Genomic DNA, 103763 nt, shown 5'->3' with positions numbered 1-103763 from the left:
AAACAGACAGACAGGGTAAGAGAGGGAAAGAGACAGACAGGGAAAGTGACAGACAAAGACAGGTAAAGAGACAGACACAGGGAAAGTGACAGATATATAGACAGACAGGGAAAGAGATTGAGACAGACAGGGAAAGAGACAGACAGACAAAGAGAGAGACAGAGAGATATATACAGAGGGGGAGACAGCCATTCTAATTACATTTCTATTTGTTTTGTGTTGTATGTGTGCAGAATACATTTTTAATACATTCTATTTTGTTAATAGCAGTTACTAACCCGGGCGAGGCCGGGGAGTACAGCTAGTATGTATATGTATGTATGTATATGTGCATATGTATGTATATATATATATATATATATATATATATATATATATATATATATATATATATATATATATATATATATATATATATATATATTTATTTACATCACTATATACTGCCCCTGCAATACATTACATCACTATATACTGCCCCTGCAATACATTACATCACTATATACTGCACCTGCAATACATTACATCACTATATACCGCCCCTGTAATACATTACATCACTATATACTGCACCTGCAATACATTACATCACTATATACTGCCCCTGTAATACATTACATCACTATATACTGCCCCTGTAATACATTACATCACTATATACTGCCCCTGTAATACATTACATCACTATATACTGCACCTGCAATACATTACATCACTATATACTGCCCCTGCAATACATTACATCACTATATACTGCCCCTGTAATACATTACATCACTATATACTGCCCCTGTAATACATTACATCACTATATACTGCCCCTGTAATACATTACATCACTATATACTGCACCTGCAATACATTACATCACTATATACTGCCCCTGCAATACATTACATCACTATATACCGCACCTGCAATACATTACATCACTATATACTGCCCCTGTAATACATTACATCACTATATACTGCCCCTGTAATACATTACATCACTATATACCGCCCCTGTAATACATTACATCACTATATACCGCCCCTGTAATACATTACATCACTATATACTGCCCCTGCAATACATTACATCACTATATACTGCACCTGCAATACATTACATCACTATATACTGCACCTGCAATACATTACATCACTATATACCGCCCCTGTAATACATTACATCACTATATACCGCCCCTGTAATACATTACATCACTATATACCGCACCTGCAATACATTACATCACTATATACCGCCCCTGCAATACATTACATCACTATATACCGCCCCTGCAATACATTACATCACTATATACCGCCCCTGCAATACATTACATCACTATATACCGCCCCTGCAATACATTACATCACTATATACCGCACCTGCAATACATTACATCACTATATACCGCACCTGCAATACATTACATCACTATATACCGCACCTGCAATACATTACATCACTATATACCGCCCCTGTAATACATTACATCACTATATACCGCCCCTGCAATACATTACATCACTATATACCGCACCTGCAATACATTACATCACTATATACCACCCCTGTAATACATTGCATCACTATATACTGCCCCTGCAATACATTACATCACTATATACTGCATCTGCAATACATTACATCACTATATACTGCCCCTGCAATACATTACATCACTATATACTGCCCCTGCAATACATTACATCACTATATACTGCCCCTGCAATACATTACATCACTATATACTGCCCCTGCAATACATTACATCACTATATACCGCCCCTGCAATACATTACATCACTATATACCGCCCCTGCAATACATTACATCACTATATACCGCCCCTGCAATACATTACATCACTATATACCGCCCCTGTAATACATTACATCACTATATACTGCACCTGCAATACATTACATCACTATATACTGCCCCTGTAATACATTACATCACTATATACTGCCCCTGCAATACATTACATCACTATATACTGCACCTGCAATACATTACATCACTATATACTGCCCCTGCAATACATTACATCACTATATACTGCCCCTGTAATACATTACATCACTATATACTGCCCCTGTAATACATTACATCACTATATACTGCCCCTGCAATACATTACATCACTATATACTGCCCCTGCAATACATTACATCACTATATACCGCCCCTGTAATACATTACATCACTATATACCGCCCCTGTAATACATTACATCACTATATACCGCACCTGTAATACATTACATCACTATATACCGCCCCTGTAATACATTACATCACTATATACCGCCCCTGTAATACATTACATCACTATATACCGCCCCTGTAATACATTACATCACTATATACCGCCCCTGTAATACATTACATCACTATATACTGCACCTGCAATACATTACATCACTATATACTGCCCCTGCAGTACATTACATCACTATATACTGCACCTGCAGTACATTACATCACTATATACCGCCCCTGTAATATATTACATCACTATATACCGCACCTGCAATACATTACATCACTATATACCGCCCCTGTAATACATTACATCACTATATACCGCCCCTGTAATACATTACATCACTATATACCGCCCCTGTAATACATTACATCACTATATACCGCACCTGCAATACATTACATCACTATATACTGCCCCTGCAGTACATTACATCACTATATACTGCACCTGCAGTACATTACATCACTATATACTGCCCCTGCAGTACATTACATCACTATATACTGCCCCTGCAGTACATTACATCACTATATACTGCACCTGCAGTACATTACATCACTATATACTGCACCTGCAGTACATTACATCACTATATACTGCACCTGCAATACATTACATCACTATATACTGCCCCTGCAATACATTACATCACTATATACTGCCCCTGCAATACACTACATCACTATATACTGCCCCTGTAATACACTACATCACTATATACTGCCCCTGCAATACATTACATCACTATATACTGCCCCTGCAATACATTACATCACTATATACTGCCCCTGCAATACATTACATCACTATATACTGCCCCTGTAATACACTACATCACTATATACTGCCCCTGCAATACATTACGTCACTATATACTGCCCCTGCAATACATTACGTCACTATATACTGCCCCTGCAATACATTACGTCACTATATACTGCCCCTGCAATACATTACGTCACTATATACTGCCCCTGCAATACATTACGTCACTATATACTGCCCCTGCAATACATTACGTCACTATATACTGCCCCTGCAATACATTACGTCACTATATACTGCACCTGCAATACATTACGTCACTATATACTGCCCCTGTAATACATTACGTCACTATATACTGCCCCTGCAATACATTACATCACTATATACTGCACCTGCAATACATTACATCACTATATACTGAACCTGCAATACATTACATCACTATATACTGCCCCTGCAATACATTACATCACTATATACTGCACCTGTAAAACTACATCATTACATTCCCATATACTACATCACTGCACCCAAATATTACCCCCCCTTACCCCCCTCAGGTTATTAGTGACCACTCACCTCTCCCTCCTCAGGCACCTCCGTACAGGTTCCCCGCTCAGCTGCTTCTTCCCGGGTACAGGCCCTGGCTGCGCCGCTGCTTCTCTCTGTCCAGGCACCGGCTAGTGCCGCTTCTCCTGCCGGGCGGGCATTTTTCAATTGACACACGCGCGCCATACTGACGACATGAGGGCGTGCGTGTGTCACAGAGAAAGCTGCTGGGCAGGGAACAGAGGACCGATTCTGAAGCTCCGCACAGTGTAGCAGCGGAACGCAGGAATCTGTCCTCTGTTCCCTGCCCAGCAGCTTTCTCTGTGACACATGCACGCCCTCATGTCGTCAGTATGGCGCGCGTGTGTCATTTGAAAAGTTCCTGCCCGGCAGGAAAAGCAGCACCATGTCTCCAACTCTGATCTAATGGGCGGGCCGGTCACAGACAGTAGGAGGGCCGGATGTGGCCCGCGGGCCGCCCCTTGCCCAGGTCTGCACTATATAGATGAAGTGTATGGGCCCGTGGACACCTCCCACTATATGGGTGACGTGTCTGGGCCCGTGGACACCTCCCACTATATGGGTGACGTGTCTGGGCCCGTGGACACCTCCCACTATATGGGTGACGTGTCTGGGCCCGTGGACACCTCCCACTATATGGGTGACGTGTCTGGGCCCGTGGACACCTCCCACTATATGGGTGACGTGTCTGGGCCCGTGGACACCTCCCACTATATGGATGACGTGTCTGGGCCCGTGGACACCTCCCACTATATGGGTGACGTGTCTGGGCCCGTGGACACCTCCCACTATATGGGTGACGTGTCTGAGCCCGTGGACAGCTCCCACTATATGGGTGACGTGTCTGGGCCCGTGGACACCTCCCACTATATGGGTGACGTGTCTGAGCCCGTGGACACCTCCCACTATATGGATGACCGGTCTGGGCCCGTGGACACCTCCCACTATATGGATGACGTGTCTGGGCCCGTGGACAGCTCCCACTATATGGGTGACGTGTCTGGGCCCGTGGACATCTCCCACTATATGGGTGACGTGTCTGGGCCTGTGGACACCTACCACTATATGGATGACAGGTCTGGGCCCGTGGACACCTTCTCCAGGGAGTGATGGGTCGGCAGTGGTCCATTCTTCGGCATTGATGTTACTGCGGCTTTCCTCGGCACCGCACTTCTCGTGTCCCTCCTGATATATATTACACTGTGATCTCATCAGGTATATAAAGGGCCGGCGTTGCGTCCTGATGTGTGATGCTGGTGTAGTGTACCCCACTCCCGCACACCCCGTGGTATGTTCATCATGTATAATGTCTGCCTGTTTCCGCCCCCCTGCGCTGGTTCCGGCGTTGCGTCCTGATGTGTGATGCCGGTGTAGTGTACCCCACTCCCGCACACCCCGTGGTATGTTCATCATGTATAATGTCTGCCTGTTTCCGCCCCCCTGCGCTGGTTCCGGCGTTGCGTCCTGATGTGTGATGCCGGTGTAGTGTACCCCACTCCCGCACACACCGTGGTATGTTCATCATGTATAATGTCTGCCTGTTTCCGCCCCCCTGCGCTGGTTCCGGCGTTGCGTCCTGATGTGTGATGCCGGTGTAGTGTACCCCACTCCCATGTCTGCCTGTTTCCGCCCCCCTGTGCTGGTTCCGGCATTGCGTCCTGATGTGTGATGCCGGTGTAGTGTACCCCACTCCCGCACACCCCGTGGTGTGTTCATCATGTATAATGTCTGCCTGTTTCCGCCCCCCTGTGCTGGTTCCGGCATTGCGTCCTGATGTGTGATGCCGGTGTAGTGTACCCCACTCCCGCACACCCTGTGGTGTGTTCATCATGTATAATGTCTGCCTGTTTCCGCCCCCCTGCGCTGGTTCCGGCGTTGCGTCCTGATGTGTGATGCTGGTGTAGTGTACCCCACTCCCGCACACCCTGTGGTGTGTTCATCATGTATACTGTCTGCCTGTTTCCGCCCCCCTGCGCTGGTTCCGGCTTATGCTGCGGAAAAAGTGTGGAACATTGTGAAAGCAGCTCTGGAGTATAATACAGGAGGTAACTCAGGATCAGTAATGTAATGTATGTACACAGTGACTGCACCAGCAGAATAGTGAGTGCAGCTCTGGAGGATAATACAGGAGGTAACTCAGGATCAGTAATGTAATGTACAGTCATAAGAAAAAGTTTGTGCACCCCTATTAATGTTACCCTTTTTTCTTTATAACAATTTGGGTTTTTGCTATTTCAGTTTCATATATCTAATAACTGATGGACTGAGTAATATTTCTGGATTGAAATGAGGTTTATTGTACTAACAGAAAATGTGCAATCCGCATTTAAACAAAATGTAACCGGTGCAAAAGTATGGGCACCTCAACATAAAAGTGACATTAATATTTTGTAGATCCTCCTTTTGCAGAAATCACAGCCTCTAGTCGCTTCCTGTAGCTGTTAATGAGTTCCTGGATCCTGGGTGAAGGTAGATTTGACCATTCCTGTTTACAAAACAATTCCAGTTCAGGTAAGTTTGATGGTCGCCGAGCATGGACAGCCGCTTCACATCATCCCACAGATGCTCAATGATATTCAGGTCTGGGGACTGGGATGGCCAGTCCAGAACATTGTAATTGTTCCTCTGCATGAATGCCTGAGTAGATTGGGAGCGGTGTTTTGGATCATTGTTTTGCTGAAATATCCATCCCCTGCGTAACTTCAACTTCATCACTGATTCTTGCACATTATTGTCAAGAATCTGCTGATACTGAGTTGCATCCATGCGACCCTCAACTTTAACAAGATTCCCGGTGCCGGCATTGGCCACACAGCCCCAAAGCATGATGTTTTTTGCCTCCATGCATAACGCCTTTTTGTATGACCAAACAACTCAATCTTTGTTTCATCAGTCCACAGGACCTTCTTCCAAAATGTAACTGGCTTGCCCAAATGTGCTTTTGCATACCTCAGGCGACTCTGTTTGTGGCATGCTTGCAGAAACGGCTTCTTTCGCATCACTCTCCCATACAGCTTCTCCTTGTGCAACGTGCGCTGTATTGTTGACCGATGCACATTGACACCATCTGCAGCAAGATGATGCTGCAGGTCTTTGGAGGTGGTCTGTGGATTGTCCTTGACTGTTCTCACCATTCTTCTTCTCTGCCTTTCTGATATTTTTCTTGGCCTGCCACTTCTGGGCATAACAAGAACTGTACCTGTGTTCTTCCATTTCCTTACTATGTTCCTCACAGTGGAAACTGACAGTGTAAATCTCTGAGACAACTTTTTGTACCTTCCCCTGAACAACTATGTTGAATAATCTTTGTTTTCAGATCATTTGAGAGTTGTTTTGAGGAGCCCATGATGCCACTCTTCATAGGAGACTCAAATAGGAGAACAACTTGCAAGTGGCCACCTTAAATACCTTTTCTCATGATTGGATACACCTGCCTATGAAGCTCAATGAGGTTACAAAACCAATTTAGTGCTTTAGTAAGTCAGTAAAAAGTAGTTAGGAGTGTTCAAATCAAGAAATTGATAAGGGTGCCTATACTTTTGCACCGGTCAAATTTTGTTTAAGTGCGGATTGCACATTTTCTGTTAGTACAATAAACCTCATTTCAATCCAGAAATATTACTCAGTCCATCAGTTATTAGATGTAGGAAACTGAAATAGCAAAAACCCAAATTGTTATAAAGAAAAAAGGTTAACATTAATAGGGGTGCCCAAACTTTTTCATATGACTGTATGTACACAGTGACTGCACCAGCAGAATAATGAGTGCAGCTCTGGGGTATAATGCAGGAGGTAACTCAGGATCAGTAATGTAATGTATGTACACAGTGCCTGCACCAGCAGAATAGTGAGTGCAGCTCTGGTGGGGAGTATAAGACATGAAGGAGGAGATAACACAAGGTGGGCTTCCCTATGTACTGCTGCTGTGCCTCTCCCTATTACCGTGCCCATGCTTGTGACTCCTCGCGTGATATTGTTCTGCGTTCGTCACTTTCAGTATCTTTATCCGGCTCGGGTCGGAGTCGTCTGGGTCGGAGTCGTCTGGGTCGGAGTCGTCTGGGTCGGAGTCGTCTGGGTCGGAGTCGTCTGGGTCGGAGTCGTCTGGGTCGGAGTCGTCTGGGTCGGTGTCGTCTGGGTCGGAGTCGTCTGGGTCGGAGTCGTCTGGGTCGGAGTCGTCTGGGTCGGAGTCGTCTGGGTCGGAGTCGTCTGGGTCGGAGTCGTCTGGGTCGGAGTCGTCTGGGTCGGAGTCGTCTGGGTCGGTGTCGTCTGGGTCGGTGTCGTCTGGGTCGGTGTCGTCTGGGTCGGTGTCGTCTGGGTCGGTGTCGTCTGGGTCGGTGTCGTCTGGGTCGGTGTCGTCTGGGTCGGTGTCGTCTGGGTCGGAGTCGTCTGGGTCGGAGTCGTCTGGGTCGGAGTCGTCTGGGTCGGAGTCGTCTGGGTCGGAGTCGTCTGGGTCGGAGTCGTCTGGGTCGGAGTCAGCGAGCGCTACAGCATTTCAAGCCTTTTATATATTTTTTTCTTGTGAAATGCGAGATGCTGACTGAGAATCTGGTTGCTCTGGTTCCTTGTGGATTCCCGTCTTTCCCGGAGCCGTCTGCAGGTGACACCCTGTCCTGCGAGCCGACGCTCTCACTGTCTCGCTCAGCTTTTGAGACGTCTTCAAGATGTGCTGAATAATAACATCTAACATCCCTTTTTCCAAAGGAAAAGTGGAAAAACCCCTTGTGTTTGTGTAAGTGAAATAGTATCTTGTGCGTGTGTCGCCCCCGATCCCGGGATGAGCACGGACGGCGAAAGGTAAAACACAGAAACCAAATGATTGGGCTTTATTTTAGTGTCCGTTATACGGGATATTTACAGAAGGGATCACGCTCTCCACTGTTCTGTGTGCGGAGCGATGGCCGCCCCTCGTGTTACACCCTGGATCCTTCCATGGTTATATAAACGTGGTCAGTGTCCTAAATCTAAGAAACCCCAGCGCTTTATTAACAAAAGGCATCTCCTTGTGAAAATCCCCAAAATTTAGCCAATCCTAAACTCTTGCATCAGGATTTCTAAGGGTTTTATTTTCTGCATCCGGGTGACCATCTCTACGGCCGTTTTCATTGTTAGTCCTAAAGATTAAAGGGATTCTCCACAATGGTGGGTTACAGGCGCTGACTACGCTGTGTGAACAGGTGCCTCCAGGATGCGGGTCCCGGTGGATATAATAGGACGCGGGTTCCGGTAGATATAATAGGACACGGGTCCTGGCGGATACAATACAATAGGACACGGGCCCTGGCGGATACCTGTACAGACACCGCGATTCGAGCCTGTCACCTGCTGCTGTGGAATTGAGCGGCACCAGACAATCCCTTTAAAGGGGCCTAGTCATATGAGAAGGATAGTCACTAGATAGAAACTGGTGATATATTTCTTTATATGGGAAATGCTCTTTCGGTTCTGGTCTGTGACCGGACCGAGCTCAGACAAGGTCAATCTGCCCGGAGGTGAGTAAACTATAGGGTTAATGCGTAGTGGTCACTAGTTAGCACCAGGGTTTCCTGCCCGGTGGTCAGATGAGGCGGCTGTAGATGCTACAGCACAGTCATACATCCGTCATCTAGGAGCGCGCCTTGTGCCGCCGCCGCCGCTCGGTTCTCTTTGAGGAAATCTGGAATATTTGCCAGGGTCTGCCCGGTGCCCCCGCTGCTCCTCTGCCCGTACGAGCCGCTGCTGTTTTTAGTAGAAACTGTCTGTCCACGATAAACTTGCGCCTGATGCTCACAGACGCCAAACTTACTGAGAAGGATAAAGACGTCTCTCCGGAAAGTCTTGGTAAATATGGCATAGAGAAAAGGATTGGCACAAGAGTTCAGCGGGTAGAACAAGACCAGAAGGATCTTTGAGTTGGAAACTGTGATAAGCGGCTTCTTCATAATGGCGGACAAGGCGTAGAAGGAAATGGGCGCCATGCAAAGGAAATCGGTGAAGATCAGGACCGCCATGCGCTTGGCGATCTTTGTGTCTTTGTCTCCGGACTTGTAATGAGGGTTTCGGACGGTGATGTAAATTTTGATGTAGCAGGCACAGATGATGATGAACGCCATGATGTTGAGCATCAGAACCAGGATGATGTAGGCCTGGGCGAGCGTGGTCTCAGTGTCCATCGGTAAACAGATGCTGACCTTGACGTAACTGCTAATCCCAACCAATGGTAAGAGCGCCAAAAAGAAGCAAAACACCCACCCGCCCAGCATGATGAAGGTGGCGTGTCTTAGGCGGATCTTACGATCCAAGCGCATGGCAAATGTGATGGCGTACCAGCGCTCCAGCGTAATCACGGTTAGGGTGTATACAGAGAGCTCGCTGGCAAACACCGTGAAGAACCCGGCTGTGTTACACCCCGGCCCTGTCTGCCAGTTAATGGCGTAGTTATAGTACTCAGAGCGTGTATGAAGGTCTTCAGAGGCAATGAGGAGAAGGTAGATGCCCATACAGAAGTCTGCAAATGCCAGGTTGCACATGAGGAAGCGTGGCACGGTCAGCTTGTAATGACTGGTGATGAGAATCAGCAACACAAATGCGTTGCCCAGAATGGCCAAGAGATTGACAAACCAGACCACGATCCTCAGGAAATCGTAGCCCATGATATCCTCACAAGGGTTGAACTCATCCGGTGTCGGTGTGCACACCAGCTTCTCGCTGCCATCACAAATATCGTACACATCATAGCTCTCGAAAACCGTGGTGTGCTGCTCCTGCGCGTTCTTGAGTTCCTGCCCAAATCCAACCTCTTCATCTCCCTGGTCCTCAAAGAAGACGGAGAAATGACTGCTGCTGTGGAAGGTTGTAGACTTTGTGTTCTCCGTCTGGTCAGGATCTCCATCCATGTAGTCTTGGTAATACGGACCATTTCCTACAAAGGCTCTGACCGAGCGTTTCTGGTGGCCGCTGTGCAGATACGACTGGTTACAAAAGAAGGACTCCAGGTCACTGCGGAGAGAACCAGACAGACAATTGATGAAAATAGTCCCGGATACAAAAATAAGCGATTCTCCGGCCGTCCAAGCACCGGACAATCAGCCGGGAAAAGGGAAAGAAACATTCACGGCCAGTGTGGACATGTGCAGCCCGAAAAGGACACGTTACCCACCTCTTCTTCTTGGTCCAGTTGGTAAAGGCACAACAGTGGCTGGGATAAGACAGGTCGGCCGTGGCCAGGTGAACAAACGTGTTTAGGGGGGGCAACTTCTTGAGATACCAGGTGCTCTGTGCCTGCAGATGCTTCAGGTACTTCAGGCCTTTGGTGGGCAATGAGGAGATGGCCGTCCTGGAGATGTCCCTGGATGAACAGATATAAAGAGCTGTGATGAGGGGGAGCCCAGGAGTGGCGCAGACTGACCCCACCTACTTGTATAATAGCCCCACCCACTTGCCCAGTTATTTGTCAGACACTGATATAGAGGAGCCTTTATCTGGCTGCTTTAGGCCTGGCTTCCTCTGGATGGTGGTCACCGTGCCAGTTACATTCTGGGAGTGACCTCAGTGATATTTTCATGGCCAGAGATATAAATCCATTTTATGGATGGACCTCACCAGCCCCAGTTCTGTTTGAGAACACATCATCACTTACAAGGTTGTGGGTCCAGAGACGACCCCCATAAAGACCTCTCTGTGGAGCCCACCCAGACGTGCATTGTTGTGCAGGTCCCTAGAAGAGAGGAGAAAATGTTTCAGATGCTGGAGCTGCTTGTGGTTTCGGCACCGTCTCCCGCAGGAGGAGTGTTACTGGGTGTTACCGGCTGGCTCTCGCTTTGCACAACTTGATCAAACACATGCCGAGGTTTTCCAGCATTTTGTGCCGGTGACGGAGCCCTCAGCCGTGACTTGTGACACACAGACCTGCCAGATCTTGCCAATGAGTGTAGCCATCTGCGTGGCTAGCCTCCAGAGCCCAGCATGAAAGGGGTTACCTGGCTCTCCAGCAGCAGAGAATGGCTTCAGCGTGGGAAGAAGGAAACTTACAAAACCCCAATAGCCTGGCAAGTGGATCTCACAATCCTTCCCTGTGTTTTAATGAGCCACCTACACCCCGTCCCTCCCTGAGATCTGCAGTCTGCAAAATGTCTAATGTTCTCAGGCTGAAAAAATAAAATCTCAAGAGCCGAGATCAGAAAATTAACCACCAGCCTTGTAAGGTGGATGCCAGAGGGGACTATAGGGCAGATACTGTGTATGGGGAGACGAGGGGTTAACAAGGGCATTGTGCGAGACCCCCTGAACCGTATCTATCCATCCCGGAGGCACCAGGACGTCTCCTTCTGGTTATAGCAACTCATGGAGAAGCTGAGCCGCCACCAAGATGGACTCTGCTCCTACAGGACGTCTCCACCGCTCCCTGGTTATAGCAACTCATCTAGAAGCTGAGCCACCACCAAGATGGACTCTGCTCCTACAGGACGTCTCCACCGCTCCCTGGTTATAGCAACTCATGGAGAAGCAGAGCCGCCACCAAGATGGATTCTGCTTCTACAGGACATCTGCACCGCTCCCTGGTTATATCAACTCATGGAGAAGCAGAGCCGCCACCAAGATGGACTCTGCTCCTACAGGACATCTCCACCGCTCCCTGGTTATAGCAACTCATGGAGAAGCTGAGCTGCCACCAAGATGGACTCTGCTCCTACAGGACGTCTCCACCACTCCCTGGTTACATCAACTCATGGAGAAGCAGAGCCGCCACCAAGATGGACTCTGCTCCTACAGGACGTCTCCACGCTCCCTGGTTATATCAACTCATGGAGAAGCAGAGCCGCCACCAAGATGGACTCTGCTCCTACAGGACGTCTCCACCGCTCCCTGGTTATAGCAACTCATGGAGAAGCAGAGCCGCCACCAAGATGGACTCTGCTCCTACAGGACGTCTCCACGCTCCCTGGTTATATCAACTCATGGAGAAGCAGAGCCGCCACCAAGATGGACTCTGCTCCTACAGGACGTCTCCACCGCTCCCTGGTTATATCAACTCATGGAGAAGCTGAGCCGCCACCAAGATGGACTCTGCTCCTACAGGACGTCTCCACCGCTCCCTGGTTATATCAACTCATGGAGAAGCTGAGCCGCCACCAAGATGGACTCTGCTCCTACAGGACTTCTGCGGGTTTCTTCCAGGCCGGAGATGAAATCTGCTCTCACATGCCGCAGCTGACTCCGGAGGAACAAACTGCCCCCAAACCGCAAAAGAGAGCGGCTGAGAAGACCTCTGTCCATCACGGTCAACAAAGGGACGATATGGAAGAAGGGCGGATAAACCTTCAATACTTATTAATCCACAGGAAGGAAGATCACCTTAATGAGTCACTCAGCCTGTGTGGTGTCAGACGATCGGCATCTAGCAGCAATTCTGTACATTTACGGTCACACGGTGTGTGGCTCTTAACTCGTCAAGTGTAATGGCGGCATCAGACGCTGTTCACACTGAAGTCTCTGACACGCCTCACTATGCTTCCTCTGGTGCTTCTGAGTTGCACAGCCAGGCTCAGGCATTGACCAGCTGTGTGCTCATTAGTGATCGGACTAGCAGGAGTTAATTTCTGCTAGCCTGATGGTTACCTTTTGGATCATATGTTGCGAGACACCTATCACAGTTATGCCCCGCCTTTTTAAGATGGAGGAACCTGTCTTCTCATGCCGACTATAGCTTTTGCTTATCCGGTCCACGTGCTGTTGTGCTCCAGTAATTGACTGTGTGCTGTGTTTGTTCCTCCCTGCTCTTTATTCTCCTCCTTTTATCATTTGTTGTGTGATTGCTCTGTGTGAGTGTGCTGCATGACAGAGTTTTGGTTTCCCTGTCTGACCAGATGTGGGTTCAACCACTCTTGTCCAGGCCCTCCCCTGGGGTGGAGAGGGGGGATTAGACCAGGGCTAGCCAGGAACAGGGCAAGCAAGGCGGCCCAGACATCATCACCATTAGACGTATCTCTCGGAGTAGGGACAGCTAGGGCCCCCTAGCCTGAGGGCCAGTCTAGGAGCCCCAGTCCCCTGTTATTCCCTCACATCCTGTGACATTTACATGGACATTGATGTTATCTAGTTTTAAGTAACTGCTTAAAATAAGCCTTAAAAAGTGTAATCTATCCTGTCACTACTATGACAAGATCCTAAGAACGACTGTTCTTACCATAAAGAACCAGCTACTGAGTGACTGCTCCATGGATTCACTGCTCTTAGAGTAAAGAACTGGATCCTGAGGTAACTATTCCACAGACTCGCTGCTCTTACCGTAAAGAACTGGATCCTGAGCTAACTATTCCACAGACTCACTGCTCTTACCGTAAAGAACTGGATCCTGAGGTAACTATTCCACAGGCTCACTGCTCTTACCGTAAAGAACTGGATCCTGAGGTAACTATTCCACAGACTCACTGCTCTTACAGTAAAGAATTGGATCCTGAGGTAACTATTCCACAGACTCACTGCTCTTACCGTAAATAACTGGATCCTGAGGTAACTATTCCACAGACTCGCTGCTCTTACCGTAAAGAACTGGATCCTGAGGTAACTATTCCACAGGCTCACTGCTCTTACCGTAAAGAACTGGATCCTGAGCTAACTATTCCACAGACTCACTGCTCTTACCGTAAAGAACTGGATCCTGAGGTAACTATTGCACAGACTCACTGCTCTTACCGTAAAGAACTGGATCCTGAGGTAACTATTCCACAGGCTCACTGCTCTTACCGTAAAGAACTGGATCCTGAGCTAACTATTCCACAGACTCACTGCTCTTACCGTAAAGAACTGGATCCTGAGGTAACTATTCCACAGACTCACTGCTCTTACCGTAAAGAACTGGATCCTGAGGTAACTATTCCACAGACTCACTGCTCTTACCGTAAAGAATTGGATTCTGAGGTAACCATTCCACAGACTCACTGCTCTTACCGTAAAGAACTGGATCCTGTGGTAACCATTCCACAGACTCACTGCTCTTACCGTAAAGAATTGGATTCTGAGGTAACCATTCCACAGACTCACTGCTCTTACCGTAAAGAACTGGATCCTGAGGTAACTATTCCACAGACTCACTGCTCTTACCGTAAAGAATTGGATTCTGAGGTAACCATTCCACAGACTCACTGCTCTTACCGTAAAGAACTGGATCCTGTGGTAACCATTCCACAGACTCACTGCTCTTACCGTAAAGAACTGGATCCTGAGGTAACTATTCCACAGACTCACTGCTCTTACAGTAAAGAACTGGATCCTGAGGTAACTATTCCACGGACTCACTGCTCTTACCGTAAAGAACTGGATCCTGAGGTAACTATTCCACAGACTAACTGCTCTTACTGTAAAGAACTGGATCCTGAGGTAACTATTCCACAGACTCACTGCTCTTACCGTAAAGAATTGGATTCTGAGGTAACCATTCCACAGACTCACTGCTCTTACCGTAAAGAACTGGATCCTGTGGTAACCATTCCACAGACTCACTGCTCTTACCGTAAAGAATTGGATTCTGAGGTAACCATTCCACAGACTCACTGCTCTTACCGTAAAGAACTGGATCCTGAGGTAACTATTCCACAGGCTCACTGCTCTTACCGTAAATAATTGGATCCTGAGGTAACTATTCCACAGACTCACTGCTCTTACCGTAAAGAACTGGATCCTGAGGTAACTATTCCACAGACTCACTGCTCTTACCGTAAAGAACTGGATCCTGAGGTAACTATTCCACAGGCTCACTGCTCTTACCGTAAATAATTGGATCCTGAGGTAACCATTCCACAGACTCACTGCTCTTACCGTAAAGAACTGGATCCTGAGGTAACTATTCCACAGACTCACTGCTCTTACAGTAAAGAACTGGATCCTGAGGTAACTATTCCACAGACTCACTGCTTTTACAGTAAAGAACTGGATCCTGAGGTAACTATTCCACAGACTCACTGCTTTTACAGTAAAGAACTGGATCCTGAGGTAACCATTCCACAGACTCACTGCTCTTACCGTAAAGAACTAGATCCTGAGGTAACTATTCCACCGACTCACTGCTCTTACCGTAAAGAACTGGATCCTGAGGTAACTATTCCACAGACTCACTGCTCTTACAGTAAAGAACTGGATCCTAAGGTAACTATTCCACAGACTCACTGCTCTTACCGTAAAGAACTGGATCCTGAGGTAACTATTCCACAGACTCACTGCTCTTACCGTAAAGAATTGGATTCTGAGGTAACCATTCCACAGACTCACTGCTCTTACCGTAAAGAACTGGATCCTGTGGTAACCATTCCACAGACTCACTGCTCTTACCGTAAAGAACTGGATCCTGAGGTAACTATTCCACAGACTCACTGCTCTTACAGTAAAGAACTGGATCCTGAGGTAACTATTCCACGGACTCACTGCTCTTACCGTAAAGAACTGGATCCTGAGGTAACTATTCCACAGGCTCACTTCTCTTACCGTAAATAATTGGATCCTGAGGTAACTATTCCACAGACTCACTGCTCTTACCGTAAAGAACTGGATCCTGAGGTAACTATTCCACAGACTCACTGCTCTTACCGTAAAGAACTGGATCCTGAGGTAACTATTCCACAGGCTCACTGCTCTTACCGTAAATAATTGGATCCTGAGGTAACCATTCCACAGACTCACTGCTCTTACCGTAAAGAACTGGATCCTGAGGTAACTATTCCACAGACTCACTGCTCTTACAGTAAAGAACTGGATCCTGAGGTAACTATTCCACAGACTCACTGCTTTTACAGTAAAGAACTGGATCCTGAGGTAACTATTCCACAGGCTCACTGCTCTTACCGTAAAGAACTGGATCCTGAGCTAACTATTCCACAGACTCACTGCTCTTACCGTAAAGAACTGGATCCTGAGGTAACCATTCCACAGGCTCAATGCTCTTACCGTAAAGAACTAGATCCTGAGGTAACTATTCCACAGACTCACTGCTCTTACCGTAAAGAATTGGATTCTGAGGTAACCATTCCACAGACTCACTGCTCTTACCGTAAAGAACTGGATCCTGAGGTAACTATTCCACAGACTCACTGCTCTTACAGTAAAGAACTGGATCCTGAGGTAACTATTCCACGGACTCACTGCTCTTACCGTAAAGAACTAGATCCTGAGGTAACTATTCCACAGACTCACTGCTCTTACCGTAAAGAACTGGATCCTGAGGTAACTATTCCACAGACTCACTGCTCTTACCGTAAAGAACTGGATCCTGAGGTAACTATTCCACAGGCTCACTGCTCTTACCGTAAATAATTGGATCCTGAGGTAACCATTCCACAGACTCACTGCTCTTACCGTAAAGAACTGGATCCTGAGGTAACTATTCCACAGACTCACTGCTCTTACAGTAAAGAACTGGATCCTGAGGTAACTATTCCACAGACTCACTGCTTTTACAGTAAAGAACTGGATCCTGAGGTAACTATTCCACAGACTCACTGCTTTTACAGTAAAGAACTGGATCCTGAGGTAACCATTCCACAGACTCACTGCTCTTACCGTAAAGAACTAGATCCTGAGGTAACTATTCCACCGACTCACTGCTCTTACCGTAAAGAACTGGATCCTGAGGTAACTATTCCACAGACTCACTGCTCTTACAGTAAAGAACTGGATCCTAAGGTAACTATTCCACAGACTCACTGCTCTTACCGTAAAGAACTGGATCCTGAGGTAACTATTCCACAGACTCACTGCTCTTACCGTAAAGAATTGGATTCTGAGGTAACCATTCCACAGACTCACTGCTCTTACCGTAAAGAACTGGATCCTGTGGTAACCATTCCACAGACTCACTGCTCTTACCGTAAAGAACTGGATCCTGAGGTAACTATTCCACAGACTCACTGCTCTTACAGTAAAGAACTGGATCCTGAGGTAACTATTCCACGGACTCACTGCTCTTACCGTAAAGAACTGGATCCTGAGGTAACTATTCCACAGGCTCACTTCTCTTACCGTAAATAATTGGATCCTGAGGTAACTATTCCACAGACTCACTGCTCTTACCGTAAAGAACTGGATCCTGAGGTAACTATTCCACAGACTCACTGCTCTTACCGTAAAGAACTGGATCCTGAGGTAACTATTCCACAGGCTCACTGCTCTTACCGTAAATAATTGGATCCTGAGGTAACCATTCCACAGACTCACTGCTCTTACCGTAAAGAACTGGATCCTGAGGTAACTATTCCACAGACTCACTGCTCTTACAGTAAAGAACTGGATCCTGAGGTAACTATTCCACAGACTCACTGCTTTTACAGTAAAGAACTGGATCCTGAGGTAACTATTCCACAGGCTCACTGCTCTTACCGTAAAGAACTGGATCCTGAGCTAACTATTCCACAGACTCACTGCTCTTACCGTAAAGAACTGGATCCTGAGGTAACCATTCCACAGGCTCAATGCTCTTACCGTAAAGAACTAGATCCTGAGGTAACTATTCCACAGACTCACTGCTCTTACCGTAAAGAATTGGATTCTGAGGTAACCATTCCACAGACTCACTGCTCTTACCGTAAAGAACTGGATCCTGAGGTAACTATTCCACAGACTCACTGCTCTTACAGTAAAGAACTGGATCCTGAGGTAACTATTCCACGGACTCACTGCTCTTACCGTAAAGAACTAGATCCTGAGGTAACTATTCCACAGACTCACTGCTCTTACCGTAAAGAACTGGATCCTGAGGTAACCATTCCACAGGCTCAATGCTCTTACCGTAAAGAACTAGATCCTGAGGTAACTATTCCACAGACTCACTGCTCTTACCGTAAAGAATTGGATTCTGAGGTAACCATTCCACAGACTCACTGCTCTTACCGTAAAGAACTGGATCCTGAGCTAACTATTCCACAGACTCACTGCTCTTACCGTAAAGAACTGGATCCTGAGGTAACCATTCCACAGGCTCAATGCTCTTACCGTAAAGAACTAGATCCTGAGGTAACTATTCCACAGACTCACTGCTCTTACCGTAAAGAATTGGATTCTGAGGTAACCATTCCACAGACTCACTGCTCTTACCGTAAAGAACTGGATCCTGAGGTAACTATTCCACAGACTCACTGCTCTTACCGTAAAGAACTGGATCCTGAGCTTAGTAAACAAAAGAGTCACTGCTTTTACAGTAAGGTCCCAGCTCTTGTGATTGCAGATTCACATGCTGAAGAATGTATCACACTCCCTGGAGACTGAACCTCTTCTTCTCTAGATGGAAGGAGCACTCCTTGTCTTTTCGGTGGGTGCGGAGTTAGTTAGCCATACACTATATAACCATTGTCCTAACGCTTAGAATTTGGCTTCCAGCTATGCCTCACAACTCCCCTATACACATGACTCCGGGGCTTGATCCGGTGACCTCTGGTTACGTGGTCGGGTTCCCTCTCTATTGGACCACAGCATGTTTTGTATCTTTCCTCCTGCTGTTAGTTCTCTTGTCTTTCCTTGCCTTTCACCTCTTGGGAGGGGCTACTTATACTCGCCACGCCTCAGTGCTGGCTATATTCCTGGATAGATGGATGTTTGGAGTGCCAGCTCTTCAGTAAAGTATATCTTGCTGAATAATTGTGTATTTCCCTTCCCAGAATTTGTCAATTTATTTTGGATTTTGAGGATTCCAATGTATTCCGTAAGTCTTTTTGTGTTTCCTTTGTCTTCCCTGTATGACTGTGTTAGCTCTTGGTCATTGTTGTTTAGTGTAATACTTTGTTTATAGTTAAGGGGGCAGCTAAAGGGAATCTGTCAGCAAGATTTGCTACCTCATCTGAGAGCAGCACGATGTAGCCAAAGAGACGCTGAATCCAATGATGGATCACTGAGATTACTGGTGCACAAATTATAACAAAATCAACATTTTTAGATGTAGAAATGCAGCAAAGCTGAGAATGCTGCCCCCGCCCACACCAGGCTCTCAATAGACACTGCACATTGGCAGGTGCCAATCAATAGAGTGGGTGTGCCGGACAACATGGCACAAGCCAGCAAGTCACACTAATGATAATGTCCTGCTGCTTAAACAAGCAATGCAAATAGACAACAGCACCACCTTGACAAGAAAGGCATACCTTAATTTTATGTTTTAACCCTTACAGCATGCTGTCTTCAGATTACAGAGCAAAAACATGCAGACAGATTACCTTTAAGGTCACTCGGGGTTACCCATCGTTGATTGGGGCGCTATTTTGAAATCTTAGATTGCCAACCTCCGTAGTCAGGCAGGGACAATTAGGGCTTCTTCTCGTCTGAATAGTGAACTGTTGATTACAGGTATTACATATCTCCAGGTTTATGTATCCCTGTGTGAGTGGTAGAGCTCAATTGTTACACCAGCCATCCCTCACATCTCCCCCATACACATACAGGCTCACTTTCAGCTATCCCTCATGACTCCCCCATACATATACAGGCTCGCTTCCAGCCATCCCTCACGACTCCCCCATATATATATATATATATATATATATATATATATATATATATATACTCGCTTCCAGCTATCCCTCACAACTCCCCCATACACATACAGGCTCGCTTCCAATTATCCCTCATGACTCCCCCATACACATACAGGCTCACTTCCAGTTATCCCTCATGATTCCCCCGTACACATACAGGCTCGCTTCCGGCCATCCCTCACAACTCCCCCATACACATACGGGCTTGCTTCCAGGTATCCCTCATGACTCCCCCGTACACATACAGGCTCACTTCCAGGTATCCCTCATGACTCCCCCGTACACATACAGGCTCACTTCCAGGTATCCCTCACGACTCCCCCATACACATACAGGCTCGCTTCCAGTTATCCCTCACGACTCCCCCGTACACATACAGGCTCGCTTCCAGGTATCCCTCACGACTCCCCCATACACATACAGGCTCACTTCCAGGTATCCCTCACAACTCCCCCGTACACATACAGGCTCACTTCCAGGTATCCCTCATGACTCCCCCGTACACATACAGGCTCACTTCCAGGTATCCCTCATGACTCCCCCGTACACATACAGGCTCACTTCCAGGTATCCCTCACGACTCCCCCATACACATACAGGCTCACTTCCAGGTATCCCTCATGACTCCCCCATACACATACGGGCTTGCTTCCAGGTATCCCTCACGACTCCCCCATACACATACAGGCTCGCTTCCAGGTATCCCTCACAACTCCCCCGTACACATACAGGCTCACTTCCAGGTATCCCTCATGACTCCCCCGTACACATACAGGCTCACTTCCAGGTATCCCTCATGACTCCCCCGTACACATACAGGCTCACTTCCAGGTATCCCTCACGACTCCCCCATACACATACAGGCTCACTTCCAGGTATCCCTCATGACTCCCCCATACACATACGGGCTTGCTTCCAGGTATCCCTCACGACTCCCCCATACACATACAGGCTCGCTTCCAGGTATCCCTCACAACTCCCCCGTACACATACAGGCTCGCTTCCAGTTATCCCTCATGACTCCCCCGTACACATACAGGCTCGCTTCCAGTTATCCCTCATGACTCCCCCGTACACATACAGGCTCGCTTCCAGTTATCCCTCATGATTCCCCCGTACACATACAGGCTCGCTTCCAGTTATCCCTCATGATTCCCCCATACACATACAGGCTCGCTTCCAATTATCCCTCACGACTCCCCCGTACACATACAGGCTCGCTTCCAGGTATCCCTCACGACTCTTCCGTACACATACATGCTCGCTTCCAGGTATCCCTCACGACTCCCCCGTACACATACAGGCTCGCTTCCAGGTATCCCTCACGACTCCCCCGTACACATACAGGCTCGCTTCCAGTTATCCCTCATGATTCCCCCGTACACATACAGGCTCGCTTCCAGGTATCCCTCACGACTCCCCCGTACACATACAGGCTCGCTTCCAGGTATCCCTCACGACTCCCCCGTATACATACAGGCTCGCTTCCAGGTATCCCTCACGACTCCCCCGTACACATACAGGCTCGCTTCCAGGTATCCCTCACGACTCCCCCGTATACATACAGGCTCTCTTCCAGGTATCCCTCACGACTCTTCCGTACACATACACGCTCGCTTCCAGGTATCCCTCACGACTCCCCCGTACACATACAGGCTCGCTTCCAGGTATCCCTCACGACTCTTCCGTACACATACACGCTCGCTTCCAGTTATCCCTCACGACTCCCCCGTATACATACAGGCTCGCTTCCAGGTATCCCTCACGACTCCCCCGTACACATACAGGCTCGCTTCCAGGTATCCCTCACGACTCCCCCGTATACATACAGGCTCACTTCCAGGTATCCCTCACGACTCCCCCGTACACATACAGGCTCGCTTCCAGTTATCCCTCATGATTCCCCCATACACATACAGGCTCGCTTCCAGTTATCCCTCATGATTATTAGAGGAATGGGTGGGCTGCAATACCAAGACAGGTTATTAAACTTGGGGTTATTTAGTTTGGAAAAACGAAGGCTTAGGGGGCATCTAATCACAATGTATAAATATATGAGGGGACAGTACAGAGACCTTTCCAAAGATCTTTTTACACCTAGGCCTGCGACTGGAACACGGGGGCATCCGCTACGTCTTGAGGAAAGAAGGTTTAATCATAATCACAGACGAGGATTCTTTACTGTACGAGCAGTGAGACTATGGAGCTCTCTGCCGCATGATGTTGTAATGAGTGATTCACTACTAACATTTAAGCAGAGCCTGGATGCCTTTCTTGAAAAATTTAATATTACCAGTTATGTATATTAGATTTTATGACAGGGTATTGATCCAGGGAACTAGTCTTATTGCCAGATGTGGAGTCAGGAAGGAAATTTTTTCCCCATTGGAACTTGTTTGCCACATTGGGGGTTTTTTGCCTTCCTCTGGATCAACATGTTAGGCTATGGGTTGAACTAGATGGACTTAGAGTCTCCCTTCAACCTTAAAAACTATGATGACTATGATTCCCCCGTACACATACAGGCTCGCTTCCAGTTATCCCTCATGATTCCCCCGTACACATACAGGCTCGCTTCCAGTTATCCCTCATGATTCCCCCGTACACATACAGGCTCGCTTCCAGTTATCCCTCATGATTCCCCCATACACATACAGGCTCGCTTCCAGTTATCCCTCATGATTCCCCCATACACATACAGGCTCGCTTCCAGTTATCCCTCATGATTCCCCCATACACATACAGGCTCGCTTCCAGTTATCTCTCATGATTCCCCCATACACATACAGGCTCGCTTCCAGTTATCCCTCACGACTCCCCCGTACACATACAGGCTCGCTTCCAGGTATCCCTCACAACTCCCCCGTACACATACAGGCTCGCTTCCAGTTATCCCTCATGACTCCCCCGTACACATACAGGCTCGCTTCCAGGTATCCCTCACAACTCCCCCGTACACATACAGGCTCGCTTCCAGTTATCCCTCATGATTCCCCCATACACATACAGGCTCGCTTCCAGTTATCCCTCATGATTCCCCCATACACATACAGGCTCGCTTCCAGTTATCCCTCACGACTCCCCCGTACACATACAGGCTCGCTTCCAGGTATCCCTCACAACTCCCCCGTACACATACAGGCTCGCTTCCAGTTATCCCTCATGACTCCCCCGTACACATACAGGCTCGCTTCCAGGTATCCCTCACAACTCCCCCGTACACATACAGGCTCGCTTCCAGTTATCCCTCATGACTCCCCCGTACACATACAGGCTCGCTTCCAGGTATCCCTCACAACTCCCCCGTACACATACAGGCTCGCTTCCAGTTATCCCTCATGATTCCCCCATACACATACAGGCTCACTTCCAGTTATCCCTCATGATTCCCCCATACACATACAGGCTCGCTTCCAGTTATCCCTCATGATTCCCCCATACACATACAGGGTCGCTTCGAGGTATCTCTCACGACTCCCCCGTACACATACAGGCTCGCTTCCAGTTATCCCTCATGACTCCCCCGTACACATACAGGCTCGCTTCCAGGTATCCCTCACAACTCCCCTGTACACATACAGGCTCGCTTCCAGTTATCCCTCATGATTCCCCCATACACATACAGGCTCGCTTCCAGTTATCCCTCATGATTCCCCCATACACATACAGGCTCGCTTCCAGTTATCCCTCATGATTCCCCCATACACATACAGGCTCGCTTCCAGTTATCCCTCATGATTCCCCCATACACATACAGGCTCGCTTCCAGGGATCCCTCACGACTCCCCCATAACACTCCAGTTCAGCCTGATGTCTGCTGTCACGAGAGGGTCCGGAGGTCCCAATACGCTTGGATGAGTGGCAGGACGGAGATATAAGTTTAGTTAAGGATGGGCGCCAGATATGGGTGAAGGGAGCTGGTTTCCCCTCTTGATATCACGTCATGGTGGATTCATCATAACTGGGCACTGTGAGACTTGCAGACATCTCATGTGATCCGGAGTCGGGGAATGGGGCACAATTTTCGGTGCCGTCTTGGCGTCTGCCTCCCCCGCTCTGGACGGACGCACCCTCCTCGCCAGCGGCTTTGCTGATATTTGCTTAGTACCACTTATCGTGTAGAAAGCGTCAGGACAGGTATTAACGGCAGTCAGGAAATATCAGATACCTTACACCCAGACACAAGCTAACATCCCCATAATCTCCCCTGCAACCGCCGCCGCACACACAGGGAATCCGAGAGCAGAGCGTGCCTCTGCACAGACGTCTTCACCCCATGTGAGGACAAGGCTCCGGTGTGAGTTATTACAGCCGCTCCTTGTAAACCCCTAAATTATCTGCGCTTGTATCTCCTCTTATTCTCCAGTCACATCCAAAGCTACAAGCACAATTGTGATGGTTTCCAGTTTAGGGGAACTTCACATCTCACTGCTGCCCCCTGCTGGATGACTGCATACAGTGTCACAGGAGACAGGCCAAACCTGGACTGAGATTAGATTATCTCCCCAGATTACAGTGTGATAGGGAGATTAGATTGTGAGCTCCGGGGGTTTGGATGGGGAGTTATATGGCAAGGAATAATTTATGAGCTATTGAGCTGTTCTATCAGACACAGGGGAGGCGTCACACAAGCCCGCTCCCCCTGTGCAGTGGTGTTACAGCAGCTCCCCCTGTGCAGTGGTGTTACAGCAGCTCCCCCTGTGCAGTGGTGTTACAGCAGCTCCCCCTGTGCAGTGATGTTACAGCAGCTCCCCCTGTGCAGTGGTGTTACAGCAGCTCCCCCTGTGCAGTGATGTTACAGCAGCTCCCCCTGTGCAGTGGCGTCACACAAGCCCGCTCCCCCTGTGCAGTGGTGTGTTACAGCAGCTCCCCCTGTGCAGTGGTGTTACAGCAGCTCCCCCTGTGCAGTGGTGTGGCAGCAGGTGGCTCCCCCTGTGCAGTGGTGTTACAGCAGCTCCCCCTGTGTAGTGGTGTTACAGCAGCTCCCCCTGTGCAGTGGTGTTACAGCAGCTCCCCCTGTGCAGTGGTGTGGCAGCAGGTGGCTCCCCCTGTGCAGTGGTGTTACAGCAGCTCCCCCTGTGCAGTGGTGTTACAGCAGCTCCCCCTGTGCAGTGGTGTTACAGCAGCTCCCCCTGTGCAGTGGTGTTACAGCAGCTCCCCCTGTGCAGTGGTGTTACAGCAGCTCCCCCTGTGCAGTGATGTTACAGCAGCTAGCCCCCCCTGTGCAGTGGTGTTACAGCAGCTCCCCCTGTGCAGTGGTGTTACAGCAGCTCCCCCTGTGCAGTGGTGTTACAGCAGCTAGCCCCCCTGTGCAGTGGTGTTACAGCAGCTAGCCCCCCTGTGCAGTGGTGTTACAGCAGCTAGCCCCCCTGTGCAGTGGTGTTACAGCAACTAGCCCCCCTGTGCAGTGGTGTGGCAGCAGATGGCTCCCCCTGTGCAGTGGTGTTACAGCAGCTAGCTCCCCCTGTGCAGTGGTGTTACAGCAGCTAGCCCCCCTGTGCAGTGGTATGGCAGCAGCTGGCTCCTACTGTGCAGTGGTGTCGCAGCAGCTGGCTCCACCTGTGCAGTGGTGTCGCAGCAGCTGGCTCCACCTGTGCAGTGTTGTCGCAGCAGCTGGCTCCCCCTGTGCAGTGGTGTCGCAGTAGCTGGCTCCACCTGTGCAGTGGTGTCGCAGCAGCTGGCTCCCCCTGTGCAGTGGTATGGCAGCAGCTGGCTCCCCCTATGCAGGGGTGTCGCAGCAGCTCGGATCCCTGTACAGTGGTGTCGCAGCAGCTTGCTCCCCCTGTGCAATGGTATGGCAGCAGGTGGCTCTCCCTGTGCAGTGGTATGGCAGCAGGTGGCTCCCCCTGTGCAGTGGTGTGGAAGCCGCTGGCTCCCCCTGTGCAGTGGTGTGGCAGCCGCTGGCTCCCCCTGTGCAGTGGTATGGCAGCAGCTGGTTCCCTATGTGCAGTGGTATGGCAGCAGGTGGCTCCCCCTGTGCAGTGGTATGGCAGCAGGCGACTCCCCCTGTGCAGTGGTGTTGCAGCAGCTTGCTCCCCCTGTGCAGTGGTGTTGCAGCAAATGGCTCCCCCTGTGCAGTGGTGTTGCAGCAGCTGGCTCCCCCTGTGCAGTGGTATGACAGCAGCTGGCTCCCCCTGTGCAGTGGTGTGGCAGCAGCTGGCTCCCCCTGTGCAGTGGTGTCGTAGCAGTTGGCTCCCCCTGTGCAGTGGTATGGCAGCAGCTTGCTCCCCCTGTGCAGTGGTATGGCAGCAGCTTGCTCCCCCTGTGCAGTGGTGTGGCAGCAGCTGGCTCCCCCTGTGCAGTGCTATGGCAGCAGCTGGCTCCCCCTGTGCAGTGGTATGACAGCAGCTGACTCCCCCTGTGCAGTGCTATGGCAGCAGCTGGCTCCCCCTGTGCAGTGGTATGGCAACAGCTGGCTCCCCCTGTGCAGTGGTATGGCAGCAGCTGGCTCCCCCTGTGCAGTGGTATGGCAGCAGCTTGCTCCCCCTGTGCAGTGGTATGGCAGCAGCTGGCTCTCCTCGTGCAGTGGTGTTGCAGCAGCTGGCTCCCCCTGTGCAGTGGTATGGCAGCAGCTGGCTCTCTTCGTGCAGTGGTATGGCAGCAGCTTGCTCCCCCTGTGCAGTGGTATGGCAGCCGCTGGCTCCCCCTGTGCAGTGGTATGACAGCAGCTGGCTCCCCCTGTGCAGTGCTATGGCAGCAGCTGGCTCCCCCTGTGCAGTGGTATGGCAGCAGCTGGCTCCCCCTGTGCTGTGGTATGGCAGCAGCTGGCTCCCCCTGTGCAGTGGTATGGCAGCAGCTGGCTCCCCCTGTGCAGTGGTATGGCAGCAGCTGGCTCCCCCTGTGCAGTGGTATGGCAGCAGCTGGCTCCCCCTGTGCAGTGGTATGGCAGCAGCTGGCTCTCCTCGTGCAGTGGTGTTGCAGCAGCTGGCTCCCCCTGTGCAGTGGTATGGCAGCAGCTTGCTCCCCCTGTGCAGTGGTATGGCAGCAGCTGGCTTCCCCCTGTGCAGTGGTATGGCAGCAGCTTGCTGCCCCTGTGCAGTGGTATGGCAGCAGCTGGCTCTCCTCGTGCAGTGGTGTTGCAGCAGCTGGCTCCCCCTGTGCAGTGGTGTTGCAGCAGCTGGCTCCCCCTGTGCAGTGGTATGGCAGCAGCTGGCTCCCCCTCGCCTCTCCTGGGACCCCCACGGGTCAGTACTTACACCATAGTCAGGTTGGTGCCGTTGAACGCGTGGCCCTGCAGCTCGGTGAAGCCATTGTTGTAGAGTTTTCTGAAGAGACAGAAGAGAAACCAGTGAGAAAAAATTGACAGAAACCCACAGATGAGTGGAGAATCGGTGATGGCCGCTCACAGGGTCAGGAATCCAGTGGAGAGTCCCTGAAACGCGTTAGCCGGCACGAGCGCCATATTTGGATTATCAGCGATCTCCCTGCAGAGAAAAAAAAGAACATGAGGACTACAAGTCCCAGAGGAGCATGCTGGGCTATTCCAGGTGGAGGTGTAACAGACTGCTGATACCGTGCACACATGGCAGGGAATATTACGGACCTCTCTTTCGGGTGGTGACGGGCCCCTTCCGCCCCCCAGGGCTGTTTTACATGGGACGTGTAACAATGTAATCGCCGGATCACTTACACAAAGACGCTGCCGACCACAGAGCGGAGTTGGCTTAAATCAGGGAACGTGGAGAGGCCGGTGTTCAAAATCCCCCTGAAATGGAGAGAGGGCGTTCAGGGTGACAGCGGGTTACCCACATTCCTGTCACCCCGATCTCTGTGTCAGCAGTTACAGGTGAGGGTGAAGCGAGGCTCGTCCGTCCGGTGCACAGACCCGAGGACACATCGTCAGTTCTGCAGGAGCAGCGCTCATTGTAAAGAACACAATAGCATCTGCATGGAGCCGGCATCCTCTGTGGGTCCCGGGGATTGCTCTCCGTCCTTTATTAGTGGGGTGGAACCTGGAGTGGTATACGTGCGCCCCATCCGAGGTACTCACAGGTAATTCAGCATCGGCAGGTCCTGGAACGTCCCGGCCTCGATACAGTTCAGGTTCATAAGACTTCGGATTTCTCTACAACCAGAGAAAATGAAAATTAATTTCATCAGGAGCAAGAAACGTCAAACTCTGTGATGGAGGGTGTGCGGGTGGAGGTGCCGGTGATGGAGGGTGTGCGGGTGGAGGTGCCGGTGATGGAGGGTGTGCGGGTGGAGGTCCCGGTGATGGAGGGTGTGCGGGTGGAGGTGCCGGTGATGGAGGGTGTGCGGGTGGAGGTGCCGGTCATGGAGGGTGTGCGGGTGGAGGTGCCAGTGATGGAGGGTGTGCGGGTGGTGCCGGTGATGGAGGGTGTTCGGGTGGAGGTGCCGGTGATGGAGGGTGTGCGGGTGGTGCCGGTGATGGAGGGTGTGCGGGTGGAGGTGCTGGTGATGGAGGGTGTGCGGGTGGAGGTGCCGGTCATGGAGGGTGTGCGGGTGGAGGTGCCGGTGATGGAGGGTGTGCAGGTGGAGGTGCCGGTGATGGAGGGTGTGCGGGTGGAGGTGCCGGTGATGGAGGGTGTGCGGGTGGAGGTGGAGGTGATGGAGGGTGTGCGGGTGGAGGTGCTGGTGATGGAGGGTGTGCGGGTGGAGGTGCCGGCGATGGAGGGTGTGCGGGTGGAGGTGCCGGTGATGGAGGGTGTGCGGGTGGAGGTGCCGGTCATGGAGGGTGTGCGGGTGGAGGTGCCGGTGATGGAGTGTGTGCGGGTGGAGGTGGAGGTGATGGAGGGTGTGCGGGTGGAGGTGCCGGCGATGGAGGGTGTGCGGGTGGAGGTGCCGGTCATGGAGGGTGTGCGGGTGGAGGTGCCGGTGATGGAGTGTGTGCGGGTGGAGGTGATGGAGGGTGTGCGGGTGGAGGTGCCGGCGATGGAGGGTGTGCGGGTGGAGGTGCCGGCGATGGAGGGTGTGCGGGTGGAGGTGCCGGTGATGGAGGGTGTGTGGGTTCCGGTGATGGAGGGTGTGCGGGCGGCGGTGCCGGTGATGGAGGGTGTGCGGGCGGCAGTGTCGGTGATGGAGGGTGTGCGGGCGGCGGTGTCGGTGATGGGGGGTGTGCGGGCGGCGGTGATGGACGGTGTGCAGGTGGAGGTGTCCATAGTGCCGCGTAGTGATGAGACCCACTCCCTGCCCTGGAGACTGCAGCTCTTGGAATCTCTCTACCCGACGTGTCACTATAGATGAGTGAAAGATGGAGGTGTGCGGTGCAGAGGCTGCAAGTACTGACAGAATATCCGTCATTTGTCAGACGCATCATACATCCAGGGCTGGTCTTGCCCCAGGAAGGGGTTAAGCAGGGAGGGGGGTGATGGCGTTCTAACCCAGTCCATATGTGCTGTGATCAGGACGTTATCAGCTGTAATCCCGTCGGTATGATGTCAGCGGGCGTAGCACAGCGCAGGATTTGGCTGACCCTCTGCTCAGCCTGAAATGTCGGCAGGTTCAGCATTGGCTTAAACTCTGTTTTGTGGCTGGAAACGTGTCAGTCACTGACCGGCACTGGCCCCTCACTCAGTGACATGAGAGCTCATCCAGCAGGGGGCCCCGAGCGTCCAAAATAAACCCCTCCCCAGCACCGAGACAGATCCACACGCCAGAGCTTTAGATGGAGCGTAGCAAGTAGCCATGGGGTCTCATAGCAAAACATGTAATGGAGCACCACTCCACAGGGACTACATCAGCAGCAACTTCATGCACACAGTGATGTCACAGCACAGGGTTAATACACACAGGGATGTCACAGTACAGGGATAATACACACAGGGATGTCACAGCACAGGGGTAATGCACACAGTGTTGCCACAGTACAGGTATAATACACACAGCGATGTCACAGCACAGGGATAATACACACAGTGATGCCACAGTACAGGGATAATACACACAGCGATGTCACAGCACAGGGATAATACACACAGTGATGCCACAGTACAGGGATAATACACAGCGATGTCACAGCACAGGGATAATACACACAGCGATGTCACAGTACAGGGGTAATGCACACAGTGATGTCACAGTACAGGGATAATACACACAGCGATGTCACAGCACAGGGATAATACACACAGCGATGTCACAGTACAGGGGTAATGCACACAGTGATGTCACAGTACAGGGATAATACACACAGTGATGTCACAGTACAGGGGTAATGCACACAGTGATGTCACAGTACAGGGATAATACACACAGTGATGTCACAGTACAGGGGTAATGCACACAGTGATGCCACAGTACAAGGATAATACAGCGATGTCACAGTACAGGGATAATGCACACAGTGATGCCACAGTACAGGGAGAATACACACAGCGATGTCACAGCACAGGTATAATACACACAGTGATGTCACGGTACAGGGGTAATGCACACAGTGATGTCACAGTACAGGGATAATACACAGTGATGTCACAGCACAGGGGTAATGCACACAGTGATGTCACAGTACAGGGATAATGCACACAGTGATGTCACAGTATAGGGATAATACACACAGCGATGTCACAGTACAGGGATAATGCACACAGCGATGTCACAGTACAGGGGTAATACACACAGTGATGTCACAGCACAGGGATAATACACACTGATGTCACAGCACAGGGGTAATGCACACAGTGATGTCATAGTACAGGGATAATACACACAGTGATGTCACAGCGCAGGGATAATGCACACAGTGATGTCATAATACAGGGGTAATGCACACAGTGATGTCATAGTACAGGGATAATACACACAGCGATGTCACAGTACAGGGATAATACACACAGCGATGTCACAGTACAGGCATAATACACACAGCGATGTCACAGTACAGGGATAATACACACAGCGATGTCACAGTACAGGCATAATACACACAGTGATGTCACAGTACAGGGATAATACACACAGCGATGTCGCAGCACAGGGGTAATGCACACAATGATGTCACAGCACAAGGATGATGCACAATGTGATGTCACAGTATAGGGATAATGCACACAGTGATGTCACAGTACAGGGATAATGCACACAGCGATGTCACAGTACAGGGATAATGCACACAGCGATGTCACAGTACAGGGGTAATACACACAGTGATGTCACAGCACAGGGATAATACACACAGTGATGTCACAGTAAAGGGACAATACACTGTGATGTCACAGTACAGGGATAATGCACACAGCGATGTCACAGTACAGGGGTAATGCACACAATGATGTCACAGCACAAGGATAATACACACAGTGATATCACAGTACAGGGGTAATGCACACAGTGATGTCGCAGCACAGGGGTAATGCACACCGTGATGTCACAGCAGAGGGATATACAGACCGTGATGTCACAGTACAGGGGTAATGCACACAGTGATGTCGCAGCACAGGGGTAATGCACACAGTGATGTCGCAGCACAGGGGTAATTCACACAGTGATATCACAGCACAGGGATACTACACAGAGCGATGTTACAGTACAGGGATACTACGCACTGTGATGTCACAGCACAGGGATAATACACACAGTGATGTCACAGTACAGGGATAATGCACACAGTGATGTCACAGTACAGGGATAATGCACACAGTGATGTCGCAGCACAGGGGTAATGCACACAGTGATGTCGCAGCACAGGGGTAATTCACACAGTGATATCACAGCACAGGGATACTACACACAGCGATGTCACAGTACAGGGATAATACACAGTGATGTCACAGTACAGGGATAATACACACAGTGATGTCACAGTACAGGGATAATGCACACAGTGATGTCACAGTACAGGGATAATACACACAGTGATGTCACAGTACAGGGATAATACACACAGTGATGTCACAGTACAGGGATAATGCACACAGTGATGTCACAGTACAGGGATAATGCACACAGTGATGTCACAGTACAGGGATAATGCACACAGTGATGTCACAGCACAGGGATAATGCAGACAGTGATGTCACAGCACAGGGATAATGCACACAGTGATGTCACAGCACAGGGATAATACACACAGTGATGTCACAGTACAGGGATAATGCACACAGTGATGTCACAGCACAGGAATAATGCACAGTGATGTCAAAGCACAGGGATAATACACACAGTGATGTCACAGTACAGGGATAATACAGACAGTGATGTCACAGTACAGGGATAATACAGACAGTGATGTCACAGCACAGGGATAATACACACAGTGATGTCACAGTACAGGGATAATACACACAGTGATGTCACAGTACAGGGATAATACACACAGTGATGTCACAGTACAGGGATAATACACACTGATGTCACAGTACAGGGATAATACACACAGTGATGTCACAGTACAGGCATAATACACACAGTGATGTCACAGTACAGGGATAATGCACACAGCGATGTCGCAGCACAGGGGTAATGCACACAATGATGTCACAGCACAAGGATAATACACACAGTGATGTCACAGTACAGGGGTAATGCACACAGTGATGTCGCAGCAGAGGGGTAATGCACACCGTGATGTCGCAGCACAGGGGTAATTCACACAGTGATATCACAGCACAGGGATACTACACAGAGCGATGTTACAGTACAGGGATACTACGCACTGTGATGTCACAGCACAGGGATAATACACACAGTGATGTCACAGTACAGGGATCATGCACACAGTGATGTCACAGTACAGGGATAATGCACACAGTGATGTCGCAGCACAGGGGTAATGCACACAGTGATGTCGCAGCACAGGGGTAATTCACACAGTGATATCACAGCACAGGGATACTACACACAGCGATGTCACAGTACAGGGATAATACACACTGATGTCACAGTACAGGGATAATACACACAGTGATGTCACAGTACAGGGATAATGCACACAGTGATGTCACAGTACAGGGATAATGCACACAGTGATGTCACAGCACAGGGATAATGCAGACAGTGATGTCACAGCACAGGGATAATGCACACAGTGATGTCACAGTACAGGGATAATGCACACAGTGATGTCACAGTACAGGGATAATGCACACAGTGATGTCACAGCACAGGAATAATGCACAGTGATGTCAAAGCACAGGGATAATACACACAGTGATGTCACAGCACAGGGATAATACACACAGTGATGTCACAGTACAGGGATAATGCACACAGTGATGTCACAGCACAGGAATAATGCACAGTGATGTCAAAGCACAGGGATAATACACACAGTGATGTCACAGTACAGGGATAATACAGACAGTGATGTCACAGCACAGGGATAATACACACTGTGATGTCACAGTACAGGGATAATACACACAGTGATGTCACAGTACAGGGATAATACACACTGATGTCACAGTACAGGGATAATACACACAGTGATGTCACAGTACAGGGATAATACACACAGTGATGTCACAGTACAGGGATAATACACACAGTGATATCACAGTACAGGGGTAATGCACACAGTGATATCACAGTACAGGGGTAATGCACACAATGATATCACAGTACAGGGATAATACACACAGTGATGTCACAGCACAGGGATAATGCACACAGTGATATCACAGTACAGGGATAATACACACAGTGATGTTACAGCACAGGGATAGTACACACAGATGTTACAGCACAGGGATAATACACACCGTGATGTCACAGCACAGGGATAATACACACAGTGATGTCACAGTACAGGGATAATACACACAGTGATGTCACAGCACAGAGATAATACACAGTGATGTCACAGTACAGGGATAATACACACAGTGATGTCACAGCACAGGGATAATACACACAGTGATGTCACAGCACAGGGATAATGCACACAGTGATGTCACAGCACAGGGATAATACACACAGTGATGTCACAGCACAGGGATAATACACAGTGATGTCACAGCACAGGGATAATACACACAGTGATGTTACAGCACAGGGATAGCAGCACATGACAGTAGAGCATGTGAGAGGATATGACTTCCCCGCACTGCACCCAGTAATGCTGCAGAACAGACCTGAAGCACACAGCATGGAAGTGAAGGGCTCCATTGTAGGATGGGGTTGGGGTGTCCATAGTTAGCGCTTGTGTATGGCCCGTGTAGCCGCTGCTTTGCCGGCTGCCCGGTATTGACTCCGCTCTTCTTCAGGACCTAATGCTATGTGCGCATATTTAGCATTTGATACAGATATTTCTGCATTTTTTGGCAGGAAAAACGCAGCGGCAAAAAATGCATTTTTTGTTGCAGATTTTTCCTATTTATTATAATGGGTGAAATCTGCTGCGCAAGAACTGAGGCTGCAGATTATTCTCTGCCCCAATCTGCAGGGAGAAAATCCTCAGCGTGTGCAGGAGGCGGCAGGATCGCACCGACTCTGCGGCATCAGGATTCCCTTCAGGTTCGTGACAAATCTGCACTCAAAAACTGGATGAAAACACAACGTGTGCGCGCAACCCAATGCTTCTCCACCCGGTCAGTGAGACGGCAGAGCAGACCACCCTCCACCAGATCACAGGACAGCCGCCATTACCGGGCCTTATATACACAGACAGCCGCCATTACCGGGCCTTATACACACAGACAGCCGCCATTACCGGGCCTTATACACACAGACAGCCGCCAGGACCAGGCCTTATACACAGACGGCCGCCAGGACCGGGCCTTTTAAGCAGACAGCTGCCAGGACCAGGCCTTATACACACAGACAGCCTCCATTACCGGGCCTTATACACACAGACAGCTGCCAGGACCAGGCCTTATACACACAGACAGCCGCCATTACCGGGCCTTATACACACAGACAGCCGCCAGCCAGGACCGGGCCTTATACACACAGACAGCTGCCAGGACCAGGCCTTATACACACAGACAGCTGCCAGGACCAGGTCTTATACACACATACAGCTGCCAGGACCAGGCCTTATACACACAGACAGCCGCCATTACCGGGCCTTATATACACAGACAGCCGCCATTACCGGGCCTTATACACACAGACAGCCACCAGGACCGGGCCTTATACACACACACAGCCGCCATTACCGGGCCTTATACACACAGACAGCTGCCAGGACCAGGCCTTATACACACAGACAGCCACCAGGACCGGGCCTTATACACACAGACAGCCGCCATTACCGGGCCTTATACACACAGACAGCCGCCATTACCGGGCCTTATACACACAGACAGCCGCCATTACCGGGCCTTATACACACAGACAGCCGCCAGGAACGGGCCTTATACACACAGACAGCCGCCAGGACCGGGCCTTATACGCAGACAGCCGCCAGGACCGGGCCTTTTAAGCAGACAGCTGCCAGGACCAGGCCTTATACACACAGACAGCCTCCATTACCGGGCCTTATACACACAGACAGCTGCCAGGACCAGGCCTTATACACACAGACAGCCGCCATTACCGGGCCTTATACTCACAGACAGCCGCCAGCCAGGACCGGGCCTTATACACACAGACAGCTGCCAGGACCAGGCCTTATACACACAGACAGCTGCCAGGACCAGGTCTTATACACACATACAGCTGCCAGGACCAGGCCTTATACACACAGACAGCCGCCATTACCGGGCCTTATATACACAGACAGCCGCCATTACCGGGCCTTATACACACAGACAGCCACCAGGACCGGGCCTTATACACACACACAGCCGCCATTACCGGGCCTTATACACACAGACAGCTGCCAGGACCAGGCCTTATACACACAGACAGCCACCAGGACCGGGCCTTATACACACAGACAGCCGCCATTACCGGGCCTTATACACACAGACAGCCGCCATTACCGGGCCTTATACACACAGACAGCCGCCATTACCGGGCCTTATACACACAGACAGCCGCCAGGAACGGGCCTTATACACACAGACAGCCGCCAGGACCGGGCCTTATACGCAGACAGCCGCCAGGACCGGGCCTTATACACACAGACAGCCGCCATTACCGGGCCTTATACACACAGACAGCCGCCAGGACCGGGCCTTATACACACAGACAGCCGCCAGGACCGGGCCTTATACACACAGACAGCCGCCATTACCGGGCCTTATACACACAGACAGCCGCCATTACCGGGCCTTATACACACAGACAGTCGCCATTACCGGGCCTTATACACACAGACAGCCGCCATTACCGGGCCTTATACACACAGACAGTCGCCATTACCGGGCCTTATACACACAGACAGCCGCCATTACCGGGCCTTATACACACAGACAGCCACCAGGACCGGGCCTTATACACACAGACAGCCGCCATTACCGGGCCTTATACACACAGACAGCCGCCATTACCGGGCCTTATACACACAGACAGCCGCCATTACCGGGCCTTATACACACAGACAGCCGCCAGGAACGGGCCTTATACACACAGACAGCCGCCAGGACCGGGCCTTATACGCAGACAGCCGCCAGGACCGGGCCTTATACACACAGACAGCCGCCATTACCGGGCCTTATACACACAGACAGCCGCCAGGACCGGGCCTTATACACACAGACAGCCGCCAGGACCGGGCCTTATACACACAGACAGCCGCCATTACCGGGCCTTATACACACAGACAGCTGCCAGGACCAGGCCTTATACACACAGACAGCCACCAGGACCGGGCCTTATACACAGACAGCCGCCAGGACCGGGCCTTATACACACAGACAGCCGCCATTACCGGGCCTTATACACACAGACAGCCGCCATTACCGGGCCTTATACACACAGACAGTCGCCATTACCGGGCCTTATACACACAGACAGCCGCCATTACCGGGCCTTATACACACAGACAGTCGCCATTACCGGGCCTTATACACACAGACAGCTGCCAGGACCAGGCCTTATACACACAGACAGCCGCCATTACCGGGCCTTATACACACAGACAGCCGCCAGGACCGGGCCTTATACACACAGACAGCCACCAGGACCAGGCCTTATACACACAGACAGCCACCAGGACCGGGCCTTATACACACAGACAGCCGCCATTACCGGGCCTTATACACACAGACAGCTGCCAGGACCAGGCCTTATACACACAGACAGCCACCAGGACCGGGCCTTATACACAGACAGCCGCCAGGACCGGGCCTTATACACACAGACAGCCGCCATTACCGGGCCTTATACACACAGACAGCCGCCATTACCGGGCCTTATACACACAGACAGTCGCCATTACCGGGCCTTATACACACAGACAGCCGCCATTACCAGGCCTTATACACACAGACAGTCGCCATTACCGGGCCTTATACACACAGACAGCTGCCAGGACCAGGCCTTATACACACAGACAGCCGCCATTACCGGGCCTTATACACACAGACAGCCGCCATTACCGGGCCTTATACACACAGACAGCCACCAGGACCAGGCCTTATACACACAGACAGCCACCAGGACCGGGCCTTATACACACAGACAGTCGCCAGGACCGAGCCTTATACACAGACAGCCGCCAGGACCGGGCCTTATACACACAGACAGCTGCCATTACCGGGCCTTATACACACAGACAGCCGCCAGGACTGGGCCTTATACACACAGACAGCCGCCAGGACCGGGCCTTATACACATAGACAGCCACCAGGACCGGGCCTTATACACACAGACAGCCGCCATTACCGGGCCTTATACACACAGACAGCTGCCAGGACCAGGCCTTATACACACAGACAGCCACCAGGACCGGGCCTTATACGCAGACAGCCGCCAGGACCGGGCCTTATACACAAAGACAGCTGCCAGGACCAGGCCTTATACACACAGACTGCCGCCAGGACCGGGCCTTATACGCAGACAGCTGCCAGGACCGAGCCTTATACACACAGACAGCCGCCAGGACCGGGCCTTATACACAGACAGCCGCCAGGAACGGGCCTTATACACAGACAGCCGCCAGGACCGGGCCTTATACACAGACATCCACCAGGACCAGGCCTTATACACACAGACAGCCGCCATTACCGGGCCATATACACACAGACAGCCACCAGGACCGGGCCTTATACACACAGACAGCCGCCAGGACCGAGCCTTATACACAGACAGCCGCCATTACCGGGCCTTATACACACAGACAGCTGCCAGGACCAGGCCTTATACACACAGACAGCCACCAGGACCGGGCCTTATACACAGACAGCCGCCAGGACCGGGCCTTATACACACAGACAGCCACCAGGACCGGGCCTTATACACAGACAGCCGCCAGGACCGGGCCTTATACACAAAGACAGCCGCCAGGACCGGGCCTTATACGCAGACAGCCGCCAGGACCAGGCCTTATACACAGACAGCCGCCAGGACCGGGCCTTATACACACAGACAGCCGCCAGGACCGGGCCTTATACGCAGACAGCTGCCAGGACCGAGCCTTATACACAGACAGCCGCCAGGAACGGGCCTTATACACAGACAGCCGCCAGGACCGGGCCTTATACACAGACATCCGCCAGGACCGGGCCTTATACACACAGACGGCCGCCAGGACCGGGCCTTATACACACAGACAGCTGCCATTACCGGGCCTTATACACACAGACAGCCGCCAGGACCAGGCCTTATACACACAGACAGCCACCAGGACCGGGCCTTATACGCAGACAGCCGCCAGGACCGGGCCTTATACACAGACAGCCGCCAGGACCGGGCCTTATACACAAAGACAGCTGCCAGGACCGGGCCTTATACACACACACAGCCGCCAGGACTGGGCCTTATACACAGACAGCCGCCAGGACTGGGCCTTATACACAAAGACAGCTGCCAGGAACGGGCCTTATACACAGACAGCCGCCAGGACCGGGCCTTATACACACAGACAGCCGCCAGGACCGGGCCTTATACGCAGACAGCCGCCAGGACCGGGCCTTATACACAGACAGCCGCCAGGAACGGGCCTTATACACAGACAGCCGCCAGGACCGGGCCTTATACACAGACATCCGCCAGGACCGGGCCTTATACACACAGACGGCCGCCAGGACCGGGCCCTATACGCAGACAGCGCCAGGACCGGGCCTTATACACAGACAGCTGCCAGGAACGGGCCTTATACACAGACAGCCGCCAGGAACGGGGCTTATACACAGACAGCCGCCAGGACCGGGCCTTATACACAGACATCCGCCAGGACCGGGCCTTATACACACAGACAGCCGCCAGGACCGGGCCTTATACACACAGACGGCCGCCAGTACCGGGCCTTATACACAGACAGCCGCCAGGACCGGGCCTTATACACACAGACAGCTGCCATTACCGGGCCTTATACACAGACATCCGCCAGGACCAGGCCTTATACACACAGACAGCTGCCAGGACCAGGCCTTATACACACAGACAGCCGCCATTACCGGGCCTTATACACACACGCCTCTGCTGCAGGTTTATTTTCATCTTCTCTTACACAGTTTTCACAGGCTGGGAGTCTAATAACAGCAGCAATTCTGTTTATTTTTTGTTGTGTTGCCCCAATTCACACAAAGGAAATAAACCTGTGTATAATAAAACGTGTGTAATTGCAATACTTTTCTGGGAGAAATACTTCCAACACTTTCGGCCATACGTTAGGGCACTAATACTTTAGGTGACTGCTGCTTTTCTCCATCAGTTCAGACTTTTAAACAAATCATCTTATGGGAATCACAGATACAGTCATATGAAAAAGTTTGTGCACCCCTATTAATGTTACCCTTTTTTCTTTATAATAATTTGGGTTTTTGCTATTTCAGTGTCATATATCTAATAACTGATGGACTGAGTAATATTTCTGGATTGAAATGAGGTTTATTGTACTAACAGAAAATGGGCAATCCGCATTTAAACAAAATTTGACCGGTGCAAAAGTATGGGCACCTCAACATAAAAGTGACATTAATATTTTGTAGAGCCTCCTTTTGCAAAACTAACAGCCTCTAGTCGCTTCCTGTAGCTTTTAATGAGTTCCTGGATCCTGGATGAAGGTAGATTTGACCATTCCTGTTTACAAAACAATTCCAGTTCAGGTAAGTTTGATGGTCGCCGAGCATGGACAGCCGCTTCACATCATCCCACAGATGTTCAATGATATTCAGGTCTGGGGACTGGGATGTCCACTCCAGAACATTGTAATTGTTCCTCTGCATGAATGCCTGAGTAGATTTGGAGCGGTGTTTTGGATCATTGTCTTGCTGAAATATCCATCCCCTGCGTAACTTCAACTTCGTCACTGATTCTTGCACATTATTGTCAAGAATCTGCTGATACTGAGTTGAATCCATGCGACCCTCAACTTTAACAAGATTCCCGGTGCCGGCATTGGCCACACAGCCCCAAAGCATGATGGAACCTCCACCAAATTTTACTGTGGGTAGCAAGTGCTTTTCTTGGAATGCCGTGTTTTTTTGCCTCCATGCATAACGCCTTTTTGTATGACCAAACAACTCAATCTTTGTTTCATCAGTCCACAGGACCTTCTTCCAAAATGTAACTGGCTTGTCCAAATGTGCTTTTGCAGACCTCAGGCGACTCTGTTTGTGGCGTGTTTGCAGAAACTGCTTCTTTCGCATCACTCTCCCATACAGCTTCTCCTTGTGTAACGTGCGCTGTATTGTTGACCGATGCACATTGACACCATCTGCAGCAAGATGAAGCTGCAGGTCTTTGGAGGTGGTCTGTGGATTGTCCTTGACTGTTCTCACCATTCTTCTCTGCCTTTCTGATATTATTCTTGGCCTGCCACTTCTGGGCATAACAAGAACTGTACCTGTGTTCTTCCATTTCCTTACTATGTTCCTCACAGTGGAAACTGACAGTGTAAATCTCTGAGGCAACTTTTTGTACCTTCCCCTGAACAACTATGTTGAATAATCTTTGTTTTCAGATCATTTGAGAGTTGTTTTGAGGAGCCCATGATGCCACTCTTCATAGGAGATTCAAATAGGAGAACAACGTGCAAGTGGCCACCTTAAATACCTTTTCTCATGATTGGATACACCTGCCTATGAAGCTCAAAGCTCAATGAGGTTACAAAACCAATTTAGTGCTTTAGTAATTCAGTAAAAAGTAGTTAGGAGTGTTCAAATCAAGAAATTGATCAGGGTGCCCATACTTTTGCACCGGTCAAATTTTGTTTAAATGCGGATTGCACATTTTCTGTTAGTACAATAAACCTCATTTCAATCCAGAAATATTACTGAGTCCATCAGTTATTAGAAATAGGAAACTGAAATAGCAAAAACCCAAATTGTTATAAAGAAAAAAGGGTAACATTAATAGGGGTGCCCAAACTTTTTCATATGACTGTAAGTAATAGCGAATGCAAAACTCCGCGCTTCCCAAAAGCTGATTTACTCTCATCTTCCTTACTGAGGTGCCCACTGCCCTGGTGAATAGCCACAGACCCCGGCACGGGGACCTCTGCTTCTCTGAATATACATTCATGTATCTGGCCATATACTGTATGTGTGTATTTAATGTATATATGTGTGTGTATCAGTGTATATGTGTATGGATGAGTGTACACTGAGAAGCAAATGGGGTAACAATGTTTTGAACGTTTGACTTTTGCCCTCTATTCCTCTCCATCCTCTACAGCTCTGAGTGTGAGACGTCTTCATCTTATAAACAATCATCTTGGCTTCTCATACAGAAATGTGACTGCAGATATTCAGCAGATGATTAGTTATGCAGATTCTTCTCATGTCGCTGCATTGTTACTGTTTTGCTCTTTTTCTTCTTGTATATTACAAATTACAACCTGTTCTCACATTCCCTGATAGCTCAGTGTTATTAGGTTGATTCCTTGTGAAAGGTCACTGCTCCGAGGAGCCGCCATGAAGAAGATTTCCAAAGAAAAGAGAAGCAGCATCATCCAGCTCATCGATATCAGTCTATCAGCCAAGAAAATAGCCAAACTGCATCATGTGAGGCCAGGACAGGTGGAGGAATAAGAAATGAAGTCCGTCCATTCATTCAAAAGCCAAGAGGTGACGTCCAGGCAAAACACCAGTCAACAAGTCGCCTCATCACCAGGTCTATCAGTTCTGGAGACACCCGGCAGTGGAGGCGGCTCGCATGCTTCATAATAGTGACATCACAGACGTCCATGCAAGCACCGAGCGACGTACATTACACAAGTCTGGAATGGTGGCCGAAAAAAGGTGGAGACTCAACTTCAATATCATCATAAGAAGCGTCGGCTCGAGATTGTAAATAGCCAGAAAAATGGAAGATTAGAAGCGGGTGATTTGGAGCGATGAGATGAAAATCAATAGACGGCTCTGATGGGGGCAAATGGGTCAAGAAGAAACAAGGGAAAAAGGGACGAACGGATCGAGAAATTAAAGAAACTGGCTAGCTCAGTGGAGGAAGCCTGAAGATATGGGGGTGTTCACAGCCAAAGGCGTTGGATACTTGGCCAGGATGCATGGTGGTCTCAATGCTGAGCTCTATGTGAGTGTCCTACAAGATGAGTTACTTCATACACTCGAGTACTATGGCTATGAAAAGTATGACACAGTGTTCCAGCATGACAACGACCCGACGAATACGCCGAAGGAGGGATGGGAATCCTGTGTCTAGGGAAGGGGAAGATGGTGACTCCTGGTAAAACCTTCTGCTGGCCCCTGACGTCTATAGATAGTTTCTGCACCTATGCGCCAAGCAGGATAGGCTACTTTCACACATCCGGCTTGAGCTCTGCGGCTCAATCCGGCTGTGCAAGCTATGCAACGGATGCGGTGAAAACACCGCATCCTTTGCATAAGTTTTTCCTTTGCGGCCAGTCCGGTTTTTGCCGCTTGCGGCAGGCTACTGAGCATGCGCAGTGGCAAAAACCGCATGCGGCGGCCGGATGCGGTTATTGCCGCATCCGGCCGCCATAGGCATGCATTGAAAAATGCGCCGCATTGGCCGAATGCGGCGCGATGCGGGTTTTTTTGCCGCACGAAAAAACGTGCCAGGCAACGTTACATCCGGCCGCCGCATCGGCTAAATCTACCGCATGCGGCAAAAAATGGACGGAACGCAAGGCCATGCGGCACAATGCGGCACTAATTAAAGTCTATGCAGGAAAATCGCAACCGGCAGCAAAAAAAACCGGTTGCGATTTTCCTGCAAAGTGCCGGATTGTGCCGCATAGCAAAAACCGGAGATGTGAAAGCAGCCTTACCTAGTCCCTGGTTGACTCTGAAATAGGCCCTAGGCAGTAACTGTACAGGATGAACACTAGTCAACCCGACTAAGGCTGGTGTCACACATAGCGACGACGACGACAACGACGTCGCTGCAACGTCACCATATTCTGTGACGTAGCAGCGACCATAGATGATCATTAGTAAGCTGTCAAACATGTTAGAAAAAGCAGCGACGGAGCAGCGATCATAGCGACGTCGACGGTCGTTGTCTGGTTTCAGACGTAGCGTAGCGTCGCTGCTGCGGTGTCAAACACAAGGATTATCAGCTTATCAGCATGGCGCAGCGGGATAGCAGCGATCAAAAAATGACTTCGAGCATTCAGGAGCGAGCAACGATTTCGCAGCAGGGGTCTGATCATTGTTATGTGTCACACACAGCGACGTCGCTGTTGAGGTCGCTGCAACGTCACAGAATATGGTGACGTTGCAGCGACGTCGTTGTCGTCGTCGTTATGTGTGACACCAGCTTTAGTCCTAAAAAACACACAGGGGAATGCAAATGGACAACTTATCTCCAGGATGACTGTAGAAGTACAGCAATATAAAACAATGGTCTCCACAGGTGATTCCATGCTGACTGCTGGCAATCTGGACAGCATAGGAGTAAACGCTACCACAGGCGACAAACTAAGGGATGCAGGTATATATGGACACAGTGAGTGGGGATGAGGATTTGCAGCTGAACTTCCACGGTGTGCGCAGGGTCCAAAGGGAAAGAGTTAACCTTAACGATACATGGAACTCAATACACATCAGAGAAGAAAGAATCAAATATTAAGGAGCAATTTGTGCAGCCAAAGGCAGCGACCTTCTGCCGCCAGACACCACAGGGTTCTCTGTCACCTGTGACACAGATCCTCCAGTCTCTGCTGGGGAGCGCTGCAGCTCCCTCAGGGTTATCTTTGGTCTCTGTGCTGCCTCTCTGATTAATGCCCTCCTTTGCTAGGCTGAGAGTTTTGGTGGGCGGCCCTCTCTTGTCAGATGTGTTGTAGTACCATGTTCTTTCCATTTGATGATAATGGATTTGATGGATCATCAGAAAGTTGGATATTTATTTTTATTTAGAAACCAACCATGACTTGTACTTCTCACCGCTCTGTCTTTGACTTTTCTGGAGAGCTCCTTGGTCTTCATGGTGTTGTTTGGAGATCTTCTTGGTCTTCATGGTGTTGTTTGGAGATCTTCTTGGTCTTCATGGTGTTGTTTGGAGATCTCCTTGGTCTTCATGGTGTTGTTTGGTGATCTCCTTGACCTTCTTTGTGTTTGGTGATCTCCTTGGCGTTCATTGTGTTGTTTGGAGATCTCCTTGGTCTTCATGGTGTTGTTTGGAGATCTCCTTGGTCTTCATGGTGTTGTTTGGGGATCTCCTTGGCCTTCATGGTGTTGTTTGGGGATCTCCTTGGTCTTCATGGTGTTGTTTGGGGATCTCCTTGGTCTTCATGGTTTTGTTTGGGGATCTCCTTGGTCTTCATGGTGTTGTTTGGTGATCTCCTTGGCCTTCATGGTTTTGTTTGGAGATCTCCTTGGTCTTCATGGTGTTGTTTGGGGATCTCCTTGGTCTTCATGGTGTTGTTTGGGGATCTCCTTGGTCTTCATGGTGTTGTTTGGGGATCTCCTTGGTCTTCATGGTGTTGTTTGGGGATCTCCTTGGTCTTCATGGTTTTGTTTGGGGATCTCCTTGGTCTTCATGGTGTTGTTTGGGGATCTCCTTGGTCTTCATGGTTTTGTTTGGTGATCTCCTTGGCCTTCATGGTGTTGTTTGAAGATCTCCTTGGTCTTAATGGTTTTGTTTGGTGATCTCTTTCGCCTTCATTGTGTTGTTTCGGGATCTCCTTGGTCTTCATGGTGTTGTTTGGAGATCTCCTTGGCTTTCATGGTGTTGTTTGGGGATCTCCTTGGCCTTCATGGTGTTGTTTGGGGATCTCCTTGGCCTTCATGGTGTTGTTTGGTTAGTGGTGCCTCTTCTTAATGGTGTTGCAGTTTCTCTGGCCTTTCAGATAAGCTATGTATATACCAACAGGCCCCTGGACACTTAGGGGTACTTCTCACATAGCGAGATCGCTGCTGAGTCGCAGGTTTTGTGACGTACCAGGGACCTCATCAGCGATCTCGCTGTGTGTGACACTAAGCAGCGACCCTGCTGTGAAATCGCTGATCGTTACACACTGTTCTGGTTCATATTCTGGCTGTCGGGCTCCCGCTGTGCAGCACACATCGGCGTGTTTGACACCTTACCCAACGACCTCGTTCGCGACTCACGTAGGCGTTCATCGTCGTTGTTTTCCGCGCCCTCTCTGTTCCGATTGGTGATCGCTACTGCGTCTGGATTGGCCGCTTCCATGCTCTGTTCTGGCTTGTAGATCGCAGTACATTTCACAGGGCTGAATTCACTTGTCCCGGAGCGCGTGCAGCAGCAGATCGTAATGCAGTCCATTCTGCATCGGGACTGTAGGATGGACAAGGATGGAGAAGGATGGAAGCACTATTATGTTCCCTTCTCTAAAGGCAAGGCCGCCCAGTCACAACGCAGTTACGACCACCAATCGGAGCAGAGGGGGCGCGGAAAAGGCAATGTAGATGCACGCCTATGTTACTAATCAAGATTTGAATCGTGCTATGTGACAGGGTTCCAGCGACCACCATATCGTTGCTGCGTCATTGGGAAGATCTGACAGCTCACTAGCGACCCTGTAGCGACGTACCAGCGCTCCTGACCAGGTCGTAGCATGGTCGGAATCGCTGGTGCGTCGTTTAGTGACACGGTACCCTTAGACTGCCCATAGGGGGACTTCCTTTCATTAAGCATGGGATTTATGAAGGTAATTACTTGCACCAAACATTTTTAGGGGCTTCATAGCAAAAGGGGTGAATACATATGCACATGGCAATTTATATTTATTTTATCCCGTAAATTAAATTTTTTCCTAGATTTTTCTCACTTCACTTCCCCAACTTAGACTATTTAATTCCATTTTTTTTTTTTACTTTTTAGTGTTGTTTACCCGTACGTAACATGTCAGGAAGGGATTAAATGCTTTTATATGTGCCGCACACTGAAAATAATGGTGCCTTATGATAACAGATAATAATACCTCCCCCTCCAGCGAGGAATAATTGATGTTACCCTGTGGAGCCCAGACCCCAAGATGAGGAGACTCACATTTCTGTGATCTTTCCAAGGCCCTGAAAGGCTCCAGACTCCATCCTCCGCAGCTCCGTGTCCAGCGTTATAAAACTGCAGGAAATAAAAGACACCAAGTCATCTACTATACGGAAATACCGCGCTATAGTGCATTAGTGTCTACACATAGGCCTGTACTGTCTATGTCTGGGCAGTGGGAAGAGACTTCAGAAGCTATAAGGCTATTATAGGGGGCATGAGGAGACTATAAGGGGGCATGAGGTGATTATAAGGGGGCTTGGGATGACTACAGGGGGCATGGAATGACTATAAGGGGGCATGGGATGACTATAGGGGGTATGAGGTGGGGTTGCGGTCTGTTGTGGGTGGTGAGGTGAGGACCACGTTCAGTTGTGGATGGTGAGGTGGGGGCAGCGGTCTGTTGTGGGTGGTAAGGTGGGGGCAGCGGTCTGTTGTGGGTGGTGAGGTGGCGCTTGCATCAGTTGTGGATGGTGAGGTGGAGGCCTTGGTCAGTTGTGGATGGTGAGGTGGAGGCCATGGTCAGTTGTGGGTGGTGAGGTGGAGACCTCAGTCAGTTGTGGGTGGTGAGGTGGAGACCTCAGTCAGTTGTGGGTGGTGAGGTGGAGACCTCAGTCAGTTGTGGGTGGTGAGGTGGAGACCTTAGTCAGTTGTGGGTGGTGAGGTGGAGACCTCAGTCAGTTGTGGGTGGTGAGGTGGAGACCTCAGTCAGTTGTGGGTGGTGAGGTGGAGACCTCAGTCAGTTGTGGGTGGTGAAGTGGAGACCTCGGTCAGTTGTGGGTGGTGAGGTGGAGACCTCGGTCAGTTGTGGGTGGTGAGGTGGAGACCTCGGTCAGTTGTGGGTGGTGAGGTGGAGACCTCAGTCAGTTGTGGGTGGTGAGGTGGAGACCTCGGTCAGTTGTGGGTGGTGAGGTGGAGACCTCAGTCAGTTGTGGTTGGTGAGGTGGAGACCTCAGTCAGTTGTGGGTGGTGAGGTGGAGACCTCGGTCAGTTGTGGGTGGTGAGGTGGAGACCTCAGTCAGTTGTGGGTGGTGAGGTGGAGACCTCGGTCAGTTGTGGGTGGTGAGGTGGAGACCTCAGTCAGTTGTGGGTGGTGAGGTGGAGGCCTTGGTCAGTTGTGGATGGTGAGGTGGAGGCCATGGTCAGTTGTGGGTGGTGAGGTGGAGACCTCAGTCAGTTGTGGGTGGTGAGGTGGAGACCTCAGTCAGTTGTGGGTGGTGAGGTGGAGACCTCAGTCAGTTGTGGGTGGTGAGGTGGAGACCTCAGTCAGTTGTGGGTGGTGAGGTGGAGACCTCAGTCAGTTGTGGGTGGTGAGGTGGAGACCTCGGTCAGTTGTGGGTGGTGAGGTGGAGACCTCGGTCAGTTGTGGGTGGTGAGGTGGAGACCTCGGTCAGTTGTGGGTGGTGAGGTGGAGACCTCGGTCAGTTGTGGGTGGTGAGGTGGAGACCTCAGTCAGTTGTGGGTGGTGAGGTGGAGACCTCAGTCAGTTGTGGGTGGTGAGGTGGAGACCTCAGTCAGTTGTGGGTGGTGAAGTGGAGACCTCGGTCAGTTGTGGGTGGTGAGGTGGAGACCTCGGTCAGTTGTGGGTGGTGAGGTGGAGACCTCGGTCAGTTGTGGGTGGTGAGGTGGAGACCTCGGTCAGTTGTGGGTGGTGAGGTGGAGACCTCGGTCAGTTGTGGGTGGTGAGGTGGAGACCTCGGTCAGTTGTGGGTGGTGAGGTGGAGACCTCAGTCAGTTGTGGTTGGTGAGGTGGAGACCTCAGTCAGTTGTGGGTGGTGAGGTGGAGACCTCGGTCAGTTGTGGGTGGTGAGGTGGAGACCTCAGTCAGTTGTGGGTGGTGAGGTGGAGACCTCAGTCAGTTGTGGGTGGTGAGGTGGAGACCTCGGTCAGTTGTGGGTGGTGAGGTGGAGACCTCAGTCAGTTGTGGGTGGTGAGGTGGAGACCTCAGTCAGTTGTGGGTGGTGAGGTGGAGGCCTTGGTCAGTTGTGGATGGTGAGGTGGAGGCCATGGTCAGTTGTGGGTGGTGAGGTGGAGACCTCAGTCAGTTGTGGGTGGTGAGGTGGAGACCTCAGTCAGTTGTGGGTGGTGAGGTGGAGACCTCAGTCAGTTGTGGGTGGTGAGGTGGAGACCTCAGTCAGTTGTGGGTGGTGAGGTGGAGACCTCAGTCAGTTGTGGGTGGTGAGGTGGAGACCTCAGTCAGTTGTGGGTGGTGAGGTGGAGACCTCGGTCAGTTGTGGGTGGTGAGGTGGAGACCTCGGTCAGTTGTGGGTGGTGAGGTGGAGACCTCAGTCAGTTGTGGGTGGTGAGGTGGAGACCTCAGTCAGTTGTGGGTGGTGAGGTGGAGACCTCAGTCAGTTGTGGGTGGTGAGGTGGAGACCTCGGTCAGTTGTGGGTGGTGAGGTGGAGACCTCGGTCAGTTGTGGTTGGTGAGGTGGAGACCTCGGTCAGTTGTGGGTGGTGAGGTGGAGACCTTGGTCAGTTTTGGGTGGTGAGGTGGAGACCTCGGTCAGTTGTGGGTGGTGAGGTGGAGACCTCAGTCAGTTGTGGGTGGTGAGGTGGAGACCTCAGTCAGTTGTGGGTGGTGAGGTGGAGACCTCGGTCAGTTGTGGGTGGTGAGGTGGAGACCTCGGTCAGTTGTGGTTGGTGAGGTGGAGACCTCGGTCAGTTGTGGGTGGTGAGGTGGAGACCTTGGTCAGTTTTGGGTGGTGAGGTGGAGACCTCAGTCAGTTGTGGGTGGTGAGGTGGAGACCTCAGTCAGTTGTGGGTGGTGAGGTGGAGACCTCAGTCAGTTGTGGGTGGTGAGGTGGAGACCTCGGTCAGTTGTGGGTGGTGAGGTGGAGACCTCGGTCAGTTGTGGTTGGTGAGGTGGAGACCTCAGTCAGTTGTGGGTGGTGAGGTGGAGACCTCGGTCAGTTGTGGGTGGTGAGGTGGAGACCTCGGTCAGTTGTGGTTGGTGAGGTGGAGACCTCGGTCAGTTGTGGGTGGTGAGGTGGAGACCTTGGTCAGTTTTGGGTGGTGAGGTGGGTACCACAGTCAGTGCACTGGGAGGCTATTTCTTGGTTGGCCCGAACCCCCATACTTACATTCTGCTGATGTTGGGGACGTTGGAGAAAGTTCCTCTGTGAATCACTGAGATTCTGGTCTCCACCAGTCGGCTGTAAAGATGACACAAGTGGTTAGCACAGCTCCTCGGGGGCGTGTATCACGGCGTCACTCTCACATTCACTCCCCTGCAGTCTCTGCTCATTCAGCTGCGCGGCTCGTCACAGGTACAGCCGTCAGGAGCCGTGCAGCTGTGTCCATCACAAATCAGGACACATTACTACAACGTACAGCAAGCAGAGGTCTTGTATGTGGAGAACGCTGAATTTTACATTTAGGGTCCGGGTTTATTTCCCTCTGATCAGTCGATTCCCGTGCGGCGATTGTTCGGTCAGAGAATATCCAGAGAGCGGGGGATCAGCTCGGAGCCGCGGGGGAGACGCTGCCAGGGGCCGGGTGTCAAGAGAGCGGGAACAGCACCTAATTGAGGCAATTATACAAACCCCAGAGTTTCAGTTTCAGGAAAAGAAAGTCGAGGATCAGAATAAACAAGAGCCAGGAAATTCCATCAGCATGATCGCACCGCCGAAACACGGGCAAGATGTGGGGGGACGGGGCACACAGCGCGGCACCTGTACCGGCGGCAGGAGGGGGTGCTGGAGAGCGCTGTCACACCATGGGCTTAGATACACAGCTCAGAAAACGGTATCACACACCAAGATTAGATACACGGCTCAGAAAACGGTATCACACACAAGATTAGATACACGGCTCAGCATACGGTATCACACACAATAAGATTAGATACACGGCTCAGAAAACGGTATCACACACAAGATTAGATACACGGCTCAGCATACGGTATCACACAAGATTAGATACACGGCTCAGAAAACGGTATCACACACAAGATTAGATCCACGGCTCAGCATACGGTATCACACACAATAAGATTAGATACACGGCTCAGAAAACGGTATCACACACAAGATTAGATACACGGCTCAGCATACGGTATTACACACATTAAGATTAGCTACACGGCTCAGCATACGGTATCACACACAATAAGATTAGATACACAGCTCAGAAAACGGTATCACAAACAAGATTAGATACACGGCTCAGAAAACGGTATCACACACAATAAGATTAGATACACGGCTCAGAAAACGGTATCACACACAAGATTAGATACACGGCTTAGTAGGTGGTATCTCATCATAGGCTTAGCTACACGGCTCAGCAGACGGTATCACACACAATGTGATTAGATACACGGCTCAGCAGACAGTATCACACTGGAGAGAATTAGATACACAGCTCAGCAGACAGTATCACACAGGAGAGGATTAGATACATGGCTCAGCAGACAGTATCACAGAGGATAGGATTAGATATACAACTCAGCAGACAGTATCACACAGGATAGGATTAGATATATAGCTCAGCAGACAGTATCACACAGGAGAGGATTAGATACACGGCTCAGCAGACAGTATTACACAGGAGAGGATTAGATACATAGCTCAGCAGACAGGATCACACATGATATGATTAGATACACGGCTCAGCAGACAGTATCACAGAGGATAGGATTAGATACACGGCTCAGCAGACAGTATCACACAGGAGAGGATTAGATACACGGCTCAGCAGACAGTATCACAGAGGATAGGATTAGATACACGGCTCAGCAGACAGTATCACAGAGGATAGGATTAGATACACTACTCAGCAGACAGTATCACACAGGAAAGGATTAGATACACGGCTCAGCAGACAGTATCACAGAGGATAGGATTAGATACACTACTCAGCAGACAGTATCACACAGGACAGGATTAGATACACAGCTCAGCAGACAGTATCCCACAGGAAAGGATTAGATACACGGCTCAGCAGACAGTATCACAGAGGATAGGATTAGATACACTACTCAGCAGACAGTATCACACAGGATAGGATTAGATATATAGCTCAGCAGACAGTATCACACAGGAGAGGATTAGATACATGGCTCAGCAGACAGGATCACACAGGATAGGATTAGATATATGGCTCAGCAGACAGTACCACACAGGAGAGCATCAGATACACAGCTCAGCAGACGGTATCACACCGGATAGGATTTGATACACGGCTCAGCAGACAGGATCACACAGGATAGGATTAGATACACGGCTCAGCAGACAGTATCACAGAGGATAGGATTAGATACACGGCTCAGCAGACAGTATCACACAGGAGAGGATTAGATACACGGCTCATCAGACAGTATCACAGAGGATAGGATTAGATACACGGCTCAGCAGACGGTATCACACAGGATAGGATTAGATACACAGCTCAGCAGACAGGATCACACAGGACAGGATTAGATACACAGCTCAGCAGACAGTATCCCACAGGAGAGGATTAGATACACGGCTCAGCAGACAGCATCACAGAGGATAGGATTAGATACACTACTCAGCAGACAGTATCGCACAGGAGAGGATTAGATACACAACTCAGCAGACTGTATCACACAGGATAGTATTAGATACACAGTTCAGTATAGAGCATCACACAGGAGAAGATTAGATACAGCATCATAGCATACATACAGTCTTACATGAATGCTTAGATACAGTATCAGATGTAGCAGTGCTCGGTCTCTAGGGTCAAAGGGACCGGAGGATGGAATAGAGTGAGCGACCCCCAGCACATGTCGGTGAGAGCACAGCGGCTGCGGCAGGATATGGGGGGCTCGGCTGCGTCTCCCCCCGGACAATGCTCTTATTCAGGGCAGCACAATACCCAGGCAGCCATGTAGCCTGATCAGCGCGGCTCTGACAGTTAAATAAACTGTCGGATGAGACGCGAGATATTTCCCCAAATAATCCGACCAGAGAAAGCGGCGCTGAGCAAATAAACTGCAATTAGCCCAACATGGCAGCGACATGCAAGGGGCAGCGCTACCGGGAGGAAATCTCCATATGTGCCCCCTGCAGACCGCCGACTTGTAATATGGCATCTCGTAGTCCGGCATCTGTTAGTCCAGCATCTTAAAGGTGGGCATTCCATATTCCGTCGTCTCATAGACTGTTATCTCTTAGTCCGGCATCTGGTAGTTGGCATCTCGTAGTCTGGAGTCTCGTAGTCCGGTGTCTCATAGTCTGCGTCTCGTAGTCCAGCGGCGTCTCGTAGTCCGGCGGCGTCTTGTAATCCGGCGGCGTCTCGTAGTCCGGCAACATCTCGTAGTCTGGCGGCGTCTCGTCTGGCAGCGTCTCGTAATCCGGCGGCGTCTCGTAGTCCGGCGGCGTCTCGTAGTCCGGCGGCGTCTCGTAGTCCGGCGGCGTCTCGTAGTCCGGCGGCGTCTCGTACTCCGGCGGCGTCTCGTAGTCCGGCGGCGTCTCGTAGTCCGGCGGCGTCTCGTAATCCGGCGGCGTCTCGTAATCCGGCGGCGTCTCGTAGTCCGGCGGCGTCTTGTAATCCGGCGGCGTCTCGTAATCCGGCGGCGTCTCGTAGTCCGGCGGCGTCTCGTAGTCCGGCGGCGTCTCGTAGTCTGGCGGCGTCTCGTAATCCGGCGGTGTCTCGTAGTCCGGCGGCGTCTCGTAGTCCGGCGGCGTCTCGTAGTCCGGCGGTGTCTCGTAGTCCGGCGGCGTCTCGTTGTCTGCATCTCATAGTCTGGCGTCTCGTAGTCCGGCATCTCGTAGTCTGGCATCTCGTAGTCGCCGTCTCGTAGTCGGCGTCTCATAGTCCGGTGTCTTGTAGTCTGGTGTCTCGTAGTCTGTGGTCTCGCATTCCGCCGTCTCGTAGTCGGCGTCTCGTAGTCCGGTGTCTTGTAGTCTGTGGTCTCGCATTCCGGCGTCTCGTAGTCCGGCGGCGTCTCGTAGTCCGGCGGCGTCTCGTAGTCGGCGTCTCGTAGTCCGGTGTCTCGTAGTCTGTGGTCTCGTAGTCTGTGGTCTCGTAGTCCGACGGCGTCTCATAGTCCGGCAGCGTCTCGTAAAGGTGGGCATTCCATATTCCGTCGTCTCATAGACTGTTATCTCTTAGTCCGGCATCTGGTAGTTGGCATCTCGTAGTCTGGAGTCTCGTAGTCCGGTGTCTCATAGTCTGCGTCTCGTAGTCCAGCGGCGTCTCGTAGTCCGGCGGCGTCTTGTAATCCGGCGGCGTCTCGTAGTCCGGCAACATCTCGTAGTCTGGCGGCGTCTCGTCTGGCAGCGTCTCGTAGTCCGGCGGCGTCTCGTAATCCGGCGGCGTCTCGTAGTCCGGCGGCGTCTCGTAATCCGGCGGCGTCTCGTAATCCGGCGGCGTCTCGTAGTCCGGCGACGTCTCGTAGTCCGGCGGCGTCTCGTAGTCCGGCAGCGTCTCGTAGTCGGCGTCTCGTAGTCCGGCGTCTAATAGTCTGCATCTCATAGTCTGGCGTCTCGTAGTCTGGCGTCTCGTAGTCTGGCATCTCGTAGTCGCCATCTCGTTGTCGGCGTCTCGTAGTCCGGTGTCTTGTAGTCTGGTGTCTCGTAGTCTGTGGTCTCGCATTCCGCCGTCTCGTAGTCGGCGTCTCGTAGTCCGGTGTCTTGTAGTCCAGTGTCTCGTAGTCTGTGGTCTCGCATTCCGGCGTCTCGTAGTCCGGTGGCGTCTCGTAGTCTGGCGGCATCTCGTAGTCGGCGTCTCGTAGTCCGGTGTCTCGTAGTCTGTGGTCTCGTAGTCTGTGGTCTCGTAGTCTGTGGTCTCGTAGTCCGGCGGCGTCTCATAGTCCGGCGGCGTCTCGTAGTCCGGCGGCGTCTCGTAGTCCGGCGGCGTCTCGTAGTCCGGCGGCGTCTCGTAGTCCGGCGGCGTCTCGTAGTCCGGCGGCGTCTCATAGTCGGCGTCTCGTAGTCCGGCGTCTCGTAGTCCGGCATCTCGTAGTCCGGCGTCTCGTAGTCCGGCGTCTCGTAGTCTGTGGTCTCGTAGTCCGGCGTCTCGTAGTCGCCGTCTTGTAGTCCGGCGTCTTGTAGTCCGGCGTCTCGTAGTCCGGCGTCTTGTAGTCCGGCGTCTTGTAGTCCGGCGTCCCGTAGTCTGGCATCTCGTAGTCGCCGTCTTGTAGTCCGGCGTCTTGTAGTCCGGCGTCTTGTAGTCCGGCGTCTCGTAGTCCGGCGTCTCGTAGTCCGGCGTCTCGTAGTCCGGCGTCTCGTAGTCCGGCGTCTCGTAGGCCGGCGTCTCGTAGGCCGGCGTCTCATAGTCCGGCGTCTCGTAGTCCAGCGTCTCGTAGGCCAGCGTCTCGTAGTCCGGCGTCTCGTAGGCCAGCGTCTCGTAGGCCAGCGTCTCATAGTCCAGCGTCTCGTAGTCCGGCGTCTTGTAGTCCGGCATCCCGTAGTCTGGCATCTCGTAGTCGCCGTCTTGTAGTCCGGCGTCTCGTAGTCGCCGTCTTGTAGTCCGGCGTCTTGTAGTCCGGCGTCTCGTAGGCCAGCGTCTCGTAGTCCAGGAATCTCTTGTAGCAGAAGCTACCCTATCATGAGTAGCAGCACAGTAACCTGCACGGTGCGGTATTATGTGCTGCGCTGTTTATAGACTTTTCTATACGGGTCCGATAATCCAGAATATTTCCTGCATTTGTATAGTCCCTTTAAATGCTGAATTAAAGGAGTTTTTCTAATATTACAGACGCGGGTGTATAACATAGATCATGTGACAAGCCTCAGAGGTCCTTAACACGGGGGCCCCTGACCTGCATCTAACCAGGGGCCACATCTGATGGGGAGATTAGGTTATGGCCTCCTCCAGGAAAGGATGATGGGAGTCATAAACGTTGCTGGATATGGAGATTAGATTGTAAGCTCCTGGAATCAGGGATGATGGGAGTAGTGATACATTGTGCGGGGGGGACATGGAGAATATATTGTGGCCACCTGGGGATGCTGGGGGTGGTCGTCTGTGCCCCTGGTGTCTCCTGGCACTGCACCTCCACTGCTGGACACTGGCTCACTGCTGCCACCTCATGGAGACCAGTAGCAGTGCAGGAGCCGAGGAGCAGAATGATAACGTTAGAGGGTGGTGCAGTGACAGAATCCACCCTAGAGGGGGCGCCCTTCCTGCTGACTGCATCCATCCCCATCTCCCAGTGAACAAAGCGTCACGGGGCGAAAAGCGCCAGTTCCAGGACCGCAGTCCGCCATGCAGGAGTGACTGATGTGGAGGTGTAGTGCCGCCATGTTAGCCCCCGGCTGTGTGACTGAGGAGTGGGTCAGTTCTGGGGTCCACACTATGAGCAGTTCATCAGGTGTGGGGGGACGATAAGCTGCCGGGGGGTGCCTTCAGATTGCTGGCCCCATTATATCGGTATTACTGAGCACAGAGAGGCGCTGTGTCCGGAGGAGCTCGGGGCGGCACATGGACGGGGGGGCTCCGAGCCTCCAGAGAACAGGGAGCTTGTGTCAGAGCATTGGGGGCTGCCACCGCCCTGTAATGAGACCACTGCGCACATACAGCCTGACCTGCCGCTAAGCTGCCCACTAATGTCCCAAACACACAAACTGAGTCCCCACCGCCAGGACTGGAGACGAGCGCCCCGGACCCTCAGCATCAACTGGGGAGGCAGTGATCAGCAGTGTCTGTGTGATGGGGGATACACTCAGCCTGTGCAGTGTGATGAGGATACGCTCAGCCTGTGCAGTGTGATGAGGATATGCTCAGCCTGTGCAGTGTGATGGGGGATATGCTCAGCCTGTGCAGTGTGATGGGGGGATACACTCAGTCTGTGCAGTGTGATGAGGATACGCTCAGCCTCTCAGCCTGTGCAGTGTGATGGGGGGATACACTCAGCCTGTGCAGTGTGATGAGGATACGCTCAGCCTGTGCAGTGTGATGAGGATACGCTCAGCCTGTGCAGTGTGATGAGGATATGCTCAGCCTGTGCAGTGTGATGGGGGATATGCTCAGCCTGTGCAGTGTGATGGGGGGATACACTCAGTCTGTGCAGTGTGATGGGGGATACGCTCAGCGATAAGCAGTGTGATGAGGATACACTCAGCGATAAGCAGTGTGATGGGGGGATACACTCAGCGATAAGCAGTGTGATGGGGGATACACTCAGCGATAAGCCGTGTGATGGGGGGATACGCTCAGCGATAAGCAGTGTGATGGGGGGATACGCTCAGCGATAAGCAGTGTGATGGGGGGATATGCTCAGCGATAAGCAGTGTGATGGGGGATACGCTCAGCGATAAGCAGTGTGATGAGGGATACGCTCAGCGATAAGCAGTGTGATGGGGGGATACGCTCAGCGATAAGCAGTGTGATGGGGGGATACGCTCAGTGATAAGCAGTGTGATGAGGGATACGCTCAGCGATAAGCAGTGTGATGGGGGGATACACTCAGTGATAAGCAGTGTGATGGGGATACACTCAGCGATAAGCAGTGTGATGGTGGGGATACACTCAGCGATAAGCAGTGTGATGGGGGATACACTCAGCGATAAGCAGTGTGATGGGGGATACACTCAGCGATAAGCAGTGTGATGGTGGGGATACACTCAGCGATACGCAGTAAGATGGGGGATACACTCAGCGATACGCAGTAAGATGGGGGATACACTCAGCGATAAGCCGTGTGATGGGGGAAACACTCAGCGATAAGCAGTGTGATGAGGATACGCTTAGCGATAAGCAGTGTGATGAGGATACGCTTAGCGATAAGCAGTGTGATGGGGGGATATACTCAGCGATAAGCAGTGTGATGGGGGGATACACTCAGCGATAAGCAGTGTGATGGGGGATACACTCAGTGATAAGCAGTGTGATGGGGGATACGCTCAGCAATAAGCAGTGTGATGGGGGGATACGCTCAGCGATAAGCAGTGTGATGGGGGATACGCTCAGCGATAAGCAGTGTGATGAGGATACACTCAGTGATAAGCAGTGTGATGGGGGATACGCTCAGCGATAAGCAGTGTGATGGGGGGATACGCTCAGCGATAAGCAGTGTGATGGGGGGATACGCTCAGCGATAAGCAGTGTGATGGGGGATACGCTCAGCGATAAGCAGTGTGATGGGGGATACGCTCAGCGATAAGCAGTGTGATGAGGATACGCTCAGTGATAAGCAGTGTGATGGGGGATACGCTCAGCGATAAGCAGTGTGATGGAGGGATACGCTCAGCGATAAGCACTGTGATGGAGGGATACACTCAGCGATAAGCAGTGTGATGGGGGATACACTCAGCGATAAGCAGTGTGATGGGGGGATACACTCAGCGATAAGCAGTGTGATGGGGGGATACAATCAGTCTGTGCAGTGTGATGGGGGGATACACTCAGTCTGTGCAGTGTGATGGGGGGGATACACTCAGCCTGCGCAGTGTGATGGGGGGATATGCTCAGCCTGTGCAGTGTGATGAGGATACGCTCAGCCTGTGCAGTGTGATGAGGATATGCTCAGCCTGTGCAGTGTGATGGGGGATATGCTCAGCCTGTGCAGTGTGATGGGGGGATACACTCAGTCTGTGCAGTGTGATGGGGGATACGCTCAGCGATAAGCAGTGTGATGAGGATACACTCAGCGATAAGCAGTGTGATGGGGGGATACACTCAGCGATAAGCAGTGTGATGGGGGATACACTCAGCGATAAGCAGTGTGATGGGGGATACACTCAGCGATAAGCAGTGTGATGGGGGATACACTCAGCGATAAGCCGTGTGATGGGGGGATACGCTCAGCGATAAGCAGTGTGATGGGGGGATACGCTCAGCGATAAGCAGTGTGATGGGGGATACGCTCAGCGATAAGCAGTGTGATGAGGGATACGCTCAGCGATAAGCAGTGTGATGGGGGGATACGCTCAGCGATAAGCAGTGTGATGGGGGGATACGCTCAGTGATAAGCAGTGTGATGAGGGATACGCTCAGCGATAAGCAGTGTGATGGGGGGATACACTCAGTGATAAGCAGTGTGATGGGGATACACTCAGCGATAAGCAGTGTGATGGGGGGATACACTCAGCGATAAGCAGTGTGATGGTGGGGATACACTCAGCGATAAGCAGTGTGATGGGGGATACACTCAGCGATAAGCAGTGTGATGGGGGATACACTCAGCGATAAGCAGTGTGATGGTGGGGATACACTCAGCGATACGCAGTAAGATGGGGGATACACTCAGCGATAAGCAGTGTGATGGGGGGATACACTCAGCGATAAGCAGTGTGATGGGGGAAACACTCAGCGATAAGCAGTGTGATGAGGATACGCTTAGCGATAAGCAGTGTGATGAGGATACGCTTAGCGATAAGCAGTGTGATGGGGGGATATACTCAGCGATAAGCAGTGTGATGGGGGGATACACTCAGCGATAAGCAGTGTGATGGGGGATACACTCAGTGATAAGCAGTGTGATGGGGGATACGCTCAGCGATAAGCAGTGTGATGGGGGGATACGCTCAGCGATAAGCAGTGTGATGGGGGATACGCTCAGCGATAAGCAGTGTGATGAGGATACACTCAGTGATAAGCAGTGTGATGGGGGATACGCTCAGCGATAAGCAGTGTGATGGGGGGATACGCTCAGCGATAAGCAGTGTGATGGGGGGATACGCTCAGCGATAAGCAGTGTGATGGGGGATACGCTCAGCGATAAGCAGTGTGATGAGGATACGCTCAGTGATAAGCAGTGTGATGGGGGATACGCTCAGCGATAAGCAGTGTGATGGAGGGATACGCTCAGCGATAAGCACTGTGATGGAGGGATACACTCAGCGATAAGCAGTGTGATGGGGGATACACTCAGCGATAAGCAGTGTGATGGGGGATACACTCAGCGATAAGCAGTGTGATGGGGGATACACTCAGCGATAAGCAGTGTGATGGTGGGGATACACTCAGCGATACGCAGTAAGATGGGGGATACACTCAGCGATAAGCAGTGTGATGGGGGGATACACTCAGCGATAAGCAGTGTGATGGGGGAAACACTCAGCGATAAGCAGTGTGATGAGGATACGCTTAGCGATAAGCAGTGTGATGAGGATACGCTTAGCGATAAGCAGTGTGATGGGGGGATATACTCAGCGATAAGCAGTGTGATGGGGGGATACACTCAGCGATAAGCAGTGTGATGGGGGATACACTCAGTGATAAGCAGTGTGATGGGGGATACGCTCAGCGATAAGCAGTGTGATGGGGGGATACGCTCAGCGATAAGCAGTGTGATGGGGGATACGCTCAGCGATAAGCAGTGTGATGAGGATACACTCAGTGATAAGCAGTGTGATGGGGGATACGCTCAGCGATAAGCAGTGTGATGGGGGGATACGCTCAGCGATAAGCAGTGTGATGGGGGGATACGCTCAGCGATAAGCAGTGTGATGGGGATACGCTCAGCGATAAGCAGTGTGATGAGGATACGCTCAGTGATAAGCAGTGTGATGGGGGATACGCTCAGCGATAAGCAGTGTGATGGAGGGATACGCTCAGCGATAAGCACTGTGATGGAGGGATACACTCAGCGATAAGCAGTGTGATGGGGGATACACTCAGCGATAAGCAGTGTGATGGGGGGATACACTCAGCGATAAGCAGTGTGATGGGGGGATACACTCAGCGATAAGCAGTGTGATGGGGGGATACACTCAGCGATAAGTAGTGTGATGGGGGGATACACTCAGCCTGCGCAGTGTGATGGGGGGATACGCTCAGCGATAAGCAGTGTGATGGGGGGGATACACTCAGCGATAAGCAGTGTGATGGGGGGATACACTCAGCGATAAGCAGTGTGATGGGGGGATACACTCAGCCTGCGCAGTGTTACGGGGGGATATGCTCAGCCTGTGCAGTGTGATGGGGGGATATGCTCAGCCTGTGCAGTGTGATGGGGGGATACACTCAGTCTGTGCAGTGTGATGGGGGGATACACTCAGCCTGTGCAGTGTGATGGGGGGATACACTCAGTCTGTGCAGTGTGATGGGGGGATACACTCAGCCTGCGCAGTGTGATGGGGGGGATACACTCAGTCTGTGCAGTGTGATGGGGGGATACGCTCAGCGATAAGCAGTGTGATGGGGGGGATACACTCAGCGATAAGCACTGTGATGGGGGGATACACTCAGCGATAAGCAGTGTGATGGGGGGATACACTCAGCCTGCGCAGTGTGATGGGGGGATACACTCAGCCTGCGCAGTGTGATGGGGGGATACACTCAGCCTGCGCAGTGTGATGGGGGGATATGCTCAGCCTGTGTAGTGTGATGGGGGGATACACTCAGTCTGTGCAGTGTGATGGGGGGATACACTCAGCCTGCGCAGTGTGATGGGGGGATATGCTCAGCCTGTGCAGTGTGATGGGGGGATACACTCAGCGATAAGCCGTGTGATGGGGGGATACACTCAGTCTGTGCAGTGTGATGGGGGGATACACTCAGCGATAAGCAGTGTGATGGGGGGATATGCTCAGCCTGTGCAGTGTGATGGGGGGATACACTCAGTCTGTGCAGTGTGATGGGGGGGATACACTCAGTGATAAGCAGTGTGATGGGGGGATACACTCAGCGATAAGCAGTGTGATGGGGGGATACACTCAGCGATAAGCAGTGTGATGGGGGGATACACTCAGTCTGTGCAGTATGATGGGGGGATACACTCAGCGATAAGTAGTGTGATGGGGGGATACACTCAGCCTGCGCAGTGTGATGGGGGGATACGCTCAGCGATAAGCAGTGTGATGGGGGGATACACTCAGCGATAAGCAGTGTGATGGCGGGATACACTCAGCCTGCGCAGTGTGATGGGGGGATATGCTCAGCCTGTGCAGTGTGATGGGGGGATACACTCAGTCTGTGCAGTGTGATGGGGGGATACGCTCAGCGATAAGCAGTGTGATGGGGGGATACACTCAGCGATAAGCAGTGTGATGGCGGGATACACTCAGCCTGCGCAGTGTGATGGGGGGATATGCTCAGCCTGTGCAGTGTGATGGGGGGATACACTCAGTCTGTGCAGTGTGATGGGGGGATACACTCAGCGATAAGCCGTGTGATGGGGGGATACACTCAGCCTGCGCAGTGTGATGGGGGGATACGCTCAGCGATAAGCCGTGTGATGGGGGGATACACTCAGCGATAAGCAGTGTGATGGGGGGATACACTCAGCCTGCGCAGTGTGATGGGGGGATATGCTCAGCCTGTGCAGTGTGATGGGGGGATACACTCAGTCTGTGCAGTGTGATGGGGGATACACTCAGTCTGTGCAGTGTGATGGGGGGATACACTCAGCGATAAGCCGTGTGATGGGGGGATACGCTCAGCGATAAGCCGTGTGATGGGGGGATACACTCAGCGATAAGCAGTGTGATGGGGGGATACACTCAGCCTGCGCAGTGTGATGGGGGGATATGCTCAGCCTGTGCAGTGTGATGGGGGGATACACTCAGTCTGTGCAGTGTGATGGGGGATACACTCAGTCTGTGCAGTGTGATGGGGGGATACACTCAGCGATAAGCCGTGTGATGGGGGGATACACTCAGCCTGCGCAGTGTGATGGGGGGATACGCTCAGCGATAAGTCGTGTGATGGGGGGGATACACTCAGTCTGTGCAGTGTGATGGGTGGATACACTCAGTCTGTGCAGTGTGATGGGGGATTCACTCAGCGATAAGCCGTGTGATGGGGGGATACACTCAGCCTGCGCAGTGTGATGGGGGGATACACTCAGCGATAAGCCGTGTGATGGGGGGATACACTCAGTCTGTGCAGTGTAATGGGGGGATACACTCAGTCTGTGCAGTGTGATGGGGGGGATATGCTCAGCCTGTGCAGTGTGATGGGGGATATGCTCAGTCTGTGCAGTGTGATGGGGGGATACACTCAGCGATAAGCCGTGTGATGGGGGGATACACTCAGTCTGTGCAGTGTGATGGGGGGATACACTCAGTCTGTGCAGTGTAATGGGGGGATACACTCAGTCTGTGCAGTGTGATGGGGGGGATATGCTCAGCCTGTGCAGTGTGATGGGGGATATGCTCAGTCTGTGCAGTGTGATGGGGGGATACACTCAGCGATAAGCCATGTGATGGGGGGATACACTCAGTCTGTGCAGTGTGATGGGGGGATACACTCAGTCTGTGCAGTGTGATGGGGGATACACTCAGTCTGTGCAGTGTGATGGGGGGATACACTCAGTCTGTGCAGTGTGATGGGGGATACACTCAGTCTGTGCAGTGTGATGGGGGGATACACTCAGTCTGTGCAGTGTGATGGGGGATACACTCAGTCTGTGCAGTGTGATGGGGGGATACACTCAGTCTGTGCAGTGTAATGGGGGTAGCGCAGTGTGAGGAAGTAAAGGACGGTATAGCTACTATGTGCGTTGAAGGATATGTTTAATGGGGGACATATGGCAGCGGACATATTGCAGGTCAGCGGGGGCAGCCCCGGTGGTCTGGTTTCTCACTTGAGAGTCCACACAGTAAATGTACATTCCCGCTCGTCAGCAGAGCCTGATGAAGCCGAGGACTGACTATTATTGACAGCGTGCAGCTTCCAGGCAGCTGTGCAGAGAAACAGCCGCGATCCACGAGACACCGCAAACACCAGACCCTGCACAGCTCTATGTGCAGTGTACGCTCCACCTACTCATGTACTGCAAAGGATGATGGGAGAGATGAGAGGGGAATTAGATTGTCAGCTCCTGGGAACATGAATGATGGGAGAGATGAAGTGTTTACATAGTAAACTCTCGGGTTCAGGGATGATGGGGGTGATGCACACTGACAGATTCGATTGTCAGCTCCTGGGACCAGGGATGATGGGGTAAGTCCTGAGACAGACACATTTTGGTTTTCATATTTTGCTTCCTCAGTGTTTTTTACTCTCAGTCGCCCGTTTCTATGGTTACTGGCAGAAAATTATAAACATTAAACATTCCGTAAGTTGTTACAGTTTATTGACAATATTCCCTGCCCCCGATTTCTCCAGGCCCCGCCCCTCGCCCCGGCGGCCGGACACCGGCTTCGGGGCACATTCGGACTGGTGACCCGTGGTCGTCTCATCAGAGCTCGGAGTTATTATTTCCGGGTTTTGTTTGTCGCTTATTGAGGATGCACCGCAGTTTCTCAATGGGGATGAGATCTGAGGAGTTTCTGGCCACAGACCCAAAATGTCTAATTGTGGTCACCAGCCACTTAGTTCTCATTTGTGCCCTGTGACTCGGTCTCCATCATGGGAGGAAAAGCCCCTCCATGGATGAGAAGCCCCCACACATTGTGAGTGACTCCCTCCATGGATGAGAAGCCCCCACACATTGTGAGTGACCCCCTCCATGGATGAGAAGCCCCCACACATTGTGAGTGACCCCCTCCATGGATGAGAAGCCCCCACACATTATGAGTGACCCCCTCCATGGATGAGAAGCCCCCACACATTGTGAGTGACCCCCTCCATGGATGAGAAGCCCCCACACATTGTGAGTGACTCCCTCCATGGATGAGAAGCCCCCACACATTGTGAGTGACCCCCTCCATGGATGAGAAGCCCCCACACATTGTGAGTGACCCCCTCCATGGATGAGAAGCCCCAACATATAGTGAGTGACCCCCTCCATGGATTAGAAGCCCCCAAACATTGTGAGTGATCCCCTCCATGGATGAGAAGCCCCCACACATTGTGAATGACCCCCCCCCCTCCATGAATGAGAAGCCCCAACATATTGTGAGTGACCCCCTCCATGGATTAGAAGCCCCCACACATTGTGAGTGATCCCCTCCATGGATGAGAAGCCCCCACACATTGTGAGTGACCCCCCCATGGATGAGAAGCCCCAACATATTGTGAGTGACCCCCTCCATGGATGAGAAGCCCCACACATTGTGAGTGATCCCCTCCATGGATGAGAAGCCCCCACACATTGTGAGTGACCCCCTCCATGGATGAGAAGCCCCCACACATTGTGAGTGACCCCCTCCATGGATGAGAAGCCCCAACACATTGTGAGTGACCCCCCCCCATGGATGAGAAGCCCCAACATATTGTGAGTGATCCCCTCCATGGATGAGAAGCCCCCACACATTGTGAATGACCCCCTCCATGGATGAGAAGCCCCCACACATTGTGAGTGACCCCCTCCATGGATGAGAAGCCCCCACACATTGTGAATGACCCCTCCATGGATGAGAAGCCCCCACACATTGTGAGTGACCCCCTCCATGGATGAGAAGCCCCCACACATTGTGAGTGACCCCCCCCTCCATGGATGAGAAGCCCCAACATATTGTGAGTGACCCCCTCCATGGATGAGAAGCCCCCACACATTGTGAGTGATCCCCTCCATGGATGAGAAGCCCCCACACATTGTGAGTGACCCCCCCCTCCATGGATGAGAAGCCCCACACTTTGTGAGTGATCCCCTCCATGGATGAGAAGCCCCCACACATTGTGAATGACCCCTCCATGGATTAGAAGCCCCCACACATTGTGAGTGACCCCCTCCATGGATGAGAAGCCCCACACATTGTGAGTGACCCCCCCCCCTCCATGGATGAGAAGCCCCACACATTGTGAGTGATCCCCTCCATGGATGAGAAGCCCCCACACATTGTGAATGACCCCTATATCGATTAGAAGCCCCCACACATTGTGAGTGACCCCCTCCATTGATGAGAAGCCCCCACACATTGTGAATGACCCCTACATGGATTAGAAGCCCCCACACATTGTGAGTGACCCCCTCCATGGATGAGAAGCCTCCACACATTGTGAGTGACCTCCTCCATGGATGAGAAGTCCCCACACATTGTGAGTGACCCCCTCCATGGATGAGAAGCCCCCACACATTGTAAGTGACCCCCTCCATGGATGAAAAGCCCCCACACATTGTGAGTGACCCCCTCTATGGATGAGAAGCCCCCACACATTGTGAGTGACCCTCTCTATGGATGAGAAGCCTCCACACATTGTGAGTGATCCCCTCCATGGATGAGAAGCCTCCATACATTGTGAGTGACCCCCTCCATGGATGAGAAGCCCCCACACATTGTGAGTGATCCCCTCCATGGATGAGAAGCCTCCACACATTGTGAATGACCCCCTCCATGGATGAGAAGCCTCCATACATTGTGAGTGACCTCCTCCATGGATGAGAAACCTCCACACATTGTGAATGACCCCCTCCATGGATGAGAAGCCCCCACACATTGTGAGTGACCTCCTCCATGGATGAGAAGCCCCCACACATTGTGAGTGACCCCCTCCATGGATGAGAAGCCCCCATACATTGTGAGTGACCCCTCCATGGATGAGAAGCCCCCACACATTGTGAGTGACCCCCTCCATGGATGAGAAGCCCCCATACATTGTGAGTGACCCCTCCATGGATGAGAAGCCCCCACCTGAACATGGGTAATTATGTTTAACCATTGTATTGCTGCATGTTGTGTCGGGGAATAACTTGCTTTACCTTGTGATTTTGTCGCTATAATGACTGTCTGAAGTTCCCCTGTTCCTGCGGCAGCATGTATATCCATCCTCATTGATACTCTGAATGCCCACAAGGTATTATGTCTTTGATGATTGTAACCTATGTGAGGCCTTCTTTTGTGAATATTATAGGATATTGAAATTTTCCCATGTTTGGTGTCGGACCATAGTGCATTATGTCAGGATCCCCCCTTGTATAAACCTATATGTGATTTATATATTATTAAATGTGATATAATCTTGCTAATAATTTTTCTTGGAAAAAATAAAAAAACTTATTTAATGCAAGATTTTAGCTTTGACGCATTCTTATGATATGTGCAGACTATGATTCCCAGCTTTCTCCTCTGGTCAAATACTATTGTAATTTGGGTTTAGTCAATTTGAATAAGCAATGATTCTACATTTTGTCCTTTTTCGCTTTATTTATGACATTTAAGCAGAGCCTGGACGCCTTTCTTGAAAAATATAATATTGCCAGTTACGTATATTAGATTTTATGACAGGGTATTGATCCAGGGAACTAGTCTGATTGCCGGATGTGGACGAAGGAAGGAAGTTTTTTCCCCATTGCAACTTGTTTGCCACATTGGGGTTTTTTTGCCTTCCTCTGGATCAACATGTTAGGCTACGGGTTAAACTAGATGGACTTAGGTGGGCTTTGCACGTTGCGACATCGCAAGCCGATGCTGCGATGTCGCACGCGATAGTCCCCGCCCCTGTCGCAGGTGCGATATCTTGTGATAGCTGGCGTAGCGATAATTATCGCTACGGCAGCTTCACATGCACTCACCTGGCCGGCGACCCGCCTCCTTCCTAAGGGGGCGGGGCGTGCAGCATCACAGCGACGTCACACAGCAGGCGGCCAATGGCGGCGGAGGGGCGGAGATGAGCAGGATGTAAACATCCCACCCACCTCCTCCTTCCGTATAGCCGCTGGCGGCAGGTAGGAGATGTTCCTCGTTCCTGCGGCTTCACACACAGCGATGTGTGCTGCCGCAGGAACGAGGATCTACATCGTACCTGTCGCGGCACCGGCATTATGGAAATGTCGGAGCCTGCAACGATGATACGATAACGACGCTTTTGCGCTCGTTCATCATATCATCTAGGATTTACACACTACGACATCGCAAGTGACGCCGGATGTGCGTCACTTTCGATTTGACCCCACCGACATCGCACCTGCGATATCATAGTGTGCAAAGCCGCCCTTAGAGTCTCCCTTCAACCTTAAAAAACTATGAAACTATTAAACTATCCCCTCCATGGATGAGAAGCCCCCTCACATTATGAGTGACCCCCTTCATGGATGAGAAGCCGCCACACATTATGAGTGACCCCCTTCATGGATGAGAAGTCCCCACACATTGTGAATGACCTCCTCCATGGATGAGAAGCCCCCACACATTGTGAGTGATCCCCTCCATGGATGAGAAGCCCCCACACATTGTGAGTGACCCCTCCATAGATGAGAAGCCCCCACATATTGTGAATGACCTCCTCCATGGATGAGAAGTCCCCACACATTGTGAATGACCTCCTCCATGGATGAGAAGCCCCCACACATTGTGAGTGATCCCCTCCATGGATGAGAAGCCCCCACACATTGTGAGTGACGCCCTCCATGGATGAGAAGCCCCTATACATTGTGAATGACCTCCTCCATGGATGAGAAGCCCCCACACATTGTGAGTGACGCCCTCCATGGATGAGAAGCCCCTATACATTGTGAATGACCTCCTCCATGGATGAGAAGCCCCCACACATTGTGAGTGACGCCCTCCATGGATGAGAAGCCCCCACACATTGTGAATGACCTCCTCCATGGATGAGAAGCCCCCACACATTGTGAGTGATCCCCTCCATGGATGAGAAGCCCCCACACATTGTGAGTGATCCCCTCCATGGATGAGAAGCCCCTATACATTGTGAGTGACCCCTCCATGGATGAGAAGCCCCCACACATTGTGAGTGACCCCCTCCATGGATGAGAAGCCTCCACACATTGTGAGTGACCCCCTCCATGGATGAGAAGCCCCCACACATTGTGAGTGACGCCCTCCATGGATGAGAAGCCCCCACACATTGTGAGTGACCCCCTCCATGGATGAGAAGCCCCCACACATTGTGAGTGACCCCCTCCATGGATGAGAAGTCCCCACACATTGTGAGTGATCCCCTCCATGGATGAGAAGCCTCCACACATTGTGAGTGACCCCCTTCATGGATTAGAAGCCCCCACACATTGTGAGTGACCCCCTCCATGGATGTGAGTGACCCCCTCCTGGGATAAGTGAAGAGTCACCGCGAGCTCAAGGAGAACCGGGTTTTGGCCGTTACAGCCGGAAGGAAGACTTCTGAAAACCGTGCGCCCGGCGTCGCGCGAATTTTAGCCTGTCTTCTTCATTGTGAGCGTGAGTGAGCAAAGTGTGAGCAAAAGTAAGTGTGAGTAGAATTGTTTGTATTTAGTTGTTTAATTACTTAGCATTTGTTTAGTGCTATCCCCATTAGAAAATGTGCTCCACTATTGCTAATGCGATCCAGTGTACATCTTGTCCCATGTATGCAGTCCTTGAAAAGCCGTTCGAGGGTGCATACTGTTGTTGGAGGGTGCATACTGCCGTTGGAGGGTGCATACTGTTGTTGTAGGGTGCATACTGTTGTTCGAGATGTGAGCAAGTTGCACGTTTGGAAGCCCAGATACTGGATCTAAATGAGCAGCTGGCAACTCTGAGATGCGTTAGCAATATGGAGAGGAGTTTGCTGCTCACTGAGCAGCAGCTTGCTGGGTCAGATGTGGGGGAGGATCGTAGTAGGGAGCGGCAGGACGGTGAGGTAGGTAGCTGGGTGACAGTTAGAAAGGGGGGTAAAGGGAAAAGTGCTAGGAAGGCTAGTCCTGAACTGACACACCCCAATAGGTTTGCAAACTTGGCAGATGAGGGGGATGTCATTACAGGGGTAGCATTGCTGCAGCAAGGCATGACCTCTGAATGCCAGAGGAGTGTCTGCTCCAGTAAGGGGGAGAATAGGAGTGCAGGGCAGGCAAGACAGGTACTGGTAGTGGGGGACTCAATTATAAGGGGGACAGATAGGGCAATCTGTCACAAAGACAGGGATCGCCGAACAGTGTGTTGTCTTCCTGGCGCTCGAGTTCGGCACATCGCTGATCGGGTTGACAGATTACTGGGAGGGGCTGGGGAGGACCCAGCGGTCATTGTACACATTGGCACAAATGACAAAGTTAGAGGTAGGTGGAAGGTCCTTAAAGATGATTTCAGGGAATTAGGTTGTAAGCTTAAAGCATGGACCTCAAAGGTGGTATTTTCGGAAATACTACCTGTGCCACGAGCCACACCAGAGAGGCAAAGGGAGATCAGGGAGGTTAACAGGTGGCTCAGGAATTGGTGTAGGAAAGAGGGTTTTGGGTTCCTGGAGAATTGGGCCGACTTTTCAGTTGGCTACAGATTCTATGCTAGGGATGGGCTGCATCTTAATGGGGAAGGTGCAGCTGTGCTGGGGCAGAAGATGGCTAGAAGGTTGGAGGAGTGTTTAAACTACCGTGTTTCCCCGAAAGTAAGGCCCTGTCTTACATTAATTTAACCCCCAAAAGTCCCACCCTGCCTTACTTTCGGGGGAGGCCTTACATTGGAAAAAAAATGACAATCCTCCCCCCTGCAGCCTCCCCATTGTTTGAGATCCGGCATCCACCCCTTCCTCCCCCCTCCAGCCTCCCCATTGTTTGAGATCCGGCATCCACCCCTTCCTCCCCCCTGCAGCCTCCCCATTGTTTGAGATCCGGCATCCACCCCTTCCTCCCCCCTGCAGCCTCCCCATACAGTGGTTCTGCCCCCCACTCTGCCACCACACACACTGACACATACGGTACCGGTACAGCCCCACACGGCACCCACACACATATCGTACCGGTACCGTACACACACACACTGACACATACAGCCCCATACGGCACCCATACACATACCGTACGTACACACACACACACACACACACACACACACACACACGAGTTTCGGAACTTACCGAAATCGGAGCGAGCCTGCAGGCGGTGACGTCGCGGCTGATTTCGGCCAATCAGCTGCGAGCTGGCTGACTGGCCAATCGCAGCTCGAGCTGAGGGCCAATCAGCTGCGAGCCGGCTGACTGGCCAATCGCAGCTCGAGCTGAGGGCCAATCAGCTGCGAGCCGGCTGACTGGCCAATCGCAGCTCGAGCTGAGGGCCAATCAGCTGCGAGCCGGCTGACTGGCCAATCGCAGCTCGAGCTGAGGGCCAATCAGCTGCGAGCCGGCTGACTGGCCAATCACAGCTCGAGCTGATGGCCAGCAGGGAGCCTTGCGGGGGCCATTCACCGGAGGCGGACCACGGGTGGCACGAGACTGGAGAAGGCCTGGATGGAGCGAGGGAACAGCGGCAGCGGTAAGTTCCTGTACTTTCCCCAGGGACCCCCACCCATATGCGGCCTTACATTACGCCGCGACCACCACCCATAGGCGGCCTTACATTCCCCGGCCCCCCCGCTACCCTGCCTTACAATCGGGGGGTGCCCTACATTGGCGGACCCCCCCGAAACCCCCACCCTGCCTTACTTTCGGGGGGGTCCTACTTTCGGGGAAACACGGTAGGAATGGGGGGCGAGGGTATTCACTTTATAGAAGGGGAATGTAGTGCAGATAGTGACCAGGGCACAAGTAATGAAATTGGGGGTGGTACGGGGGGGAAGGGTTAGGACAGTCAATAAAGTAAGCAGGTATACAGGTACAGAGTCATACGTAACGTGCATGTACACTAATGCCCGAAGCCTCACAAATAAGGTGGAGGAATTAGAATTAATATTGTTGGAAGAAAATGATGATATAGTGGGGATATCAGAGACATGGCTGGATGAGAGCTATGACTGGGCTGTTAATTTACAGGGTTATAGCCTATTCAGGAATGACCGTACAAATAAGCGAGGGGGAGGTGTGTGTCTATATGTAACATCATCCTTAAAACCCATCCTGCGTGACAACATGTGAGGGTACTGAGAATGTAGAGTCCCTATGGGTGGAGATAAGGGGGGGGAGAATGAATAATAAAATACTGATAGGGGTGTGTTATAAGACGCCGAATATTATGGAAGAGGTAGAGAATCTCCTCATAAAGCAAATTGATAAAGCAGCGAGTCTCGGAGAGGTAATTATTATGGGGGACTTTAACTATCCTGATATAAATTGGGGAACAGAAACTTGCAGTTCCAGCAAAGGAAATAGATTTTTGATAACAATGAAAGATAATTACCTTTCACAAATGGTACAGGACCCCACAAGAGGGGGAGCACTACTAGACCTTGTACTAACCAATAGGCCAGACCGCATATCAAATATACAAGTTGGGGGTTACTTGGGGAATAGTGATCACAAAATAATAAGTTTCCATGTATTCTTTAGTAAGATATCTAGTAGAGGGGCTACAAGGACACTAAACTTCAGGAAAGCAAATTTTAAACGGTTGAGAGATGATCTTAGTGCAATAAACTGGGATGATGTACTAAGTAATAAAAGTACACAAAGCAAATGGGAGACTTTTATGAGCATCCTGAATAGGGCTTGTGCAGAAAATATACCCTATGGGAACAAACATGCTAGAAATAGGAGGAAACCCCTATGGCTAAATAGAGCTGTAAGGGAAGCAATAAAAGAAAAACAGAAAGCCTTAAAAGAATTAAAGAGGGTAGGTAGTGATGAGGCATTATATAATTATAGAAAATTAAATAAAATATGTAAAAAGCAAATTAAGTTAGCTAAGTTTGAGACAGAGAGACTCATTGCGAGAGAAAGTAAAAATAATCCTAAAATATTCTTTAACTACATAAACAGTAAAAACTGAAAAGCGATAGTGTTGGCCCCCTTAAAAATAGTCTTGGTGAAATGGTGGAGGGGGATGAGGGTAAAGCCAACCTGCTGAATGACTTTTTTTCTACGGTTTTTATACAAGAAAATGCCATGGCAGATGACATGACCAGTGATACCATAAATTCACCCTTGAATATTACCTGCTTAACCCAGCAGGAAGTACGCCGCCGCCTCGAAATCACTAAGGTTGACAAATCTCCGGGCCCGGATGGCTACACCCCAGAGTACTACAGGAATTGAGTTCTGTGATAGATAGACCACTATTTTTAATCTTCTCAGATTCCTTAATAACAGGGTCGGTACCGCAGGACTGGCGCATAGCAAATGTGGTGCCAATATTCAAAAAGGGGACAAAAACTGAGCCGGGAAATTATAGGCCGGTAAGTTTAACCTCTACGGTTGGTAAAATCCTTGAGGGTTTCTTGAGAGATGCTATACTGGAGTATCTCAAGAAAAATAACCTTATGACAGAGTATCAACATGGGTTTATGAGGGATCGATCCTGTCAAACTAATTTGATCAGCTTCTATGAAGAGGTAAGTTCAAGTCTGGACCAGGGAAATGCAGTGGATGTTGTGTATATGGACTTTTCAAAAGCTTTTGATACGGTGCCACACAAAAGGTTGGTACATAAAATGAGAATAATGGGGATAGGGGAAAATATGTGTAACTGGGTTAAAAACTGGCTAAGTGATAGGAAACAAAGGGTGGTTATTAATGGTACGTACTCGGACTGGGTCTCAGTTCATAGTGGGGTACCACAGGGGTCAGTATTGGGCCCGCTTCTTTTCAACATATTTATAAATGACCTTGTTGGGGGCATGCGGAGTAGAATTTCAATATTTGCAGATGATACTAAACTCTGCAGGGTAATCAATACAGAGGAGGATAATTTTATATTACAGGAAGATTTATGTACATTGGAGGATTGGGCTGAGAAGGGGCAATTGAAGTTTAATGTAGATAAATGTAAGGTCATGCACTTGGGTAGAGGAAATAACATTTATGATTATGTACTTAATTGTAGAACACTGGGTAAAACAGACACAGAAAAAGACTTGGGTGTATGGGTGGATGGTAAACTTCACTTTAGTGGCCAGTGTCAGGCAGCTGCTGCCAGGGCTAATAAAATAATGGGATGTATTAAAAGAGGTATAAGTGTTCATGAAAAAAATATACTTCTACCTCTGTACAAGTCACTAGTGTGACCGCACTTATATACTGTGTACAATTCTGCTCACCGATATATAAGAAGGACATAGCTGAACTGGAGAGGGTGCAGAGAAGAGCCACCAAGATTATTAGAGGAATGGGTGGGCTGCAATACCAAGACAGGAAAAACGAAGGCTTAGGGGGGATCTAATCACAATGTATAAATATATGAGGGGACAGTACAGAGACCTTTCCAAAGATCTTTTTACACCTAGGCCTGCGACTGGAACACGGGGGCATCCGCTACGTCTTGAGGAAAGAAGGTTTAATCATAATCACAGACGAGGATTCTTTACTGTACGAGCAGTGAGACTATGGAGCTCTCTGCCGCATGATGTTGTAATGAGTGATTCACTACTAACATTTAAATTCAGATGATGGGAGAAAAGCAGGTTTAAATACCGCGCCAAACCACAGGAATCAAGGTGAAATTAGTAAATCTCTTTTCTTTATTTTCACAGGTCTACGCGTTTCAAGGACATATCCGGAAGAGGACGGATATGTCCTTGAAACGCGTAGACCTGTGAAAATAAAGAAAAGAGATTTACTAATTTCACCTTGATTCCTGTGGTTTGGCGCGGTATTTAAACCTGCTTTTCTCCCATCATCTGAAATTACTCTGTTTTTGCGGGACTGCTGCCTTCCACGTTCCTTTCATGCTGTCAAAGGGGTTGTGACTGGCACAACCTCATCAGGTGAGTGTTCCTATTGCACATTCACTTCCCATTGCTATACCGGGTAAGACCCTATTTGCGCCTTTCTTCCCACAGTTTATTTCACTACTAACATTAAGCAGAGCCTGGACGCCTTTCTTGAAAAATGTAATATTACCAGTTATGTATATTAGATTTTATGACAGGGTATTGACCCAGGGAACTAGTCTGATTGCCGGATGTGGACGAAGGAAGGACATTTTTTCCCCATTGGAACTTGTTTGCCACATTGGGGTTTTTTTTGCCTTCCTCTGGATCAACATGTTAGGCTACGGGGTGAACTAGATGGACTTAAGCCAGCTTTACACCTTACAATTAGGTGTGCGATCTCGTATGCGATGTGACACGCCCAGGTCGCATATGCGATTGAATGAGATTGCACGTAGGTCGTTCATTTGCTGGCTGTGAGGTAAATCCGGAGATATGACGATAAATCATGATATTCAAGTATGTCAGGAAGCCCTCTCCTGGTGTCACCCCCCCTTTCCTTCACACAACTGGTTTAGCAACAAATCCCATGGCCATGTCCTGTGATATGGAAATTAGGTGGCTTAGGGACAATGGACACAGGATGACTCCCTGCCGTCACCCTGTAGTAGGAGCTGCTAGCTAGTTAGCAAGGCTATGGAAATAGCCAGACAGAACGACTCCAGTAAAAAATGGTTCATATCTCGCAAGCCATGTTTCCGATAAATATGGCAACCATAAAAATGGTGTCTCCGCATGTGGACGATGCCGGCACCCCCTTTTTATGGGAGCAGGACATTGGGAAATGCCCCAGGCGTGATATCAGCCAATGGGGAACTGGCAGACAGGTCATGAGTCCCCTCGTTCTGTAGCTAAATTCATAACTGTCACAATGAGAGCATTGGCGTCCGCCTACGACGCTCCCAGGCCAAGTTATGGCCATATTCCATGTTGTGGATTTTGTCCATAACTCCAGCCAGGGGTGGGGCAGTGCTTCCCTGTGAGGTCACTAAGGTAGGAGGGGACCTGGATTGCCCAGGTTGATAACCCTACTTCGGCCATTTTCCAGTGTTCTTCTGCTCGGGGGCCTGGTTGGGAAAGACCTGTGAGGGAGTTCCTGGAAACCTGGTCTACAGCGCCCCCCTGTGGCCAGACGCAACAAGGTAACTGCTGGAACTGTGTATGCCTGTTTGTAACCCATGCTTTGATTGTAACTGTACTCTGACCTATGTATATTCTGTAGATTCCCTATTGTATATATTGTAGTTTCTAGTGTGCTTTAGGCTGATTAAATTATATAATTAATCTTGGGCTGTTCTGTTATCTCGATCTTGAATCCCACGTCTGTGTGTTCGGCTAATAGTTACCGTAAATCGGTTGGTGGCAGCGAATTGTGCCAAGGATTATTGTGGGGAGGCCAGTGAGATTCGGGGAGATTTTATATATTCCGCCCGCGGAGGTCGGGGGAATATATACCTTACTCTCACCGGGGACCCTTCAATAATCGGCATAAGTAGTATAGCGGCCTCCTTGCTTATGGTCGGGCAATTCCATAATTGGCCTGACTATAAGAGGGGCGCTAGAGAGCGCGTCACGTGCTCTGTCTGTCGGTCGGGAGGTATAAAGGAGGGGTGACCCCCACTTGTTACCCCCCGATTGTGACGTACTGGTAGCCAGCGCGGGGGATTTCTGAGTGACCCCCCCGGTGGTTTGTGACACTGGCACACGTGTGTTAGTAGTCTATGTTAAATTAATCAATTTTGTGTGCGATCCTACCTATAGATCATGTGTTCTGTGACGTATGCATTGGGTACCCTTTTTTTTTATTTATTGACTTGCCAAGCATGTGTAATGTGTAGGGATGCGTTTTTACTATGTCATCTGCAATTCAGCTCTGCTACATGGCCGCTGACAGCAGCCACAGACAGCCATGTAGCAGAGCTGAATGGCAGATGACAGCAGCCACAGACAGCCATGTAGCAGAGCTGAATGGCAGATGACAGCAGACACAGACAGCCATGTAGCAGAGCTGAATGGCAGATGACAGCAGCCACAGACAGAGCCATGTAGCAGAGCTGAATGCCGCTGACAGCAGACACAGACAGCCATGTAGCAGGGCTGAATGGCCGCTGACAGCAGACACAGACAGCCATGTAGCAGAGCTGAATGGCAGATGACAGCAGCCACAGACAGCCATGTAGCAGCGGTGAATTGCAGATGACAGCAGCCACAGACAGCCATGTAGCAGAGCTGAATGGCAGATGACAGCAGCCACAGACAGAGCCATGTAGCAGAGCTGAATGCCGCTGACAGCAGACACAGACAGCCATGTAGCAGGGCTGAATGGCCGCTGACAGCAGACAGACAGAGCCATGTAGCAGAGCTGAATGGCAGATGACAGCAGCCACAGACAGAGCCATGTAGCAGAGCTGAATGCCGCTGACAGCAGACACAGACAGAGCCATGTAGCAGAGCTGAATGGCCGCTGACAGCAGACAGACAGAGCCATGTAGCAGAGCTGAATGGCAGATGACAGCAGCCACAGACAGAGCCATGTAGCAGAGCTGAATGGCCGCTGACAGCAGACACAGACAGAGCCATGTAGCAGAGCTGAATGGCAGATGACAGCAGACAGACAGAGCCATGTAGCAGAGCTGAATGGCAGATGACAGCAGACACAGACAGAGCCGCACTGTCAGAATGAACTTGGGTGAACCTCACCCGACTTCATTGTCATGCTGCGGCTCTGTCTGTGCCGCGTCCTGATTAGCGGTCACCTGTGAAGGACTCACCGGTGACCGCTAAACTCCTGAGTAAGTGAATTGAGCAGCCCTCTCTCATACTCACCGATCCCCGATCCCCGGCACTGCACGGCATTCACACTGCTCCGGCGGCTTTTACTGTTTTGAAAAAGCCGGCCGCCCATTAAACAATCTCGTATTCCCTGCTTTCCCCGCCCACCGGCGCCTATGATTGGTTACAGTGAGACACGCCCCCACGCTGAGTGACAGCTGTATCACTGCACCCAATCACAGCAGCCGGTGGGCGTGTCTATACTGTGCAGTGAAATAAATAATTAAATAATTAAAACAAACGGCGTGCGGTCCCCCCCAATTTTAAAACCAGCCAGATAAAGCCATACGGCTGAAGGCTGGTATTCTCAGGATGGGGAGCTCCACGTTATGGGGAGCCCCCCAGCCTAACAATATCAGCCAACAGCCGCCCAGAATTGCCGCATACATTAGATGCGACAGTTCTGGGACTGTACCCGGCTCTTCCCGATTTGCCCTGGTGCGTTGGCAAATCGGGGTAATAAGGAGTTATTGGCAGCCCATAGCTGCTAATAAGGTATGCACACCAGTGACTATGTAAGGGATTTTCCCCTTACATAGTCACTGGTGTGCATACCTTATCTCCCCATAGTGATGTTTTTTTAGGTTTTTGCACCCAGTTCAGACATAGAATGGAGTTCCAAACGTTATTTCTTATTTATTTCATAGCTGCTAATAAGTCCTAGATTAATCATGTCAGGCGTCTATGAGACACCTTCCATGATTAATCTGTAAATTACAGTAAATAAACACACACACCCAAAAAATCCTTTATTATAAATAAAAAACACAAACACATTCCCTGGTTCACCACTTTAATCAGCCCCAAAAAGCCCTCCTTGTCCGGCGTAATCCAGGATGATGCAGCGTCGCTTCCAGCGCTGCTGCATGGAGGTGACCGGAGCTGCAGCAGACACCGCCGCTCCTGTCACCTCCACACAGCTAATGAAGACAGCCGCGCGATCAGCTGAGCTGTCACTGAGGTTACCCGCGGCCACCGCTGCATCCACCGCTGGATCCAGTGACAGCGGGTAACCTCAGTGACAGCTCAGCTGATCGTGCGGCTGTCTTCAGTTGCTGTGTGGAGGTGACAGGAGCGGCGGTGTCTTCTGCAGCTCCGGTCACCTCCATGCAGCAGCGCTGGATGCGACGCTGGACCATCTTGGATTACGCCGGACATGGAGGGGTTTTTGGGGCTGATTAAAGTGGTTAACCAGGGTATATGTTTGTGTTTTTTATTTCTAATAAAGGATTTTTCGGGTGTGTGTTTATTTACTGTCACTTACAGATTAATCATGGAAGGAATCTCGGGGAGACGCCTGATATGATTAATCTAGGATTTAGTGGCAGCTATGGGCTGCCAATAACTCCTTATTACCCCGATTTGCCAACGCACCAGGGCAAATCGGGAAGAGCCGGGTACAGTCCCAGAACTGTCGCATCTAATGTATGCGGCAATTCTGGGCGGCTGTTGGCTGATATTGTTAGGCTGGGGGGCTCCCCATAACGTGGAGCTCCCCATCCTGAGAATACCAGCCTTGAGCTGTATGGCTTTATCTGGCTGGTTTTAAAATTGGGGGGGACCGCACGCCGTTTTTTTAAATGATTTAATTATTTATTTCACTACACAGTATAGACGCGCCCACCGGCTGCTGTGATTGGGTGCAGTGTGACACCTGTCACTCAGCGTGGGGGCATGTCTCACTGTAACCAATCATAGGCGCCGGTGGGCGGGGAAAGCAGGGAATACGAGATTGTTTAATGGGCGGCCGGCTTTTTCAAAACAGTAAAAGCCGCCAGAGCAGTGTGAACGCCGTGCAGCGCCGGGGATCGGGGATCGGTGAGTATATGAGAGAGGGGGATAGACTGACATGGACAGAGAGTGAGGGACAGAGATAGTGACCGACTGACAGAGATTAGTGAATGACAGACATTGTGAGGCGCTTCAGCTTTTCAGCTGCGCTCTGAAGCAGACCTTTTTTAAGCTGTGGTGCAGAGCGCACACCTGCGCACATAGCATCAGACATCAAAATCGTATGAGGGATGTCACACGTTACAATTGACTAGGTTCATACAACAAAACGTCCAATGTATGAGGAATAAACGACGTGTATGCGATCACCGGATTTTTGTTCAATCTTGATCGCACGTAGGTGTCACACGCAAATACGTCACGAACGATGCCGGATGTGCGTCACTTACAACTTGACCCCGACGACGGATTGTGAGATATATTGAAGCGTGTAAAGCAGGCATTAGAGTCTCCCTTCAACCTTAAAAACTATGATACTATGATACTATGAGAAGCCCCCACACATTGTGAGTGACCCCCTCCATGGATTAGAAGCCCCCACACATTAGTGGTCTCAGGAGGCGTTACTGCTTGCAGACACAGGTCTCAGGCATCATCACCTTCTTTTCTCAAGACAATCATTTTTCCTGATGTGCCAAAAAGTTTGGGCGCAATCTTACTAGCAGCAATGTCCTTGCCTGTAAAGCCCTTTTGATACAAAAGAATGATAACTACTCATGATGCCACGGAGTTAACTGAAGACAATCATTTCAATCAGCAGCTCCTTTGTAAAGCGACCAGTCTGCTTTGATAATCCAACAACATGACAGCGTGACATCAGCTGCCTTGTCCTCGTTAACACTTTCTCCTAAGCTAACGAGAATATCACTGACTGGATGTAAGCGGGTCACTTTGTGGCGGGGTCACTTTGTGGCAGTGGGAATGTTTTTTGGGAATGTTAGTGCTCATGGTGATGAATGATTTTGTGTTTTATCATCTGATCTGAGAACTGAAGCAGTGACATTGTGTAAAGCCAGATTGGTGCGAATCTGGTAAGTTTCGGGCAGGACTGTGGATCATGATGTGAATCTAGCGGCCGGGCACTTACAGGATCTCGGTGCTGCGCGGCAGCTGCGGCGTGGTGACGCGGTTCCTGCAGGTGACACTGAGACTCGGCTCCTTCTCACATCGGCAGTTCTCCGGACAGTTACCGGCCGAGACGTCTTCCAGGAGGAATAGGGACAGTAGGAAGAGGGACAGATCCTGCCGCATCTCCGAAACTGGGAGTCACATGGGTCAGCACAGCGAGGGCTCGTTACCCCTGCGGAAAACACACACGGCTCAGCCCACGGTATCACATATTACAGGATTAGGTACACAGCTCAGACCACAGAATCACATATTACAGGATTAGATGCACGGCTCAGCCCACAGTATCACGTATTACAGGATTAGATACACAGCTCAGCAGACAGTATCACACAGGAGAGGATTAGATAGACGGCTCAGCTCACAGTATCACATATTACAGGATTAGATACACAGCTCAGCTCACAGTATCACATATTACAGGATTAGGTACACGGCTCAGCCCACAGTATCACATATTACAGGATTAGGTACACGGCTCAGACGACTGTATCACATATTACAGGATTAGGTACAAGGCTTAGCCCACAGTATCACATATTACAGGATTAGATACACAGCTCAGCTCACAGTATCACATATTACAGGATTAGGTACACGTATACGGCTCAGCTGACTGTTTCACATATTACAGGATTAAATACACAGCTCAGCCCACAGTATCACACAGGAGAGGATTAGATGCACGGCTCAGCTCACAGCATCACATATTACAGGATTAGATACACAGCTCAGCTCACAGTATCACATAATACAGGATTAGGTACATGGCTCAGCTCACAGTATCACATATTACAGGATTAGAAACACAGCTCAGCAGACAGAATCACACAGGAGAGGATTAGATACACAGCTCAGCTCACAGTATCACATATTACAGGATTAGGTACATGGCTCAGCCGACAGTATCACATATTACAGGATTAGGTACACTGCTCAGCCGACAATATCACATACTACAGGATTAGATACACAGCTCAGCCCACAGTATCACATATTACAGGATTAGGTACACGGCTCAGCCCACAATATCACATATTACAGGATTAGATAAACGGCTCAGGAGACAGAATCACATATTACAAGATTAGATACACAGCTCTGCACACTATCACATAATACAGGATTAGATACACGGCTCAGCAGACAGTATCACATAATACAGGATTAGATACACAGCTCGGCAGACAGTATCACATAATACAGGATTACAGGATTAGATACACGGCTCAGCCCAATGTATCACATATTATAGGATTAGATACACAGCTCAGCTCACAGTATCACATATTACAGGATTAGATACACAGTTGAGCCGACAGTATCACATATTACAGGAGTAGATACACGGCTCAGCAGACAGTATAACATAATACAGGGTTAGGTACATGGCTCAGCTCACAGTATCACATATTACAGGATTAGGCATACGGCTCAGCCGACTGTATCACGTATTACAGGATTAGATACACAGATCAGCAGACAGCATCACGTATTACAAGATTAGATACACAGCTCAGCACACAATATCACATAATATAGTATTAGATACATGGCTCCACAGACAGTATCACATAATACAGGATTAGATACACGGCTCAGCAGACAGTATCACGTATTACAGGATTAGATACACAGCTCAGCAGACAGCATCACGTAATACAGGATTAGATACATGGCTCAGCCCAAGGTATCACATATTATAGGATTAGATACACAGCTCAGCAGACAGTATCACATAATACAGGATTAGATACACGGCTAAGCAGACAGTATCACATAATATAGGATTAGATATACGGCTCAGCAGTTTCACATATTACAGGATTAGATGCACAGCTCAGCAGACAGTATCACACAGGAGAAGATCAGATACACAGCTCAGCAGACAGGATCACACAGGAGAGGATTAGATACACAGCTCAGCAGACAGTATCACAAAAAACAAGATTAGATATACGACTCAGTCCAAGGTATCACATATTATAGGATTAGATACACAGCTCAGAAGACTATCACATATTACAGAATTAGATACACGGCTCAGCAGACAGTTTCATATAATACAGGATTAGATACATGGCTCAACAGACTATCACATATTACAGGATTAGATACACAGCTCAGCAGACAGTATTACACAGGAAAAGATCAGATACACGGCTCAGACAGTATCACATATTACAAGATTAGATACATTGCTCAGCCAACAGTATCACACATTACAGGATTAGATACACGGCTCAGCAGACAATATCATATTACAGGATTAGATACACGGCTCAGCAGACAGTATCACACATTACAGGATTAGATACACGGCTCAGCTGACAATATTATATATTACAGGATTAGATACATGGCTCAGCCCACAGTATCACATATTACAGAGTTAGGTACATGGCTCAGCTCACAGTATCACATAATACAGGATTAGATACACGGCTCAGCCAACTGTATCACGTATTTCAGGATTAGATACACAGCTCAGCAGACAGCATCACGTATTACAAGATTAGATACACAGCTCAGCACACAATATCACATAATACAGTAATAGATACACGGCTCAGCAGACAGCATCACGTAATACAGGATTAGATACACGGCTCAGCAGACAGTATCACACAGGAGAGGATTAGATACACAGCTCAGCAGACAGTATCACACAGGAGAGGATTAGATACACAGCTCAGCAGACAGTATCACAGAGGATAGGATTAGATACACGGCTCAGCAGACAATATCACATATTACAGGATTAGATACACGGCTCAGCAGACAGTATCACACAGGAGAGGATTAGATACACGGCTCAGCAGACAGTATCACATATTACGGGTTTAGATACATGACTCAGCAGACAGTATCACACATTACAGGATTAGATACACGGCTCAGCAGACAATATCATATTACAGGAATAGATACACGGCTCAGCCGACAGTATCACATAATATAGGGTTAGATACACAGCTCAGCAGACAGTATCACATATTGCAGGATTAGATACATGTCTCAGGAGACAATATCACATACTAAAGGATTAGATATATTGTTCAGCCAACAGTTTCATATATTGCAGGATTAGATACACGGCTCAGCAGACGGTATCACACAGGAGAGGATTAGGGTACACGGCTCTGCAGACAGTATCACACAGGAGAGGATTAGATACACGGCTCAGCAGACAGTATCACACAGGAGAGGATTAGATACACAGCTCAGCAGACAGTATCACACAGGAAAGGATTAGATACACGGCTCAGCAGACAGTATCACACAGGATAGGATTAGATACACAGCTCAGCAGACAGTATCACACAGGAAAGGATTAGATACAGAGCTCAGCAGACAGTATCACACAGGATAGGATTAGATACACAGCTCAGCAGACAGTATCACACAGGATAGGATTAGATACACAGCTCAGCAGACAGTATCACACAGGAGAGGATTAGATACACGGCTCAGCAGACAGTATCACACAGGATAGGATTAGATACACGGCTCAGCAGACAGTATCACACAGGATAGGATTAGATACACAGCTCAGCAGGCAGTATCACACAGGAGAGGATTAGATACACAGCTCAGCAGACAGTATCACACTGGAGAGGATTAGATACACGGCTCAGCAGACAGTATCACACAGGAGAGGATTAGATACACAACTCAGCAGTATCGCAGTTGGTATAATGTGGGCCTTGGGGTCCATGGACATTATAGCACTGGCTGCTATGACAACTTACAACAAGCCTGTGAGGTGGGGGGGCTCAGGCTGGAGGTGGGGGGGCTCAGGCTGTGAGGTGGGGGGGCTCAGGCTGTGAGGTGGGGGGTGTCTCAGGTTGTGAGGTGGGGGGCTCAGGCTGTGAGGTGGGGGGTGTCTCAGGCTGTGAGGTGGGGGGGCGTCTCAGGCTGTGAGGTGGGGGGGCTCGGGCTGTGAGGTGGGGGGGCTCAGGCTGTGAGGTGGGGGGCTCAGGCTGTGAGGTGGGGGGCTCGGGCTGTGAGGTGGGGTGGCTCATGCTGTGAGGTGGGGGGGCTCAGGCTGTGAGGTGGGGGGGGCTCGGGTTGTGAGGTGGAGGGGTCGGGCTGTGAGGTGGGGGGGCTCGGGCTGTGAGGTGGAGGGGTCGGGCTGTGAGGTGGGGGGGCTCAGGCTGTGAGGTGGGGGGGCTCGGGCTGTGAGTTGGGGGGGCTCGGGCTGTGAGGTGGGGGGCTCGGGCTGTGAGGTGGGGAGGCTCGGGCTGTGAGTTGCGGGGGCTCGGGTTGTGAGGTGGGGGGATTTGGGCTGTGAGGTGGGGGGGCTCGGGCTGTGAGTTGGGGGGGCTCGGGCTGTGAGGTGGGGGGGCTCGGGCTGTGAGTTGGGGGGGCTCGGGCTGTGAGTTGGGGGCTCAGGCTGTGAGGTGGGGGGATTTGGGCTGTGAGGTGGGGGGGCTCGGGCTGTGAGTTGGGGGGGCTCGGGCTGTGAGGTGGGGGGCTCGGGCTGTGAGGTGGGGGGATTTGGGCTGTGAGTTGGGGGGGCTCGGGCTGTGAGGTCCCTATACAGGGGCTTGTGGAGTTTCTGGAGTTTGGCCGGTGTCTGGGGAACACATTAGTGATGGTGACGGTGATGGAGAAGCCATCTGTGGCCGCGGAGTCCGGGCAGAGGAATGCTCTGCAGCGATACTCACCTGTACCTGCTCTGCTCTGCCAGGACTCTGCTCTCTGCCTCCCCTGGGGTGAGATGCTCTGCAGCTCGGGCTCTTGTGAAGTCTCAGCCTCTCTGCAGCTTCTTCAGGTTTCATTGCAGTTCTTCAAGTGCTGCTTCAAAACTCAAGTTGCGTTTTGCACATAAACACTCGGCTCCCCCTGCTCTGCCGCGGGGAGGGGGTCCCGGAGCAGCCAAGAGAGGGCAGCAGCAGCACCGCAGCGCCACCTGCAGGGGGAGACGGGCACTGCAGCAGCGCAGGATAGGGCAGTGTTCACACGGAGTATAGTCCCGGAGCAGCCAAGAGAGGGCAGCAGCAGCACCGCAGCGCCACCTGCAGGGGGAGACGGGCACTGCAGCAGCGCAGGATAGGGCAGTGTTCACACGGAGTATAGTCCCGGAGCAGCCAAGAGAGGGCAGCAGCAGGACCGCAGCGCCACCTGCAGGCGGAGACGGGCACTGCAGCAGCGCAGGATAGGGCAGTGTTCACACGGAGTATAGTCCCGGAGCAGCCAAGAGAGGGCAGCAGCAGGACCGCAGCGCCACCTGCAGGGGGAGACGGGCACTGCAGCAGCGCAGGATAGGGCAGTGTTCACACGGAGTATAGTCCCGGAGCAGCCAAGAGAGGGCAGCAGCAGCAGGACCGCAGCGCCACCTGCAGGCGGAGACGGGCACTGCAGCAGCGCAGGATAGGGCAGTGTTCACATGGAGTATAGTCCCGGAGCAGCCAAGAGAGGGCAGCAGCAGGACCGCAGCGCCACCTGCAGGGGGAGACGGGCACTGCAGCAGCGCAGGATAGGGCTGTGTTTACACAGAGTATAGTCCCGGAGCAGCCAAGAGAGGGCAGCAGCAGCACCGCAGCGCCACCTGCAGGCGGAGACGGGCACTGCAGCAGCGCAGGATAGGGCAGTGTTCACATGGAGTATAGTCCCGGAGCAGCCAAGAGAGGGCAGCAGCAGGACCGCAGCGCCACCTGCAGGGGGAGACAGGCACTGCAGCAGCGCAGGATAGGGCAGTGTTCACACGGAGTATAGTCCCGGAGCAGCCAAGAGAGGGCAGCAGCAGGACCGCAGCGCCACCTGCAGGGGGAGATGGGCACTGCAGCAGCGCAGGATAGGGCTGTGTTCACACGGAGCATTTGTGACTGTTCTAGTGCTCGCTCCTTCTTTGCCCTGTCTCACATTACAGGTGCAGACCCAGCCCAGTCTGATTTGGATTTATTTGATTTCTTGACTCTTTTCATTTTTCGATAGAAGGAAAGAACGCTCAAGTTTGCAGTAGATGATGGTTAATATGGCGGCGGTCGCCTACGTCTGCGGCGCGCACCACATATATGTCTCTTTCCTGTACCTGACCGCACTCTCCACACATTAGGACCTTCCTGGTGATTGATCGCAGCGGTAAGAGGACGTCATGTGCAGCCTGGAAACATCAATATGTCGTCTGCATTAGGTGTAGACATTGGCGGACATTTACAGAGCGGTGCCCCCTCCTCACTGAGCACAAGGTAATTATCTGGGATCGGTGTCATTTATTAACCCCAAATACCAGCAATGATTATGACTACACAGTATACCGTCTCATTGTGTGAATTGTCGCTAGATATTACCACCACTGAGGCCGCCACTGTCACCTGACATGACAATGCCAAGACCGCCAGTAATGGCTCCACAATGGCCACCAGGCTGTACGGTACACAACAGGCTCTGAGGCCTGGTCACACACGAATACAGGCGCCGAGGCCCTGTCACACAGGAATACAGGCGCCGAGGTCAGTTTCCACAGGAATACAGGCGCCGAGGCCCCGTCACACACAAATACAGGCACCGATGCCCAGTCACATAGGAATACAGGCACTGAGGCCCGGTCACATAGGAATACAGGCGCCGAGGTCAGTTTCCACAGGAATACAGGCGCCGAGGCCCCGTCACACACGAATACAGGCGCCGAGGCCCGGTCACACATGAATACAAGCGCCGAGGCCTGCTCACACACGAATACAGGCGCCGAGGCCCGGTCACACAGGAATACAGGCGCCGAGGCCCGATCACACACGAATACAAGCGCCGAGGCCCGGTCATACAAGAATATAGGCGCCTAGGCCCGGTCACACATGAATATATGCGCCTAGGCATGCTCACACACGAATACAGGTGCCGAGGCCCAGTCACACAGGAATACAGGTGCCGAGGCCCAGTCACACACGAATACAGGTGCCGAGGCCCGGTCACACAGGAATACAGGCGCCGAGGCCCGGTCACACACGAATACAAGCGCCGAGGCTTGCTCACACACGAATACAGGCGCCGAGGCCCGGTCACACAGGAATACAGGCGCCGAGGCCCGGTCACACAGGAATACAGGCGCCGAGGCCCGGTCACACAGGAATACAGGCACCGAGGCCCGGTCACACACGAATACAGGCGCCGAGGCCCTGTCACACACGAATACAGGCACCGATGCCTGGTCACACAGGAATACAGGCGCCAAGGCCCGCTCACATAGGAATACAGTCGCCGAGGTCAGTTTCCACAGGAATACAGGCGCCGAGGCCCCGTCACACACGAATACAGGCACCGATGCCCATTCACATAGGAATACAGGCAGTGAGGCCCGGTCACATAGGAATACAGGCGCCGAGGTCAGTTTCCACAGGAATACAGGCGCCGAGGTCAGTTTCCACAGGAATACAGGCGCCGAGGCCCCGTCACACACAAATACAGGTACCGATGCCCAGTCACATAGGAATACAGGCGCCGAGGTCAGTTTCCACAGGAATACATATAGAAAATATACTCCGGCACACTATAGGAAAAAGCAAAGAAGAGTCCAATATGATGCTCAAAAAATGTCTTTATTGTAAACGTGAATTTGTCCAACGTTTCAACCCATCAAGGGTTTTCTTCAGGGACTAATATGTAATAACAGGAAAGAAAAAAAATACAATGTCACAACAATACATCATTGTTACACAACAGTATGTATCACACATAGGTGAAAAAGAAAAAGTTCATATTTAAAAAAAGGAAATATACAGGTTATGAGCATTCTATAAAGAATGTACACAGAAATCACCCATGAACTGAACTAAGTAAATTCAAATGAAACAATCCTCCCTGCAGGGATCAATTACAATATGTTCATACAAAATTCGAGGACCAGAAATCAAGACATACCTATGGTAGATGGGACTAGATTTCTTAAACGAGCACCAAAAACACGTCAGATAAATAAACTCATTGGTATCCAAAGAAGGTACTAGAAGGTGAAACATGAATGTGTTAATATTGTGAATGATCATGAGAAAAAAAGAGAGAGATGCATTGTAGGGTTTTTTTTGACGGGTATACCTCAAGGGGCCAGTGTTGAGATCAAGACATCGGATCATATGGGCAAAGAAATGAAAGAAAAACCTCCGCCGTTCTGGGAAGTTAAATAATATAAAAAAATTATATAAAAAAATTATAAAAAATTACATATGTTTATTGTGAATGTTTCATGTGGAGACCCAAAATATGTAGGATCCCTTAAGTGGCGTACCTTGCAGATGAGATCGGTGTGTTAGTTCCTAAAGGGTCATGGACCAAATGATTCTAAATGTGAAAGATCATTTTCATATTAATGGTAAAACACATGAAAGACTCAAATGGCATTCAATCTATCAGAAAGAGAATACCTCATGGGTGGGGCCAATATATAAGAAAGGTCCAAGGTCACGTTCAAGTCAAATTGACCTATGTGAATGAGTGGATAGTGCTGTGATATACAGAAAAAGAATATCCAGGTTATGAATAGAAATATCACTGGAGGTTAAAACCACTAGGGGTAAAATGAGGTTATAATACCTATAAACTTGGGAATAAGTCTCAGATGGTTCTCCAGCCGTTTGTGGAGTCCAAGTGAGCATACAACTAACTTCACCACACCAGGTGAGCCACATGAAAGTTAAGTTGTATCAGCCCCAAGCCCAAAGAGGTAAGTATGCGTTCTGGTCTGAGAAAACATATGTAAACATGTGAAATAATGGTATAGATTATAATGTTATAGTATACTACAGACCAATGTTAAAGACTCCATCGTACCTTATGAAATAATGGTTCATATAATGTAGGTGAGGCTACCTCAGTAGTGTGACAAACCAGCGGGATTGGTATGTATTCACCATATATGGGAAAGAGACTGTAATGTTTACAGAAAAAAAGAGAAATGTGAGATCACTAGTTACTAAAGATCCGGAGATATAGGCAGTGGTAGAAAAAACATACCTGACCTAATGTTGTCTGTATATAAGGTTTAGGTAAGGGCGGGCCAAAGGCTCTATAGGGAGTAGAGGAGAGGGTTAGATGAAGAAAAAAAGAACAAAAAGAGTCATGGTGGAAACTAGACGTTCCGTAACATACCTGAATGTAAATCAACCACGTGTGAGGCGCCAGGTGCCATGTGTAAGGAGTGTGGGGTATTTATACTAAACCAGGAAGTCAACGCTTCCGATGTGAGAAGGACCGCACACATCACGCTGGCGTCCGCTGACGTGATGACATCATGTGCCGCGCATGCGCGGTATGGCCGAACGCCGCCGTGGCAGCGTCAGCACCGCGCATGCGCAGCAGACAAAGCCCACACGCCTGCGTGTGGGGGAAGAGAGTGTGAGTGTGTCTAATGTCCCGCGCACGCGCGGAGAAACATACCACCTAAGGCATCTCCGCGCGTGCGCGGAAGTCAAACACACATGCTAAGAAACAAATATCCTACGCGCGTGCGCGTAGGGACCCATGGCCAGCGCGCGCATCACGGGGCAGGGCGCCACTTGGGACGTCGTGCATCGCGAGCGCGCGGAGGACAGGAGACCCCGCGCACGCGCAGTGTAAGAAGACTATACAAACCAGAGTGCAAGTGCTGGACATATTTCACGAGTGGCGCATGTGGTATAGCATTCAGGTGTTGTGGGTAACCTATGGAAAAAGGAAAAAGTGTTAGAAATGCAAAGTATTAACCCTTACTATATTCCTGTAGAATGAAGATAAGACTCGAAAGTAAAATATTATCCATAAATTCGTCATATTATGCATTGCCAGGAAGACATCTAAGTGATCGCATCATATTCACGATTTAACCCATGTGGTTCCAAGGTTCTTAAAGTGTGAATCCAATATGCCTCACGCTGTTTTAAAGTCCTAATCCTATTTCCACCCCTTCTAATAGGGGGTATGTGTTCAAGAATCTGAAATTTTAGTTGTGCCACTGTGTGTTTGAATGTAACGAAATGATGTGGAATGGGCAATAGGATATAGAGCCTTTGGCCCGCCCTTACCTAAACCTTATATACAGACAACATTAGGTCAGGTATGTTTTTTCTACCACTGCCTATATCTCCGGATCTTTAGTAACTAGTGATCTCACATTTCTCTTTTTTCTGTAAACATTACAGTCTCTTTCCCATATATGGGGAATACATACCAATCCCGCTGGTTTGTCACACTACTGAGGTAGCCTCACCTACATTATATGAACCATTATTTCATAAGGTACGATGGAGTCTTTAACATTGGTCTGTAGTATACTATAACATTATAATCTATACCATTATTTCACATGTTTACATATGTTTTCTCAGACCAGAACGCATACTTACCTCTTTGGGCTTGGGGCTGATACAACTTAACTTTCATGTGGCTCACCTGGTGTGGTGAAGTTAGTTGTATGCTCACTTGGACTCCACAAACGGCTGGAGAACCATCTGAGACTTATTCCCAAGTTTATAGGTATTATAACCTCATTTTACCCCTAGTGGTTTTAACCTCCAGTGATATTTCTATTCATAACCTGGATATTCTTTTTCTGTATATCACAGCACTATCCACTCATTCACATAGGTCAATTTGACTTGAACGTGACCTTGGACCTTTCTTATATATTGGCCCCACCCATGAGGTATTCTCTTTCTGATAGATTGAATGCCATTTGAGTCTTTCATGTGTTTTACCATTAATATGAAAATGATCTTTCACATTTAGAATCATTTGGTCCATGACCCTTTAGGAACTAACACACCGATCTCATCTGCAAGGTACGCCACTTAAGGGATCCTACATATTTTGGGTCTCCACATGAAACATTCACAATAAACATATGTAATTTTTTATAATTTTTTTATATAATTTTTTTATATTATTTAACTTCCCAGAACGGCGGAGGTTTTTCTTTCATTTCTTTGCCCATATGATCCGATGTCTTGATCTCAACACTGGCCCCTTGAGGTATACCCGTCAAAAAAAACCTACAATGCATCTCTCTCTTTTTTTCTCATGATCATTCACAATATTAACACATTCATGTTTCACCTTCTAGTACCTTCTTTGGATACCAATGAGTTTATTTATCTGACGTGTTTTTGGTGCTCGTTTAAGAAATCTAGTCCCATCTACCATAGGTATGTCTTGATTTCTGGTCCTCGAATTTTGTATGAACATATTGTAATTGATCCCTGCAGGGAGGATTGTTTCATTTGAATTTACTTAGTTCAGTTCATGGGTGATTTCTGTGTACATTCTTTATGGAATGCTCATAACCTGTATATTTCCTTTTTTTAAATATGAACTTTTTCTTTTTCACCTATGTGTGATACATGCTGTTGTGTAACAATGATGTATTGTTGTGACATTGTATTTTTTTTCTTTCCTGCTATTACATATTAGTCCCTGAAGAAAACCCTTGATGGGTTGAAACGTTGGACAAATTCACGTTTACAATAAAGACATTTTTTGAGCATCATATTGGACTCTTCTTTGCTTTTTCCTATAGTGTGCCAGAGTATATTTTCTATATTGATTGCCTTTTTCTCCAGAGCACCTGCATTTAAGATTGGTTGAGCCAGGTTCTATCCTCTATATCCACAGGAATACAGGCGCCGAGGCCCCGTCACACACGAATACAGGCGCCGAGGCCCGGTCAGACATGAATACAAGCGCCGAGGCCTGCTCACACACGAATACAGGCGCCGAGGCCCGGTCACACAGGAATACAGGCGCCGAGGCCCGGTCACACACGAATACAGGCGCTGAGGCCCAGTCACACACGAATACAGGCGCCGAGGCCCTGTCACACAGGAATACAGGCACCGATGCCTGGTGACACAGGAATACAGGCACTGAGGCCCGGTCACATAGGAATACAGGCGCCAAGGCCCAGTCACATAGGAATACAGGCGCCGAGGTCAGTTTCCACAGGAATACAGGCGCCGAGGTCAGTTTACACAGGAATACAGACGCCGAGGCCCGGTCACACAGGAATACAGGCACCGATACCCGGTCACACAGGAATACAGGCACTGAGACCCGGTCACATAGGAATACAGGCGCAAAGGCCCGGTCACATAGGAATACAGGCGCAGAGGTCAGTTTCCACAGGAATACAGGCGCCGAGGCCCCGTCACACACGAATACAGGCGCCGAGGCCCGGTCACACACAAATACAGGTGCTGAGGTCCGGTCACACAGGAATACAGACTATTGCTGAGAGTCACTGAATACCTAAGGTACTCTCTGACTAGGGGAGGTGCCTAATCAACGTGTTTAGTTAGTGGTTCTGTGCTCTAGCCAGCTAGTTATCAGGTCCCCTTATTCGCTGTGCTTCCGTTACAGTATACTACGTCCCAGCCTGTCCATGCCTCCAGCCTCAGCTACCCCGATAGTCCTTGCTTTACCAGAGACTGTGCCTGTCCAACCCGGCTGTGCCACCAGCCTCAGCAGCCTCCGGTAGTCCTTGCCACACCAGAGACAGTGCCTGTCCAACCCAGCCGTGCCTCTAGCCTCAGCTAGCCCGATAGGCTGAGGCAAGGACTGTCTGCCCTGGTGCCCGCCCTTGCCCTGGAGGTCAGCTGCCACAGTCCCGGTCTCAGCCTTGGGAGTATCACCTGGCGTCCGCCTCACAGTGGGCGCTTAGTCAAGCCCCTCCCACCATAGGGCAAGCCTGGAGTCCCCCTGCGGTCCAGTGAGTCCACTTCAGCTCGCTGCTTCACCTTCTCCGGCGGCAAGCGTGACAAGGCGATGAATGGAAAACGACTTTCAATACTCCTGAGGGTCACTTTAAAACTCTGGTCATGCCATTTGGCCTCATTAATGCCCCTGTCGTTTTCCAGCATTTTGTGAATGATATTTGTCACCATTTTGTGGTGGACGATATCTTGATCTACTCACCTGATATAGTATCATAGTATCATAGTATCATAGTATCATAGTTTTTAAGGTTGAAGGGAGACTCTAAGTCCATCTAGTTCAACCCGTAGCCTAACATGTTGATCCAGAGGAAGGCAAAAAAAACCCCCAATGTGGCAAACAAGTTCCAATGGGGAAAAATTTCCTTCCTGACTCCACATCCGGCAATCAGACTAGTTCCCTGGATCAATACCCTGTCATAAAATCTAATATACATAACTGGTAATATTAAATTTTTCAAGAAAGGCATCCAGGCTCTGCTTAATGTTAGTAGTGACTCCCTCATTACAACATCATGCGGCAGAGAGTTCCATAGTCTCACTGCTCGTACAGTAAAGAATCCTCCTCTGTGATTATGATTAAACCTTCTTTCCTCAAGACGTAACGGATGCCCCCGTGTTCCAGTCGCAGGCCTAGGTGTAAAAAGATCTTTGGAAAGGTCTCTGTACTGTCCCCTCATATATTTATACATTGTGATTAGATCCCCCCTAAGCCTTCGTTTTTCCAAACTAAATAACCCCAAGTTTAATAACCTGTCTTGGTATTGCAGCCCACCCATTCCTCTAATAATCTTGGTGGTCTTCTCTGCACCCTCTCCAGTTCAGCTATGTCCTTCTTATATATCGGTGACCAGAATTGTACACAGTATATAAGTGCGGTCGCACTAGTGACTTGTACAGAGGTAGAACTATATTTTTTTCATGAACACTTCTACCTCTTTTAATACATCCCATTATTTTATTAGCCCTGGCAGCAGCTGCCTGACACTGTCCACTAAAGTGAAGTTTACCATCCACCCATACACCCAAGTCTTTTTCTGTGTCTGTTTTACCCAGTGTTCTACAATTAAGTACATAATCATAAATGTTATTTCCTCTACCCAAGTGCATGACCTTACATTTATCTACATTAAACTTCAATTGCCACTTCTCAGCCCAATCCTCCAATTTACATAAATCTCCCTGCAATATAAAATTATCCTCCTCTGTATTGATTACCCTGCAGAGTTTAGTATCATCTGCAAATATTGAAATTCTACTCCGCATGCCCCCAACAAGGTCATTTATAAATATGTTGAAAAGAAGCGGGCCCAATACTGACCCCTGTGGTACCCCACTATGAACTGAGACCCAGTCCGAGTACGTACCATTAATAACCACCCTTTGTTTCCTATCACTGAGCCAGTTTTTAACCCAGTTACACATATTTTCCTGTTACGGTTGCTGCGAGCACTGGAGACTATGTCCAGATTTCTTGCTACTGCACATGTGCGAGCGCTGGAGACTAAGTCCAGATTTCTTGCTACTGCACATGTGCGAGCGCTGGAGACTAAGTCCAGATTTCTTGCTACTGCACATGTGCGAGCGCCGGAGACTAAGTCCAATCTTGGAGCCATTGCACATGTGCGGGTGACATCATCGCTGACACGAGGTCACATGTCTCTGACACCTTCTATGCCGATTGGTCGCTGGTCATGTGCTTGTGACGTCTTGCTCGGTGATAGGCCAGCATGACGTCACTCCTGTCGTTCTGGAAGCGGATTGGCTCTGGTGTCCTCCATCTTGGATGAGGCACAGAGTCTATATAAGACCCTGACACACGCCGCATGGTGCTCAGTCCTCTTGGTTCATGCATATGAGTAGACGCTCTGTGCGCGTTCCTCTAGGCATTCCTCTGTCTATGCTAGGTGAGCGCTACCGGCAGGGTAGCGTTCTTATACCTTACAGCTTCGGCTGCTGTCCGTATCCTTACCTCTTAGGGGAGCGGACATAGGCAGGTGCCTGAGGCACATGGTCTGGCTGGGCCTTGTGATTCTACTCGTAGGTGGACGTTGCCGCTAGGGTAACGTTCCTTATACTGCGTCTGGCAGTTGTTCGTATCCTCGCACACTAGGGGAGCGAACAGAGGTAGGAGCTTTGTGCGGCTTACGCTGCTGTTCGTCTCTTTTGCACCACTAGAAGAGCGGACCTAGGCAGGTGCCATATCTAGTGGTTCGTGTCCTCGCACACTAGTGGAGCGAACGCAGGTAGGAGCTTTGTGCGGCTTACGCTGCTGTTCGTCTCTTTTGCACCACTAGAAGAGCGGACCTAGGTAGGTGCCATTTCGCACACATTGCATTTGTCTCTGTGATTATTAACAGAGATCATTCCACACACCCTCCAAGTAAGGGAGGAATTGCTTTACTTTCTTATTATATCCTTCTGTGAGTTAACAGAGGTATCGCACTCTGCCATAGTCTGCAGTAAAGTCTTTGCACGGTGGACCCTGACTGTCTGATACTCCTTTCGGTTATTATCAGACAGCCCCCCGTAACATTAGGACTGAGCCAAGGGTCTGGCAGTTATGGCAGAATATCAGCAGTTACACCGTTACATACAAGTACTTGAGTCACGGCTCAAGAGTATAGAGGATAAACCTCAGACCATGGTGACATCTGCACATGATCCTCGACTTGCTCTACCAAACAGATATTCTGGCGATGCCAGATCATGTCGTGGTTTCATTAGTCAGTGTCAGATACACCTAGAGGTTAACTCTTCTCGCTTCTCTACGGAGAGGTCCAGAGTAGGCTTTATCATCTCCTTACTTCAGGACACAGCCTTAGAATGGGCGACTCCCCTATGGGAGCGCTCTGATGTGGTTACTCTGAGACATCAAGACTTTCTTGATGCTCTTAAGGCGGTATTCATGGGTCCGCAGGTTACCCATGATGCGGCCCTGAGACTGTTAGATCTATCTCAGGGTTCGTTATCCACTAGTTCTTATGCCATTGCTTTTAGAACTCTGGTGGCAGAACTAGATTGGCCAGAGAAGGTGTTGATTCCTATCTTCTGGAGAGGGTTGGCTGGCTATGTCAAGGATGCTCTTGCTACTCGTGAAGTCCCTGCTTCTCTGGAGGACTTGATCACAGTAGCTACGAGGATTGATGTACGCCATAAGGAACGTAGACTCGAGGTCTCTTCCTCACGCCCTAAGCATCGGGCTATTCCAGTTGTTGAGGGTCCACTACCATCTTCCTCAGCATCTGAAACATCTCCCACTCCTATGGAGTTAGGTCATACGTTCTCCAGACTACGCAAGTCTGGTCCTCCTATATGTTACGTATGTCGTCAGGCTGGGCACTATGCCAACAAGTGTCCTAGTCGTCAGGGAAACTCCCTGGCCTAGTAACCATTAGAGGGGGGTTACTAGAGACGTCTTCTGCACCCTCTAAGTGTTGTATCCCAGGTCAGCTCTCGTTATCTGAGAATACATGGCCTATTATGGCTTTTGTGGATTCCGGAGTTGACGGGATTTTTGTGTCCTCAGGATTTGTAAAGGGACACAATATTCCCTCTATCATGTTAGAGGCGCCTATTCCTGTCCGTGTTGTTAATGGAACTATGTTGTCTGACTCCATTACATTGAGGACAGTTCCCTTGCGCCTTTCCCTGTCTCAGGGTCACATAGAGGAGATTTCTTTTCTTGTTTTGCCTGAGGGTATAGACGACGTCCTTCTGGGTCTTCCATGGCTTCGGACTCATGCTCCTCACATTGACTGGGAGTCTGACAGCATTATTAGTTGGGGTTCGAAATGTCAGTCCCGATGTCTTCCCTTACCACCTAAAGTCGTTGCAGTTGCATCAACTGATCTCTCTCCCATACCTACACCCTATTTGGATTTCGCTGACGTGTTCTCCAAACAGGGTGCTGAGGTTCTTCCACCCCATAGGCCGTATGACTGTGCCATAGACCTTATCCCAGGTTCGGTTCCACCTAAAGGCAGGGTTTACCCCCTGTCGATACCTGAGTCGGAGGCCATGTCGACCTATATAAGAGAGAGCTTAGAGAAGGGGTTCATTCGTAAGTCTGTCTCTCCCGCGGGAGCTGGGTTTTTCTTTGTTCGGAAGAAAGAGGGTGATTTGCGTCCCTGCATAGATTACAGGGGTCTCAACGCAATCACAATAAAGAACAAATACCCATTACCTTTAATTTCGGAGCTCTTTGACAGACTGAGAGGAGCTCAAGTTTTTACGAAGTTGGATCTGCGGGGTGCGTATAACTTGGTACGAATTCGAGAGGGTGACGAATGGAAGACCGCTTTTAACACCCGAGACGGTCACTATGAATACCTCGTCATGCCTTTTGGGTTATGTAATGCACCCGCAGTATTTCAGGACTTCGTAAATGATGTGTTCAGGGATTTACTGTTATCCTCAGTAGTGGTGTATCTGGACGACATCCTGATTTTTTCTCCTGATCTGGAGACTCATCGTCAGGATGTCGTTCGTGTCCTTTCCCGTTTAAGGGAGCACTCATTGTTTGCTAAACTCGAGAAATGTGTATTCGAGCAGTCCTCATTGCCTTTTTTGGGTTACATTATCTCACAAGAGGGTCTGGCTATGGATCCTGCGAAGCTCTCTGCTGTCCTGCAATGGTCCGAACCTCATTCCTTGAAGGTGGTGCAACGCTTCTTAGGATTTATAAATTATTACAGGCAGTTCATACCCCATTTTTCTACTTTGGTGGCCCCTTTGGTGGCCTTGACTAAGAAAGGTGCTAATCCCAAAGCCTGGTCTACTGAGACATCTCAGGCTTTTGAGGCAGTAAAAAGACACTTTTCAACTGCTCCCGTTCTTCAAAGACCCGATGAGAGTAAGCCCTTCCTCTTAGAGGTTGATGCCTCTTCAGTGGGTGCTGGTGCGGTCTTGTATCAAAAGAACGGTGCAGGTAGAAAAAGGCCGTGTTTCTTCTTTGCTAAAACCTTTTCACCGGCAGAGAGAAACTATACCATTGGGGATAGGGAACTGCTCGCCTTGAGATTAGCCTTGGAGGAGTGGCGTCACTTGCTGGAAGGAGCGAAACATCCTTTCCAGGTCTATACAGACCATAAGAATCTGACGTACTTACAAACTGCTCAGCGTCTGAATCCTCGCCAAGCCCGCTGGTCCTTGTTTTTCTCCCGCTTTCACTTCTCCATCAACTATTTGTCTGGGAGTAAGAATAACAAGGCAGACGCCCTGTCTCGCTCTATGCTTTCTACCCAGGAAGAGATTGACGAACCTCGTCTTATCCTTCCCTCCAGGGTTTTTCATACGCTCTCCCCTGTGACGTTAGACCAAATCCCACCGGGCAAGACATTTGTTCCGCCTGATCGACAGAATGATATACTGTCATGGGCCCACACCTCAAAGGTGGGTGGGCATTTTGGTATTAGGCGGACACGAGAGTTACTGGAGAGGTGGTATTGGTGGCCACACTTAGCCAGCCACGTCAAGAGATATGTCGGTTCCTGCTACTCTTGTGCTCGCAACCGTCCATTACGGCAGAGACCGGCTGGGCTCTTGCATCCTTTACCAGTGCCAGATAGACCATGGGAGGTGGTAGGCATGGACTTTGTGGGTGATCTTCCATGTTCACAGGGACATAGATTTGTGTGGGTCATTACGGACCATTTCTCCCGGATGGTTCATCTCGTACCGTTATCGAGAATCCCATCTTCCAGGGTACTAGCCAAACTATTCCTCAAGCATGTCTTTAGGCTTCACGGGATGCCAGATCGTATCATTTGTGATAGAGGCCCGCAATTTACTTCCCGTTTCTGGCGAGATCTTTGTAGCCTTCTGCAAATTGAGTTGAATCTCTCTTCGGCATACCATCCGGAGACTAATGGTTTGGTTGAACGTACCAATCAATCTATGATTATATACCTTCGACACTTTGTTGCTGAGAACCACGATAACTGGTCCTCCCTCCTACCCTGGGCAGAATTTGCCCTTAACAATTCGCTGGCTGAGGCCACTGGGCAGACACCGTTCGTACTCAATAATGGGCAACACCCTAGGGTACCGGTACCGTTTCCCGCTGCTGCACCTCCTCCTCTTGTGGCCGACTGGGCAACTAATGCCAGAGAGGTTTGGGATCGGACTCAAGAGTCGATCCAAGCAGCTAAGGACCGTATGAAGACGGTGTCCGATCGGTTTCGTCGCCCGGCTCCTGTCTTTTCTCCAGGGGACTTTGTGTGGCTCTCTGCAAAACACGTGAGACTTAGAGTGAGCTCTGTCAAATTTGCTCCTCGCTTCCTGGGTCCTTATGAGGTTCTTCGACAGGTAAATCCTGTAGTCTATCAATTGAAGTTACCTGTCCATCTTAGGATTCATGACAAATTCCATGTCTCACTGCTAAAGCCGGCTATTTTACCTCACGCTCGTGAAGTGCACTCTCCTGCCTCTGATTCCTCTCGCTCTAGCTATGAGGTACGAGCCATAGTTGGTTCTAAGATGGTTAGAGGGCGCAGGTTCTTCTTGATAGATTGGGAGGGCTATGGCCCGGAACATCGCTCTTGGGAGCCTGAGGAGGCTGTCCATGCTCCCGACTTAGTTGCCGATTATCTGCGTCGCCGGGAGGGGGGCCCTTGAGGGGGAGGTACTGTTACGGTTGCTGCGAGCACTGGAGACTATGTCCAGATTTCTTGCTACTGCACATGTGCGAGCGCTGGAGACTAAGTCCAGATTTCTTGCTACTGCACATGTGCGAGCGCCGGAGACTAAGTCCAATCTTGGAGCCATTGCACATGTGCGGGTGACATCATCGCTGACACGAGGTCACATGTCTCTGACACCTTCTATGCCGATTGGTCGCTGGTCATGTGCTTGTGACGTCTTGCTCGGTGATAGGCCAGCATGACGTCACTCCTGTCGTTCTGGAAGCGGATTGGCTCTGGTGTCCTCCATCTTGGATGAGGCACAGAGTCTATATAAGACCCTGACACACGCCGCATGGTGCTCAGTCCTCTTGGTTCATGCATATGAGTAGACGCTCTGTGCGCGTTCCTCTAGGCATTCCTCTGTCTATGCTAGGTGAGCGCTACCGGCAGGGTAGCGTTCTTATACCTTACAGCTTCGGCTGCTGTCCGTATCCTTACCTCTTAGGGGAGCGGACATAGGCAGGTGCCTGAGGCACATGGTCTGGCTGGGCCTTGTGATTGTACTCGTAGGTGGACGTTGCCGCTAGGGTAACGTTCCTTATACTGCGTCTGGCAGTTGTTCGTATCCTCACACACTAGGGGAGCGAACAGAGGTAGGAGCTTTGTGCGGCTTACGCTGCTGTTCGTCTCTTTTGCACCACTAGAAGAGCGGACCTAGGCAGGTGCCATATCTAGGGGTTCGTGTCCTCGCACACTAGTGGAGCGAACGCAGGTAGGAGCTTTGTGCGGCTTATGCTGCTGTTCGTCTCTTTTGCACCACTAGAAGAGCGGACCTAGGTAGGTGCCATTTCGCACACATTGCATTTGTCTCTGTGATTATTAACAGAGATCATTCCACACACCCTCCAAGTAAGGGAGGAATTGCTTTACTTTCTTATTATATCCTTCTGTGAGTTAACAGAGGTATCGCACTCTGCCATAGTCTGCAGTAAAGTCTTTGCACGGTGGACCCTGACTGTCTGATACTCCTTTCGGTTATTATCAGACAGCCCCCCGTAACATTTCCCCTATCCCCATTATTCTCATTTTATGTACCAACCTTTTGTGTGGCACCGTATCAAAAGCTTTTGAAAAGTCCATATACACAACATCCACTGCATTTCCCTGGTCCAGACTTGAACTTACCTCTTCATAGAAGCTGATCAGTGTGACAGGATCGATCCCTCATAAACCCATGTTGATACTCTGTCATAAGGTTATTTTTCTTGAGATACTCCAGTATAGCATCTCTCAAGAAACCCTCAAGGATTTTACCAACCGTAGAGGTTAAACTTACCGGCCTATAATTTCCCGGCTCAGTTTTTGTCCCCTTTTTGAATATTGGCACCACATTTGCTATGCGCCAGTCCTGCGGTACCGACCCTGTTATTAAGGAATCTGAGAAGATTAAAAATAATGGTCTATCTATCACAGAACTCAATTCCTGTAGTACTCTGGGGTGTAGCCATCCAGGCCCGGAGATTTGTCAACCTTAGTGATTTCGAGGCGGCGGCGTACTTCCTGCTGGGTTAAGCAGGTAATATTCAAGGGTGAATTTATGGTATCACTGGTCATGTCATCTGCCATGGCATTTTCTTGTATAAAAACCGTAGAAAAAAAGTCATTCAGCAGGTTGGCTTTACCCTCATCCCCTTCCACCATTTCACCAAGACTATTTTTAAGGGGGCCAACACTATCGCTTTTCAGTTTTTTACTGTTTATGTAGTTAAAGAATATTTTAGGATTATTTTTACTTTCTCTCGCAATGAGTCTCTCTGTCTCAAACTTAGCTAACTTAATTTGCTTTTTACATATTTTATTTAATTTTCTATAATTATATAATGCCTCATCACTACCTACCCTCTTTAATTCTTTTAAGGCTTTCTGTTTTTCTTTTATTGCTTCCCTTACAGCTCTATTTAGCCACAGGGGTTTCCTCCTATTTCTAGCATGTTTGTTCCCATAGGGTATATTTTCTGCACAAGCCCTATTCAGGATGCTCATAAAAGTCTCCCATTTGCTTTGTGTACTTTTATTACTTAGTACATCATCCCAGTTTATTGCACTAAGATCATCTCTCAACCGTTTAAAATTTGCTTTCCTGAAGTTTAGTGTCCTTGTAGCCCCTCTACTAGACATCTTACTAAAGAATACATGAAAACTTATTATTTTGTGATCACTATTCCCCAAGTAACCCCCAACTTGTATATTTGATATGCGGTCTGGCCTATTGGTTAGTACAAGGTCTAGTAGTGCTCCCCCTCTTGTGGGGTCCTGTACCATTTGTGAAAGGTAATTATCTTTCATTGTTATCAAAAATCTATTTCCTTTGCTATATATATATATATATATATATATATAGCTATATATATATATATATATATATATATATATAGACACATCAGGTACATGTAAAACAGGTGTTACAGATGTTGAATAACAAACTGTTTGCCAAACTGGAGACATGTGTTTTCACTTTCCTAAAGGTACACTTTTTGGGGTACCTATTGTTGTTTTCGGATGAATCCAGAGAAGATCCGTGCTGTACGTGACTGGGATCGTCCAGAAAACCTGACAGCGTTACAGCACTTTCTGGGGTTTATCAATTTGTAACGGAAATTTATTCAAAACTATTCTGTAATTGTAAAACCTCTCACTAACATGACAAAGACAGGGACAGATTTCTCTAATGGTCAGACTCTGCCCCGCAGGCTTTTTTCTTTTGAAAGAGAGGTTTTTCCACTCCATCTACGTTATACTCAGTCAGTCTGATTTTTCCCAGCCTTTTATCGTGGAGGTCGATGCATCTGAGGTGGGGGTGGGGGCTGTGTTGTCACAAGGTCTGTCTCCTGGTAAATGGCGTCCACATGCTTTCTTTTCCAAGAAAGTGTTTTCGGCCAAGAGAAACTATGATGTTGGCAATAGAGAACTCTTGGCAATTAAGTAAGCTTTTGAGGAATGGCGCCATTGGCTGGAGGGGGCAGTTCATCCCATTACGGTAATCACAGACCATAAAAAAGCTGTCATATCTCGAGTCAAAGATCTCAATCCCAGGCAGGCTAGATGGTCTTTGTTTTTACCAGATTCAATTTTACTGTCACTTACAAACATCAAAGCAGATGCATTAGGCCAGAGCTTCACTCCCTGAACCCATTTTGCAGAAGGGGGTGGTCGTCTCAGCCTTTTGCCCAGACCTGGAGGGGAAGGTGTTGGAGGCTCAGGGGGATGCCCCGGCCTCTTGCCTTTCAGGAGGTTATTCACGCCACCCAAATTGCGCTGTAAAGTAATTGGAGAATATCACAGTTCTGCACTTGTGGGTCATCCAGGTAGTAAAGCAACCTCGGACCTCCTTTCACGTTGGTTTTGGTGGCCGAAGTTGGATTATTATTATTATTATTATTATTATTTATTTATAGAGCACCATTAATTCCATGGTGCTGTACATGAGAAGGGGGTTACATACAAAATACGTATACAAGTTACAGTAGACAGACTAGTACAGAGGGAAGAGGGCCCTACCCTTGCGGGCTTACATTCTATAGGATTATGGGGAGGAGACAATAGGTGGGGTGTAGGTCAGGCGGCGGCTCCGCACGGTGGTCGGGCGGCAGCTCCGCACGGTGGTCGGGCGGCAGCTCCGCACGGTGGTCGGGCGGCAGCGAGTTCATTGTAGATTGTAGGCATTTCTGAACAGATGAGTTTTCAGGTTCCGTTTGGATGAGGATGTGTTTGTCTATGTGTCTTCATGCAGTATTTGCGCTTGTTCCAAGGTAATGGATACTCGTCCATCGGGATCTCTCCTGCCATTGGCTATCCCGAATAGGGCATGGACGCATTTATCCATGGATTTTATTACTGACCTACCTTTGTTTTGGGTAAAGACTGTGGTTTTGGTGGTTGTGGATAGGTTCAGTAAGATAACGCATTTCATCATATTGCCGGCACTTCCGAATGCCAAGACCCTGGCTCAGGTGTTCATCAACGAGATTGTGAATCTTCACAGGGTTCCTTCTGATGTGGTGTCAGATCGGGGAACCCAGTTTGTTTCCAAATTTTGCAAAGCATTTTGTGCCCAACTAGGGGTGCAGTTGTCTCTCTTTTGCCTTCCATCCTCAGTCGAATGGGGCAGAGTGCATAAATCAAAATTTGGAAACTTTCCGCTGGTGCTCTGTCTCCGAGAACCAGGCGAATTGGGCATCTTATTTACCATTGGTCGAATTTGCTTTAAATAATTATCACCAGGAGTCTGACACTGGCAAGTCACCATTCTTTGGTGCATGCAGTTTTCATCCTCAGTTTTATACCTGTTGTGGTAGGGGGGCTTCAGGAGTTCCTGAGGAGGAGCATTTTGCCTCATCGCTCTCTTCTGTATGGCAAGGGGTTCACAGTAATATGAAGCTGATGGGAGACAGATACAAACGTATGGCTGACAAAAACCGCTTACCAGGTCCGGACCTAAGTGTGAATGACTGTGTCCAGGAACATAAAGTTGAAGATTCCTTCCTGGAAGCTGGGGCCTAGGTGCCTTGGTCCCTATAAGATAACCGCCGTCGTTAACCTAGCAGCATTTCGTATGGAGTTACCTGAGGCTCTTAGGATCCACAATGTGTTCCATAGGGCTCTGCTCAAAAAGTAAGTGGCACCTTTGGAGCCGTCCCCCTTGCCACCGGCCCCAATCATAGTTAATGGTAATTTGGAGTTTCAAATAGCTAAAATTGTTGACTCTCATTTTGTATGTTGTTCCCTTTAATACTTGGTGCACAGGAGAGGTTACGGACCAGAGGAAAGGATGTGGGCCCAGCATCGGATGTGAATGCCAGAAGGTTGGTTCATTCATTTCATGCTGTCCATCCAGATAGGCCTGGTCCTGAGTGCCTGGAGACCACTGGTAGAAGGGGGTAC

General features: G+C 50.1%; 1 protein-coding gene across 1 annotated transcript; it reads right to left on the bottom strand.

The window, feature by feature from the left end:
- Positions 1 to 8411: 8411 nt before the first annotated feature.
- Positions 8412 to 84325, bottom strand: TSHR (thyroid stimulating hormone receptor). The gene is made up of 11 exons (XM_075330820.1): positions 84187 to 84325; positions 79476 to 79688; positions 49559 to 49630; positions 46476 to 46550; positions 28081 to 28155; positions 27721 to 27795; positions 27437 to 27514; positions 27287 to 27355; positions 11219 to 11296; positions 10739 to 10927; positions 8412 to 10578 (listed from the first exon to the last, which is right to left on the bottom strand). The coding sequence occupies exons 2-11, from the start codon at positions 79637 to 79639 to the stop codon at positions 9180 to 9182; spliced, it is 2274 nt and encodes a 757-aa protein (XP_075186935.1). The 5' UTR covers positions 79640 to 79688; positions 84187 to 84325; the 3' UTR covers positions 8412 to 9179.
- Positions 84326 to 103763: the final 19438 nt, after the last annotated feature.

The sequence above is a fragment of the Anomaloglossus baeobatrachus genome, chromosome 12 (genome assembly GCF_048569485.1).
Source record: "Anomaloglossus baeobatrachus isolate aAnoBae1 chromosome 12, aAnoBae1.hap1, whole genome shotgun sequence".
Classification (NCBI taxonomy): domain Eukaryota; kingdom Metazoa; phylum Chordata; class Amphibia; order Anura; family Aromobatidae; genus Anomaloglossus; species Anomaloglossus baeobatrachus.
The sequence above is the reverse complement of the archived record's forward strand: the minus strand, read 5'-3'. Positions and strand labels throughout refer to the sequence as shown.

Excerpts from the sequence above, each read along its gene's own strand:
- TSHR (XM_075330820.1), bottom strand. The coding sequence starts at position 79,639 with ATGCGGCAGGATCTGTCCCTCTTCCTACTGTCCCTATTCCTCCTGGAA. Across the intron at positions 28,156-46,475 it reads CTTGGAAAGATCACAGAAAT|AGAAATCCGAAGTCTTATGA; the intron begins GTGAGTCTCCTC and ends CTCTGGTTGTAG. Across the intron at positions 27,356-27,436 it reads TCCACTGGATTCCTGACCCT|AAAACTCTACAACAATGGCT; the intron begins GTGAGCGGCCAT and ends CTGTCTCTTCAG.